Source organism: Cupressus sempervirens, chromosome 5, assembly GCF_028749045.1.
Source record: "Cupressus sempervirens isolate cs-2001-9-10 chromosome 5, ASM2874904v1, whole genome shotgun sequence".
Lineage (NCBI taxonomy): Eukaryota > Viridiplantae > Streptophyta > Pinopsida > Cupressales > Cupressaceae > Cupressus > Cupressus sempervirens.
In genome coordinates this window covers 970,575,317-970,719,495 of record NC_143122.1, presented here as the reverse complement: position 1 = coordinate 970,719,495, position 144,179 = coordinate 970,575,317, and the positions used below count along the sequence as shown (strand labels likewise).

At 35.5% G+C, this 144,179-nt stretch overlaps 1 protein-coding gene across 1 annotated transcript; it reads left to right on the top strand.

Moving 5' to 3' along the window:
• Nucleotides 1–64,036: 64,036 nt before the first annotated feature.
• LOC149559182 (Potassium transporter family protein) lies at nucleotides 64,037–141,141 on the top strand. Its single transcript, XM_089833095.1, has 9 exons — nucleotides 64,037–65,047; nucleotides 98,993–99,221; nucleotides 99,359–99,607; nucleotides 99,748–99,798; nucleotides 99,959–100,219; nucleotides 138,749–138,801; nucleotides 138,960–139,074; nucleotides 139,296–139,550; nucleotides 139,770–141,141. The coding sequence occupies exons 1-9, from the start codon at nucleotides 64,814–64,816 to the stop codon at nucleotides 140,807–140,809; spliced, it is 2,487 nt and encodes an 828-aa protein (XP_089689221.1). The 5' UTR covers nucleotides 64,037–64,813; the 3' UTR covers nucleotides 140,810–141,141.
• The last annotated feature ends 3,038 nt before the right edge of the window (nucleotides 141,142–144,179 follow it).

Below are 144,179 nucleotides of genomic sequence, written 5' to 3'. Positions count from 1 at the left end.
TTGGAGCTATCTTCTCTACAAGTGAGGACAATGAGTAGGCCATTTTATTTGCACAAAATGTAAATACATTAGTCCAGAGAGGTGAAAATTAAACCCTAACTGCTAAAAAACCAAACCTAGAACCCCAAAACCCTCACAAACCAGTTAAATCCCTCATTTAACTCTATTTATGTAATTTAGTGCATCAACACACCTTGATGGGTGTGCTAGGTGTGCTAAAGGACTTTAGAGTAGTCATTTGCATGTAGTTGCACACCTGCACAGGTGCACGCCTAGATATGATGTGCACATGCGCATGTGTACTACTACGCACATTGCATGTGCAGTAGGGACTTGGTTGGCATTGCATGGTTAAGGGTATGCACTTGCACACCTTAATGGGGTGTATAGGTGCACACCCTTACTTAGGTTTTGTTCGATAGGTCAAAAGTGGTGCACATATGCGCACCATTATAGGTTCATTCATTAGGTTTAAAATGAAAGGTGCATGCCTACGCACCTTGGATAGGTGCACAGGTGTGCACCTTTCCCTTAGGAGTTAGGTTTTTTTTATTTTTTAGTTTTTTCAAAGATGCAAATAAAGTTATGCACCATTCACACTTGGGATATGTGTGCAGGGTGTGCACCTTTTTTATGTTTGTGTTGTGTGCAAGAAGAATTTTAGTGCACCTCAATAGGTGCGGAGGTGCACTCGCAAGTGCTTTGTGGAGAAAAGAGAGTAAGGGGAGGGGTGGTTCTAGGTATTTATAGACTCAAGTGCATCAAGTGCACTTGAACACCCATGATAGGTGTACATGTGTGCTAGGTGTGCTAGTGCGACCTTTACCTTTTAAACACATTTTTGGTCCAAATGACTTAAATCTGATAACTAGGTTTTTCAAGCAGGGTATCAAGCAAGTCCCAGACTCCAGATAAAATCCCAAAAAATGACTCACACCCTAGATTAGGGGTCTAGGAAAGTGAAAAAAATTACTACGAGGTCTCCATTTCTAGGAGAAATGGGGCATGCATTGTGAAACCGCAACAATCATTACAATTCACTTTTGTAGGTTCAGATCTATGTTTGGTCCTTATGTTGGTTTATTGATAAGATTTCCATTGACATCTCTAATCTTGATCTACTTGGACACCCTTCAAGAAATAAATCTACTCTTCTCATCAAGACTTAAGCCTTATGCTCTAATTCACTTATCAATAACAACATCACATCTACAAGCTTTCTCCTTTAGCTTCACATTCACTCACTTGTGTGTTTCTAATCAACCTTTCTCTATATGTCACATATAAGCTACACACACAACATCAATTGTTTGGCTTTATACCTCTTTAAATAGGAAATTTGTGCTTTTCCATTTTCTACATCCACCATAGATCTTAAGGTTTATGATCAGATTCAACTCGATTCAATGTATCTATCCATCTCCTTGATCTCCTTCTTGAAACTTCTTTAGAATGTGTATGTTAGGTCTATACCTGATCCTTGCTTTGAATTTAATGATATAACTCATCAATCTTATCTTCAACGTGGTTTACATCTCCCAAGAAATCAACTGATTCATCTTGATCTCACAATTTCCTAGAATTAATTCTCTTAATGTCACATGGAAATCTCTAAATTCTAGCACTCGATCACCACTAAAATACTCGATCGTTGTAAAGCTTTCTAGCTTAGCATCAATTGTCTTGCTTGGTCAATGTTAATGCTTGATCAACACTAGACTTTCTTGACACTAACTATAGCTCAGTTGACACTTGCATTACTCATCATTCCTTAGCATTTTACTCTTTTTCTCAGTGTGTCTTAGCTTTCTTGACATAAACAATCAATTTTCTTTATCAAAGTCTATCTAATCAAATGTTCATGGTAACTTCCTTTTCATAACTCAATCTTTCCTCTCTATGCTATTTTTATGAGAAAGTTCTCAAGTCCTCTTCATTAATCAAATAAATATGACATTTAGATTAGGTAGAAATATATCTCATCCATAGATTTGACATCAATGACAAAACAACAATTATTCCAATTGTAAGTTTCCAACAATCTCCCTCTTTGGCATTGATGGAAACATCTCAAATATCTCAATACTTAGTTGTAGGTGAGTTAACATACAATCCAAAAGATTTCACTTTTCTTCTCTTTTCTAAATTCATCTCAATATCTCTCTTTGTGATAATAATATTTCTCTTGCTCTCTCTCTCTCTCTCTCTCTCTCTCTCTCTCTCTCTCTCTCTCTCTCTCTCTCTCTCTCTCTCTCTCTCTCTCTCTCTCTCTCTCAGTAATCTCTATCTCAATATTTAATCTCTCCCTCTTTGACAACAATGCCAAAGATGGGTAGTTGTCTCAACTTAAAATTCATCAAATATCTGAATTATGTAAATTTTGCATATCTAGTTGATACTTGTCATATGTCTATGATTGATCTGTTATGTGACACTAAATTGTCCACCTTAGGCATGTCCCAAAGTAGAATTGTATAGCATCACTCTATAGAATGTTCTAATTAGCACAAGTTATGAAATGCACCTTGTCTTCTTAAGTAGCTTTGGTTGGGGAATCACCCCTAGCTTACCTCTTAGATATTTATGAGCATCTTTGGGTAAGGTTTTTGTGAATATGTCAATAATTTGTTCCTTAGTATTCACATATTCTAGCCTCACTTCTTTGTCTTGAACTAATTCTCTCAAGTAGTAATACTTGATAGCAATGTATTTTGCCTTAGTGTGCTTCTTTGTATTCTTTAAAATGTTGATAGCACTTGTGTTATCACAATAGATAATCAATAGATCTATAATCTCGTCTTTCATACCTTTCAACAATTGATTAATCCACAATATGTTTGAATAGTTCACTGCAGCTGCCACATACTTCTCTTTAACTGTTGATTGAGAAATATGATTCTACTTCTTGCTTGTCCATGACACCAATCTCTTTCCTAGAAAGAATGCACCTCCACTAGTGCTTTTTCTATCATCAATATTTCCACCCCAATTTGAGTCAGTGAAAACCATTAGTTCAAACCTATCATCTCTTTTGTAATATAATCCATAGTCTTTTGTACCTTTCATATATCTCATTATTATTTTCATTTCCATCATGTGATTCTCTTTAGGATTTGCTAAAAATATAGCTACTATCCCAAATTCCAAAGCAATATATGTCCTATTGTTAACAACAGATTACAATTTTCCAATCATGGATATGTATAAGGTCTGGTTCACATTATTAGAATAATTAATCTTAGATAGCTTTTGTCCAGTAGACATAGGTGTACTTACTGGCCTGGAATATTCCATACCAAAAGTCTTTAGTATCCCCTTGATATATTTGTATTGTGTAATGAAAATACCAAACTTCATTTGACACAATTCTAATCCAAAAAAGGCAAACATAGGCATTTCAAATTCCTTCTTCATTTCATTAGCAAATGATTTGCATAATGCTTTTGTTCCTCCAAATATAATATAATTGACAAATATTTTAGATAAAAATACTTCATTTTTCTTACCATTCTTCAAATATAGGTTATTGTTATCATTTGTCCTTTCAAAACTAATATTTACCAAATAGTTATGTAATCTTTCATTACATGCTCTTGGGACTTATTTTAATCCATAGAGGGCTTTGTTTAGTTTACATGCCATGTTCTTCTTGTTTGGATCAACAAATCCTTCAAGCTATTCAATGTACACTTCTTCCTCCAGTATACCATTTGAAAATGTAGATTTGACATCCATCTGATATACCTTGAAATTCATGTAGGTTGATTATGCCAAAGTTCTGACTCCTTCAAATCTAGCTACAAGAGAAAAAGTTTCTCCATAATCAATTGCTTCTTCATCATAACCCTTGCATACCAATCTTCCCTTTTTTTCTTGTTACTTTACCATTTTCATTGAGCTTGGTCCTAAGAACCCACTTTTTACCAATGAAATTTTTGTCTTTAGGTCTTGGCACTAAGGTCCAAGTATTGTTCTTCTCAATCTGGTCAATTTCTCCATTCATTGCCTAGATCCAGTCTTCATTATCTAAAGTATCCTTTATTGATTTTGGATCAAACTCACGGAGTAAGCATGTATTATCTTTGAGTCTTCTTCTCATCATTACACTTGATTCAACATCACTAATGATTTATTCAAGTTTATGATGTATTCTCACATATTTTGCTAACATAGGTAGTTTCCTTATTTTATCTTCTAGTGGTTCATCTTGAAAACTAATCTCAAGGTCATTTATTCTTCCTTGTTCTAGCTCTGGTTTAGGTTTTTCATGGTCAACATTTTCTACATGATAGTTGGTATTGCTTGTTTGTAACTCAACATCTGTAGTCTATTGCTCGGCACCCGTTCTCTGTCGTTTGACAATTTACATTTGCACTCCATCATTTCCTATCGAATCATAACTTGTAGCTTGCTTGTTTGTTCACTTTGAGTGTTCGAAGCATCATCATCCACATAGATGAATGTACTATAGTCTTTAGGTTCTTCATTACATGAAGTGTCATCTCTTTCTACAAACTCATCAAGTCTCACATTTGCACTTTCCACAACTTTATTAGTGTTAGAATTTAAACACTTATAAGATTTTCTTTTACTGGAATAACTTAGGAATATGTCTTCATCACTTTTTGCATCAAGCTTTCCATTCCTACTATCTTTCAGTATATAGCATCTACTACCAAAGATTTCAAAATATTTAACATTGGGAACATAACCATACCATAGTTCAAAAGGTGTAGCATATGCACCTTTTTTGACTTGTACTCTATTCAAGGTAAAAACAACAATACTAACCACTTCTCTCCAATATTTATGTGATACATTATTCTCCATCATTAATGTTCTTTTACAACCCATTATTGATTTGTTTCTCCTTTCAACTTTTCCATTCTGAGGAGGGGTCCTTGGTGCTGACATCTATCTTTTGATTCCTTTGCCATTACATAATGTATTGAACTCATGAGAAATGAACTCACCACCTCTATCAAATCTCAAACACTTCAGACTCTTCCTTATTTCTTTTTCAACTCTAGCTAAGTACCACTTAAATAATTGAAAAGCATAAGATTTAGCTTCAAGAAATATCATAGTCATCATTCTAGAGTAGTCATCCACAAATAAAATGAAAATTTGGTCTCCATAATAATTTTGAATATCGATGGGTCCACAAAGGTCAGTATGAACCAATTACAAAACATCACTTATAATATATATTTTTCTCTTAAAACTAGACTTTGTCATCTTTCCCAATTGACATTGTTTACACATAGCATTTTCAAGCTTCTTTAGTTTAGACAATCCTCTTACTTTCTTCATCTTACTGATATTCATCAAATTGTAAATGTTTATATGACATAATATTTTGTGCCATAACTAAACATCTTCTTTTTGTGCAAACAAACATGTCTCAATGATAGGTCTAGATAGAATATGTTACCTTTTTCCTGCTCACCAGTTCCAATTAGCTTACCATCATCATCATGTATCTTGGCCTTTCTATTGTGAAATTTTAATGAAGGGTGCTCCCCTTAATACCATAAATACAGAATAGAAACAAAGAAACAACAAAAAATGTGGGAACAAAATATGGACTTCTTATTATTGCCGCAAATGCAGAATTACAAAATTTAGGTTTATAATATGCCAACCCACATAGGCACCTGCATTACTATAATCTGCAAGACAAAGCTGTGAACTATCATCTAGATTTGTCCTAGACAATGTTCCAGCATTTCTTAAATAGGTAATTTTATGCCACTCTAGAAGGTTCTAGACATTCAAACTAAAAACCTAGGGCTGACAGACCCTAACAATACATATAAAGTCAGCCAAATACATTCTTGACATTTATTTTGGATGTTTTGGTTGGCCCAACTTCATAAGACCATAATTCTCAAACTATTTCTCTAATTGGCTATTATAACCACTTTTTGAAAACCTTAGCTCCTGATCTATAGGCTTGGATCTATGCAAGTGCCCATCTGTCAATTTTTTGGGCCTTATCTAGAACTCTAAGGCCTCCAACAGTCAACCTAGAATTTATCTACCAAAATTGCAAACCAAAAATCCACAATAAATCCTTGAATATGCATGATATGGCACTAAGCTTCAACTAGTAGGCTGATATATCCAAGATGAATATCCACCTCTGAAATTAGGACATTCCAAGTTCGTATGACACTTATAGAAAAGGTTGAAAATAAAAATATTTTTTGGGTGATGCAAGATTGCTCGTACACCCAAGAAGCTCCTGCATTAGACATTTGGGGTAATTTGAAAAGTGACTTTATTGCATCTCAAGTGTTCAGAGGAAACCAAGATGGTTAAGCTCCTCCCTTGCTAGCCATGATCAATCCTCTACTGGCCTCCCTTTCCATTTGACCAATTACTCTTCATAAGTTTTGTTCCTTTTACTTTTGCTAATATGACTGTCTACCTCGATCTCCTTTATAACTAAACTAGATGTCAGAATACTCCACTATGCTTTAGCAAATTCATCTCCATCACTTCCTTCATAATATTTTGGAAAACCTAAAATGTTAAATACTAGTGAAATATTCAATTCAACAGGCAACTCCACTTCATAGGCATTTTCTAGAATCATGCTTTTTCACTATCTTGCACATTCCAAACTTCTTCATCTTTAGCTTATTATATGTACCCACTGCAAAATGCTCTTTTCTCAAATGAACCATGACTTCATCCCCAATCTAAAATTGCTTATACCTCATTTTCACATCTGCCTTGGCCTTGTACTATGTGTTAATCTTTATAATGTGCTTCCTCACCTCCTTATGGATGTTCTTCAAATGTTCATCAAATTCTTCTACTTCAGCACTACTTATCTCTCATTTATCCAACTGTCACAATTCAAAAGCATTTCTAGGACTACTCTCATATACAATCTAGAATGGTAATTTACTAGTACTACTATTGATAGAATTATTATATGTAAATTCTAGCTGTGGTAAATTCATATCCTATCCTTTTGGCTTGTCTCAAACCAAACATCTCAACAAATTTCCCAAACTTTGGTTCACAACTTCTGTTTGTCCATCAACCTATGTATGATGTGATAAATTGAACTTTAACTCTATCTTTAATTTCTTCTAGAATTTATGACAAAAATACACAACAAATTGGTATCTTGATCTAAAACTATACTCTTTGGCAGACCATGTAATCTCACTACTTCTCTGAAAAACAATCTGCCACATAAACAACATCACTAGTATTCTTGCAAGGAATGAAATGTACCATCTTTGAAAACCTATCAACCACCACAAAAATAGAATGATGCCCACATTGTGTCCTTGGTAATCCAAGAAAATAATCCATGCTAGCATCCTCCAATGGCTTCTTTGGTACAAGTAATGGTTGATACAACCCTATATTCTACTTCACTCCTTTTGCAATTTGACATACTCTACAACTATGTACAAACTTCTTCACATCTTGCTACAATTGTGGCCAATAATAATTCTTAGCAACCAAAGCAATGGTCTTATCTCTCCTAAAGTGTCCAACCAATCCTCCACTGTGCTTCTCTTTGGTGAGATTCTCTCTCATTGAACTTCTTCGAATGCATGATTGGCTTCCTTTGAACAACATACCATCTTAGATTATGAAATCCAACCACTTTGTCCTATCAAGAATAATAGGTTCTATACAAGTCTTTCATGCTTCACCAAAATCAAGATCCTCTAGATACAAATTACTAAGTTCCTTGAATCCATCCACCTCAATAATCATTTTTTTTCAAAAAAAATTGTCTTCTACTAAGAGCATCTACAACTCTATTAGACTTCCCACTCTTGTGTTTCAAAACATATGTATAACTCTACAAAAATCAACCCACTTCAAATTATTTTGATTTAATTTTTCTTGACTATTCAAATATTGCAAAGCTTGATGATTAGTATACAAAAAAACTCCATAGGAAGAAGATAGTGTCTCCACTTCTTCGATGCTTGAACTATAGCATAAAATTCTTGATCATAAACAAGATATTTTATTTTGGAATCATTCAATTTCTCACTAAAGTAAGCAATAGGTCAACCTTCTTGGCTCAAAAAAACCTCCTATTATAGTATCACTAGCATCACAGTCTACTTGAAACACATTGTTAAAATTTGGAAGTGCTAAAATAGGTTGCTCTATAAATTTTTGTTTTAGTAGATTAAAACTTTTATCTACTCCTACAATCCACTTAATTCTTTCCTATCCCCTCTCATTATTTCACTTAAGGGTCCACCAATACTACTAAAACCTCTTATGAACTTTCTATAAAAACTAGCTAGTGCATGAAAAGATCTACCTTTGTAGCACTCTTTGGAATAGGCCATTCAAGGATAGCCTTCACTTTCTTTGGGCCCATTTTTAGACCTTATACTAAGACTACAAATCCTAGGTACACCAATTCCTTCTTCGCAAAACTGCACTTCTTTAGGTTTATCAGCAACTTTTCTCTCCTTAACTTATCAAACACCTTTCAGATATGCATCAAATGCTCCTCCAATGTCTTACTAAAGATCAAAATATCATCTAGATAAACAATGAAAAACTTACCCAGAAACTCCTTTAGTACCTCATGAAAGTACTTGGTGCATTGGTTGGCCCAAAAGGCATGACTAACCACTCATATAGTCCTTCCCTTGTCTTGAAAGTAGTTTTCCACTCATCACCTTCTCTAATACAAATTTGATGGTATCCACTCTTCAAATCTATCTTTATGAAATACTCAACCCCACTCAAATAATCTATAATACCATCCATCCTTGCAAATGGAAATCTATACTTGATTGTGATCTTATTAATAGTGTGAGAATTTGTGCACGTCCTCTATTATCCATTCTTCTTTGGTGCTAATACTATAGGTACAACACATGGACTCAAACTCTCTCAAATTAATCCCTTCTACAACAACTCATGAACTTATCTGTTCAACTCTTCACTTTCTATTAGTGTAATTCTATTTGCTACCTTATTTGGAAAACTAGCTTCTGGAATCAAATCCATCTGGTGACTAGTCTTCCTCATTAGGGGCAATCCATCAGGTACATTATCTGACACAATATCAGAAAACTCTCCCAACATTTTTGAAACTTCTACACGTACCTCCTCTACTTTTTCTTTACCACCTTTTGGAATTATAGAAAAACATATATGCTCACACTTCATACCTTGGAGAAACTCTTTTCCATCAACAAAACATATTTTGGTAGCACTACATACCCTTTCTTCTTTCTCTTTCATCCTTACTTTCATCATCTCCTATGACAAGATTCATTCCTCTCCGCATCTATTATTGCATTGCTTGCATTTGCCTCTAGAGGGTTATAAAACCCTTAGGTGTAACACCTTCAACTCTTCCACTATGCTCTCTTCGTAGAGGAATTTTTATGCTTCCATTGAAACCCTAGTGAAAACTACGTCACAATCAGCAATCTATCTACATGCTTAGCCTAAACCACGATCCTAGTGTGAACTGCCTCATAGTCGGTGATCTATCCACACATTTAGGAACTCTAGCTCTAATACTACGTCATGATAGGTGTTCCCCTTAATACCATAAACACATAACAGAAACAAAGGAACAACAACAAATGTGAGAAAAAAATATGGACTTCTTATTATCGTAACAAATGTGGAATTATAAAATTTAGATTTACAATATGCCAACCTATTGGTATGTTTGTTGTTGTGCCAAAAGCTTGAGCTATCAATGAATGTCACAAACACAAAACTTGCCTAGATCCACAAGAGGTGGTTAAGTCATGTTGCAAACCCTGAAGGAGGTACTGACCACCAAGTCAACAATCTCCCCCTCAACACCAATTGAGGGTTTCACACTGACAAAATGAAGGCAACCTCCTAAGATTCAAACTTGTGACCCAAGGCTCTAATACCAATTATTGGTATGTTTGCCATTACACCAAAAGCTTGAGCTATCAAAAAATGTCATAAACACTAAACTTACCTAGATTCATGAGAGGCATTTAAGCCATGTTGCAAACCCAAAAGGAGGTGCTAACCACCAATTCAACACAACCCACATGGGTGCCTTCATTATAGTAATCTACAAGACAAAGCTATGAAATATCATCTAGAGTTGTCCTAGATAATGTTTGGGCATTTCTTAAATGGGTAATTTTATGGCACTTTGGAAGATTCTAGACATTTAAGCTTAATACCTAGGGTTGACAAACCCTAACAATACATATAAAGTCAAGTAAATACATTTTTGACATTTATTTTAGACGTTTTGATCAGCACAACTTTGGAAGATCATAACTCTTGAACCATTACTCTAATTGGCTATTATAAGAACTTTTCAAAAACCCTAGCTCATGATCTATAGGCTTGGATTCATGATAGTGCCCATTCGTCAAGTTTTTGGACCTCATTCAAGCACTCTAAGGCTTCCAATAGTGAACCTGAAGTTTATTTACCAAAATTGCAAACCAAAAATCGGTAATAAATCCATGAATACACATGATATGAAATTGAGCTTCAAATGGTAGGTTGATATATCCAAGATGAATATCCACCTTTGAAATTAGGACATTGCAAGCTCATATGAAAAACTTATTAAAAATACTAAGTTTCCAAAAATAGTAACCCCCTGTCTACTAGTCCTTATTAAAATTGAAAAGGCTAAAAATAATAATAATTTTTGGATGATGCAAGATTGTTGTTACACCCAGGATGCTCCTTCATCAAATTCAACTCTATAACCTAATTGGTTGAGTTGTGAAACACTCAACAAATTGTAGTTAAGTCCTTCAACCTAGTAAACATTGTCACATGTTATCTTGTCAGTTAGTTGAATAGTACCTTTACCTTTTATAACTCATGGGATATCATTACAAAATTTAACACATCCACCATTGTATGGACCAATGTCTTCAAATTTATCTTTATCACCATTCATATGATTAAAACATCCACTATCAATTATCCATCTGTCACTTTTGCTCACATAAGAAATTAATGCAATTTTCTCATCTTTATTTGAGTCTTCTTTCATAGCAACATAGAAAACTTCATCATCATTACTCTCAAACTCATTAACAGTCCTTTCTTCAACAATATAAGAAGATTTCTTACCTTTTTCATCTTTGTTTCTCCTATAGTCTTTGTCATCTCTTCTTTCGTTGTACTTTTTTTCCTTCCTTTCATCCTTATCATCTCTATTAGGATGTCTAGCACTAATATGATCAACTTTGTTGCATGAAAAACAAATTATAGGCAATTTACCTTTGTATTTACCACTTTATTGTCCAAATATTTTTGCAATGAGGGATTCAAGTTCATCAATCTCATCATCAAAACTATCACTTTCAGTCTTTGCATGTTTTTCTTTGTTCTTGCTAAGAACCAGTTGTGAGTTGAAAGTAGAATCAATAGTAGCAGGTGCGTAGTTATCAAACTTAGACATCTCAAAAGCAGTAAGTCTAGCAATTACACCTTCTAAGGTAAATTTGTTACCTGATGGGCATCTTAGTTCTTGGATTGTAGAGACTCTAATGGCATAGACATGGAGTAGAGTCCTTAATAACTTGCTTATCACTATTTCATTTTTTATTTCTCCACTTACACCTTGAATAACATTAACATCCTCTTTAACTCTTGTACAGTATTATAGTATGTTCTCACCTTCTATCATTCTCATGTCATCAAATTTACCTCTCAGACTTTCTAATTTAGCTCTTAGAACATTGTCATCACCTCCACATATGCTCTTCAATCTGTCCCATATCGTCTTTGTAGTATTGAAGTCTTTTAGGTCATTAAACTCGACATAGATTAAGGCTAAGGTAGTCTCCAACATTGCTTGGTTGTGTTCTAATTTCTAATTTAGTTGTTTTGAAATCAGAGGAGAAGTTATTATCTCTACATATTCATTGTTCAAAAAATTGACAACATCACTCACACTCGATATGTGCAACTTCACTAAGGTCTTCCATGCAGGAAAGTTCTCCTTGTTCAACTTGGGTAGATCTCTTGTACTCATCATAATATTCATCTTTAAGTACCTTCAAAATTTTCTCTTTAAGCACTGATACTCTAATACGAATTGTTTGAAATTTTTAGAATAGCTAAGGGGGAGGGGGGGTGAATTAGTTACTCAAGGTCAATATGTACCACTTGAACAATTAGACAATAATTATTTCATTGTTCTATTTATCTTGTTATTGCTTGGTCTATACTATAAAATTGTCTTAAACTTTAACTTGCATTGCATAATGAAAAATTATCAAATATAAACATTCATAAAATATTCATCATATTTTTGACACTGCAATTTTATGTAGAAACCCAATTTATGAAAAAACACCAGCAACATGTCACTCTTTTTCACTCTTTCAAAGTGAGCTATGTTAGGATTCAACCTTGTTAAAGGTTACAAAACACACTATTAAATGTGACCTGGTTAGAAGATTTAATCACCCTGTTATGAATGGCCTTGTAAGAGGACTTTTATCATTCCATTTAGAATATCACCTAGTTAAAGGATTTACACAAAATATTAAGTCTTCAAATGATTTTTAAGTCAAACTCTTTTAAAAGGATTTCAATAAAAACTATTTAAAATGACTAGAAATAAAATAGTAGGTTTTGATCTATGTGATTACATCTCACTTTCTCCGGTTCAAATCTTTATCTGGTACTTATGCTCATTTATTGATAAGCCTTCCATTAACATCTCTAATCTTGATCTACTTGGACACCCTTCAAGCAATCAGTCTACTCTTCTCATGAACACTTAAGCCTTCTACTCTAATTCGCTTATCAATAACATCATCACATCTGCAAGCTTTCTCCTTTAGCTTCGCATTCACTCACTTGTGTGTTTTTTATCAACCTTGCTCTTTATGTCTCTCTTCACTTACAAGCTCCACACATACATGCATACACACACAACATGAATTGTTTGGCTTCATACCTCTTTAAATAGGCATTTTCGCTTTACCATTTTCTACACCCACCATAGATCTTATGGTTTATGACCATATTCAACTTGATTCAATGTATCTATCCATCTTCTTGATCTTCTTCTTGAAACTTCTTTAGACTTCATCTGTTAGGTATTTACTTGATTCTTGCTTTGAATTTAATGATCCAACTCATCAATCTTATCTTCAACATAGTTTTCATCTCCCAAGAAATCAACCGAGTTGGCTTGATCTCACGATTTCCTTGAATTCATTCTCAAACAATCTCTAAATTTTGGCACTCATTCACCACTGAAATACTCAGACATTGTAAAGCTTTTTGGCTCGGCATCAACTATCTTGCTTGGTTGACACTTGTATTACTCAACATTCCTTAGAATTTTACCCTTTTGCTCAACTTGGCTTAGCTTTCTTGACATAAAAAATCACTTTGCTTTATCAAAGTCTATCTAATCAAATGTCCATTGTAACTTCCTTTTCACAACTCAACATTTCCTCTAGGTTCTATTGTTATGAGAAACTTCTCAAATCCTCTTCATCAATCAAATAGATATGACATTTAGAATAGGTAGCAATATGTCTCATCCATAGATTTGACATTAATGACAAAACAACAACTATTCCAATTGTTAGTTTCCAAAAATTCCTATCTCATCTTTTTATCAAATGAAATCTACAATAGGAAAGGGAACCTCCTCATTTATAATTTAAAGAAATTGTGAAAGACTAGCTTTGTACAATGAAGATACCCTATGAGTTGAAGATTTATGAATTCAATTTTTCAATCCATTTTTTTATACATCACCAAAGATGCTTCAAGATATGTTGAAGGGAAATGGAGAATTACTCATTGGTGATTGTCTTCTACCTCTGTCTTTGGGTTTGATATACTTTCATGATATTCTCATTTATGTATAAAAGCTTTAGATATAATTTTATCATTTCAAGTTATGTGATTCATCCATTCTTGATTTAGTTTTAATTAATATAGGATTTGTATCCTACACACTTCAATCGAACACTAGGTTTTATTTATGCAATTTAGCTCATAGAGATATGAGACACACTTAAGATTCAAGAGCACACATTATTCCAATTTACAATTATCAACTATTGTAGAGGTATAAATCATTGAGGAAAAGGGTTCACTAAGGTAAACCTCTATAAAGATAAAAATGCAATCTCTTTCTCTACTTTGTTGGTTTAGCTACAAGTATCAAAATATATTTAACAATATAAAAAATATATCTAGGCACTATCACAAACCTAGATTTGAAAGTTTTGCATGAGATTTGAAGCAAATTTTTCTTAGGGAGACCTACTCTTGTCAAAGTTGCTCCTAGTTGTAGAGATCTAATACATTTCTCTAGGACCCCAAATCTTGAATCATGCAAAGTAGATCAATTCTTTGGACCAAGTCATCTTGCTTAACAATATCCTTCCCAAATCAATTAAAATTTAAGTTAAGGGTACATAGAATAGTTTCTCTTTGATTCCTATTTATGTTTCACACTTTTAAATTTTCCATAATATTCATTATCAGTTTAGACCTTAAGAACCTTTCTGTTTGAATCACTCAATCAATCAATCATACATGTGTGTACAACCTCTCCCTCTCCCTCTATATTGTTCCTATCTATATCTAGACATGTGTATCTCTTTGTATATTGATTCCTATCTCTCAATGTTTCTTCTTTAATCTCTCCCTCTATCATTATCACATTATTCATCCATTTCTCTACACCACTTTATCTATCACTCCTTCCAAATCTCTCTCTCTCTCTCTAAAGCAGTTTGTCTATGTGTATCTATCTTTAACTTTCTATCTTTCTGAGGCCCCCCTCTCTTTATATATATATATATATATATATATATATATACACACACACACACACACACACACACACGCACACACACACACATATATATATATACACACATATACATATACCCATACGTATATGTATATACATATATTTGTTGCCATCTGCATCCTCATCTCTCTCTCTCTCTCTCTCTCTCTCTCTCTCTCTCTCTCTCTCTCTCTCTCTCTCTCTCTCTCTCTCTCTCTCTCTCTCTCTCTCTCTCTCTCTCTCTCGTATTGCAAGCATAAAATGATCTTGTTGGTAATAGACCTTGATTATACTCTTAATTAAGATATTTTTCTTAAGTCATGTTTGTATCCTTGTAACTGCATACAAAATGTTGAGAACATATTGTTAAGAGGGAGATTGTTGAGAAAAGATTGATGGAACCTATCATGGAATAATCATTATTTTGTCACTGATGTCAAACCTGCTACCTGTTGGTGAGACGATTGTTAATTTGGTCTAAATGTTGTCATTTGATTGATTGATGAAGAGGATTTGAAAAGAAAGGATAACAAGAAAACCTAGAGAAGGGTTGAGTTATATGGTGTATAAAAGGAGCACTAAGACCAAGTAAGACATTGATGATATAGTGTATTGTTTATCTACTTAAGGCTGGAATGAAAGGACATGTAAGTAAAGACTAGAAGAAGACTAAGTGAAGAAAATGTTGACAATTGGCTATATATAGTGATGTAATTATTATCATTAATTGCAACACATGATGTACATACTTGTAGCAAACCTTGGAAATAAAGATACTTAGCTTTTGGTACTAAGAAAATTGTCTAAGTATGAAATTGGTTTATAGCAGTACATTGTTTCATAAGTAAAAAATTTCTGACATCATATTATGACTACCAAAGTTAGATAGAGATAGTATACATGTTGATGATGATGTGTATAATCATGGACATCAGTATGGACAATAGAAAAAAGAGATATTCATGATTTACCCAGTGAAATAGAAAAGTAGAGTTAAAGGAAAGGAATTATTTTGTTTACAAAATAATTACTTGTCCAATTAGGGATGACATCTTGGATGTTTACTTTAAGTTGGAAAAGTATATTATGGTCTTAGCCTACCTGATAGAAATTTGTGAAAAGGCATGGTATTTATGCAAAAGATATCTTACAAGAAGTAGTGTGAAATTGTATTGTAATAAGTGATATGCAAACTTTTTTTGAAGCGGATATGAAAAGTTTTGAAAACCTAATTTCATGATCTGAGATCAAGCTAAGGTCAGAGATCAATCAAGAAAGAAGATACAACACCTATATACCTGAGGAATAATTACTTGTTTGGGCAATGAGCTCTTCTTGTAATTAGAAGTGCATGTTTGGGCAATGAGCTCTTCTTGCATCTACTGTACTACAACTCCTAATAGGGATTCAAAGTCTCCTAACAAGGACTCTCAATACTGAATTTTCTCATTGACTCCTAATAGGGTCCATCCTCTAACAAGGAATGTATATATCAGTATATCATATAGTGGATATCATCCCCATCGAGATTTTCCCTTGGCCAGGGTTTCCCTAGTTAACAAAATATGGTTTTATGATTTCTCTTTATGTATGGTTATTATTTATGCTCAACGTTACTTGTTTACTTTCTTATGGATGGTTCAAAGTAATTAACAATATCCAATTGGCAACAAAAGTTTGTAGAATACTGATTGACCCCTCTTCCCCCCCCCCCCTCTCAGTATTCCCTATTTCTAAAAATTGGTATCAAAGCATAGTTACTCAAAAGAGGCTTAATAGCTTGACTAAGATCCATATGGATATGGAACAGTTGATGAAGAACCTTGAAGAGATACTTGAACAAAATGATCTCCTTACTGAAGAAAGAGATAAGCTAAAAGATAGATATGAAGATTCTAAAGTATGCATTGGACAATTGAAGGACAAGATTGAACATCTCAAATCCAAGCTTGAATCTACTGAATCTAAAATTAGTGACGATGAGTATTCAAAATTGAAAATAGAGTACAAGATCTTGAAGCATGAATTGAATATTTCTAATCTAAAGTTAAGTTTGAAGAATGATCCTAGCAAAGTTGAATTTAATTTGAAGACTAAAAATTCAAATCTTAGAGCGAATCTAAAAAGAAGACATCTAAATTTGAAGCATTCAAAGAAGATCATGAAGAACCTCATAAGTAAAACACTATTGTGAAAGGTGAACTAACTCAGTGCAAGCAACAACTCAAAAAACTTTATACTAGCAGAGAAGAGTTGGATGAGTCAACATCAATACAAAGACCTACTTATGATAAGGCTGGTCTTGGTTATTTATTTAACATGTTTGCAAAGAAACCTAAAAATAATCAGATCCAAAAGAGAAAGATAAATATGATAATAAGATTGAATCTAATTAATCTTCTAATAAATCCAAAGAAGTTGGAAAAGAGAAGGCAACTAAGAAATTGGATGAACCTAAGCAAGTGGAATCTCCTAAGGTAACCAAGCATGAATTTAGAGGTAAATTTTTTTCATTTAATGAAATAGGTCATATGAAAAGAGATTGTACAAATAAATCTTTTAATCATGTTATAAAATTTTACTATCATAATTGTCATGGTATTGGTCATAATGCAATTGATTGTAGGAAATCTAAGTATGATACTGATAGAAGAAATAATAGAATGTCTGGAAACACTAACCCTAGAGATAGAAGAAGATCTATTGAAAGGAAATCAATAGAAAGTAGACCGTATGGAGAAAGAAAGCAGATCATGTATTATAAGTGTAACAACTTTGGAAACATTGCCCAGAATTGTCAAGCACATATTGATCAGTAGAGTCTTAAAAGAAGAACCCCAGTATGTCAATTATACAACAACTTTGGACATACAGCAAAATACTATAGAATGGATAGAAGCAATAATGGAAAAAACTTCAAAAACAAAAGCAATAATAGAAGGAACTTTGGAAATGACAAAAGGAATCATGAAAGTAACTCCAAAATTAAGAAAAACAATGAAGAAAAAACAAATGTAGCCAATGAACTTCAAGAAGAACTTAATGAGGCATTTATAAAGGGATTAGATATTTCAAAAGAAAAGTTAGATGATGCTAAGATAGGAAAATTGAAGTCAATATTTGAGTTTGAATTCAACCAAGTTGAATTAAGCTTGTACACAACACTAGAATTGGAAACTTCATTTAGAGATCGAGCTACTCATAGAAAGGTTGAGAGAAGATGTATTATAATATGTTTGGATTGTAGTTAAGCTTACTTGCAATTTGGAGCTTATTGGAACAAGTTAGGAAGGAAATAAGAGCTAATGTTATAACAGAGAAAGTTTACTCTGCGACAAAAGATGAAATCTATGTTTCTATAGAAAATTTCATGAAGTTAAGTTTTTTGAAGCATTATCATGATGAAAGGAAGCTATGTTGAACCTCAGATAGCATTCAAAGATCAGACAGTTGATCTTGAGAAGATATTCAATTTCAAAGCAAAATAAATATATTTTTTGATTTGGTGAAGTACATGATTAATGCAAGTTCTAGTTTAATAAATAGAGTATGAAGTTGATTATTTCTACATTGTGATTATCTTAGAAGCTAAGATCACCTAGAAGCGATTTGAAATAAGTGATTTCAAGAAAAATCCCACTCTGAAAAAGGTATTTTATCATTTTCTGCACATAAACTCTTTGATAAATTAGTTTTTAGTGTAGTCATGGATATGTCAGCTATTCAAAATGTTAAGAATATTGAGAGACCCAAATCAAAGGTTGTTCCTATGAAACCCCTATATAAAAACCCTAATTTAGCTTTATCAATTACTTTAGATGACATAGTTTTCTTGGAAGATGTAGGAAGCTACCTATGTAGTATGTTTGAAACCATTAGAAGTGAGTTTGTGAATAAAGATATGGAAATTGTTTTCATTCATGATATGATTATCAAGCCCAGATCTAAGCATCTGAAAGACTTAGACTTAGTCATATATCATTTCTACCATAAACTTGATACTAAAGAATGGACATAGATCATATTAAGCAAAATTCACAATGGAAAGATTTGGGTGGGAGATAATGTAGTTGAAATCTCTGTTGACCTTATTCATGAGGCCACTAGTTTTACAAAATAAGGCAATGTACCTATTGGTGAGAAACTAGTTAAGAAAAAGGTTTAAAACTATACTAAGGCAGTCTACAATGGTAAAGCAAGCACTATCAGACAACATGATGTAAGATTTCTGAGGAGAATCATTGCATATTCTATTTTTACAAGTTCTAAAAGTGATAAGCTATCAACAGGCTTCATTTATGCAACTTATAAGATATGTGTTGAGAAAGAACAAGTGAATATAAGTGAGATTCTAAGAGTACAACTTATTGAGAATTTGGAGAAAATTAAGAGAACTAAGAATGGTGTATTTAGATTCTAGTCTTTGATTAATTATATTTTCTTTCATGTACTTAACAGATTTCCATTTTTATCAGTTACTGGCATTATGAGAAGTAAAAGATGCACTATGGACAAGATAACAAATGTATGCAGAAGCCATCCAATAGAGAAAATATTGGACAACAAAAATTTGATCATTAGAACATTTTAGAATGAGATGAAATCGAGATACAAAACTACCCCTAAAATTGTTGACAGATTTAAGAATGATATATGTTTTATGGTGGGCACTGACCTATCCTATATTAAAGCAATAGAACCTTGGGAAACATTTCTTGAGCCCCTAGGTTATGAATTGAGCAATGATATAGTTATTAGTTACATTAATTTATCGCTGAAATTTGATATAGATCAAGCATCATATGAATTTGGAACATATGAGGATATAACCCAGTCAGCCTACCAGGCATCTCATAAGAATATTGCATATGTAATGAAGAAAGCACTATTGGAGGCCGGCATGTCAAAAGAAGAATCACAAGAAATTAGACAAACTATCTTCAAACTGAAACAAATTGATGAACAAGGTGTAATGTATGTGACACCTCTGTCAATTGGCCAAGCATTTGATGTATCCATTGCAGAAACTCCTAAAACATAGAGAATTCCATGTTGTTGTATCAACCAAGAAACCAAGTGAACCTAAGAGGAAGTTTGAAAGGTTAGTAGAGACTCACAAGTCTAAAATAGTTAAGTAGCAAGCTACTAGACCCAAGAAAGAAAGAAAACATTGTTGAAAATTAAAGACTCCAATGATGAAGAAGAAGAGGAACCAAAAGATAAACAACCAAAGAAAGTCATTGTTTCTAAGCATCTAGCAAGTAAAACAAGGCAACCATGGAAACCTAAGATAGAGAAAATAAACACAACCATTATCAATGAAGGAAACTTTGTGCAGATGAACAAGTTCTATGATTTATACAATGACGTTGAAAAGGAACAAATAGTTATCTCTACTGTGAGATATATGATCCTTAATAACTTGAAACTCAAGAATATTAAATGCATGATGAATCATAAGTTATATGAAAGACTTGTGGCTAAGAAGGCACCAGTGCATGAAGGAGACATGGAACTTCAGAAGTCAATGCTAAGAACTATGTGTAATATAGACGATGAAGATGAAATCAAGAAATTGATGAAGAAACTAGCACCTTACCTGCAAAGTAAGATGAGGCCATTTTTGTTCATGGGAGGAGAAAAGAATGTTATAATAAGTGAAACTACAACAACCATCAATCAAATGATGAGTGAGTTAAAGGAAGAACCTACTATTGCAAAGAAAACCTCGAAAGTATTAGTAAGTGGTGATACTATGTAGATTGATTAGACAAATGTTACTATTAATATTGATGAAGATCTATTTAATCAGCCTGAGCCCCATTCCAAAGATATTTAGGATCAGTTGAGACTGATTGAAGAAGAGAAAAGACAACTAGATGAAGAAAAGAAGAAGATTGAAGAAGCCAAGCTGAAATTGCTTGAAGAAGAAAAGAAGCGGAAAGAAGATGAAAAGAGGAGATAAGAAGAAAAAGAGAAAAAGTTGGAAAAATAAAAGAAAGAAATAGAAAAGGAAGAAAGAGAAAAGAAAGTAAGAGAAGAGAAGGAAGAAGAAGAGAGAAGATGTAAGAAGGCAATAGAGAAGAAACAAAAGGAAGATGAGGTGAAAGAATCTAGCTCATCCTCTCCTATATCTCTTGCTAACCTTACAGATGATGATGATGATCAATCTAATGTGATCTCATCCTTGACAAAATTGTTTGTGAAGAACAAAAAGGTGAAAAGTCTATAGAGAGCATTAATGGAGGTGACTGACAAATTGCATAGCACACTCACAACCAAACACACTAAAGCAAATCACAAACAAAGAGCTCAAGAATTTGTAAAATCATTTGATGATGAATTTAAAAATTTGTTGAATGTTGCTGAGTCTAAGGCTCAAATCTCACATGATGCTAATCTTTTTAGCACCATTTGTCAGAATATTTAGAATGATTTGTTGAGTCTTGGTACTTGTATCAAGGAACTTTGAAGATGTCAACAAATTGGCAAGTTACTATACATCAAATGTACTTTATCTCACATGTTGACCAAAGATTTGGATAGAAATATTAAAGGGAAGTTGACTGAGTTGGAAGCTCTAACCAATCAGATACATCAACCCTCTTGCAGAGTTAATGAGTTGGAAGGACAAGTTACCAGTGTTCACTCAGACATCAGAAAACTAGAACTTGAAAAAGACCTAATTTTGAGAAGACTATCAGAATTCAAAGAATCTATTGCTCTAAAGATATCAGCCATTGAAAGACAATTGGAAGAATGTGTCAAAGCTAAGACACTTATGCAAACTTCACCTACTCCGACCTTAATGCAGTTGAGATTGCATCATATGCCTTATGTGCAATGCTCACCATTACTAAAGTACCAAAGAATACTTGGGAGAAAGGTATGAATAGTTTTAAGGTAAATTTTTATGATTGTATGAAGATTTTAATAGCTTAAGGCAATGAGACAATGTTTTTGATAGCAGTCAGACAACTTTTAATAGTTTTTGGACTTTCCAACCTTTACCATTAATGTCAAAGGGGGAGAAATTGTAGAAGAAAATTGTGTAGTAAGTTATGGATGTAGCAATCATATCATAAGGGGGAGAAATTAATAAATTGAGCATTTGTAATATGAAATATATGTAATTTAATAGATGATAAGTATTGTAAGTTTTTGTTAAGGTTTTGTCACTTAGCCAATTTTCCTTACTTTGTTGACATCAATGCCAAAGGGGGAGATTGTTGAAAATTGGCTATATATAGTGATGTAATTATTTTCATCAATGGAAACACATGATGTACATACTTGTAGTAAACCTCATAAATAAATATACTTAGCTTTTGGTACTAAGAAAATTGTCCAAGTATGAAATTGGTTTACAGAAGTACATTGTTTCATATGTAAAATGTTTTTGACATCATATTATGACTAGTGAGGTTAGATGGAGATGGTATACATGTTGATGATGATGTGTATAACCTTAGACATTAGTACAAATAGTACAAAAAATAGATATTGACAATTTATCTAGTGAAACAGAACAACAAAATTAAAGGAAAGGAATTATTTTGTTTACAAAATAATTACTTGACCAATTAGAGCTGACATCCTAGATGTTTACTCTAAGTTGGAAAAGTATATTATGATCTTAGCTAACCTAATTAAAATTTTTGAAAAGGCATGGTATTTATGCAGAAGATATCTTGCAAGAAGTAGTGTGCAATTATATTGTAATAAGTGATATGGAAACTTTTTGTGAAGCAATATATGCAAAGTTTTGAGAACCTGATTTCATGTTATAAGATCAAGCTAAGGTTAGAGATCGGTCAAGAAAGAAGATACAACACCTATATACCTAAGGACTAATTACTTGTTTGGGAAGTGAGCTCTTGTTGTAATTAGAAGTGCATGTTTAGGTAGTGAGCTCTTCTTGCATCTACTGTACTACAACTCCTAACAGGGATTCAAAGTCTCCTAACAGGGACTCTCTATACTAAATTTTCTCATTGACTCCTAATAGGGTCCATCCTCTAACAAGGAACATATATATTGGTATATCACCTAGTGGGTATCATCCCACCAAGGTTTTCCCTTGGTTAGGGTTTCCTTAGTTAACAAAATATGGTGTTGTGAATTCTCTTTATGCATGATTATTATTTTTGTTCAACATTACTTGTTTACTTTCTTATGCATGGTTCAGAGTAATTAACAATATCCAATTGGTGAAAAAAGTTTGTAGAATATTGATTCAGCCCCCCTCTCAATATTCCCTATTTCTAACAGAAAAATGTCTAACAAGCCTGATCGAGTAAACAATGTAAGCCGAGAAAATTTAGTTCAAGCTGAGCAGAATTCAATAGGTGTCAAGCAAAGAAAAATATTAGTTATGACCAAGAAAAATATAGTGTACACTAAGTAAAGTTTAGTGAGTGTCGAGCACTAGTAAACTTTAGTATGTGTTGAGAAATCTAGTATTGACCAAGCATCAAAAGTTAGTGATTGTCAAGAACAACATGTAATTGTTAATTGACAATAAAAAGAGTTTGATCAAAGATCTAATGAATCTAAGATGACACAATTGATTTCTTGAATTGTGTGAAGCATGTGAAAGGTAAGCTTGATGAGCTGGTGGCACATAATTCAAGATAAACCATTTTGGGGAAAATTCAAAGAGGGTTGTAAGAGAAGTTTCTAGAGGAATAAAATGGAAAGATGGGTAAATTTTAAAAATCTGACCTAACCCTAAGATGGATGATTGTGATGAAGCAACAAAAGATCTAAATTATCTATTTAAGGAGGTAACAGACTAGAAGCAAGTGTGTGGAGCAAAGGATAAGAGTATGAACCTGAGAAAGATTGAAAGTCTAGGGTATTTCTTTATATGGTGGCTAAGTGAATGGATCTGCAATTGGAAACTAAGAAAGGAGGCTTAAGGAATTAAAAGCATGAAGGGTGAAAAATCTATGGAGACAAATAGGTTGAATGCCAAGTAGAATAGAGGATTGAATATGAGATTCATAACCTGCAAGTGAGTTATTTTATTATCATATCAAAGTCCTACCATTACTTTCTAACAATTGTATCGATTAGGATAAATCCTTTGAATTAAGGTTGACCTAATAGTCATTTGTAAATCCTTTAATTGGGTGACATTCTAATGGAATGTTCTAAAGTCTTTTAACAAGGCTCACTCCTAATATGGTGATTGAAATCCTTTAATCAGGTCACATTTAACAGTGTGCATTGTAACCTTTAACAGGGTTAGCCTTTAGTAGGGCTCACTCCAGAAGAGTGAATGTAACTAGTGGTTTTTCCCAAATTGGGTTTCCACATTAAATCCATGTTTCAAAATGTGTGAATGATTTTGTCTTTACTTATGTTTTCAATTCTGCAAAGTTATTTTGACCTAGTATAGAAATATGCATAAGGTTATCATTTTGGATGATCTAATGGATGCATACACACATTGAAGTATTGAAAAGTTTGATTTGTACATTTGGACCTTGGATAATTGATTCACACCACCCCCCCCCCCCCCCCCCCCCCATTAGTTATTCTAAACATTCCAACACATAATTGACTTGAATCTATCACTTCTCCATTGATACCTTTGTTGCATAAACATCATCTTATGCTAAATTTCCTATCAATTGATCTTATGTACTATACACGTGTACACAAAATGAAAAATTTTATAGTAAGAAAAGGATGAACAAGGAAAATTATTCCTCATTTCCCTAATGCACAATTAGAAGAAAGACAACCTAATAGGCACATGTAAGACTTAAGTACCAAATGAATTTTATCCTTCACAATAATGAATTTGGGGAAGTTGTATACATAATAATGAAAAATTGCCTCTAAGTGACACATTTCCATTTATAAATGCTCATATTCCCACAAGAAAACTTAGCAATGCTTATTATCCTATAGCAAGGAATAGTTTAGAAATCCATTTGCTTGCTTGTATATTTTGGAATAATATTTGGGAGACATATTAAAAATGGGACCTCTTAACTTTGGTTATGGTCATTAATGAATCATGTGTATCTATCCCTTGGGAATAAAATCCATTCACAAATGATAAACCTACAATACACTTTTCTACGAGAAAGACCCTAGACATCAATTTATCTTGATAGTTCAATGCTAAAGTATATATCAACCATTTAGAAACATCATAACAATTAGAATCATTACAATCTTCCTTTTAATCATCTTCAACCCACACACATTCTCATCAGTTTGATGAAGTTAGTCGGGCCCCAAAGTGGGTCCAACTAAACTTGTTTTACATTTCAAACACCTGAATCTTAAATTATACTATGAAAACATCCACTTATTGACTCAAAATCAGTTTAATCACTAGTTAGTCAACTGAAACTTATTTCTTGAACTTTTTATGAGAAGTGTCAATTTTGTGTTAGGAGGTCTCTAAGCCAACTTTAAAAATTGACAAAAACAAACAATCGGGCCTTGAAGCTTTGCATTTTTGTTCTTTAGTCTACATATTCCCACATTGTAAAGTTTTATATCATGAAAATATTATGATCGAAAGTTAATAATTATCAAAGTTTCCTAGTTCAAACTAATCCTTCAATCAATGTGTTTGAAATAGAGAAATACATTCCAATTTGGCTTTGAAAATCAGTCAAACAAACACTTGAGAATCTACAACTTAGGTCATATTTTCATTATGATATATAGAGTATGAATGTATATTTTTGGCCCATAATGAATAATTGGGCATTATTGGCAAGTGTCTGAAGTTGGCTTTCGTGAATAGTAGAACTAGATATACTAATGAAACAAAGCATTTGGCAAATAGAATAGACGTAAGAATGCATACAAATGGATTTGTGAAAACTTTCAAACTAGAACACTTAAAGTATTTTTAGTATAGAACATAGTGGTGTAATTGTTTCGCTTCATCTATCACGGTTTCAAAGTTATAACATCCTGAATAGGCCCCCTAACTAATCTATGAAAATGGTCTGCATTAACATGTCATAAATTGTAAATGAAATCACATTTGAAAACTAGTCAAGTGGATTTTTCATAGGCTCAAATTTTAAACATAACATGTTTCTCACCCCTAGAAGGCAATAGAAAAATAATTTCTTCATTTAGGTCAAATGGGTCAAACTTATAATTAATCAAACAAGGCTACCTAGATTAATGTGCAAGGTGCAAAAATATGACAGAGATAAACAACCAACTTTGTGGAATGCAAAAACCTACCAAAAAATGTCGAAATGACTTGAAATCTTAAACATATTTTCTCTTATATACATACAAAACTCTCCCAAAGTAGTGGGTCATGATACTTAATCGAGTGCAAGATAATCAAATGCAAACTGACCCTCTAAGCCCTGTTTAACACTTGGGAGGAAAATGTAGATTTCTCAAATGCTCAAAATGGAACTTCATGAAATGACTCAAAACTATAACTTATCATCATGAAATACATGCATATACTAAATGAAATGTGAGGAATTAATGAAACACATGATAGGCCTCTAATCGATAGTTGGACACATATGCATGAAAAGCATTTATAGGGGCTCACTTTAGCAAAAAAATTCTAAAAATTACTCAAAATCTGCTTGCAATTTTGAGTCACGGCAGTGGCTATGTCTGGGGATGCATGCTTCTTGTAGGCATGGAAAGAATTCAAACCTCTGGAAGAAGAAGACCACTCCAAAAAACTCTCTTGAATAACTCTTTATTGAAAACATAAAACTTACTCTAACTGCACAAATGATGGCCTTGGGCCACCAAAACTTCATCAAAACTTCTTATCTCTATCATTGACCTAATTTCCATTTCTATCCTCTTGAGTAAAGATAGAAATATCATTTCCACCAGTCTCACCAACCACATGTACATATTCAATCAACTCATTAGGCAACACAAAATCAACTTCTTCACTTTCATAGTGCATGGAAAAACTAGAATCATTCTCTACAACTTGCTCACTATGAAAATTTAGGTCAACATATCCTTGAATCTCAAAACTAATCTGAAAATCCTCTTTATCATGAAGCCCATGCATGCTATTAAACTATAAAATAGAGGAATCATACTCAAATTCACCTAGAGAATCATACATACCATAAGCTTGTGACTCCTCTTGTATAACCAGTTGGCAATCAAATGAGCAATCAAACTTGTATTCACAAATTTCATCAACATCAAAATATGAAATGTTCTCAACACTCTCTAGTGGGTCAACATAGTCAAACAATGGATTATAAATAACATGAGAGTAGTGACCCCTAAACTCATTGCAAGGTGCTAGCTAATTTATATCACATTCTATATCATGAAGTTTGTTAGTATGCTCACAAAAAGAAACATCAACCTCAAAGTCATATTCAACATGAGAAGAGGGATAATATGATCCTTCACAACAATATGGTAGTGTGTCATCACTCAAAACAGAATTAACCAAATTTGAACCTTCAATACATTCTTCAAAAAGTGGGTTAATAACTCCATGCAATACTCCCCTATGAACATTATGACAAAGCATGGGTCGATTGTTATCAACATCTGCATTATGCAAAGGATTATCAAATAACTTGAAGTTGTTTTCAACACTAGTGTCATGAACACTTTTAGCATATGAAGAAGAAAAATTGAAATCACCATTGCATGAAGACACAACATCCACTTCACCAATTAAGCATGTGGAATATAAACCAATATTACTTGCATTTTCTTCATCAAAATGACTAATATGGAAAGACAACCATTAATTCTTCAACTTGTCACTTGGTGTTGATATACCAAATTTTGAGTCATTTGTATGCTAATGATTGAAATCACATATAACCTCATGGTATTTCTCTACACAACTAGGTAACTCATCCTTGTAAATAGTGCATTCATCAATGATTTCCTTATCCCAATATTGTGCATACAAATCCTCTTCAAGCTCTTCATCTATAAATTCATTTGAATAATGCAACAATGAAAATTCATTTTCAGATTTAGAAGAATAACTTTTACCCTTACTTGCACAAGAATGTTCCCATGTTGCATTTGAATCATATAAAATGGATACACACTATCATTGTATTCAATCTCACTTGAATAACCACTTTCATATTCTTTCTTGTCTTGAGATTGAGGTACATATAAGTCACTCTCTTTTTTATATGATGCTTCTTCATGGTACACCGGATCAGCAACCTTGTTTTTATCATTTGAGATACAACTTTCAACCTCTTCGCCCACACAAGACTATGGTATATATGCAACAACTTCATGTCTTACAATATTATTAGTATCAGCATGCATATAGCCTTTATGAAGAGAATTTGTTGTTGTAATTTCACAGGGTGAATGACCATTTGATGAAACACATTTATCAAAATTTATAACACCACCCTATGTTGTAATACCATGAGTTTATGCATTTTTATCAACAATAAGAGCAATCCTTTCTTAAAATAAGGAGTCACTTTCTAAACACACATTCTGATCCCAATTTTCAACACATTTAGAAATCACAATAGAGGTATCAATACATTTATTTGAAGGTGAAATATCAACATGAGATTCATCTTTACCCTCAAATTCATTATACCAACAAACATTCTTAGCAAAATGACTTCTAGTCAATCCAAACTTCATGTTGTTTTCAATGTCTATACTAGTCATGAATGCCTAGTATAATGTCTTTGGCTTTTTATCCCTTAACAAGTAGCTCATTTTCCCATCAAATGTTTCTAAGTAAACAACTAAACACACTTGATCATTGGGCCTATGATTCTTAAGGATCTTAATCTAAGCTCTTGCAAATATGATATTAAATTCAAGAAGAAGTTCACCATTACTAATTTGAATCTTAAAAAACTTACCAAAATAATCATATATGCTTACTCTTTTTCCAAATTGCTCCATGAAGGTGGAATGCAACTCAATCCAAGATGAGATAGAACATGTTGGCAAAAAATAAAACCAATCTCTAGCATCAACTTCTAAAGACTGAACAAAAAAATTCATATGCACATCCTCATGAGCAATTTCAAAGTAACCCATCAAATCACTAAATAGTTGAACATGATGACTGATTGAATCAAAATGGCATCCACTAAACTTGGCCAAATACTTTCTAAGGTTATATGTAATGACATTTGGGAAACCATGAATGCCATCAAAACATAATGGAAAATACCTTTTGGTAGAAATAGATCTGCACACACCATTAATGGGCTACACAATACGTGGAATGAACTTTGCCATATTTCACAAATTTTCAACTCAATCACCAAAATAAGTTTCAGCCTTAGAAATTGCAACAAATCTGCACATTCTCTTGACCAATTCACTCTTCAAACACACTTCAAAACTTCCAACAAACTTGTTGAAAACTTATTCCAATGAAGTATGTGAGAACATATCAAATAATTCTCCTACTTGGTGATGCAATTCACTTGGTGGAGAATAAACTTTTGTATAACTTACTTTTATGGAAAGAAAGGCTCATGAAAGTGAAAATGCCTCAATATATGATGTTTGAAAACTACTTCAATGCTATAAACAACAATAAATTCAAATCTTATCCAAATTTAGTAACTCTTGCATAACATACAACAAAATATCCAAATCATTGAAGTCTCTTCAATCTTTGCCAAGAACCATATATCAATTCTTCAAATCTGCTCTCCAAGTGTTGTATTCTTTATCATACCTTCAATTTCACACTACATTGGTATAGAGATCTATATGTGAGTCACAACTCACTTAGTGAGAAATGATTTAATAAACTTGCATAACATTACAAGCTGATCCACAATTTACAATAAGTATATCAAAAAAATTATACAATAGCCATGGAGTTTCACATGTTTAACAAGGTTGAGGAAATCACAAACATTGATTCTAAAACCTGACAACAAAACTTTACAATAGGTTGAATCATATGGGGTATTCAAAAATTATTTTAGAAGTATAATATATTTTAAATCTGCAAAGATTTTATTGTCACAGACAAGGTAGCAACTAGTAGGCATGATTGCAACAAGGAAATCTAAAACACTTAATAAACTCATTGTTGTAGAAAATTTCTTCATGCCTTTCTTCCTTTTATATTGAATTTCTTCATAGCTTCTCAAGGTTTGTCTATTGGAAGAATTCAACACAAGTCCCCAGCAGAGTCGCCATTTTGTTGGCTTCTATTTTGACAGTGATTTTAACTTACCAGGAAGCTTTAAAAAAATGCATATAAGGGAAGATAACTCCTATGATGGATGCACTCTAATTAGAACCTGGGCCAACTATAAGGCTATACTCCTTGTACACTTCAGGCTCTACAAAACCTAGGCAGGTAGACCTTAGATTCATCCATATGACTAGTGAAAAAATACATATTTGAATCTAAACAAAGAAAATTAACCCTTGATTCTTTTACAATCATGTAATAACAAAGGTATGAAGTAGCTAGTAACATGACCTATCCATTCACAAGATAAGTGGTGGTCTTCCTTTCAACTCTTCAACTTAAAAGAGAAAATAATTTTGATAATTGAACAATTTTAGCATAACCCAGATATGAAACAACAAAAGTATATAACATCCTATCTGAGATCGGTGCCCTATCCATTGGGTATTTGTTCTGAGCCCTATTTAGACAACCCAATATTCATAAAAGCACATATGTTCTTTATTTAGTATATATGATGTCAATAGAATAATAAATACATTAGATTGAATTCATGTTGATTTGATATTATTAATATTGAATAGAAGTCCAAATTGTTACAAGCTAGAGTTTTCATTGTACCAAAAGATTGACTTGTTAATGCTTGTTACAACCACTAGACTTATAAAACATAGGATGCGATTAAGCCATGTCACAAATCTCAAAGGGGAATTTTGGTAGTTAGTTCAACAATCCCCCCCTTAGTGTTACCAAAGGAGATTCAAACCTTTGACCAACCTCTAATACCACTTGTTACAAGTTAGAGTTATCATTGCACCAAAAGATTGATCTGTTAATGCCTGATACAACCATTAGGCTTATAGAACATAGAAGGCAATTAAGCCACATCACAAATCTCAAAAGGAAACATTGGTGGTAGTCCAACACAAATAATAAATTCAAATAATTTTATTATTTATGATGGGGACACAACCCAAGAACAGAATGGACACAACAGAAAAGGGAAATTATATTAACTGAGAAAATAAGCTAGTACAAATAGTACAAAGAAAATAAACTTCAGAACATGCCCTAAGGGCTTACAATAGCATAAATCTAGGGAATATTTCTCCTTTTAGCACCTCCTCTCAAACTCCACTCCGAACTGCCTTTTACAATGCCAAAAATCTCCTTAAATAGACCCCGGAGGGTTAAGGACTAGGAGTACATTCTAGAAAGTGCTTGTAGGCATCCATCGACAAAATAGAAGGTTCCAGAAGCTGTGTTAGAAGTCGGTGCAAATCCAGAAGAATCCAGAAATGGTAGCCGAACTTTCGGGAGGCATAACTTTCGAACCGTAGCTCCGATTGACGAACCGTTTACATTTTTGGAAAGCTCTCGAAGTGCTCTATAGCCCTATGGACAAGTTGTGCTCGTCCCCCATTTTTTGACCCTTTTCAAGGTCATTTAATGCCCCAAACCTGACTTTGAAGCATTCTTAGGAGGTCTCCAAAACTCGAAAAACTACAATAACTTTCAAACCGTGGGGCCTATTGACCTTATTCTTTTTCTGGAATGCTCTAAATCATGATTACATTCATCTGGCCAATTCACACCTTCTAGTTTACCGAAATGATGGCCCAAATACATGCTCCTATTTTTTTAGGATTTTCAAATGCACTGATAGTTGAACTATGAGAGTTGGAACCTTTATTTGAGCCAAATGGGTATCCAAAAATGTAAAGACATGAAACAGAAACTAAGTCTAAGTACATTTTTTTTGGGTGACACAGGATTGCCCTTATACCTCTGGATGCTCCTGCATCAGACACCCAGGGTAGATTGAAAAGTGACCCTGTCACTTTATGGATGGTAGAGGAAATCCCAAATGGGAAACCTCAGCTGCTGAAATCCAAGTTGAGTCCTCGATCGGCCATCCTTTCCATTTGACCAAATACTCTTCATACTGCCTGTTTCTGGTACTCCTACCCACACGATGATCTAGAATGTCTTCTATCTCCTCCTTCTTAGAAGCAGGAATTGGACATGGCTCTAAAACCAGCTCCTCATCTGCACCATCATCATGATACTCTGTTAAATCTACAATGTTGAAAATGGGAGAAATGTGAATACCATCTGGCAGCTCCACCTCATATGCATTTCCTGAGTCATGTTTCTTCAAAACTTTGCAGGGGCCAAATTTCTTCATTTTCAGCTTGTTGTAAGTACCAACTGGAAATCTTTCTTTTCGTAAGTGCACCATGACTAGATCCCCTACTTGGAATTCCTTATGTCTTCTCCTTTGATCAGCCCTAGCTTTATACTCTTGATTCATCTTGATAATGTGTGCTTGAACCTCCTCATGTAGATGCTTGATGTGTTCAGAAAATTCCTCAGCTTCAGCACTTGTCCTCTCCCCTTGTTCTAACTTCCTCAATTCTGGTGCAGTCCTTGGGCTATTCCCATATACAATTTGAAATGGTGATTTTCCAGTACTCCTATTTACAGAGTTATTATAAGCAAACTCTGCCTGTGGTAGAATCAAATCCCATCCCTTGGGCTTATCTCCAACTAAGCATCTCAGCAAATTGCCCAAACTTCTATTTACCACTTCTGTTTGACCATCAGTCTGTGGGTGATGCATGGAACTGAATTTCAAGTCTGTTCTCAACTTCTTCCACAATGTCCTCCAGAAATACCCCACAAATTTAGTATCTTTGCCAGAAACTATACTCCTTGGAAGACCATGTAGTCTTACCACCTCTTTGAAAAACAAGTCTGCAATATGGACAGCATCATGAGTTTTGTGGCATGGAATGAAATGTGCCATTTTGGAGAACCTATCAACCACCACAAATACTGAGTCATTACCCCTTTGTGTCCTTGGCAATCCAAGAACAAAATCCATACTTATGTCCTCCCATGGCCTTGATGGAACAGGCAATGGCTGATATAGGCCAGTATTTTGACTAAACCCCTTGGCAACTTGACAAACTTGGCAACTCTGTACAAACTTCTTCACATCTTGTGTAATTTGAGGCCAAAAATAATGTTCTCTAAGAATGGAAATGATCTTATCCCGACCAAAATGTCCTGCCATCCCTCCACTGTGTTTCTCCTTAATCATATTTTCCCTCATGGAACTCCTTGGAATGTACAATTGACTACCTTTGAACAACATGCCATCCTAAATCAAATAGTCTAACCACTTGGTTCTATCTACAGCAACAAGTTCTTTACAAGCTTTCCATGCTTCAGCAAAATTAGGATCCTCGGGGTACAAATTCTTGAGTTCATCAAACCCAACTACTTCAACCTACATTGTTGTAAGCAACAACTGTCTCCTACTTAGTGCATCTGCAACCCTGTTAGATTTTCCACTTCTATGCTTCAACACAAATGTATAACTCTGCAAGAATTCTACCCACTTCATATGCCTTTGATTCAATTTACCTTGGCTATTTAGGTACTGTAATGCCTGATGATCAGTATACAAAAAAAATTCCTTTGGCAATAAATAATGCCTCCATTTCTTTAAGGGCTGAACTATTGCATAGAACTCTTGATCATAAACATAATACTTCTTCTTTGCATCATTCAATTTTTCACTAAAATATGCAATAGGCTTACCTTCTTGGCTTAATACAGCCCCAATAGCGCTACCACTAGCATCACAATCCACCTGGAATACTTTTCTAAAATCTGGAAGTGCCAACACAGGCTGTTCAGTCACCTTCTTCTTCAGCAATTCAAAACTTCTCGCAGCTGCTGCAGTCCATTTGAACTCTTTTCTATCCCCTCTTATTGTATCAGTTAGGGGTGCACATATGCCACTGAAATTCTTAATAAACTTCCTGTAAAAACTAACCAGACCATAAAATGATCTTACCTCAGTAGCAGACCTTGGAGTAGGCCACTCCAAGATGGCTTTTACCTTCTCTGGATCCATTTTGAGACCTTCAGGTGATATAACAAATCCCAAATAGACTAACTCCCTTTTTGCAAAGACACACTTCTTTAGATTAATTAACAGTTTCTCTTCCCTTAGCCTTTCAAGGACACTACGAATATGCAATAAATGTTCTTCCAAAGTCTTGCTAAAAATTAAAATATCATCCAAATAGACAATAACAAATTTTCCCAAGAACTTCTTAAGTACCTCATTCATGAACCGCATGAAGGTGCTTGGGGCGTTCGTCAATCCAAAGGGCATGACTAACCACTCATAAAGACCCTCCTTGGTCTTGAAGGCTATTTTCCACTCATCTCCTTCACAAATCTGTATCTAATGATAGCCACTCTTTAGATCTATCTTTGTGAAGTACTGAGCTCCACTCAAGCAGTCCATAAGAGCATCCATCCTTGGCAAAGGAAACCGGTACTTGATGGTTATCCTATTTATAGCTCAGGAATCTATACACATCCTCCACTCTCCATCCTTCTTTGGTGCGAGTACTGCAGGTACTGCACATGGACTTAGGCTCTCTCGAATCAAGCCCTTCCTCAACAGCTCCTGAACCTGTCTATTTAGCTCCTCTGTTTCAGTAGGAGTCATCCTATGAGTAGCCTTGTTAGGCAAACTAGCTCCTGGAATCAGATCTATCTGATGACTGATTTGCCTTACTGGTGGCAATCCATCTGGAACATTATCAGAGATAATATCTCCAAATTCCCCTAGTAAATCTGAAACTTCAAATAGTATTTCACTACTACCTTCTTTATCTTTCCTAGGAATCAAAGCATAGCACATACACTGATGTTTCATGCCATCTAAAAACTTCCTTCCATCAACAAGACAAATCCTAGCACTGCTACATACCTTTTCACCTTCCTTTTTCATGGGCTTCAATTTGTGGCGAACTCCATCCTTTGTCAGAGAGTATGTGTTTGCATGTCCATCATGTATTGCATGTCTATCAAACTGCCATGGTCTACCCAACAATAGATGGCAAACATCCATCGAAATAACATCACAGAGAACTTCATCATGGTAACTCCCAATTTTGAATTTTACTAAACATTGTTCACTTACCAGGACCTTATGATCATCTTTTACCCAAGAAATCCGATAGGGCTGGGGATGTTTCTCCCTCTTGAGCTTCAGCTTAGAGACCATCTCTTCTGATACTAGGTTATCAGTGCTACCACCATTAATGATCACATCACAACATTTATCCTCACACTTGCATCTGGTACGAAACAAACTCCTTCATTGTCCTGGTTCATTCTCACCACTTAGTAGGACTCTTTCATTTGCCAAGGTCTCTCCTCTTTCTGCATCCTCTAAATGTGATGATTGTGCATCCTCATCCACATGAGCAACCCTATCTTGTCCCTCAGCTCTCCTATCTGTCCTTCCTTGTCGTTGAGGGCATTCAAAGGCACGATGACCTTCTTCATTGCAATGGAAATAGGTTCCATGGAAGCCTCCTCTTCCTTGTCCATGCCCTCTACCTCTTCCTCTTTGATTTCCAAAGTCTTGATCATGGGAGCGGTTGAAACCCTCATTCCTCTGGTTTCTGCTAGTACCCACATCTTCATTTTTCTTTTGGATTTCATTGTGGCCTCCAGATGATCTACCACTTCCCCTTCCTCCTTGACCGCACCCTCTTTGTCTTCCTTCAAACCTTTTATTCAGCTTCTCTTCAACTCGTAGGGCAAACTGGTATGCCTCTTCAACGCTGATCATTCTTACCAGACTTAATTCCTCCTGGATGCTAGGTCGCAACGCACTGATATAATGAGCAACCTTCTCCTTATTTGCTTCTACATGCCTCACTCTAATCAAGAGTCGGTAAAACTCCTCTGTATATTCTTGGACTGATCTTCCTAGTTGCTTTAACCCATGCATCTTCTTAAACAGATCAAGCTCGTAGTCTACAGGAATGAACTGCTTCTTCAATTTGTCCACCATGCGATCCCATCTTGTGATCTTCTCCTTTCCTCTTCTAAGTCTTTCCAGTTGAACCTCTTGCCACCATATTTTGGCATGGCCTTTCAGTTTGGCCTTTGCAAACTTAACCCTATCTGGGTCCCTTATATCCTCATACTCAAAGTATTCTTCCAGTTCATTGATCCAATCAATCAACTCATCTGGTTTCAGATTTCCTGAAAATATGCCCACTTCAATTGTAGGTCTTTTCCCAAACTTAGTAATGGCCCTAAAAAGATTTTCCTCTACATGATTCAGAACTTCCCCGTCTTCTTCCTCTTCTAGTCCCATTATTTCCTCTTCATTGTCAACTGTTGTCACCTGCGGCAACATTTGCTCCTCTATGAAGCTCCTCTTGCAATGCTTGTACCTGCCTCTGGAGGGCTCTAACCTCCTCAGGATCAATAGATCTGGCCCTTTTGCCACGCTCTCTTTGTGGAGGCATCTTCTAACTCGATCCCACAACCACACAGTCCTGGTGCAAACTGCCTCACAGTCGGCGCTCTATCTACACACTCAAGAAAACCCGCTCTGATACCACTTGATGGGGACACAACCCAAGAACATAATGGACACAACAGAAAAGGGAAATTATATTAACTGAGAAAATAAGCTAGTACAAATAGTACAGAGAAAATAAACTTTAGAACATGCCCTAAGGGCTTACAATAGCATAAATCTGGAGAATATTTCTCCTTTTAGCACCTCCTCTCAAACTCCACTCCGAACTGCCTTTTACAATGCCAGAAATCTCCTTAAATAGACCCTGAAGGGTTAAGGACTAGGAGTACATTCTAGAAAGTGCTAGTAGGCATCCACCGACAAAATAGAAGGTTCCAGAAGCTGCGTTAGAAGTCAGTGCAAATCTAGAAGAATCCAGAAACTATAGCCGAACTTCCGGGAGGCATAACTTTTGAACCGTAGCTCCGATTGACGAACTGTTTACATTTTCGGAAAGCTCTCGAAGCGCTCTATAGCCCTATGGACAAGCTGTGCTCGTCCCCCATTTTTTGACCCTTTTCAAGATCATTTAATGCCCCAAACCTGACTTTGAAGCATTCTTAGGAGGTCTCCAAAACTCGAAAAACTGCAATAACTTTTAAACCGTGGGGCCTATTAACCTAATTCTTTTTCTGGAATGCTCTAAATCATGATTATATTCATCTGGCCAATTCACACCTTCTAGTTTACCGAAATGATGGCCCAAATACATGCTCCTATTTTTTTGGGATTTTCAAATGCACTGATAGTTGAACTATGAGAGTTGGAACCTTTATTTGAGCCAAATGGGTAACCAAAAATGTAAAGACATGAAACAGAAACTAAGTCTAAGTACATTTTTTTTGGGTGACACAGGATTGCCCTTATACCTCTGGATGCTCCTGCATCAATTTATAGCCAAATCAATATTACTCAAAAATAAAATATGATCAATAAAATGTCAATGTTAAATATATAAATATAAACCCCACTTAGAACACATAATATCATTTTAATAAAGTCAAAAGGATTGGATCTATAAATTAAATGATATTAAGTGATGTGTCTTTTCCATATAAATCAAACATGGACATGACTTTTCCATGCCCATGTCACCTTATTTGACCACCCTATTTATAGGGCATGAGGATAGTCTAAAAAGAATCAAATTCCATGGCTACTTGACGCAGGCAAAGGATGAATAACTAGGGTCAAAGGCTCACCCAACTATCCAAACCACCTTACAAGAGTTAACACAATAGAAGCAAACAAAAGGAACAACAACCAAAGGAGGAAGAAGAGAGAAATACTTTTATTGATTCATCAAAACATCTTCATGCATGCCCAGCTATAAGGCCTTCTGGGTTATGAGCAATTACAAATACATTCACATTCCAAGATCCAACTACAAATTCACACTTTCAATTTTGCTATCCAATCTACTCCCCCCAAAAATGTTTTTAGTTCTAACCCTAAACACTCTATATATACTTGCCAAAATGGCTTACAGATCTTTCTAGAACATTACATAATAGCAAGGCTGACCTAATAATGGTCTGGACAAATCCCAAGAAAAGATCTTAACATAAATTTCATGATCGAAATAAATCCCGCAAGTTAGCTTGCAGAAATCATGTCCAAATACTGACACTTGACACATGAAGGATCACTCGGCATACACTAGTTAACTCAGCACATGAAGAGTCACTCAGCATACACTAGGTAACTCAACACATGAAGGAATTGCTACAGTAATTCAGCTCCCACTGAGTGCTACAGTAACTCGACTCCCATTGAGTGCTACAATAACTCAGCTCCCATTGAGTGTTATAGTAACTCAACTCCCATTGAGTGCTATAGTAACTCAGCTCCAACTGAGTGCTACAGTAACTTGGCTCCTATTGAATGCTACAATAACTCAGCTCCCATTGAGTGCTACAGTAACTTAGCTCCCATTAAGTGCTACAGTAACTGGGCTCCCATTTTGTGCTACAGTAACTTGGCTCCAACATGCAAAATGAACAAAAGTGAGCAAGATAACAAGGCAACCTAGGATTCTCCTGCATTAGACAATCGAGGTTGAAAGAAATGATTCTCTTGAATCATTGAGATGTCCCAACCTAAGCTAAATCCAACTCAATTTGAGAAATCCATGAAGCATCTTCAATAGGTCTATTCTTCCACTTCACCAAATATTCATAGTAATCTTTTCCTCTTGTGCTCTTGCCAACTCTCTGATCCAATATTTGTTCAACTTCTTCAATCCGCTTCTTAGGATAATCATTTGATACAACAACTTCATCCTCTCACTCATAACACTTATACAATTCAGCAATATTGAATATAGGAGATATATCCATGTCATCAGGTAACTCAACTTCATAAACATTACCACTATCAAACTTCTTCAAGATCTTACAAGGTCCAAATTTCTTCATCTTCAGCTTACTGTATGTTCCAACTGGGAATCCTCCTTTCTTTAGATGAACCATCACCTCATCACCAACTTGAAAATCATGGTGTCTTCTAGACTAATCAACATTCTCCTTATACTTTTGATTACTTTTTTCCAACCTCAACTTCACTTCCCTATACAAAGACTCCATAAAATTAGCAAATTCTTCTCCTGCAACGCTTCTCTTTTCTTCACCAACAACATCTCTCAAATCTGATATACCTCTAAGATGCATTCCAGTAATAATCTCAAAAGGTGTCTTCCCTGTAGTCCTATTCATAGAATTATTATATGCAAATTTAGCTTGTGCCAATACCATCTCTCAATTACTTGGCTTATTCCCAACTAAACATCTTAGCAAATTACCCAAGCTTCTATTCACAACCTCTATCTATCCATTTGTCTATGGATGGAATGTAGAACCAAACTTCAATTCTATACCCATCTTCTTCCATAAAGTCTTCCAAAAATAACCAACAAAATTACTATCTCTATAAGAAATAATACTTCCTTGTAATCAATACAATCTCACAATCTCTTTAAAGAAAAGTTCAGCGACATGCTTAGTTCCTGATGTCTTCTTACATGGTATGAAATGAACCATCTTAGAAAATCTATCCACTACAACAAATATGGAATCATACCCCTTCACTGTCTTAGGTAATCCAAGAACAAAATACATATCGATGTCAGTCTAAGGTTTCTCAGGAACAGTAATAGGTGTATACGAACAAGTATTTTGACTCACCCCTTTTGCAACTTAACAAACTCCACAACTCTTTACAAATTTTTGAACATCCCTGTATATTTGAGGCCAATAATACTTCTCTTTTAGCAAACTCAATGTCTTATCAATTCCAAAATGTCTAGCCCATCCACCACTATGCTTTTCCTTAATCATATTCAACCTCATAGAACTTCTAGGAATACACAATCGAATGTCTTTCAACAACATACCTTCTTGAATGAAATATTCATCATACTTACTTATGTGATCTATCAAATTTGGTGCTTTGCACTCTCTCCACACCTCAAAAAAATCAAGATCGGCATCATACAACTCTTTCATTTCATCAAAACCAAGAACTTCAACCTTCATTTCAGTCAACAAAGAACGTATTCTACTCAATGCATCATCAGCTATGTTAGTAACTCCACTCTTATGCTTAATGAAAAATGTAAAACTCTATAAGTACTCAACCTACTTCATATGTCTCTGATTGAATTTATGTTGACTTCCCAAGTATTGTAAAGCTTTATGATTAGTATACAACACAAACTTCTTAGGAATCAAATAATGTCTCCACTTCTTCAATGCTTGAACAATAGCATAAAACTCTTGATCATACACAGAATACTTACTTTTAGCATCATTTAACTTTTCACTAAAGAAAGCAACAAGCTTACCTTCTTGACTTAATACAGCTCCTATTGCATTACCACTTGCATCACATTCAACTTGAAATACTTTGTTGAAATCAGGCAAAGCCAATACATGTAATTCAACAACCTTTTGTTTCAAAGTCTTAAAACTCTTATCAGCTCTATGTGTCCACTTGAATTCCTTTTTATCTCCTCTCATTGTCTCAATCATAGCATTACAAACAGCACTAAAATTCTTTATAAACTTTCTGTAAAAATTAGTCAAACCATGAAATGATCTTACCTCACCCACATTCTCAGGTGTAGGCCATTCCAAAATTGCTTTAACCTTCTCAGGGTCCATCTTCAATCCATCAGCTAAAATTACAAATCCCAAATACACAATCTCCTCTTGCATAAAAGAATACTTTTTCAAATTAATCAGCAATTTTTCCTCTTTCAACCTCTGCAATACTTGTCTAATATGCTCAAGATGTTCTTCCTTAGTCTTGCTAAATATTAGAATATCATCCAAATAAACAATCACAAACTTACCCAAAAATCTTTTCAGAACTTCATTCATCAACCTCATGAAAGTACTAGGTGCATTAGTCAAACCAAAAGGCATAATCAACCATTCATACAAACCATCTTTTGTCTTGAAAGCAGTCTTCCATTCATCACCTTCTCTGATTCTGATCTGATGATAGCCACTCTTCAAAACAATCTTGGTAAAATAATTTGCTCCACTCAAACAATCCATTATGTCATCCATCCTTGGCATAGAAAACCTATATTTCACTATTATCTTGTTAATGGCTCTGGAATCAATACACATTCTCCATTCTCCATTCTTTTTAGGTGCTAATACAACAGCTATAGCATATGGACTCAAGCTTTCTCTGATCAAACCTTTCTGCAATAACTCATGTACTTGTCTATTAAGTTCTTCATTCTTTGTAGGTGTCAATCTATATGGTGCTTTGTTTGGCAAACTAGCTCTCAGAATCATATCCATACAATGACTTATACTTCTTACTGCATCGGAAATATCATCAACAATAATGTCTTTATACTCATTCAACAATTCTATAATTTCTACTGGCACTTGGCTATCACTATCTACGGTCACTCAATCATTACTAACTTTTGTTGCTCGGTCATTACTACCAACACTCGGTCCTCTAGGAACCATGGCAAAACAAACTTGATTCTTTTTCATTTCCTTTTCAACTTGTTTAAATTTTTACATTAGTACAATCAACCTCATTTGGACTTTCAATTAAAGGCAGCAATGTTTGTTTCTTCCCATTTACCCAAAGAGTATATTGATTCAATCTTCCATCAAGTACAACATATCTATCATATTGCCAAGGTCTACCAACAAAATATGGCAACAATCCATGGGCATAATATCACACAAAACTTCATCAAAGTAATGTCCAATTTTGAATTTCACAAGGCATTGCTCACTTACCAATATCTTATGCTCATTTTTGATCCATGAAACATGATAAGGTTTGGGATGTTTCAGCCTCTGCACCTGCAACTTGGTAACTAGCTCTTCTGATGCCAGATTTGTAAAACTTCCACTATCAATGATCACTTTGCAACATTTTCCAGCCATCTTACATCTTGTCTTGAAAAGACTTCTCCTTAAAATAGGTTCCTCATCACTTCCCTTATTGCATAAGGTTCTTCTCACGATCAGGTTTTCTCCAGCCTCAAGTCCACTTGGTGAACTCTCATCATCTCCGTGAATGACAAAATTTTTGTTACCTTGCCCACTTTTAGAGGATCTACATTCAAAAGATCTATGTCCCTCTTTACCACATCTGAAACTATTACCATGAAATCCACCTCTAGAATAAGAATTACCTCTTCCTCGGTAAGAACTAGTGCCTCCTCGGTAAGAATTATCACTTTTCTATACAGTCTTGCCTTTGTCATCATTCTTCCATTCAAATTTTCCTTTATCCTACATAGAACTGTCAAATCTGCCACTTTCACCATAAGATCTTCCTCTGCCTCTCTAGAATCTACCACCTCTACCTCTTTGTCTTTGTTCATGCTTCTTTTTCAAGATCTCCTCAGCCTTCAAGGCATATTGGTATGCTTCTTCCACACTTTCCAACTTTACAAAACTTATTTCATCTTGTATTCCAGATCTCAATTCATTAATGTACCTTGTAATTTTCTCAACATCATCATCCACATGTCCAGATCTGATGTCCAATCTATAGAATTCCTCGATATATTCTTTCTTAGTCATGTCTTTTTGCTTCAAATTTTGCATCTTTCTCAACAAGCTAACTTGGTAATCAGTAGGAAGGAATTTATTCTTTGCCTTGCTCACCATCTTTGGCCAAGTTTTGATCTTCTCCTTTCCTCTCCTTTGTCTATCAGTTTGTGAATGCTCCCACCATAGTGATGCATGACCTTTCAACCTAGTGACTGCAATCTTCACCTTTCTATTATCAAGAGTGTTTTCATACTCAAAGAACTTCTCCATATCAGAGATCCAATCCAACACAATATTGGTATCCAATTTTCCATCATAAGGAACAACTTCTACAACAGGTTTTGAATTTACCCTAGATAACACTCTTAATAGTCTTTCCTCATCTTGATCTTCTTTAGGTTCTAGATTATGGTTTGGTGTTGTTGCTTCATCATCAATTACATCCTCAAGATGCACTCCTCTCCTCTAGGTTGTCTCCACAGCATCTAATCTAGCTGCAATTTTTCTCAACTAATCCAATATAGCATTATCAACATTATTTCCTCTACCACGAACCATTTTCAAAAATCAGATTCCTGCAAGATCGTAACCCTCTACAAGTTATACGTCAAATCTATAGATCTACCACCCTACAACCAAGTCCAAATTAGGGTTCTACATGATCCAATCTCCATAAAGATGAACCTCAAGCTCTGATACCAACTAACGAAGGCAAAGGATGAATAACTAGGGCCAAAGGCTCACCCAGCTATCCAAACCACATTGCAAGAGTTAACACAATAGAAGAAAACACAAGGAACAACAATCAAAGGAGGAAGAAGAGAGAAATACTTTTATTGATTCATCAAAACATCTTCATACATGCCCATCTATAAGGCCTTCTAGGTTACGGCCAATTACAAATACATTCACATTCAAAGATCCAACTGTTAATTTGCACTTTTAGTTTTGCTATCCAATCTACTCCCCCCAAAAAAAAATTTAGTTCTAAGCCTAAACACTCTATAAATACTTTCCAAAATGGCTTACAGATCTTTCTAGAACATTACATAATAGTAAGGTCGACTCAATAATGGTCTAGACAAATCTCAAGAAAAGATCTTAACATAAATGTCGCAATCGAAATAAATCCCACAAGTCGGCTCATAGAAATCATGTCCAAATACTAACACTTGGCACATGAAGTATCACTTAGCATACACTGGGTAACTCGGCACATGAAGAGTCACTCGGCATACATTGGGTAACTCGACACATGAAGGAATTGCTATAGTAACTCGGCATATGAAGGAATTGCTACAGTAACTCGGCTCCCACTGAGTGCTACAATAACTCAGCACCCATTGAGTGCTACATTAACTTAGCTACCATTGAGTGCTATAGTAACTCGTCTCCCATTGAGTGCTACAGTAACTCAACTCCAACTAAGTGTTACAGTAACTTGGCTCCCATTGAGTGCTACAATAACTTGGCTCCCATTGAGTGCTACAATAACTTGGCTCCAACATGCAAAATGAAAAAAAATGAGTAGGATAACAAGGCAACCCAGGATGCTCCTGCATCACTACTTAATACCAAGTAGAGAACAATATAAAAGTGAAGGTTCTAATAAGGAAGGGAGAAACATTATGGGTTTGATCCACCCATATGAATTAGCATGTGGAGGATATAAAAGAACCTTGAAATTTTAAGAATTTATGTAGCAAACACACATTTGCAAAGAAGGGTATATTCTTTAACATAATGTTACCAACATTTGTATAGATTTAAACTTGGACCAAAAGCATGCCATTTAGTGATGAGGATGGTGGAGGAGTTTAATGAGAATATGAAATATTTTAAAAGCATAAAGGGCCAAAGTTATAGGGGGGATTTAATATAGAGAGGGAGGAGATATATATGGGGAAAAGTTCCTAATAGAACAAGAGATGCAAAGTATCACAGTTCCTGCCATATGTTTAGTGGTTGTTTTGTTGTTGAGGGAGGAAGGAAGAGGTCGATGTTAAGTAGGAATTGGGCAAGATGTAAAAGGTTGAGATGTAATTAAAGTAGAATTGTCTACATTAATAGTTTAGTAAGAGTCTTGTAGTATACATTAACTAATCAAATAACAAAATATAGATCGGCCTAACTAAATCTTTAGCAAAAAAAATGGTAATGTAGATATATTACTGATCAGAAGACCATTACAAGTGGCAATGTAGACCATGAGTAGCTTTAGAACCATTAATCTAACTGTCAAATAATGATTTGAGATTTGGAAGAAAGACATCTTCAGATTTAGCATTTTTAACTAGGCACAAATATGAACAACAAATATAGTGGTAGGATTTTGAATCTTTTTGAGAAAGAATCTTTTAGAGATGCTTGAGCCTAGTGTTATTATACTAGTACAACTTTCATTCCTAGTGTTGTTGTCATGATTAATATACTTGTTCAAGACAAAGAAATAAAGATCAATTATCAAGAAGAAAATGTCTAAATAGTAATGAAAATATCAACAAATTGATTCATGTAGAATTTTATTGTCTATGTTTTGGTTCAAAGTTCATGGTCTATCATGAAGGTGTAAAAACAAGAGAAGAAGCAAAGGGTTTTTATAAATTTAGAGACTAAATAGATGAAAGACATTAAGGTACAATGATTGACAAATAAACTTAAAAACTAAGTAAGATAAACAATATGATTTCATGAATTTAAATAGACTTTCTAGTTCATGTATTAAAAGTGGTATAAATTTTGAATAAAAAAAAATCTATGCATTATAAAATTTTGAATTAAAAATATGTGTAATATATATATATATATATATAATTGATTATAGTTATTCTTGGGAAAGAGTCTATTAATTTGGTTATTGTCATCATTTAGTTTTTAAATATAATGGTGTAATTACAAATTTTGAAACAATTAGTTGTCAAAGCATTTTCACCTTCATCAGTCATATGTTGGGAAATTATGGGTTGGATTGGTAGCAGCCTTCTTTTCTAGGTCTTATGGAATACCGGGTTAGATTAGCTATGGTGAGAGGTAAATATTCGAGGTATATATAATTGATTATAGTTATTCTTGGGAAAGAGTCTATTAATTTGGTTATTGTCATCATTTAGTTTTTAAATATAATGGCGTAATTACAAATTTTGAAACAATTAGTTGTCAGAGCATTTTCACCTTCATCAGTCATATGTTGGGAAATTATGGGTTGGATTGGTAGCAACCTTCTTTTCTAGGTCTTATGGAATACCGAGTTAGATTAGCTATGGTGAGAGGTAAATATTCGAGTCAAACTTCATATCCCTGGTGATTAATATGTTTTCTTGCTAATCTATGTTTTCTATTTTGACAATCATGACCCTTGGGGTATATTTGGACCTTATATTGTTTAGCTTTCTAGGCCCTAATAAGCCACTTTTTCTGAAACAATATGTTATTCTTTTGGCTACATTTCATATTTTTCTTTTATAGCAATTGGGGGGGCCAATGTTGGAAGGATTATTGCTGCAAAGGGGAACTCAAATCCCTTCTTTAGAAGGAAACATGTGGATTTGTTGCACTACAGAGATGTCAGAGCGATGACATCTATTACTTATGGAAGCCTGAAATAAGAGTATTTGCTCAGTTTGAAACCCAATGCCACTGAAAATGAAGTAAAAAAGGCATAGGTACTTGTGTTTTAGTTCTTTTAGCTCTAGTCTTCTTTCAACTCTGACGACAATAGTGTTCCACAAGCCTTTTGAGTGTGTTCCATCCAAAATTTGCATGACAAACAATGATATGATATGATCTTACCTTGCATTTGAATATATTCCTTGCTCAAAGCCCTTATCATGCACAATCTACAAGAACACGAATACCTAATTGAAATATTGAAGCCCATGGAACAATCCTTTCCATTTTATCCAAATTTCGATGAACCTATAATATAGTTTCATTTTCTATAAATTATAATGAACCTATAGTGAAAAATATAGTTAATTCACTCCATATTTTGATGAGTCAATAAATATGTTAAAGGCTTGATAGGTATCGAATGACTTGTTCTCTATACTTTAAGCCCACCACTCTATATCTTGGTAGAAGTTAAATGAAACTATACCAAAACCCAAACTTAGCTTAGTATCCAAAAGTTATGCTCTAAGTTTTTCCCTAACCTTTTGGGAATGGAGAACACTTGTAAGAATAGAGCTCATGGTCAATTATTCCTCATTAGAAAAGGCACCCCTAACCCAAATGGCTTCAAAAACACCAAAAGAATTTGAATCTGTCCATCTTTAATAAGGTATATCAATTATGTAAAAAAATTCTCCTTTTGTAATTCTGAAAGATGTTTTGTGTATAGTTTTGACTATATTGTTGTAAAATCAAACGATACAAAACATGTTGCAGAGAGGAGATATTGTTAGTGTGAAAATGGCCATAGTTCCCAAAGGATTCTTCCTCAAATTTCAATCTCATACAAAATATTTCCTTAAAATGCATGGTCTTAAAATCTAAGGAGCCTATCCTATAAAAATAAAGATTCATGGTGGGCCCATATTGGGTTCCTAATTTGGTTTCATGGTGGCCTTCACTAGTTGGTAGCTCGCAAGCTTTGTGCCTTGTTGGGCTGCCTCGCAGGTCTAAACCCTCCATCAAAACAAAAAGAAAAAAAGATTTGAATAGGTAACCCCAACATAGAATACACACTTCCTTAATATCTGACTCGTAGAGGAAAGGGCATGGTCTTAAACTCAAGCTTCCTTTAGAGTTTGAAAGATTATTTTTGTAATGACAATGAGGCATTTAAAAGGCTCAGATCTCTGCTCAAAGTGAATATATAGAAAATCTGTAGTGCGCAACTCAATGGTTATATTGAAATTTTAGTAGATATTAGAGTTCTTAATTAGATCTTTTTTCCCCCTAACACATAAAAAGACTACAACAATGGGCTACGATGAAAACATTCTAAATAAGGCACTTCATTCTAAATTATTATAAGATATGGACAATTTGAACTAGCATATAGATGAACAAGATGCATAAATCTCTCCCAGAGTAAAATTAATTTAGAGCATTAAAATAAATTTTCGAGTTAGTAAAATCTATTATGTGATAGCTAAAATAATGCTAAAAAATTTGTGTTTATTTAGTGATTATGAAAATAAAAGACTAGAGCCATTATCTCTAGAGAGCTTGCTTTAATAAGAATCCCTCCAACCATGTGTAACACATTAAACATTACTATCTTTTTCAGTAGAAATATGAAAAAGCAAAAAAAAATGGTATTCCAAAAATCCAAACAAAAAGAGTGAAGATCTACTTCATCACCTGAGTTTTGTTCTCTCAACTGCGCAACAAAGATTTTGTCTCCTTCACTGAGAATTGGGAAATAGGGATTATTGCTTTCCTATTGTATACAAATGGGGAGGATTTTTATACAAGAATGCTCTAGATTAAAAAAAAAATGCACATTTAATTTAGGATAGGCGACAGACTTTTAATAGTAATATTTGTACCTATTTAATTGAGAAGGACATGTGGCAAACTTTTTATTTAGTAATGTCTATTCATATTTAATTCAGAAGGACAGGTTGCACTCTTTTCATTGAATAATATCAATACATATGTATGGACATTAGGCTCATTTAAAAAAATTAAATGACATTAATGATATTGTTAAATGTTACAATAGTGATGCGAACAATAAATTCTACAATTTTTATGATATTAAAATAATTTTCTTATTGCCTTTTTCCTCATAGGCCAATAGGATTTTCAAAAAATTATATTTTTTAACTTTTTAAATATATTTAAATTTATAGAACTTTTATAAACCTTGCTACATTTGCAAATTTAAAAATTTTATGTGCTCTTCAATAATAATATGGAATCCAATGATTCCATTAGCTACTTGCCAAAGGTAGGAACTAATAAAAATTATAAGAGGCTAGTTTTTGATGAAAGGAAGGTGAGTCACATGACAACTTATAAGGTATTTTTTATTTTATTATCATTTGTTACTTGCTTCATTTATATTTAGAAATAGGTATTATGAATTTATTAAATTTTAAAGATTAGACATGTTTTTAAAAAAAGACTACTACTTAAAAAATACCATGATCATATTTTATGGAGACCAATATTGTTTTTAAGAGGGAAAGACTAACTTCGAATATTATAATAATTTATAATATTGTTAAGAAATATAATTATAATTATAGAATTGATTCTAAATGCATATTGATAATATAATTATAGTTTAATGCATTTTAAACCCTAATTTAAAAGTCTCGAGGCTTTTGATCTTTTCATTTTATTTCTTTCTTATTTGAGATTGGTAGGTTGGGTAGAGGAGGCGTCTTTAAGATTTCTGTTGGTAATGATGTTTAATGTCGTCTAGCCTAGATCTTTACTGACACCATTTTTTGGTCTAAGAGGTCAGTTGAATTTGTTAGGCAAATCAAGTATGAAATGAGTTTCATTGGAGGTAGTTGTAACTCAGTTTCGATTTTGATCACTTAAGGTTCTTTATTTAGATCTTAATACTATATTGTCTTGTTTTAGGTATTTTTTAGGATAGTGTTTTCTCTTCTCATTTTTAGCTCTACAATTACATATAGTAAGTTAGATAAGTCTCAGGTCAGTATGTCTACAATCACAATTTAAATATAATTACCTGAAAGGGTCTATATTCTAACAATCTAGTGACAAGCTCCAGATTATGAAAGAAGTGATTAAAACCATAATGGTAATCAGTAATGACAATTTAAAAGGTATGTGAAATTAGTTATTTGGTTCAAGATAGATTTCAGGTTCTATAGACAATTGTAGTATTATTACTAACCGGTTTGTTTGACAAGATAGATATGCAGGGTGAGCATATTTATCTTCAATGGCAGGATGCAAAAAGAAGTGGATGGATTGATCCTCAATGTGATCTCAATTGTATTTAGAATTTTTTGTAATAAGATCTCTCTATTGTATAAGATCTTTCTATTGTAATAATAAGTATTGTCGATAATCTGGCTGGGGTATGCCCCTTTTAAAATGTAATACTAAAGGACCATGGTCTCGGGCTAGACTAGAGGTTTTCTTCCCCGTTCTTTCCTACTAGTACCTGTTTGAACAGTGCTACACTATTGTAAATAATTTTTATTAATAAAATTATCAAGGTCTTGGTCGTTTACCGATCAAATAATAATAATAATTATTATTATTATTATTATTATTATTATTATAGTTTAATGCAATTATAATTTGATCATAAATAAGGAGTCTAATATAATAGAATTTAGTGATGATATTTGCAATTTAATTCAAATATGACTAATTATACTAAGAATTGGCTTCTAAAATATCACATTTTTCTATTATAATTATTATTATTATTATAGTTTAATGCAATTATAATTTGATCCTAAATAAGGAGTCTAATATAATAGAATTTAGTGATGATATTTGCAATTTAATTCAAATATGACTAATTATACTAAGAATTGGCTTCTAAAATATCACATTTTTCTTTCAAAGGTCACTTTAAATTGACCTAGTAGAAGGGGCCATCACAGTGTTACACAAACTAAAACATACATCCAGATCCTTCAGATCTATCCATCTACTTTGTAAATGAGACATTTGTTTTCATAATGAACCTTCTACTTATCAAAATCCTTCCATGAAATTCATAACCCTATCATTATACATGAAGCATTTACTTGATTCTTTGAATAAAAAATAAAACATATTATGACATACAACCCTAAACAAGTTGCAACTAAGACACATGATCTTTGTTCACATATCACAAAAGATTGCAAAACTTAGAGAAAAGAGACAAGAATCAGAATAAAACTATTTCCATTAATGCTTTGTATTCATTTTTTTGAAACAAACTACATTCAAGATGAATGAAATAATCCATGAAAACACAAAATAGATTAGAACTATCACTATCTATTCATTATTTGTTGTTCATACAAATAGAAAATGTTGAAGAATAGGTAGAATCATAGCTTGAGACTTGCTCAGAATGTTGTAACCAACCATGTACAAAGAAAGTTCTAAGGAAGATATAGAAGAAGAAAGAAGGGTTGGATTTGATTTGAAACTGTCATTTTTCCTCTTGCTTCTTCATCGTCTATTGGAATAAAACTTCTATCCTCTCTCCTCAACTAAATATTGAATCAAATCTTATCATTTGGCCAAACAAACTTGCAAATATATTTTCCCCAAATGACGAGAAACCCCTTTTGAAAGAAAGTCACCTCTACTACTAAAAAATCTGCCAAAAGTCCCACCAAATAGTTTAGAAGGCAAAATAACATCAGTAACAACATCTTCTCCTAGTTTGGCGACAACCCATTTCATCATTTACCCACAAACTGAATTTGAACTGTCAAACAAGAAAATAATTGAACAGGAGCCTTCTAAAAAAATCTAGGAATCATTTTCAACCACTAATACTTACACTTAATCTAATGGTAGAATTGAAATCTACCCTCCAAGATCTTTTCAACAATATATAATAGTGCCATGTTTGAGTAAAAACTGACCATGGGCATTGATATGAAGTTGTAGATCAAAATGATCGAACAAGCTTTTGAACATTTAAAACATTTGAATTTATTATAAAGTTTGAACTTTATAACAAAACTCATTTTAATCCTCTTGGCCACTTTTGAATTTAATATTCCTCTTTTAATCCCATTGGTTGGTGTAGTTTGTAGGACCTACATTATTTTTATTTAATATTAAACTTTTAGTCTTTAAATATTTTCCCCTTTTTAATATTCCTTTCAACCTTGGAAATTTATTTCAATATTCATTTTGGAATATTTCAAAATTTCCCCCACAATCTGTTACTTGGTCAAATCTTGGTCAATCCTACTAGTAACACATGTCAACATGTGATTCCCTGCTCTTGTCAGAGTCGTTGCCCAATCAATGACCAAGTCAGCACCCACTTGAGTGTTTGTCACATCACAGCCACGTGGCACCTTTTGATTGGTTGGATAAATTGTCACTTTGTTGTTAGGCCCACTGCCATGTGGCAACTTGCTATTGGGTCACATTTTCTCTTTGGTTAATTTTTGAGCATCTTTCTATGGTGATAATGCAACAACTATCAATCTTGTGCCACATGTCAAAATTTGATGCATTCAATCTGAACTCTCCTTGTCATTAGCCCAACCACGTGTCAGCTTGTCGCATTTTTATGTGTCACCTCATTGCTAGCCATGTCATCAATGACGTCTTGACACATATCATTTTCACCACCTCATCCTACTTCGGAATGCATGTCACATGTCGTGTGCTCATTAGTCAATTTTGAATCCATATCATCTTTGTCATCATTATCTAGTCACCATGTTTGACCAAAATTTCCATTTATACTTCAAAGTTGTATTGTTGGCCCCACCATGCACTTGTGCGGTCATCCATAAAGCTTTTGCTTTAAGACACCAAACCTTGTCATGTCAAGTGTATAACTTCTTCCCACTAATGAACAACCCAAACCATTTTCTATCAAACTCCTACTTGCATGAAGGAAAAATGACATTGTCAAAAATTTGATTCATATTTTCTAGAATTTAGAGCTTAAATAATAGCATCAAATCATCATGTCCTTCTTACATTTTCCAATTTTCCTAACATCCACAAGGAGTTAGCACATCATCTCCACACAACACACAAATAAGATTCTTGTAGACTACTAAATGCGTCTTTGGCATAGTGGGTGATTCTGGAAAGTTGTACATGTTGTAGTGATTCGCATGGGAGAACAACATTTAATTGACCTCACCTATATTTTTTGTTTTGTAGGTGCAGACTTCATCCACATAGGATATTTTGCAAAAGGATGCTCAAGCATCATGGAGAATAGTTGAATCAATCTAGAACAACATCTCACACAGAAAATCAAGCTACTCTATAATAATGAAGAATGATGTCCATACAAGGAGAACAACATTTTCTATGTGGTTATCATTGTTTCTATTATATGGAGAAAAGTGTCAAATTGTGCCCTTCCTTTGTTTTTAGTAGGTGTTCATAGCATATGACTCATTCCATTTCAATTAGACCTTCAAGATTATAGGCCTAAAACTCAATGCCTCTCCATATAGTCATTCAATGAGGATTTCCTAAGATCTTGCTGCACAAAGTTTGGAGAATTGGGATCATAAGATGAAATAGATTAAGCCCCAATATTGCCATTTTGATTACAAGCCTCTCAAAATTCAAAATAACCTGCATATATACTACCCCAAAAACTTCAAATAGGCTTTCCAAATGCATTTGCATGGATCCTTACTCATGTCTTGTGTACGCTATCTTGAATCTATATAATTGAAAATCGTTAAAAGATATATTTTTTCTCTCATGCTCTATGTGTAAATTTAGAAGAGATTCAAAATGGAGGTGACACATCTTGGCCAAATCTGCCTAATGGGAAAATGCAACTTCCCACTCACCTTTTAATGCATTCCATCTCACTTAATAAATTTGGGACACTAGCTAATAGCGAGTGATTTGATGCCTCTAAGTGCCACATTGCCATTTATAAATGCTCTTATTATCACAACAAAACTTAGCAATCCTCATTACCCTATAGCAAGGAATAGTTTAGAAATCAATTTTCTTGCTTGTATATTCTGAAATAATCTTTGGGAGACAAATTATAAATGGAACCTCTTAAATTTGGTCATGGTCATTAATGAATGATGTGTATATATCTATCCACCAATGAAAAGTCTATAACACATTATTCGTTGAGAAAGACCCTAGAAATTAACTTCTCATCATAGGTCCATGCTAAAGTATATCTTAACCATTTAGAAATATCATAACAGTTAGAATCATTAGAATATTCCTTTTAAGCATCTTAAGCCCACACACATTCTCATTAGTTTAATGAAGTTAGTCGGGCCCCAAAGTGGATCCAACCTAAAAAAATTCTACATTTCAAACACCTAACTCTCAAATTATGCTTTGATAGCACCCACTTGTTGATTAAAAATGAGTTTAATCACTGGTTGGTCAATTGAAACTTATTTTTTGAACTTTTTATGATGAGTGCCAATTTTGTGTCAGGAAGCCTCTGAGCTAGCTTCAAAAACTAACAAAAATAAACAACTGTGGCCTGAAACTTTACATTTGTGTTCTCTAGTCTATATACTCCCACTTTGTAAATTTACATCTCATAACAATGTTAGAATCAAAAGTTAATAACCATCAAAGTTGTCCACTTCGAACTAATCCTTCAATCAACATGTCAGAAATAGAAAAAATCGGATTTGGATTTGAAAATCAATCAAACAAACACTTGAGAATCTATCACTTGGATCATAGGTTCATTATGATATGGAGAGTATGAATGTACATTTCTGGCTCATGATGAATAATTGGGCGTTATTGGCAAGTGTCTGAAGTTGGTTTCTGAGAATAGTAGAACTAGATACATTGATGAAACAAAGCTTTTTGCAAACAAAATGAGCCTTAGAAAGCATACAAATGGGTTCGTAAAAACTCACAAATTGACACACTTGAATTATTTTCAATATAGAGCATAGTGGTGCGATTGGTTCAACTTCATCTATCATGGTTTCAAAGTTATAACATCTTGAACAGGCCTCCTGACCAATTTGTGAAAATGATTTGCATTAACATGTCAAAAATTGCAAATGGAATCACGTTTGAATACTAGTAAACAAATTTTCCATAGGCTCATTTTTTAAACATAACATGTCTCTGTTGGTCTCAAATTGGTTTTGACAATTAAGTGTCAACACACTTAAGAAATTTCTAAGTTGATGCCAAGTATAATATAGATGTTGAGCTATAGTATGTATCGAACCAAAAATTCAACAGGTGCTGAGTTATTCAAGTGTCGAGCAAGTTTCAAGTGCTGAGTGACAATTGATGCCGAGCTAGCATATGTGTTGAGCAAAGTATAGGTGTCAAACGAGATAGAGTTACTATAGGAGCCGAGTAAGACAAAATTCCCATATGTGTCAAGCATCAGAAATCAATGTGTTGAGTAACACAGAATCAACATAAGTGTTTGTGTGCCTTCACAAACTCAAGTGTAAATCATTTTTGAGTTGACTATAGATGAATCTCGAAGGATTTAAAAGATAAGATCGAATCTATTTCATTCCTTATGTAATCAACATGTAACCAATCAGAAAAATGGAAAGAATTGAGTGAGAAAGATGGATGAATCTCAATCCTAGATTCATACCTAACCCTAAGTCTCGAAACCTTTTTAAGGAGGACAAGACCCCATAATTCAGAGGCATCGTATGGATTATATGGAATGCATGAGAGAATGCTAGTAAAGTTTTGAAGGAAGTGAAAGGGGTTTAAAGACTTAGAGGAGGAACAACATTACAGAATCAAGTTGATCGAAACAAAGTATCAACACTTCAAACAGTTATATCAGATCAAGAAGGATCAAATCAGATTGGACAAAACAAGGATTTGAGATTAGCAATTGAAGATTGTAAGTTATTAGGTCAATACATTCTACTATACTTTCTAGCCATTGTATTAGGAGAATGAAAATCCTATGAAGATAGGTTGGTTTAATAGCCATATTGTAAATCCTTTAATAGGGCGACATTCCAAGTGAATGTTTGTAAATCCTTTAGATAGGTCACTTTTAACAGGGTGTAGAGCCTTTAACAAGGCAAACCATTGATGATGGTCAAACTTTGTAACCTTGACAAGTTACTTATTGTTGTAGTGATAAGTTGTGGGTGTCATCCCCACCCCAATTTTACCTTCTCATTTTGGAGGGTTTCTGGGTGATCCAATCTCATGTTATCTATTTTCATGTAGTACTTTTGATTCACTCCCCCCCGCAACAACCCCCCCCCCCCCCCCTTAGAAGTATCCTTCCCACTTGTGAATTCCAACAATTGGTATCAGAGCCAAGTTCTCACAAGGAGAAGCCTTACAACTTGGAGAAAAAGATCTAGAAATGGAAGTCTACAAACTTGGGAAGATCATAGAGAACTAGGAGACTAAGATACATCTCATTCTACATTCTCTGGAAGAAGCTAGGGAAGAATTGAGGAAATCCTTAAAGAGAAGAAGAGAGATTGCCATAGCTGAGAATGATACATAGTACAAGGAGATTGACACCTCAAAAGTGTTTGCAAATGGAAATTCCAAGGAATTTGATGCAACAATAGCATATCTAATGGAGAAGAATAGATCTCAAGTAGAAGAAATCAAAACTCTCAATATTGAACAAGAATCTCAAGCCATGATGCTTTGTAAAGTGACTGAATAGAAGAAAAGAGCCATTGAAGATAAGGCTATTATAGAAGATGACAAGAGAAACCTTGCTAACAGATTGGAGAACAAGTCAATTGAGCTTGCAAGAATTTCCAACATGTAGCTAGACACCCTAAGCTAGATGATGAATGCACATCATGAGCTGAATGTCAAGGACATTAAGATCTCCGCACTAAAAATGAAAAATGAACAACTACAAAATGACTTGAGAAGAGAGAAGGAAATTGCAAAGAGCTTCAACAAACCTAATGAAACCATCAAGTACTTTGAACAACTTCTGAAATCACCAAGATCCAGTAATGATACTACAGGACTAGGATACACCAACACTGAAAAAGGGGAGTCGTCAAAGACTACAAAAGAAAGAAGTGATAAAGGTAAGAACACTAAACCTACTTGTCATTTTTGTGGTAAAAAGAGACATACCTCTAATGTGTGTAGGAGCAAGAACACCAATCAATATGACAAACCTAAAAACATGGGCCACTATCACAAGTGTAACAAGCAAGGACATCAGGCACATGACTGCAAGACTAAAACCATCAGAACACCAAGATTTGAAGGTCACTACTACAATTGCAAGAAATATGGACATGGAGTTTTTGAGTGTAGATCAAAGCCTATGTGGACACCTAATCAACCATCAAGGTCAAATAATCATGGACATCACTACAATTGGGACTACAACATTAGACATAGTTGTCACTACTGTCAAGAGTATGGACACATCCTTGGAAATTGCATAAGAACACATTTCAGTGGAAGCTACAACAGATGGTTGAGCCAAACTACATGCTTTAGTTGTTTGAAGACTGGTCACATCAGCAAGAACTACTCAAAAAGGTCAAAGGCACCCAGCTTAGAGTTCAACAAGGAAAAGAAAAAGTTGATGTTGAACACATCAGAGGAGAAATGAATAAAACATGGAAGATGAAATCAACACATCCAATGAAGAGATCACTTCACCAAAAAGGTTAAGTGGTCACACTTCATCTAACTAAACAAAAGAAGGTATGTGGAATTGATATATAAAGCTTTATCATACATTAGTTCCTAGATAAGTAAGTATTGAAAAGGATAGATCAACATGAATAGAGATGCAAAGTTAAAACTTCAAGTTTTCACAAGTGTTGTCGAGTAAGAAAAGTTGTCCTCAGATGTTGAGTAAAATCTTAGTATATGCCAAGTTGTTTGCCAAAGTCAATAGAAGCCAAGTGATGAGTTGCAGTTAAGTGGATGCCGAGTGAAGGGAAATTTGTATTGAAGTCGAATAAGTGAAATTCCAGTATATGCCGAGTGTTGGAAAGACAATGGAAGCTGAGTAAAGTAGAGTTGCTTAAGGAGCCGAGTGGACAACTGTACAAGCACTAAGCATTAAATGCTATGAAACAAGGGTATATGATCACATTTTGAATCATTTTTCACCATCGTGAGCAAAGAGCTAAGACAAAGAAAAGTGCATAATGATTTCTAAGCAGAGAATCAAGCATTTGAGCAGATTTCAACATAGATTTAGCATGGTTTCTTCAAATTCAAGGTATTTTACTTGTGTTGAGCTACATAGTTTCAAATTTTCTTTGTGTTTAAACTCAAGTTTGAAGAAATGGTCTCCAGCTCTAGAAAAACTTAGGATAAAGAGCCATTTGAAGTCCAATCAGTGAGTAACGAAGTCAAGCAACCCGATTTTAGACCTATCCCTGAAGTTGCATACAAGAATGACCCAACTGGAGCCCTATCTGTAATTCCTCCTAAGGTTGTAATGGTTCCAGATGTTAGGAGATGCTATAACTATGAAATAGGTGCTATTAGAGACATGGAAATCAGGGAGGCATACAATAAATTGTGTGAAAATGGGGTCTTGAAAGAAGAATTCCAAATCGTTAAAAAAAAGGGCTTAACCCATGTCCTAAATTTTCTTACCGTGTTCAAGACTGAATAGATCAGAATTGTGTTGAGTAGGATACATGATGGTAGTTTGTGGTTAGAAGATGGGCCAATTAAAATATCAAAAAGGATTATACATAGGGTAACAGGGTATCCAACCCTAGAACAACCTAAAACCCTAAGGAGTGACTCCAAAGAAGCTATTGAGAAGAATACTGGAGCTAAGTGGAACAAGAGAGGCATGACCATTAACACCATTAAGCATCTTCTTGTTGATTTTGCTATCAAAGTCATATCTCACAAATTCTACCAATCTAGTAGACTCAATAGTGTTCCCTGTATTGCAATGGCTGTTGGTTATAAACTTGTTAAAAAGGATCATACTTATGATCTAGCTAAACTGCAACTACAACAGATCAATGAGAATTTGGGAGCTATAAGAAGAACAAAGGGAGCTCAATGTAAGTTTGGAGCAATTTTGATATGTATATTCTTCTAGGTACAGAATGAATTCCCTTCTTATGAAAAGATAAGTTGGAAGACAAACAGGTCCATAGTAGCCCAAGTAAACGAATACATAGAACAAATGGGAGCCAATTTTGAAACAATCATGACTAGCTATTTTGAAGATTTCAAGAAATCAATGAAACAGAGACTTAGGATTCCAGTCTCACTTGTGGAACAACAAATAAATGATATTTGTTTTCTTGTTGATATTGATTACACCTACATCCAAGCAGCCATACCAAGGGTAAGATGGCTTAGGCCACTTGGTTATGAGATAAATATTGATGAGGCATCTGTATCAATAACAACACTAATTGTAGAAGAAGCAGATAAGAGTGCCCAACACTTTGGCACTTATGATGTTGTTAGATCCAAGGTGGATATGGAATTAAAAACTGCCTCAACATTGAAGAAAAAGGAGAAATTGGTCAAGAAGCTTAGGGCCAAATTTGGAGAAGGGGCTTTAGAAGCAGAGGAAGAAGAAGATGATGAAGAGGAAGGTGAAGATGAAGAGAAATAGGGCTAGGAGCCATTAGCACTAACCCAAGGCATGGGTGAAGATGCTGAAGAATAAGAAGATGTAGAGGAAGAAGAGGAAGCACCTAAGGCAAAGCCAAAGAAGAGGAAATCATAGAAACAACCTATTGTATAGCCTAAAGACAAGAAGAAAGCTAAACCTAGCCTAGCAAAACCCACCAAAAGGGCAGATACATGAGCTACAACAAAGGTGGCCAAGGAACAAGAAAAGAAGAAATCCACAGAGCAAGGAGGACCAATAGAGAAGAAGTAGAGGAGAAAATATGCGGCTCCTCTAGAATTAGATGAGGAGAGGATAGAGTCTGATGACAATGGACAGTTTAGAGTGGTAAGTCACACCACTAAATCTGATTTGGAAAACATTAGTGATAACATTAGGGACAATGCAGACTTGTTGGGGCTTAAAGGCATTAATTTCAATAAGTTGACAAGAGAGGAGCAAAACATGGTGGAAGAATCAATATACACCATGATGGCAAAGTTCAAGAATACTCCACTTGAACTAGATAATACTATGCCTAAGGAGCTATATTCAATTGTGGAAAATAAATGGCATTATTGCCTAAACATGGAAAATGAAACAAGAGAGTCAACATTAGCTCGTGTGATGCTCGAACTCACAAAGGCCAAATAAGAAAGGCTAATAAGAAGCATGAGAGAAAATTTGCACCCAAATATAGAGCCTTCAACATATTGCAGAATAAAATTGAATATGTTGTGAAGAAGTCCACTCTAATGTGGAAAGTAATTTATGGACTCACAATTGTAAAGGAAGTACAAGAAGATCCCTTTGAGGGAAGAAACAATGATTAGGAAGAGGAAAATGATAAGGAGGAAGAAGGAGATAAGGAAGATGTTACAGTGGAGAAAGACACACAAAAGGTTGACATAGCAACTGCTGAGGAGTAGCAACAAGAACAGAGTGTGTAAGACACACAATTGCTACCACCTAGTCCCCCACATGTAACACCCACACTTGTAGAGTCAGTAATTGTAAAGGATGTTCCTGACACTACTAGTTAGAACATAAACCCATTGACTGTAAAGGATTTTAGAAAGATCCTTCACTAAACTACTTTACAATCACAACTATGTACCAATCCAATCTTGGTGAGTGTGGAGGAACTTCAAAAAGCTATAGCTAGGATTACAAAGGAGAAGGTGAATCCACAAGAACCACCTTCACATACTCCAATAGCTACAAGTGGACAACCACACGAGCAAGTAGCATAAGATGCATTTGCTAGGGTTGACACCATAGTCACAGTGACTTCAATTGCCAAGGAGCAAGCAAAAGAGCAAATAGGATAGGAGGATATCTCTGTTCCTACAACACAAAGTCAAGGTGCACTCCCTCATATCACTATAATTGATCAAGGTAGAACTAAAGAGGACAAGGAAGAGAGCCCTAAGGAAAAGGAACAAGAAGTAATTCAAACATTGATAAATTTGCCTACTACAAGGACTCCCACTGGAACAACACAGTAGCTGAGCATTGATGTAGTACCACTACAAATATTAGCACTAGGCTCAAGCTCTACCAAGGTAGCCAGGGTACTTCACTATGGAGACCTTGCACTTGATGAGGATATAGTCATTCCAAGATATGACTATAAAACTATGAATATTGACCAGATTAATGAAGTGCAAGAGGCACTGGAAAAGAAGAAGAAACAAGAGATACTCAGGAATGAGTATAAGCAAAGGCAAGCATTAATAGAAATTAAGGACATCTTTCTAGATGCATTCATCTTGCAAGTACCTGCTGAGACAAAGCCCATAATGGAGCAATTATCTAACATAGTGGACCAAGTATAGAATGAAGACCTAGACACCAATGCCAAATTGCTTGAATGGTTTGAAAAGAAATTCCAGATGAAGGTAAATGAGAAAATATCTAGTGAGATAACACTTTCTCAAGTAGAGCTGACAAAGAAGATAGAGAAGGTAAAAGAAGTACTTGAGAATATATTCTCACTGTACTCTAAACCATGTGATTCCTCATACTTCACACAAGAGACCAGCCAGAGGATATTGAGCTTGGAGAGGAATCTCAAAGTATCTAGCGTGCAGCTACCAAAGGATCCAACTCAAAGTCAAAAGCATTTTGCTACAATTCTTCACACACAAAAGGAATTAGTTGTACTCACAATAGATGAGGCAAACACCAAGGCCAAGCTAATAAAAATTCAGTCTGCTATAACCCCTCACATGGAAGTTTTGCACAAAGAACTGGCCTATGCAGATAATCTCTTGAAGAAAGATCCCAATCTTTTTACATTGGAAGGCCTAGTACACCTTGCAGCAGAGACAACCATCCAACTTAAAGCATTGGAAATTGCATTAGACAATTGGGATGCTGCTTTGAAGATCATTATGGAGGTGAACAAATCCTTTTTGGCTAAGTATTCAATTAATGCATAGAACCCTTTGACATAAGTGTCAAAAAGGGGGAGATAATACATTTTGAGGGAGATAATAATTTTAGATACCTAAAAAGGGGAGATAATAAAATAAAATTTTGAGTTTTGAGGAGAAGATAAAAATTGCAAGGGAAGATGTGAAAAAGGGGGAGTAAAAACATAGCAGAAACATGGCAGACAAGGGAAGGAATGACAAGGCAGAGATAAAGAGTATCAAAATAATTAGCATAAGACAAATCTAGCATAAGGAGTTTTGGATACAGAAATGGCACATTAGCTCTGGGGGAGTTACAAGTTTTGAGGTATATAGTCTTCTACAAAATTTTAAACAAGTTTTTGAAATTTTGTACATATACCAAACAAGATGACCATTATACTCATAAAGATTAGATTCATAATGATTAGTTAAGTGTTTTTGACACTCATGTCAAAGGGGGAGATTGTTGGTCTCAGATTGGTTTTGACAATTGAGTGCCAACACACTTAAGAAATTTTTAAGTTGATGCCAAGTATAATATAGATGTTGAGCTATAGTATGTGTTGAGCCAGAAATTCAATAGGTGTCGAGTTATTCAAGTGTCGAGCAAGTTTCAAGTGGTGAGTGACAATTGATGCCGAGCTAGTATATGTGCTGAACAAATAGGTGTCGAGAAAGACAAAGTTACTATAAGAGCTGAGCAAAACATAATTGCTATATGTGTCGAGCATCATAAATCAGTAAGTGTCGAGTAACACAGAATCAACATAAGTGTTTGTGCCTTCACAAATTAGATGTAAATCATTTTTGAGCCAACTAAAGATGAATCTCGAAGGATCTAAAATATAAGATCAAATCTATTACATTCCCTATGTAATCAACATGCAACCAATCGAAAAAATGGGAAGAAGATGCAACCAATCAGGAAAATGGAAAAAATTGAGTGGGAAAAATGGATGAATCTCAATCGTAGATTCATACCTAACCCTAAGTCTTGAAAATTTTTACAGAGGACAAAACCCCATAATTCAGAGTCATCGTATGAATTATATGGAATGCATGAGAGAATGCTAGTAAAGTTTTGAAGGAAGTGAAAGGGGTGTAAAGACTTAGAGGAGGAACAACATTGCAGAATCAAGTTGATTAGAACATAGTATTAACACTTTGAAAAGAGTTATATCAGATCAAGAAGGATCAGATCAGATTGGATAAAACAAGGATCTGAGATCAACAATTGAAGATTGTAAGTTATTGGGTCAACACATTTTACTATACTTTCTAGCCATTGTATTAGGAGAATGAAAACCCTATGAAGATAGGTTGGTTTAATAGCCATATTGTAAATCCTTTAATAGGGTGACATTCCAAGTGAATGTTTGTAAATCTTTTAGATAGGTCACTTTTAACAAGGTGTAAAGCCTTTAATAGGCTAGGCCTTTCATAGGGCAGACCATTGATGATAGTCAAACTTTGTAACCTTGACAAGTTACATATTGCTACAGTGATAAGTTGTGGGTGTCATCCCCACCCCAGTTTTACCTTCTCATTTTGGAGGGTTTTTGGGTGATCAAATCTTGTGTTATCTATTTTCATGCATGCCTTTACTTTCATGTTAATTTAGATGTGTTAGATGCATGAGATTGATTTGAGTTTAGAAAGTTTTAGAAGTTAAAAGTTTGGTACTTCTGATTCACACCCCCTCTTAGAAGTATCCTTCCCACTTGTGAATTCCAACAGTCTCTTATCCCTAGAGGGCAACAAAAAGTGAATTTCTTTGTTTTGGTCAAATGGGTCAAAATTATAATCAGTCAAACTGGGCTACCTAGATTATCATGCAAGGTGCAATATTATGACGGGGATTAAAAACTGACTTTGAGGAATGCAAAACTTCAACTAAAGATGTCGAAACGACTTGAGATTTGAAACATAGGTTCTCTGATATGCATATGAAACACTATGAAAGAGATAGGTAATGACACTTAACCGGTTGAGAGATATTCAAATGCAAACTGACCCTCTGAACTTTGTTTGACACTTGGGAGGAAAATGCAGATTTCTCAAATACTCAAAATGACACTTCACAGAATGACTCTAAACTGCAACTTATCATCATGAAACACATGCATATACTAAATGAAAGGTGAGGAATGCTTGAAACATATCATAGGCCTCTAATTGACAATTAGACACATATGCATGAAAAACATTTATAGGAGGTCACTTTAGCAATTTTTTTCAAATAGGTACTCAAAATCTGCTTGGAATTTTGAGTCTCAACAGATTAGAATACACAACTATTTTCGATGTTGGTTATGACACAAAGGCCTTTACTGACACACGACTTAGGTGATGAAATGCATTATTATATGAGTGGAATCATAGAGGAGCACACTTAGAAATGAGAGCTTCCTTCAAAATTGAAGGAAATTAAATTGGTTGAAGACCTATATTTGACTTAAAAGTGTCCACATGTAATATTCTATTATGAAAACTCACTTGTTCCTTAATTAACCTTGCACACTTAATGCACTTGATAGTAAACAAATATGTTGCCGTTTTTTTTTAAAACACAACTCTCACTCTCTAGCTATCTATGTGTTGAATAGATGAAGTATTTTATTAATTATCATTTAACATAATATTTAATTAATACGAAAGGCTTTCCTAAATAACATTTAATATGATGTCAATGGAATTAAAATTCCCATATCACATTCATAAATCTAGTTTAAAAATAATGTTAACATATATAATAGATTCAACAAACATCCTATTGCACATCTAATAAGATTCCTTAAGCTTCGCGCGGGACAATTATTGCAGATGGTACAAGCAACTATTGCTTTACACATCGTACGTAATCTCTTCAACCCTCACATGGTTAAAACAAATATTTAAAAAAAATTCAAGGACACATCAATCCAATTAGCTGTGACTTCTAAATATATATAAATAAATAAATAAATAAACAAATAAATAAACATTTAAAATCCTCCCGGACCAAAAGGACATGCAATTATCAGCAAAAATATCAATATTTTCCCAAACACTGCAAGTTCTGCAACCACACGCAATCACAGTGAAAGAACAGTTTTTTTTTTGAAAATATAGAAAGTCCGATTATTTTGGTTGATCGTCTAATGAGCCACATTCTCCCACGTAAAATGCGAGGGCTGCCCCTATCCTGACAATTTCAGACTGCCTGGCTCCACCGATCTTGGTTGCATCCGGACCTGCCCACTTGAGGCGGGTTACGAGATGGAGACAGGTCTGCCCGCTGCCCATGTTCAATTGCAGTGAATAAAACAAACAGAATGCTTCTCGGAAGCGAGAAATCTCATTAAACAAGCGTGCGAAATACATTCCCTCTGGAGTTGGGAAGTCTTTTCAGTTCCATTCGTTTAACATTTTGCAGCTGCCTCGTGAATCTATTGGCTCGGAAAATGGTGAAGCACAGAGGCATTCAAAGGAAAAAGCAAAAACTTTCGTAAGGTGCGTCATCAGACTCGCCGGCTTTGTCTGCTATTGTTAGACATTTCAATGGAGATTTGGGTTTGGGCTGCCATGTTACGATGTGGGTCGAGGAGAATGAGCTCGTTTTTCTGCTGGATTGAGGGATTTGAGTGCATGAGCAATTACTGTGGATAACAAAAACTACGCTTCTTATAGACAATTAAAGAATCTATCATTTTCCCTGTTTCGCTAAATCAATTTAGATAGGTCATGGAATTCTAGGTTTTGTGGAAGACGATAAATTTTCTACCGGACTTGTATTGTTTGCAAAGATGGATGGAGAAGGTAGGAATGAGGTCACACGGCCCCTCGTAAGAACAGAGTCGAGATGGGTTGATGGCAGTGAAGTGCAGGAAGAGTGGCTTCTTGAAGATGAGACCAGTAGTAGTTGTACTAGTAGGGGGGATAAACTCACCAGGCGCAGGCTCGTTAAGAAGGCTAAAAGGGTGGATTCCTTTGATGTGGAGGCCATGGATATTGCTGGTGCTCATAATCATCACGATAAGGTATTAGAGTTTCCTGATATATTGTAATCGCAGTCTGAATCTCAATATTTTTAATCTTGATTAGCAAATCTTGGGTGAGGTTATGGGTCACTTCTATTGCAATCTAAGAATCAATTGTTTTAAGCTTGGAAAAAATTGGCAACGCTATTTGTAATGTTTAGCGCAGGTCATAGACTATGTTTAGATTACATGGCAACATTACACTGTATTCTATAGGCATTAAGTCAAAATCTCGCCTTTGAAATGTTGAAGTTGCGATTTGATTTATTGTGATGGTGTGGGATTTGAATCTGGGTCGTACTCGTACTGTTGCCCCCCATTCATACTTATTATTAACCTTACATGACAACCCCCTTTACTTCAATTTTCAGTTTTCACTGTAGTCTTTATGTGGACAAGTTTGTGTGGGTGTTACAAACGTTCCCATTAGATTAAGCAGTCAATTTCCACCCACTTTCTTTTCAGTCACCAGTAACAAGATAATACTGGATGCAACTACTTTGATATTTCTAATACCATTTAGAAGATGAAATTGAATCAAATCAAATGAAACTACGCACAACAACTCAAAAATTTGCAATCACAATGTTATTTTGTAGATAATAAGTTCATTGATAAGGGGCATTTGGAACGCTCTTTTCACTCCAATTTTGTGATGAGGTTCAAGCCTCAGTTGTACAGATTTTGAACAATATACGATGTAATGTCAGGTGAACTATTCATCCTGTTCCCTTTTGGGGATGCCCCATGCCCAGTAGGCCTGTTGGCTAGGCTAGGAAAATACACAATTGTGCTTATAAATACTGAATCAAGCTGTGGCCACTCGAATCGTAAAGATCATTAAAAGCCTCAAAAGATTGTTTCCTGGGTGGGGATTAAAAAATCCTTGGTCTGCTGCAACAAGAAGACCGCAATCTTATCTTAGTTTGTATTAACATTCGATTTACAATCATTGGACTCATATATTCTATCTAATATATCGAAGAATTGTCATGCACATTGCTAGTATTTAATCTATTAACATTTAATATACAATCTTCTGATCCAGATGTTCTCTCTAGTAAAAATCCATGGCAAGAAATTGCTATGCTAGCATTTTCCCGATGTCATTCATAAGGTATTTTATTTGTGCCAGAATCCGGTATTCATGCCTATCAATCTGGCAACAATTTTATAGTGTTACATTTGAAAAGCAATAATTTACTCAGTCATAAATTTAACTTTTTTTGCTAATAACAGTATTTAAGGTTAGTACAAACTGTAAATGTAAGGAAGCAACTTGTTTGACATGAACTCATTACAATTCAAAACATCATGCTTCTCCTTAACTAACTTTGAAGGCATCAATGCGATAGAGGTTGTTGCAGTGTCAACCATACACTGCTTACAGTAGAAGAGTTATCGGTGTCAACCATATACTGCTTTCAGGATCGTACAAAGAGACTAAGAAGCAACTTAATATGGATTACCATTGTTATTCTGAATGTATCTATGATATAATGAGCAGGAGTTTATTTGGAAGAAACATCGAACAAAGAATGTTTATAACTTTATAACCATTACCACCGATTAGTGAACGAGCAAACCAGCGTTGATATTAAAAAGAAATAGAACCTTCTACAAACTTATCCACTCAGTCATGAGAAATGAAAGACGATAATAAAATGAGATCAAGGACTATAAACAGAGAAAGTCGTGCATGTGGAAGACAGATCATGAACAAAGAGAAATGGAAGGGATTAGAACCGACAGATACAAAATAAATAAAATCATAACAAGGGGATAAGTGGAAGTGGTGTTGAATACAAACAGTAATGGCAGAAGGAAATATATTAATTTCATATGAGCTATACACAAGTGATTTGCTGTTTGTGATGATCTACAGCAGACCCGGCTTAGTAGGTATCTTCTATATTGAGAAGCAATAAAATTATAAGAGAAATAACTACAGAGAAAAGTTATATGGAAGAAATATTGCGACTTCATTAAAAGAAAACCCACATTCATATCACCATACAAGTTCTATCTTATGAAGATGATTTGATTCGTTTATCATTTAACAAATAAACTCAGAGTAACTTATTTAATGAGAGACATGAATATAGCGAATAGAGTGATCAATGTGAATTAGGCAACATCAGTTAAAATATGGAATGTTACAAATTTCGATTTTTGAATTATGATTTAACTCTTATGGGAGAATTTGAGAGAAAATTAAAGAAGATACTAACAGAAATCTGACATGGATTTAACTTTCCCAAGAATAGAAGGGATGTATTGAACATGAAAGATCGCTACATCTACAAACGCTCGATGATTGGAGACCTAACCATTTAAAAGCCAGCAAATTCAGTAGAGAAGAAAGCCAAACTTCCAAGTACCAGAACACTTGCAAATTTCCACGCAGTGTAATTTGCATTCAATCCTAACTGCCGAATACATTATTATGTTTAAGTTTTAATTGATATTAGAATCATGAAATCATAGGGCCATTATTATTCTATGCAGACTGGTTATTGGATGGACCAATATACATTGGTATTTTGCAATCAGATTTGTTATCACATGCATCAAGCATTTATATTGGCAAAATCCCATTTCGTCAGATGCTGATCACTGAGAGCTATACTGTTGAGACAGTATCCTTCAAATCAGACAAGTCAACAATGCCCTAAGATGGATCCATTGTGGGTTACAATAGTTGCTAGTTATGAGGACTATAATTTCCATTTCCTTGATAAATCTTTGCTGAGACTAAGCTAAAGACCTCTGGTAAATAACAGGTTATTCAGATTAGCAGTCTCTTTAAAGAGTTATTCAGACTAGCAGTATCTTTAAAATGTCACAATAACACTATGCCAAGTCAAAGACAAAGACCACAAATAAGAACCAACGTTCACTTTGAATGATGATTAAATATTTGGTGTTATTCTAAAGTTTTGCAGTGACATGTTGATAACACGGCAAGGGGATAATTCAAACGCAAATTGACTTTTATTAAGGAGATCAACAATCTGAAGATCGAAGGAATTTGATTAGCATACAAACTTGATGATAAAAATTCATTGATATGCTTAATGACAGTGATCTATGGCTTGGGAAGTATATAATTAAATCAGCTAACCCATTATGATACTCAGACATATTTGATCAGAATATAACCTATCATTCTGAAGTACAAAACATAAGGTTTACCTCATCATTCATTAACATTTATCTCTTAAACATTCATATGTAAATTTTGTTCAATGGAGTAAAGGACAGATCAATGCCAATTACAAGAATATACTTGCAGAGCAGTGAATCAGAGAATACATAACAGAGAAAGGGAATATTTGGATACAGGCTAAAGACTGATTCAGAATGCATCTTTGGTTGAATTTGTCAATAATGGGAGATGTTAGTGGAAGGGATAGCAATAATCATGTCTGTACAAATATACACTGAGATCACAGACAGATTACAGGCTCTCTCCTAAATTGAATTGGAAGAAAACATTAACTTCTTCCGATGATCTATAAAAAATGAAGTCTGTGGGAATTTTACATTGTGGGGTGGGGGGGGGGGGTGTGAATAATTACCCTAACCGATGTTTCATTCCCATTGAAGGCATTTATGATTTGATGCATATGGACCTTCATTGGAGAAATTAATATCAAGAATGCTGATGTACAAATAAGTGTTTATTATTCTTAATCTGCTCAATTACAGTCCCTCTCTTATTTGTATTTCTATATGTACACTATGAGTTATTTTCTTTAATCTTTTCCTTTGTATCCGAAGATGATCTTGTAGGAAAAGAAGGCTGGTACTTTACACATGCTACCAAATATTGTGCAGACTCACTCTTATTGCAGTAGCCCGAAAGATGTGATCTAGAATTCGTTAGTCATATGACGATCAGTGAGGCTCTTGAAGTGAATATTCTTGATGATTGAGATTATGAGTATTCTTCCATTAAGAGGGGAGTCTGGCATTTCTTTCAAAGGCAATGTAGGAGCTTAGAAGATTGATGTACTCAAAATACATGTGTGTGACTTTGATGGGCTTACCACTGTGTACATCATGACGAAATAATGATTTATCACCAAAAAGTTGGAAGATTGATATTAGATTCAAAGGGAGTCTGACAGGCATCCTTGGGTGAAGAGAGCTTCTAAGGGAGTAACTAGAGGACCTGACTTCCCTGGATCTTTTGTTCAGAGGGAGAATTATGAGGTGTAATTCCTTGTTAATGAGTTCTCTACGAAAGAAAAGTTTGAAGTGAAATTCCATGAGAGAGAAGTTTGAGGTGAAAATTTTTGTTCCACCCTCTAGGGGTAGGTATGGTGGGTCCACCCTCTGACTTGGTTCATGGTGGGTATCATGTGAGTTACTACATGATGTTGGTGTGATTTATGTCATGAAAGGTGACAATCTTTCATTTGATATATGTGTGAGGTCGTTATTGTAAGGTGACAATCTTAGCAATAGCTTGACCATGTTATCATGATAGACTTCATTAAGTTGTTGTCCTGGAATATGCTGATAATCATGGTAACAAAATGCATCATGATTGACTACATTAAATTGTTTTTCCCGGAATGAGCTGAAAATCATGATACTGTGGTTGTTGTGCTGTATTCTTGATCCATTGTAATGATAGACTACATTAATTTGTCTCGAACTATGTCAAAGTCATGATAATAAATAAATCATGATAGTCTTGGATTGAGCCGGAAATCATGAGGTCAAGACAGACTATTTGATCGACTATGTTTGTGTCCCGGAATGTGCTGGAAATCAGATATTATATATTCTTAAAGGGATATAATTGTATGAGATTATTGAGATTAAGAAATTGATCATATCCTATGAAATTATGGAATAATATTTAATAATTCCAATATTATATGATTAATCTAAGAATCATAATTAAATGATTTACCTAGTAAATTGTTAAATTTAAGATCATATTTTTAAAAAAAATTTACTAAATTTTATAAAGAATTCTTATGTCCTTTTATAGATTTATATCTTCATAGATATAAGACCTTATATATCTTAAGTCTTTGAATGGTGACAATCAATACAGATATTTAAAGGTGATTAAACCGTTTACAATATGTTGCTTGAGAGTCTTATCGATCTTAATAGGTTGTAAGTCAATGGCCAACTGATCTTAGCAAATTGTTTCCAAGGTGTCAGATTTAATTGTGATTCGCTGGACAAGTTAGAATCGCTAAGAACCATTACAAAAGGACAGAGGACTTTATTAGTTTATTGTTTCAATCTAATTTTTATCTGCACGTAATGACAGTTTTAATGTAGAGCTTATAGTGATAATGATGCCAAGGGATTCGTTGATTCTTGCGGTTTAACTCACTTTGGAAGACGTGAGAATTTTGTTAGAGTAAATAATTAATATTTAATTATTTATTCTATTGCTTAAGCTTACTTAGGTCATGCATTTATTTAATACTTTTGTATTTAATGCATGTAGTGGTTAGTTGTTGACAACTCGGGAGTTTTCTCCTTTTTTAGCATATTCCACTTTTTGTGGATGTGTGCTGAGTTGTCAATCTTATCTTCTTCCTCCTTCCAGCTTGTTCTACAAGCTTCCATGAGCTCTTTATATTCGAGCTCTCCTCATTGTATTTTCATACATCGAAAGCCATTTCTTATTGTAAATACATTTCTTATTGTGTTTGCATTTTTGGCTCTCATGTCCGTTTAGGGTTTTTGCCCGTGCTCCATGCTTTTCCCCTTCTTGGCTTCTCTTTGACAGGTTCGCATGCAGGTGATCTTGGCGTCTTCGGAGTTGGCTTTCCTCAACTACAACATGGTATCAGAGCCTTCCTGCTGCTGCTTCGTTGAGGAAATTTTGAAGCCGTGATTTGAAGTCACAAACCCTAGTTTGTTTGTGCAATTTTTCTTCAAATCAGGGGATCAGCAATTTTTGGAGCACTTTCAGCCCAAACGGACATCACCATTGGATCCGGAAGGCCGTTTGCAGTTAGGATTCATATAAAGCTTTTCGTTTTTGGAGAAAGGGCATTTTTTGGCGATTTTTTGAGGCTTCCAGGGAGTCTGCCGTACGGTCGTACGGACGCAGCGCGGATTTTTTTAAAAAAAAAAATACATTTCCGGGCGCGCCGCCGCCGCGCCACCGCGGGGCCACCACCGCACCACCCGCGCGCCGCCCGCAGCGGCCGCAGCTGGCAGCGCCGCCCGCGCTCCGCCGCTGCTCGGCCGCCTCCTGGCCGCCGCCCTCCACCGGCGGCGCCTCTCCAGCCCGCCGCCAGTCCGCTGCCCTCCGCCGGCGGCTCCTCCCGGCTCCGCCGCCCTGCGGCCACCTCCGCCGGCGGCTCCTCCCGCCTCCGTCCGCCAGCTGTACAGCTCCAGTCAGCGCCAACTCTGCAGCCCGTCAGGATTCTGTGGCCACTGCGGGGGTGACACGTGGCATGGGCGCCACGTGGCACCTTGCCACGTGGACCCGCCACGTCACCCCTGCCACGTCAGCACTGCCACGTGGCACTCTTTTTTTGCTGCGACGGCCTCCAAGCCGTCAAATTTAATCGGCTGACTTGCTGACGTCAGCACTGCATCAGCCCTTGCATGCACCTCTCCTGATTTGGTTTTGGACCTACTTGTGGTTTTTTGGCCATAACTCTTGCATACAGAGGTATTTTTCCGATCCGAAAGAAGCGCCGGAAAGCTGGTTCCGAGACAGAGATTTTGGTGCAGGTATTTTTAGGTTTTGATGCTTTTTTATTACCTTTTTTTTCTGTTGAAGTCCGAAGTCCTGTTTTTGACTCCGGCATGCATATCTTTTGCGTCCCATGTCTGTTTTTGGAAAACTTTATATTTCTGGAAAGCTGGTTCTGTGTACTTTTCAGAACTGTCATATTTTTTCCTCACTTTTGGCCTCTTCTCTTTCTATCATAGTTTTGGCGTTTTTGCTCTATGGTGGATATTTTGAGTGTTTTAGGCCCGAGGATCGTTTTCCTGGCATGGTTTGCTTTCTTTTCGGCTGTACTTTCTTTTGGTTCAGCTCTTTTTCAGTTCTGATCATTGTAGCTATCTTTTTGAAGCACTTTTCTTTTTCGCACTGAGATAAATTGTCACTTTTGCATTCTGGGAGTCATGAACGTTGTTTTGAGTCAGGTGTACATGCACTATTTCATAAAGCACCATGGGGGGGATTATTTGTTTGCTGTTTTAGGCATTCTTCCTTTGTCAAGTGAGTGTCCCTTCCACGACATTAGCCCCATGCAGAGTCAGTTAGACCATGTCTTTATCGGTGTCTGTACTTCTTTTCCTCTCTCCTCGTTCTTGGTTCGGTTGCAAAAAATTTGGCTCACCTTCTCAGTTGCCTGTCATCACACCCCGTCTGCATTAAGGGGGGATTATGCTATGTTCTAATGCATCCGTGGTTCGATGGTTCGATAGTATGAACTATGTATTCAGTGGTTGATCCTACATACAAGGCGATTGCAGTGGCTGGCTACCTATGCATTTCGGTGAGATGGATCATCTACCATATAGACATGCTCGGTTCGTGCCTTCTTCTTCCATGGAAGTTTCTTCAGATCAGCAGTTTGACAGATTTGCGACTTCTTCATGCTTCAGTGATGCTGCTTCTTCATGATCACTCATTGTTCCTGTTTTAGGGGACTTTTTTCCCTAGTTGGAGACTTCTTCAGCTCTTCACTGGGTTCTTACCTCTTTTTAGGGGAGGGTTTTTCCCATGTGGTTTTCTCTCTTTCCCCGTTTACAGAGGTTTCATTTTTCTTGCATTGTACTTGGGTACCTAAAATGGCCTCGTTGCCGGGACCCATTATGCATTTCATCTTAGCTTTGTGAGCTTAAGGCATTTCCCTAAGTTGCACTTAAGGGGGGGTGTTAGAGTAAATAATTAATATTTAATTATTTATTCTATTGCTTAAGCTTACTTAGGTCATGCATTTATTTAATACTTTTGTATTTAATGCATGTAGTGGTTAGTTGTTGACAACTCGGGAGTTTTCTCCTTTTTTAGCATATTCCACTTTTTGTGGATGTGTGCTGAGTTGTCAATCTTATCTTCTTCCTCCTTCCAGCTTGTTCTACAAGCTTCCATGAGCTCTTTATATTCGAGCTCTCCTCATTGTATTTTCATACATCGAAAGCCATTTCTTATTGTAAATACATTTCTTATTGTGTTTGCATTTTTGGCTCTCATGTCCGTTTAGGGTTTTTGCCCGTGCTCCATGCTTTTCCCCTTCTTGGCTTCTCTTTGACAGGTTCGCATGCAGGTGATCTTGGCGTCTTCGGAGTTGGCTTTCCTCAACTACAACAAATTTGTTCCTCAATATGTGTTAAATCGTAGGTCAAAGTCATATATGTAGGTGACGAGGAGTCACCACCCGATGGTGGTGACTCCAATATGGAGTCACATCCCATTAGGTCGTGACTCTTTACGTCACTTCAAAACAACATAATTTTTTGCTATCAACCATACATTTAGTTAGTTGCAGTCTAATTAAATATTCGGTCAAATCAAACTCTTATTTGATATGCAATAATAATATAACATATAATATGCAATTATTCATATTTAAGAAATGATTATAGCAAAGTTTAGAAATATATCTATATCTATATATATAATTGAAATTATTGCATATTTATAATGTTTAAAATCATTATATATATATGTATGTATCTTATCCAAGTGAATTACAACTTTAACATAAATCATATAGCCAAGTCCACTTAAAAGCAAAATGAGGGAAGTCGATGCCTATTACCTGCAACCTAAGTCACAAGGTTTGAGTTCGACAATTATGAAGTTTGACAAGCCAAAAAAATCGAAAATAAAATCGACATTAAATTTGCCTTATGAAATTATCTAAAAAATATAAGTATTTGCTATTTTATTATATGTTTGAGTATACTAAACAAAATATTTTAAAAAATAAAACTAAAATTGATTGAATTTCTTATTTTTTCTTTGCTAATAAACAAAATTAAAATTAGCATATAATAAATTTTCTATTTTTCTTTACTAAGAAAATATACGAATTAAAAATAATATATAATAAATAATTTCGTAATAATAAATATATTGAATTCATTGTTAGGTTTGTTTCAATGTTGGCCTAACTTTCAAAAATCGACAAAGTCAAAGATATGGATCATAAGTCCTTTAGTTGTAATTTGGGAGCAGTGGAAGGAGCATGATATAAGGCTCTTTCATGGTGAATCTAAATCAGTAGATAAATTTTTTAATAGAATTAATATGTCTATAGAAGAAGTCATGTGCACTGTTACTAGAAATTTGAATTCTTGCAGGGTCTTCTTTTCTTGGGATAGCATGATTCAAAGGCAATGGCCTAGGATCAAGGTGAGGTGGAAGGGAGATGGTAAGACTTTGAAGCAATCCAATGGCTGAAAAGAGTTGTTTTGGAGCCCAGTAGACTCAGGGTGGATTAAAATAAAATTTGATGGTTCCTCTAAAGGAAATCCTGGGGTATCAGGGGCAATGACTATTGTGAGGAATTCGACAGGTGAGTTTGTAGCAATGGCAGCTATCAAATTACAAGTGGGAACAAATAATGTGGCACAGGCACAAGCAACTTTGCTCGCAGTAAGATTGGGGTGTAAACTTGGGGTGCATAATATATATCTGGAGGGAGATTCAAAAATAATTGTGGAAGCATTGAAGATGAATCATTAGACTTGGTATATTCAGAATCTAATTAGTGAAGCAGTAGGGGAATTGAAGAAATTCACACTTTATAGAATAAATCATATTCTTAGAGAGGGCAATATAGAGGTGGATCAATTAGCAAATTGGGTTATATCATTTAAAAATATTCGGGATTAAGTGTTTGAGGACTTCAGATATTTGAATTTCGATGAAGAAGTGTAAGGGATTCGGTAAGTTTTAAATGCTGACCAAGTCGAGCATGTTGAGTCATCAAGTAAAGAGGACAAAAGGGATGATATTTTAATTTAATTAAACCTTTTGAATGTTGGAATCAGGAAGGTGAAATGGGTGGGTGACATATTAAATACTGCCGACAATTGGAGGAATGAAATTGGTTGATGGATTTGATTAGAATGTTTGTTTGTGGAGAGATAATGTGTGAAGCAAGCCATTACAATTATAATGGTACATCAGGAATGTGGTTTTTATTTTTCAGACAGCGGTTAGTAGCCGGAGCTGGTAAGAAAGTGCGGTTTGTGTTGAAAGCTTGAGAGAGCAAAAATGGAGGCCTTGTTCAATGTGGATTCGGATAAACAAATGATGTCCTTTAAAGGCCCAACTAGCAGGGAGCATTTTAAGGGTTTATTGAAAGTGAAAACATAAGAGACGATCTTTGCTATTATGGTGAGCAATTCCAAGTGGTGAATCAAACGATGCACAAATCTGGATGTCATTGCCATTTTTGTGGCGTGGGGGTTGGAGTTAAATGAAAGCACGTAGGAGGTGGGAAGGATTACTAGGGCCTTGTTCGGAAGTGATAGGCTTGGAGAGCTCAAATCAATCTTGGAGTGGGCAATTCCGGGTGTGGGAGTTGACTTGAGCGAATGTTTTGAAGAGGAAGATGAAGGCAGGCATTTTGGGTATGTGCCATTTTTCAGATGGAGGTCGCAAGTGGATAAACCACTAATGTATCATAATGCAATGACAACATGGCAATGAGTAAAGGCTGAACTTGGGAGGTTTGAGCTGATTGATCGTAAAGGGCCTGGGGCTATGAGTAGGAATGTGCTTTCTCGTAGGAGAAGCGACTGTGGAAGGGGAGTTGCAGGCGTGATCGCTCGAAGTGGGGTGGGGTGGTCTTTTTTGGAACCTTTTGATGATTTGAATTTCAATGATGGATTAAGTGGAAGCTGCCAATGTCGTTTTGAAAAGAGTCCATGAAGCTATGTGCTTGTGGAGATGCCGATTCGAAGGGGAGAAGGTATGCAATCATTTGCAGGCCATTTTGGATTAAGTGGACAAGGTGGAAACAATAGTCAAAGAATGGTTTAGATTCCGGTAACAAATGCTATTTTCCTAGATTCAATCCAGCATTTTGGGTGGCACTGGTTTGAAAATTTGTAGTTGCTATGGCTGGTTTAACCAATGCTAGGGATAGTGGTTTTGAACAATATTTGTGATGAAATATGATGTATACTTTAGAATTATAAGGTTGCTAGGATAGTGCAGAAATAGGGAGTTTATGGATAGGTGTTTTAGTCTATAAATGTGGAAGTTAGACATGAATTTCAGTTTTATGGAAGTTTGAACAGTGTTGTAATCTTTATATTATTAATAAAATATACCTATTACCGATCAAATATTTCTTTTTATATAAATATTTATAGTTTAAAAATTATAACATTTCAATATGAAATAACAGTATAATGTTTAATGTGGAACATTTAACAATTTTAAAGTTGAGATTTGCTATCTGGATTTGATTGTGTGACCAATTTTTTACATCAACGTTTTGGATCACACTTCGTGATCCATCATCAGGATGCATACAATAGAAGAGAAGGATAAAAGAGAAAGTTAGCAAACCAGACTTCAAATAAAAGGTAGGGGGTTGGGGGGAGAGGAGGAAGAAAGCACACAAAATGAGGACAACTACCAAATAAAGGAACCCAAAAGATAACCAAGCCAACCTGAAGAGGAAAAAGAGTTGAGAGGTGCAAGACACAAAGAGAAGATCCTAGTGAGCAACCTAAAGACCCCAAAAGATAAAAAATAAATAAAAGAAGGAGAAATTAATAATAATAAGATAATGAGTGAATTAAAAAGATAGAAAATAATTGAAAAATATTAAAAGAGGTTCTAACGTAGAAAAAGAAGCAAAAATTAAATAATTAAAAGACTGGAAAGACCAAAAGAATAATAAAGAATTCTACTTAAATAAATTAAGAAAAATGATTAAATAGAAAGGAGAGAGAAAAGACCCCAAAAAAAATTAAAAAAATAATAAAAATAAAAAGAAAAAAAGAAAAAAGTAAAATATACAAAGAAGAAAAATTAGAAGATTGAAAAAACAAAATAATAATAAACTAATAAAATAAAAAAGGAAGATTGAAACATAATTAAAAAATAAGGAATAAAACAAAATTAAATTATTTGGGAGAATTAAAACTGGAAGAATTGAAAAAATAAGAAGTAAAATATATAAAGAAGAAAAATTAGAAGATTGAAAAAACAAAAAAATTAATAAACTAATAAAATAAACAAGGAAGATTGAAACATGATTAAAAAATAAGGAATAAAGCAAAATTAAATTATTTGGTTAGAATAAGCAAAAGGGAGGAAAAGAGAATAAAAAAGAAAAAGAAATAAATAACTTAGTTAATAATTAAATTATAATTGGAGAGAAAGATAAGTAGAAAAACAAAACGAAAAGAAGAACAAAGGTAAGTTAAACAAAAGAACCATGAAAGAGCAAAAATTAAGTAAATAAAGGGACAACGAAGGGGGAAAGAATTTTAAAGGTGGGGGGGGTAGTAAATTTGAAAAAGGCCACAATAAGACAAAGAAATAAAGGAAAGAAAACCTAAAAATAAATAAGATAAACGAATTAAAATAATTAAATAAATAAATAAATAACTTAAGACAATGAATATAAAAAATTAGAAGAAAGAAAACACTAAGCTAAAGGAAGGAAGTTAAAAAATAATAAAAAGAAAAATAAATAGAAAAAAGAAGAAAGAAAGAAGAAAGAAAGAAAAAAGAAAAAAGAAAAAATCCACAGAAGAACACGAGAAAGCACAAAAAGAAGAAAGCCAACATATACAAATATATATAAAGGAACACATGCAAGCCCATGCATGCAAATAAAGTACCAGGGGGGTAACACAAAAAGAAAACCGGCTCACAACAAAGAAACCGAGAAAGAAAGAAGGCCCTCAAAGCCCCAGAAGTAGCATGGAGGAGGGAAAAAAAAAAAGAAGAAGAAGAAGAAGAAGAAGAAGACACCAAGGCGGAAGGGGGCGACAAGGGGGAGGGGGAAAGAAGAAGGAAACAAGAAGGTAGGCACAAGAAAGACCAAAGCGCCTAAGAGGAACAAGAGAAGGAGAGAAGACAAGAATGAGGGAGGAAGGGAAAGGGAGCACCAAGGGGGAGAGAGAGCGAAAAAACCAAAGCGGGGGGGGGGGGGGGGGGGGGACCCGGGGCAGAACAGGGGAGACACGGGGCAGAACAGGGGAGACAAGGAACAATTAGGACAAGGTGGGGTTAGAATACTGAAGGGACGGCAACAAGGGACGCCAAGCATGGTTTAGGTGCCACCCATCATCACGGTTGAGGTTAGACGGGTTGTAGGAACAAACAAGGGACTTAGCCTTCTTTCTTTCTCGGTTTCTTTGTTGTGAGCCGGTTTTCTTTTTGTGTTACCCCCTGGTACTTTATTTGCATGCATGGGCTTGCATGTGTTCCTTTATATATATTTGTATATGTTGGCTTTCTTCTTTTTGTGCTTTCTCGTGTTCTTCTGCGGATTTTTTATTTTTTATTTTTTCTTTCTTTCTTCTTTTTTGTATTTATTTTTATTTTTATAATTTTTTAACTTCCTTCCTTTAGCTTAGTGTTTTCTTTCTTCTAATTTTTTATATTTATTGTCTTAAGTTGTTTATTTATTTAATTATTTTTATTCGTTTATCTTATTAATTTTTAGGTTTTCTTTCGTTTATTTCTTTGTCTTATTGTGGCCTTTTTCAAATTTACTACCCCCCCGCCCCCCCCCCCCCCCCCCCCCCCCACCTTTAAAATTCTTTCCCCCTTCGTTGTCCCTTTATTTACTTAATTTTTGCTCTTTCATGGTTCTTTTGTTTAACTTACCTTTGTTCTTCTTTTCGTTTTGGTTTTCTACTTATCTTTCTCTCCAATTATAATTTAATTATTAACTAAGTTATTTATTTCTTTTTATTTTTTATTCTCTTTTCCTCCCTTTTGCTTATTCTAACCAAATAATTTAATTTTGTTTTATTCCTTATTTTTTAATCATGTTTCAATCTTCCTTGTTTATTTTATTAGTTTATTAATTTTTTTGTTTTTTCAATCTTCTAATTTTTCTTCTTTGTATATTTTACTTCTTATTTTTTCAATTCTTCAATTTTAATTCTCCCAAATAATTTAATTTTGTTTTATTCCTTATTTTTTAATTATGTTTCAATCTTCCTTTTTTATTTTATTAGTTTATTATTATTTTGTTTTTTCAATCTTCTAATTTTTCTTCTTTGTATATTTTACTTTTTTCTTTTTTTCTTTTTATTTTTTATTTTTTTAAAAATTTTTTTGGGGTCTTTTCTCTCTCCTTTCTATTTAATCATTTTTCTTAATTTATTTAAGTAGATTTCTTTATTATTCTTTTGGTTTTTCCAGTCTTTTAATTATTTAATTTTTTCTTCTTTTTCTGCGTTAGAACCTCTTTTAATATTTTTCAATTATTTTCTATCTTTTTAATTCACCCATTATCTTATTATTATTAATTTCTCCTTCTTTTATTTATTTTTTATCTTTTGGGGTCTTTAGGTTGCTCACTAGGATCTTCTCTGTGTCTTGCACCTCTCAACTCTTTTTCCTCTTCAGGTTGGCTTGGTTATCTTTTGGGTTCCTTTATTTGGTAGTTGTCCTCGTTTTGTGTGCTTTCTTCCTCCTCTCCCCCCAACCCCCTACCTTTTATTTGAAGTCTGGTTTGCTAACTTTCTCTTTTATCCTTCTCTTCTATTGTATGCATCCTGATGATGGATCACGGAGTGTGATCCGAAACGTTGATGTAAAAAATTGGTCACACAATAAAATCCAGATAGCAAATCTCAGCATTGATGGATTGTGGAAATCTGATAGCTCTTAATTTTAAAGTTTACAAAATTAAAAATATATATAAAACTTATATTATAACAAAATAAATTGTAACCTTTGTTTTTGGTCGGTAATAGGAATATTTTATTAATTTAAATAAAAATTACATATCTGTTCATACATCCGTACAACTGAAATTTATATCAGACTTCCATACTAAGACGACAACACATTTCCTTAAACTTACTACACCTGCACTATCCTAGCGGCTATAAAGTTCTGAAATATACATCATTTTTTAACATTAAATTTTGATAAAAACCCCTATCCATGCCCGTGGTAAATACAAGCTATGACAATGTCAAAATTTTCAAACCAGTGTCGTCCAAAATGCTCGAATAAAACCAGCGCATTAACAACTACCACTAGAGCTCAAACCATGTTTCCACTCTTGCTCCATCCATGTCCAATTCCTTCCAAAACTATATTACACGGGGACTCGCACCCCCCTCCCAAACCTCAGAGTACCCGTCCTCAAGATGTCCCCACACCGGGTACTCATGTACCCAAGTACCCCCACCTCCGCCATTCTACAATCATGTTGCTGCTAGTATGTGGACTTGGATTTCTATTTGACTTTAGTTTTTTGAATGTTACTATTGGGTATGTAATATGTTACTATGTTGAATGTTGAATGGTTCTAGTTCATGTTGCAATTTGGCTATATTCAACTATTTTAATTTGGTATGTTCTACTGAAACATTATTTCATAACAAGCATTTCAAATTCTATATGTATACTATACAACACTTCTCCCTACCCCATCCTCCCCTTGCCACCGTCCTCTGGCCGTCCCCCCGCTGTCCCAAAAATGAGGCTCATTTGCCCCTTGTCCCGGAAACTCGTTTTGATGTCCCGCTGTCCCGATGTACCCCAGTACTGGGGTAACATTGTTCCAAAATGGCTTTTGATCGACTGCAAACTTGCTCGCCTCCATCTCGACTTCTTCACGGGCACTTTCACCACAACCGCTGATCAAAACATAACAACTGCTTCCACATTGTCCATCATTGACGCACACAACCATAAAAAATGATCCCAAAAAAGACCTCGCCACCCCATTTCAACCAAGGATAGCTGCAACTCTCCTTGCACGACAGCTCCTACACCGAGGCACATTCCTTAGCACAACCTCAACCCCTTAATGCTCAATCAACTCAAATCTCTCCAATTCTGCCTTCACGCTTTGCCAAGCCAATGTTTCATTTTGAAACATAAGTGGTTTATCCACTTTTTGCCCTCCACCTTATAAACAACACATACCCAAAATGCCTGCCTTCATCCCCATCTTCAAAACATTCACTTAAGTCAGCACCCACACCCGGAATTGCCCACTCCAAGATGGAGTCTAGCTCACCAAGCATATCACTTTTGAACAAGGCTTTAGTGATCCTTCCAATCTCTTGCGTGCTTTCATTTAACTCCAAAACCCCATGCTAGAAAAATGACAATATCATCCAAATTTGTACGCCTTTTAATCTGCCTCTCTTGGAATTGTACACCCAGAACACCCATGACTGTAGTGATCATTTCTTTTGTTTTCACCTTCAACAATCCTTTTAGATGCTCCCTACTTGTCGGGCTTTTGAATGACTTCATTTGCTTGTCTGAATCCACATTGAACGAAGCCTCCATTTTCACTCTCTCAAGCTCCAACACAAACCATTCTTCCTTACCAACACTAGCTATTAACCACTTTATCATATGAAAACTACCTTCTTTCTTGTGTGATTATATTTGTGATGGCTTGCTTCTCACACTAACTCCACACGCGCGAGCCATCTAATCAAATCCATCAGCGAATTACATTCTTCAAATTGCTAACACATATTAATACAATTAGCTAACATATATGCTAGCATACTATTGTTTGTTAGCAATATGTTTTTTACTAAGGTGCAAATTAGTTGTTGCGTAGACGGTGCCCTTGCTGACACCCCCTGCCACCCCCAAATTAAGGCCTCTTTGTCCCCCTGCCCCAGACACTATTACCCCCATTTGGCGTCCCCCTGTCCTTGATGTTTGTGTAATGATGGTAAAAATAGAAGACTGTTATATTTTTTATTATCCTGAATATTATTGTTGTTGTTGAGCACGTCTGGGTGAAGGGATGAAACTCCCACAAATCACCTCTATTGTTGTAGGTTGAACTCTCTACTGAGTTCTGTTAAATCTGTAGGCCCAAGTTGCTGCTATTAAGAGATTATGTTCCGTAAGCCCAATTGCTGTTGTTAGCTTTAAGAGATTTATGTTAGTTTTCTATGAAAAGATCAGTTCCAAAATTTGTGGCTTCTAGTGAATGCGTAAGAATTGTTGGATGTTTTCTATAAGAAATTTGGAGTTTAGTATAAGTGAATGTTTCTTTTCTTGAATTTGTATTGCGTAAGAGTCTGTTCTTGAATTTTATAGTATAAGAAAAGTAGAGATTCAAGTCATACAGACCTTAAAGTCTTTACATTTTTCTTATGCATGCTACTGGGCCATAAACATTAGTGAGCATAAAATGCAAATTTGAAGTGAGACTCCTTACTTAGCAACTTAGCCATGATCTAGCTTCAACAATTTTCTTCACCAAGATGGCTTGTAGTCTCCAAAAAATTGCTGATCCTGCATAAGCTTTTGTAATAATAATCCATTCTCCTTGCCAAAACTTTGATCTTTTTCTCAATCTCTCTCCTTTAGTTATGGTTTCTTGCGGAAGAAAAATGCCTACTTATTACGATTCTAGGTGGCATTTCACCACCTGTTGTTTGTTAGGGGCATAGTATAAATTCTTGCCAAGGCCCAAAATAAAACTCAACAAAATATTTTCCAAAAATTGGTCACCTTAAATTTTTTCTTAAATTTAATTAGGAATGCATTTTTTTTTGCAAAATTGAATGAGTGGATGCATCCAATGACTCAACAAATGAGTAAACAAAAGAAGGAACCTAAGTCTAGATATATTTGACTGATTTAAATGCAAATGGGTACAAAATGACATCCTCGTGTGGTATCCTGATGGCTGGTAGCTTTATGGTCTGAAACATAGTTGGCATAATCGTCAAAAAATTGGCAGGTTTCTACTAATCGCCGAGTTTTTGGGACAGGCAAGTTTTCCCCAGATTTAATCACGACTTGGCTAGAGAAAAATTCGCGGAGTTTTTGTGAAAAAGTCGCTGAGTTTTTGCAAAAAATCGGTGAGTTTTTTAGAACAACTCTTTTTAATTTTAATTTTAATTTTTTAATATTAGTTTTAATTTTTTTTTGTTAAAAACAAAAGGCAAAAAGCCTATATATATTATGTATAATAGAGAATTACAGTATGCTAGTAGAGTTGGGAAGAGGAAGATGTGATTGTAATGATGTATTTACTTCTAGTTGGACACAAACTATTTATTATTATGCTTTCTGCCATTAACATTCTGCATGGGAATGCAATTTTGTACCCACTATGCATTTATATATATATCTAAACTCTGCTTGTTTCTTTTGTGTTCTCTTTAATTAACTCATTAGGTGCATCTTCTCATTGAAATTTGCAATAAAATCTATTTTGAATTAAATTTTAGTAGTTTTTTTAGGTCGAGTTTTCCCAAGTATTTTTTAAAAATGGCCAATTTTTTCCTGAATAAACTTTTAGGGGGCTTGGCGAGTTGTTGTGGAGTCCGAGTTTTCCAACTATAGTCTGAAGCAAAATTAAAATAGCAAATTATTTTTGTAACACTATAAGATAAGATAAGATAATGATATTAGTGTCCAACAAGAGACCAACAAAGGGTTAAAGGGACAAGAAGATGACAATAGTGGGGAGAAAACCGAGCAGGAGCACCAAATTGTCTCCGTGATAGAGCGAACGAGAAAGCAAAAAAGGAAAACAACAGATGAGAGGAGGACTAGCTATCCTTTCTTAGTAAGAAGTGATCCAGCATCGAAAGATATGCCCCTGGATGACCAATAGCCCAGGACTATCTCCGAGTAAGGTTGAACATAGCTTGCCGCTGTTTGGTGAATCCTTGATGAGGTCTAACAAATCTAGTGTACTCAGAGATGGGTGTAGTGAGCAGCCGCTTCGTGCCCCTGGCGGGAGACATGGTGGGAAAAAGACAGTGATGAGCTGATCTAAGGCCTGACTCTAGGGAAACATAAGCTGTAGAGTGTGGTCACGGATTTGAGAAGCCTCCCAAACGTAGAACGCTAAGCACCGCTGGTCCAAATAGCTGAAAAAGGCTGCAAGGGATCTACAATCTCTGAATAAATAGTGGAACTCGCCTCTGATCTCATAGTATATGGGACATCTAAAGATGAAATGGATCTCAGTCTCAGTCTCGAATAAAGTGCAAAGGCGGTAGATCCGATTGTCTCTAGCAAGGTGGTGATCCGTTTGGCATTGAAGCTGGTGAGGGTCAAATTTGAAAGAACCTAGAGAGATGTGAAGGGCATGACCCCACTGACGATTCAAGTAAAAGGGACACAATAATCCTGTCCTACATCTCCAAAAAGTGTTGCGAGTAAAAGGCCATCCGTTGGTGCAGGTCCCTTGGGAAGTTTATACAGGGCGTGGTGATGTACTATCCGTATATGTCCAGTCTAACATGCCCATTCAACTCCTGCTATGAGGGGAGGAGATGGGCAGGGGCATCTAAAGAAAACTAGTAAGGCGGGAGACGATTGATGTCAATCCCAATCGAGCTCAAGAAAGTAGTGGCCGGGGTATACTAACAACGAGCCCTAGTCACCACAATAGATCTGGTAATATCAACTGAGGAGTAGTAAGCGAGGTAGGAGTATTTGTGGCGATCGCCAGTGGAGTCCACAAAGCCTCTGTGGCGGTGAATGAACCAAATCAAATCAAAGATGGTGCTCAGCTTGAGAGGATGGGCCTTGAACTCGGCCAAAATTATACTATGTGGAGTATACTGGTGACATCTGATAATCCAGTAGAGGAGAAGGTTCTGGACCCGTTGGATCATGTCCCAATCTAAATCAAGGAGAGAAGGCCCCCAAATCATTGAGCCATAAAAACCTATCGGTTTGAGCAAAGAGTCTAGAAGAGATAATTTGGACTTGGTGTCCTGAAAGTGGTGTCGGAAGCACTGTCTCTCTAGAAGGGTGAGGGAATCCATCCCCTTGTCGACCCTGAGCAGGTGAGCTGGCCTCATGTTGAAATGGGGGCCAAAGAACTTGACCTCGAGATAAGTATATGAGGAGACAATCTCGATCAGCTGACTCTGGAAGCTAAAGTGAAGATGCGAGGTCTTCAGATAGTTGAAAACCATAACTAAAGTCTTACTTAGGTTCACCACAAGTTGACGCTGATCACAAAAAGAGGCCAACCCATTAATAAGTCTCTGGAGCCCCTCTACAGAGGAGGCTAAAGAGCCACATTGTCGACAAAGAGGAGAATAGAGATTAGAACTTGGTGTAAGTGACAACTATCCTCCGGGCAGACCTCACTGAGAAAAGTCTTGAGCTCATCGATATAGATACCGAATAAAGTGGGTGAGAGAGGGTAGCCCTGCTTCACCCTGATAGTGGTCTAAATTATAAATACAACATCAATCAAAACAATTTACATCTTCCTCTTCCCAACTCTAGTAAAAACTAGGGGACAAGTAGGAGGTCTGGTACTAGGAGTCCTCTGTGGCGACGACTCCTTGCTCAATACAAATAACAATGTCTTGATCTCCATCTTAGATGTCCATGCTGCTGGCACTGATAGTGACTCCTCATCTTCCCAATCCTCCTCATCCTCCTCAATGTCATCTAGTGTAAATCCATCCTCATCCTTCATAGCCCGCCTCCAAAATATATATCTCGTCCTCTGTAAATAATGGAGTTGGTTCCTCTGATGTCAAATCACTGTAAGGATCTATGTCACTCAAATCAATTAGACGAGCTGGTGCTTCCTCTACCTTGTGCACCATTGAAGATTATATTGCACAAAGACAAGGTCATTGAGGTGATTTTGAGCTCACTTGTTCCTCTTCTTCTATTGGATGGCCTCAAACAAGTTCCAATTGCACTCACTTGTCTCTTGAGCAGCAAAAGAAACAAAAAAGAATTATATTTTTACTTTTTGACATTGTTGGCTGTTATATAAAGCTACGACTAAGTTTTTAGCACACACTTATTGAGTTTTTCCAAAACGCTTGCCAAAAACCTGATTAGTTTTTCATAAAAGCTCGATGTGTTTTTTGGCAAGTCAATGGCGTAAATACTTCTTGAGTAGAAAAACTAGCAAGTTTTTCACTACTCGACAAGTATTTCATCTATAGTAAGGGGCATTCAAGCCCTAACGTTCCACGATAGGATCCTCATTGTGCCTACCTTGGGAAAGGTGTTTCCCTTCCTTGATCTTAGAAGTCATGTGATTTTAACTTGGCCCTCACCATCCTTATTTATGCTCTCTTTTCTTGATGTGATTTTCTCTCTCCCCATAATCTGGAGTCTCTTAGGTAGATTGTTTTTGTAATACCCCGAGCTTTTTCAAATAGTTTGTTTCTTTGTTAATCTTTGTTTCCTGCAATTTTTTCATTTACCAGTCACCCTTTACACACTCTTGCGCCTTAGGCTCCAAATTTTCTTCTAAATCTGCTATCTCTAGCATCATTCCTTTATCTCATTGCCTATAACTTGTTTGTTGGTGATACCAAAAAAATTGCTAGCTAACTCCATCGCTTTAGCATTGACATATAAATTCCGTATTACGAAGTAATTGGTAAAATATTTGTTTGTTATTAACAGAGACCGAGAGGTCATTAAACACAAAAGAATGGAATGATGTTTCCTTAGGAAATGATCAGAAAGAATAGAAACATTCTATTCTAGCTGAAAGAAAGCTTAAAAAAGCTAACAGAGAACTACAACTAACTAAATATTAGAAAATTCTAATATTTACAATAGATTACAAATAGATTACCATTAACCAATAATAAACGATTATCTATTATCGTAATACCCTCCCTTAATGGGTAATCTATCTACAACACCAAGCTGTCTTCTGAATTTGACAAACTTATCAGGATCAAGAGGCTTGGTGAGAATGTTAGCAGTCTGCTCTGTGGTAGGAACATGCTGCAAATCTATTGTCCTTTCTTCAACTAGATGTCGTATTTAGTGACAGTGAACATCCACATCCTTGGTTCGTTTACGAAAGATTGGATTTTGGGCTGACTTGATAACGCCTTCGTTATCAACAAACAGAGTAGTCGGTTCTGTTGGTGGTATCTACATATCCCCAAGCATTCAATGAAGCCAAACAACTTCACATCCTTCCTTAACAGTCCCTCCATATTCGACCTCTTTAGAGGAGAGAGAAACTACATGCTGCTTCTTATTGGTCCATGTGACGACACCGGATCCCAAATTGCACACATATCTAGAAGTTGACCTTTTATCGTCAACAGAGCCTGCCCTATCTGAATCTGTGAATCCACTGTCTAGGATTAGAACTTCAAGAGTAAAGAAGCCCATACTCTGAAGTGCCCTTCACATAACGAAGCACACGCTTTGCTGCCATCCAATGATCAGCCTGAGGAGCTTTCATAAAGCATGAGATGTAGCTGACCGCGAAGCTGATGTCAGGCTTAGTAGCAGAGAGGTAGATGAGGCTGTCTACTAGTCGCCTGTATGTATTATCATCAACGGGAGGAAAGTCAGATTTGGCTGATAACTTGAGACCTTTCTCTATGGGTGTAGATGCAGGCTTGCAGTCCTACATACAAAATTTGTCTAATAGAGCCCTGGCATATTTGGATTGAGAGATGAATATACCGAAAGATTGTTGCCAAACCTCAACACCTAGGCAATAATGCATGAGCCCAAGGTCAGTCATATCAAAAGACTAGCATAAGTTTGTTTGATTTCCTGAATCAAAGATGCCAAATTGCTAGTGATGATCAAATCATCCACATAAATAACCAGAAGGATGATGCTACTGTCAGTAGTCTTGATGTACAAGTTCGAGTTTGAAGAACTCATCTTGAAGCTTTGATCACTGAGGTACTTATGAATTTTTATGTACCATGCCCAAGGGGCTTGCTTCAAGCCATAAAGAGCTTTTACCAATTTGAGAACCTGATGGTCTTTTCCAACAACCTTGAAACCAAGAGGTTACGTCATGTAGACTTCTTCATGGAGATCAACATTCAGGAAAGCACTCTTGATGTCCATCTGATGGACCTTCCAGCCAAATTGTGTTGCCATGGCTAGGACTAATCTGATAGTGCTCATCTTTGCAATAGGAGCAAAGGTCTCCCCGTAATCAATGCCCTGAGGTTGAGAGAAGCCCTTTGCAACTAAACGACCTTTGTACTTATCTAAAGTACCATCTGATTTGTATTTGATTTTGTAAACCCATTTGTAGCCAATAGGATTCTTCCCAGATGGAAGATTATTAAGAATCCAGGTGTTATTCTTCAGCAAGCGCTGGTGTTTAGATGTCATGGGTTGTTCCCACTCTAGAATTCCTTTAGCCTCAAAATATGTTTGAGGTTCAAACACACTATGAATGTTGGCCATGAGAGAAAAGTTAACAAACTTTGTAGGTTTGCTCTTTTTTCCGAGCAGTTCTCCCATCAGTGAGCTCATCATCACGAAGATCAGCAAGTGTCTGAGCCCACCACTTAGGCCGGAGAAGAGAATGACCAACATTAGTATTAGGAGATGCTTGGTGATCAGGTTCCTCATCAGAAGAATCCGGATCAAACTCAGGTGAAACATCTACAAATCGAGGTGATCCTATAGGAGAAGCTAGAGGTGTCTGTACAAAGATGATTGCTATAACTGGGGCTGTAGGAGCTACTAGAATCCTCCCATCAGGTGGACCTAATGGAAGCCTAACTCCCAAATCATGAGCCTTCATAGGCTGGTCTGCTAGATTCAGAATAGGAGAAACAGGCCTGAAAGGTTCTCGTTGCTCATCAAAGACTACATCACAACTATAGATGAGACGAGATGTCTCAACATCGATCAGGCGGTAGGCTTTGTAAAGACTATTGTATCCAACAAGCATGAGTTTTTGATTCTTGGCATCCAACTTGGTGCGTGACACATCAGGGATCCAAACAAAAGCAAGCGAGCCAAAAATCTTCAAGTGACTGATTCTGGGCTTGTGACTTGACTAGGCCTCTTCCGAAGTTTTACGTTTGACCACCACTGTGGTGACCAGTTCAAAAGATAAACTGCAGCGTTGACTGCTTTTGCTGAGAACTTCTTCGGAACATGTTTGTGTTTGACCATGGATCAAGCCATCTTAGTGATTGTTTTGTTTAGACATTCAGCTACACTGTTCTGTTGTGGGGTATGGTTAACTGGCGTTTGATGCCATGAGTATCCAAGAAGCTAGAGAAATCATTAGAACAAAATTCCCCCCCGTTGTCTGATCTAAGAGTAATAATAGATTTCCTAGACTCTTTTTCAACTAAAGGTTTAAACTTCTGAAATACAGGAAATGCATTTGATTTCTTTTTAAGGAAATACACCCACATTTTCTACTGAAATCATCAACAAACAATAGAAAATACCTGGACCCAAGGATAGGAGGAGTGGCCATAGGGCCATAGATATCGGCATGAACAAGCTGAATTACCTGAGAAGCTCGCCATGAATTGCCACTTGTGAAAGGTGTATGATGTTGCTTCCCAGCCTGACATGCATCACAAACTTCAAGTTGTTGAGTCTGAATCTTTGGCAATCCAAGGACAAGCTCATCTCGAGCAAGCTGAGAGAGAATGCACATTTAAGTACCCATATCGTTGATGCCAAAGTGTGCTAATAGAAGACCACCGAGTATCAATAGCTAAGTCTCGAGAATCAACAGAATCAGTAAGTCGGAAAAGACCATGATCCTTAAGACCCACTGCAACAGTAGACCGAGTCGCCCGATCAGTGATGGTACATTGATGTGAATTGAAGGTGACATCCAAGTGTGGAGAATGTCGCAGTAATTGACTGACTGAGAGTAGATTTAGTTCCATCCCTGGAACGTAGTACACATTGAGGAAAATGAGATTCTTCCCAGCAGACTGAATCTGAATGTTGCCTTTGCCGATAATAGTGTACTCTTCTCCACCACAAAAATAATAGAATCTGAAGAAGGCTAGTAGTCAGTAAACCAATCTCTGTGGTGAGTGAAAAGACGAGAGGTACCTGAATCAATGTATTAGGCAGACGACTTGACATGATTTGCAGGTCTTTTAGCCATGAAAGAGTAAAAGGTAGATTCCGTCTGCTCAATGTGCTCTACGTTGTTCACTTTTGGCAGCAAACATGATTGCTTAGATTGGGCAGTTAAACTTTTCGACATTCAACCTTCATGTGACCAAACTTGTGGCAATAGTTGCATTAAACTTCTTTCGGGAACCGTCCGAAGTTGGAGAAAAAGACTTCTGCTGAGATGACTGCCGAAACTTGCCTTTATCCTTTTGAAAGGATTTAGTAGCAAAAGCTTGCTTTGTGGAGGTGGAGTTGGAACTACTATCGAACTATTGTTTCCACTGATCTTGTTGAAGTAGAAGTGTGCAGATATCAATGAACTTTAGATCAACACCACAAGACGTAATGTTGGGAGTGTCGATAAAATGCTCATAGGACTTTAGTAAACTACGAAGAGTGATAACTACAATATCCTCTTCCCCCGTCTTGCGACTGATGGCAAACAACTGATCACAATTTACCTGAATCCTATTCAAGTGTGCCTGGAACAAGGTTCGCTCATCCATGATAATAGAAAACAGAGTGTTCTTCAAAAAGAAAGCTCTGCTTTTGTCAGAAGTCTTATGAAGACCTTTGAGATGTGTCCATATCTCGACAACTATCTCGCCAGATGGAATTTGAGAGAGCTAATCATTAGCCACGGATAATTTGAGAAGCATCACCGCCTCTCGATTATTTAGATCCCATGTATCCTGAACAGTACCAAGAGTAGTTAGATGCTTCGTAACACCTAAAACAATTTGATCAGGTATTCCAATAATAAAAAATTGCTATGATCTGCTACTTCCAAGTGCCATAATTTCGATCATTGAATTTTGAGCTGTGCTCGAGCAGAATGTTTGTTAGAGATACCATGACATGTTTTTCAATGAAAAACTGTGAAAATTTGTGAAGCCACATTCTTCAAGGCAAAAAACGGAAGACCCAAAAAATTTGAAGGATAACCCAAAAGAGAGCTCGAAAAACTCAAAAAGAAAATGTTGTCGGTTTTTGGATCCGCCAATCGAAAATTGAGGTAACTAGAAAAATTTGACAACTTGGTTGAACTCTCAAAAAACCCACAAAGAATTTAAAATAAAAAAAATTTCTAAGCACAAAAATTAGGGTTTCAAAGAAAAACCTAGTTGGCAGCCATTAAGGGTTGGATTTGCAGAAAAATGTCTTCTTCTGGTAAAAAATGGTAAAAAACATCGGACTATTTTCAAGAAGGGATGTGCATGGACGAACGTTGCTAAAGAGGGTAGAACCGACACCAAAGAATGGTGTAGCAGGTGCACGTTTAGTGAGAAGAATGCAAAAAATCGTCAGCAAAAAATGACGCATGTTTCAGCAAAAAAAGTCACTAAAACAAACTCGCGATCTTTGTTGATGTCTGGTCATGAGCAGAGGAGCCATGATTCACAAAAAAATTGCGATGTGTAGCTAAATCGAGCCCCCGAGCAAGCAAAAAACGCGAGCAATAGCAGATGTGATTTGGAGTACAAACTTGTTCAAAAAAACCCTAGTCAGTGATAGAGAAAAGACAATTTGCAATGTGATTAGCTATGAATTTCTCATAAAAAAGGAAACCCTAGATGGGTTATTGAGAAAATCTTAGAAATAAATTCGCAAAACTTGAGCAAAATAATTTTGAAAGAAATTATAAAGTATTCGATTTTTTTTGAAGTATTAGCTCTGATACCATATTACGAAATAATTGGTAAAATACTTGCTTGTTATTAACAAAGATCGATAGGTCATTATATACAAAAGAATGGAATGATGTTCTCTTAGGAAACGATGGTAAAGAATAGAAACATTCTATTCTAGCTGAAAGAAAGCTAAAAAAGCTAACAAATAACTACAACTAACTATATATTAGAACCATTCTAATATTTACAATAGATTACCATTAACCAATAAGACAATTATCTATTATTGTAATATTTCGTCTTCCCTGTTCCTTTTTTTGTTGAATCTTGTTAGAAATGGAAAAAGAAATCTGTAAATAAGCAATACTAGGAAAGAATCTAAGTGAGTAAATGTATGAAAAGATATTACCATAAAATAGGAGAGAGAAAGCTTCAAGCTCCAACACCATGAGACAAGATATTTGGAAAGGGGAAAGCAAAGAAAACCCCTTGTGATATTATGAATGAGGCATGAAAAGCCTAAGAAGAAAGAGAGAGAGAGAGAGAGAGAGAGAGAGAGAGAGAGCAATCGCTCATACAATAATTGAGAAGAGGAAGAGACCTCATTGTTAAATGAGAGAGGAGGGTCATCTCTTAAATAGAGATGAGAGAGAGGAGTTAGAATGTAACTCCCATGTCTATGAATGCCACCATTCATAAGTGTGTGAGGCCAAGTGTGAGATTCCTCTTAAGGAGGAATAATCTAAAATTAGAAATTACAATATATATTTGTCCTCACATATTCCACTAGATGACAAAATAAGATGTAGTGGAAAAAGGACAAAAAAAAATATATTAGGATACCTTGGCTTATATCCTAATATATTATAATAATAAATAAAGGAAGTCTAACCTTGGTTTATAAACATACCAAGGAAAGATTACAACTTCTAACACCCCCCTTTAATCTTTACTTGGGGTAATTACATCAAAGGGTATTAAACCCATAATTTTTACAAAAATCTGCAACTTAATCTTCAATATGAAGTAATTTGATTGTTTTCAAGCCATATGGAACATTTGTAGATCCAAGAGAAGCACATGAGTCCTTTGAATGTGATCAAGTGGAAGCATAGACACATCTTCATATGTGGAAAACGAAGAAGGTTCCTTGATGGATCACCTGAAAAAAAGAACAATAATACAAATATCCACAAGTAGAATGCCATCATATATGCAAATTCGAAATCCTTTTGAATAAGGATAATAAAACTCTCATAGAGAAATAATGAGTAAAACATGTTACCACAAAACAATGGAGATAACCTGATATCAAGATAAAGTATATGCTCAAAAAATTGTCAACAAGGACAAATTGAGTAAAAAGCTTGATCAATGCTCGCAGGAAAAGAATATTATACTAATGCACAAATGACCACAGACAAGGCCAACTAATGATACGTGCATCAACATTGCATCAATCACGTGGATATAGACAGTCCACTTAATGAATCATCCCACTGCAAGCTAATGGGGGCGTCCCTCCATAACATGCATGACTCATGATCTAAGCAATAATGTATGCAGATCATTATCACATTAATATATGAAAATAACATAAAGGAGAGACATGCTAATCAAAGTAGAATTATCATGATTTTTTTAGGATAATCAAAAGAATGGATTATGAGGATATAACAACATATTGCCTTCAAATTGGAACAAATCATCTGAATTTGGAGGGAAAACTCCAATAATAGCATCCTCTTCATTGAGGAGCAAAAATGGAACAACATGGAGGGAAACTCCATAAAACTATTATCCTATCAAAATGGAACAGATAGGATCAAATGGAGGGAAACTCCATATAAAATGAGTGCATACCAATATAGGATGGAGGGATACTCCATGGGCCAGATAAGGAAATTATGTATCAGTTATACTGAGAGGACCTACATAGTTATCCTAGAAAAAATTGGCTCCCTATGCAACTCAAAATATCATATAAATCATGTAGATCATTGGTATAAAACCAGAAAATGCCAACATGCGCATAGAACAATGCTATAAAAGCATAAAAGTGCAATTATGGGCACATCAAAATATCAAAATGAAGGCAAATGTGTAAGATTACTCATAATCCAATTAAGTAAATATTTAAGGAAGATCAACTAAATATAAATATCAGGTATAAAACTCCATTAAGGGTAAACATGAGTATTGAATTCATTTTGCAAAGGTATATATTAATTTCTGAAATATTATAGTCATAAATTATATATTTATCTGGGCATATATGTGGGCCCCCATATATACTCAAATAAATATACGAAAATAGATTGGTTAAAGAAAATAATCACCTTTCCATACTTAATATTTTGGAAAGTCACAATATTTACCTTGGTTCAAAATATAACCTCAAAGTAATAAGAACATAAAGTCATGGGGCAAGAAAAGATCTCCCCATTTTTCTCATACTATGCCTTCAAGATTGGAAGTGATTCAAAAAGAATTTTTTTTGAAATAAAACATTAAGAAAGATATAACTAAAAAAACTTAGTAATTAATGATAGAGTTCAGATCTGGCAGATAAGAATATACTAAAAAGAGTTAAGAAACTTTTCTAAAAAAGTTTGAATAAAAGCTTGTAATGTGTAAGAGAATATTGCACTTGTCTGACAATGAATGATTACCTGCCAAAAATAGGTTGACAAGAGGCAATAATAAAAGTAAATGATGCCTCTGTCAAGAGCTAAAAAAAAAAAAAAGAATCTTGCATGAAAAGATAGGCTGCCTAAATTTAGCATCCCCCATTAAATCAAATTTTTGAGCTTAGTCGTCCTGAGCAGATGATAGGGCAGATATAGAATATTGGTTCTGATTCAATATATTTGCCTAGTATAAAATAAAATATTGTTTAATGGCCTTCAATGATGGTTTCTTGACAGAAGAACAGCGACAGCTCTTAAGATCTGCATCCCAGGGCCGTGATTCTGCTTGTTCTTTAATATCACCTAAGTCTTCAGGATCTGAACAGGAACATCATGTAAAATATGGTGCAGGAAGTGCAAAGAATCATGGAGGGGTTCCTTCAGGAAAATATGTGAAGCGTTCCCATTCAGGAAAACTAGGCTGTCCCAAAAAGGGTGGATCTGGTGGCAAAGGCACCTGAGGAGGATTACTTGACACTGCTGGTGATTTGCAGGTTGATCGTAAGGATCCAAATTATGATAGTGAAGAGGAACCTTACCGCCTGGTGGGAAGAACTGAAACACAGACTCTAGAGGAATTCAAGGGCAAGTCCGAAGCTAATGATGCTCAAATGTGCGGATGATGGTGCACTTCAATCCTTGAATAGGCTGGCCGAAAAGTGAAATGTTATGAGACATCCATGAAGCATATAGTTGCTCAGACGAACAAACCATATTCAGTTCTCTACAAAATCAGCAACCTATGCAGAAATTCATTGACGTCAGTAAAATTAACTCCGTCTATTTACATAAAAAATAGATTGGTCTGTCTACAGTAAGCGTAAGGCGTAAAATGTCTGGTGTCACAGGAGCCATAAAACGCTTTAACCCCACTAGAAAACAAGGACAAAGATGAATTCACGCATGTTATCCAGAACCCTTATCTGGTTCTATCGTACTAGAAATCTATCAGGCATTTTAACGGAAAGCTTAAAAAATCATAGATACATCACAGGCTCGCATACACATATAGTAGTTATTGCCTGGATCAACCAGGCAAAATATAAAGAGCAGCTCGATATCCAGAAAAAAGTAGTAGAAAAACAGTAAAATTATGAAGCTTCAACAGATTAAATCACAACGAAATTCACCGACTTTGTATGGGAAATTCAGCCACTTCAATAATGTATCCACCAAGTGTCTCAATATTTTAGTCCAAAAACACTGAGCACCAGGATCACATTACATTTCGACAAAACCCAAAGAAAAGATTACATGTAAAATTAATGACAATTTTTAACAAACATTGAATAGGAAAACCCTTTGGCGGCAAGCCTTCCAAAGGGGGTTAGATGAAAATTACTAGAAAATAAGAAGTAACCTGCACAAATTAGAGCAAACAAAAGTTAATCAGGTTTGGCGGTAAACCAGCCAAACTCAAAAAAAATTCAATTTCTTCCATCTTAAGAAGATTATAGAAGAAATTACTGAAATCTCTCTCAAGAGTCTCCTTCGAATCGTACCTTCATGCAAACACTCAAAACAAAGATTAAACTGCTCTGATACCATGTTAGAAATGGAAAAAGAAATCTATAAATAAGCAATACCAGGAAAGAATCTAAGTGAGTAAATGCATGAAAAGATATTACCATAAAATAGGAGAGAGAAAGCTTCAAGCTCCAACACCATGAGACAAGATATTTGGAAAGGGGAAAGCAAAGAAAACCCCTTGTGATATTATGAATGAGGCATGAAAAGCCTAAGAAGAAAGAGAGAGAGAGAGAGAGAGCAATCGCTCATACAATAATTGAGAAGAGGAAGAAACCTCATTGTTAAATGAGAGAGGAGGGTCATCTCTTAAATAGAGATGAGAGAGAGGAGTTAGAATGTAACTCCCATGTTTATGAATGCCACCATTCATAAGTGTGTGAGGCCAAGTGTGAGATTCCTCTTAAGGAGGAATAATCTAAAATTAGAAATTACAATATATATTTGTCCTCACATATTCCACTAGATGACAAAATAAGATGTAGTGGAAAAAGGACAAAAAAGAAATATATTAGGATACCTTGGCTTATATCCTAATATATTATAATAATAAATAAAGGAAGTCTAACCTTGGTTTATAAACACACCAAGGAAAGATTACAACTTCTAACAAATCTCCACGGAGTTCTTGTTCTTCAACCTATCCTCGGTCGTGTCTGGAAGCTCCTTACTGTCCTCTAGAAGTGATTCTCCTTCCTTAAGGGTTCCTTGCCTTTAACCAACTAGAAGCCTCCAACATCCTTTGACGTTTGATTGAAGCTTTTACTTATTGAATCTTGGTTTTTGTCTTCATTTTGCTTTGTAATCCGATTTTTTTGGGTTCCCCTATTTCATCACTCAAGGTCTCCAGTTTCCCGCGGTCATCTATCGTACTATTGCTGACTTTCCCTTGCAAAGTGCCTTGATCTCTTGGTTTTCTGGTGTCCATAATATTGGTCTCTCCCCCTTATCTATATTGGGAGCTTGATCATTTAACCATCTCGTTGCTTCTTTCTCGCTGAGCTCTTTGGGTTTCCTAATCTTTAATGATTTCATCATTATTTTCTATCTTATTCCATTTATGATATTCAGTGATAAGCTCCTGTTGTTCCTAGCAGCCTTCCTCCAAATCTACTTCCACACAAATTCTTGTAGTAGTTTGAGAGCATTCAAACTCCCAGTTTTCATTCCCTTGACGAATTTTCCTATCTCATTCCCAATTTTTTTGAATAGTTCTATGTTCCAATATTCCGTTGGAGATTTTGTAAACTCATCCAAATTGAAACTTTTCCTATTTTCAATTTATGAGGGTTAAAATTCATTTCCCAATCTTTTTATAAAAAAGCCCACATCCTTCATCATTATTGGTCCTCTTTGCATAATTTCCATTTTTTTTAGCTCTCGAAATGCATTCTACTACAAAACACCCATTTGCCAGTGCTCAACTTTAATTCCACTACCCCATAAGCCCTCACACCATTTGATTATCTGTCTATTTGTAGCCACTGGCCTTGTCCAGTTCATAAAGAAGGTTCCTTTCTTGGATCTAGGGTTTGAATGGGGATACCTTTGGCTTTTCCATTTGGTATTTTCATGGGGGCTATTCTTCAACATTATCTTGCCTCTTTTCCAAAATACAAATTCTTGATCCTCCGGTGCCTAGCTTTTAATTGGTTGCCTCAACTTCTAAATATTAATGGCCTAGGGTTCCCCTGGCACCACTGTTTGCTCTCCCTGCGTTGGCCTAGAGTGATGGCATTTACGCTTGTTACTGGACTAACTCTGTGGCATCTCTCCCCCTTCAAAAAGTCTGACTGTTCCACTGGAAAGCTCTGTTCTGTGCAGTAAACCTATTGTGTGCACCATTTCTCTAGCTATCATGACTTTTCATCTTGTTCCGTCTTTATTATAATTTTAAATCCATTTCCTTAGTGTGAAACTCCGAAAACCTACGGAAAATGAATGATGCACATATGGCTATCAACTTGGCTTCATTTCAAAAAGGTGACATTACAGAAAGGTCTAAAAAATCAAATGTTATTATTACAGATTTTTAAATGGCACCCCCTCTCTGTCTCCAAAGTCTGGGCAAATTTTTGCCAGCCTTGAAGCTGTGTCCTTGCATCCTCCCATTCTTGAAACTTGGAGAAACACTGCTACAAATGAACTGCATTCCGAAGTTTTCATTCTATTACCACATTAAATAAAATTGTTATCAGCTTTGAGTGGCAAGTATTGGGTTTTCTGAGCTCTTTATTTTCAAGATATGCCTAATTTAAGTTCAATCTTAAGGGTAGAATAATTGGAGATGCAATTCTGACATCTTGTTCGATTATTTCGGTGAGACAGGAATCCATAGCATAAGTGTATCGAAAACACATTCTGGACTGTAACCTTTTAAGTGCAGCCTGTTCATTTCATTATCTTGACCTTTTAGGTGTACATAATTTGATTTTGAGTTTTGAGGGTGTTGATACTGAAATTTAGTGCTCATTGACAGTATAATTTTGTTCTTTTAAAATTTAATCTTAAAATAAATAACTGCCCCTCATGCAAGCTAGAAGCAAAAGTTGCACCAAATAATATCAAATGTGCAGGACATATACATGTTATTTGAAACTTATAAATACACGTGATTTAAGGAGAGATCTTGGTCAAACTCTTTCACAGATCAAGAGGAGAAAACTGCTTCTCCAAAATATTAGAAATGTTAGGACCTATTTTCAAAATCGTCTTACAGTTTTTTAGGAAATTTAGTTGATTTATTTCTTCAACTTCTCTATACACATTCTTCCATAGAAAGATTTATGTTGAAAGATCTCTCTTGAACCTGAAGAGCAATGTACATATTTAAACTTAAAGACAAAAAATTAAAAAGGAATATTTGATCTTGCACACTGAAGCATGAACAGGCTATCATTTTTAATTGTGAAGTATTCAAGTTCTCTTATATTCAGCTCCAAGTATGTAAATAATTTCTCCTTGCCACAATAAACATCTGCACATCACTTGCATACCTCTATAAAATGATGCGTTCATAATGGAGAGATGAACTGTAACTTGTATAGCTGAATTACAGGAAATTTCAATAGGACACACTCTCTATTTGGCATTCCAAACACTGGGAGTTGTCTATGGTGATATGGGGACAAGCCCTTTGTATGTTTTCAGCAGTGTATTCAACCAGGTGCCCATCAATGGATCAGACGACATATTGGGAGCATTGTCTTTAGTAATGTACACTATAGCTTTGATTCCTTTGGCAAAATATGTATTCGTTGTGCTCAAAGCCAACGATAATGGTGAAGGTAAAGAGTTCAATATTTTTTTGTTAATGCTTGGCCAAAATTTCTTAACTTAAATGTATGCAATCAATAGATCAAGACACCAGTGAGCTGTAAAGTATCTGGGATTGAATCTAAAACCTATTATGGTACTTCTGCAGGGGGCACATTTTCCTTGTACTCTAAGATATCCAGGTATGCAAATGTGAGCAGGCTCCCTAACCGTCAACCATCTGACGAAAAGATATCTAGTTTTAGGCTTAAGTTGCCTTCCCAAGAGATGGACAGAGCATTACGGATCAAGGATCTAATAGAGAGAAGTTCCACATTGAAAACCCTATTGTTACTGTTGGTTCTGATGGGCACTTCCATGGTAATTGGGGATGGCATACTTACACCTGCAATTTCAGGTCTAACGTTTTCTTTTTCCTTGTAAATTCTTTTTTCGCCTCCTTGTTATTGATTATTGTGATCAACATTTTTAGAAGAATATACTTTCTTTCCAAGCTTTAGATGTGATTCTTATATTTAAACTTTGGTTTTTTGGCAGTGATGTCTGCAGTGAGTGGTCTGCAAGATCAATTTTCTAGTTTTAATCAAGGTAACTCTAACCTTTTTCTTTAAATGTTAACCATTCTTTTCAATTCCTATTTAAGGGTGTTATTGGATATCAACAAGAATACATAACATTTGTCACCTATGTATTGCAACAACTAGCAAACAATAAATTTCTCCGTTATTTTTGACATTCCTTTATGCAGATGAAGTGGTCATTACATCAGTCATATTTCTGGTGATCTTGTTCAGCATACAACAGTTTGGCACAGGGAAAGTAGGCTTGACATTTGCTCCTGCACTCTTCCTTTGGTTCTTCTCTCTTGCCTCTATTGGACTGTATAATATTATTTCTCATGATGCGACTGTCTTGAGGGCTTTCAATCCAATTTATATCTATTACTTTTTCAAGAGGAACACTGTTAAGGCATGGTTGTCACTAGGAGGATGCGTGTTGTGCATAACAGGTAATAGGAACAACTTGTTCAACATCCAATTGATTATTCTGTGCATTTACTAATAAACTAATTTTAGAGAGCTAGACCTTCTACACCTTCAAGGCTTCAAGGACTATGAGATTATACATGTATGCAACTTTTAAGGGGTGAGTTATACTTTCTCCAACTAGACATGGAATAAATGTTGACCATTTTCCAGGAGTAACTTGAATGAATGCTTGAAATAGAGAACACATCTGATAAACAATGCGTGATTTGTATCAATTTTTACAAGTGTGGGCATGTACTTGGAAAGGAAATTTCCAGCACATACTTTTCAAGGTCCCATGGGTTTACGATAATTATAAAAAGGCTCAAACTGAAAGTTCGGGTTATTATACATACTTTTTTTTGTAATTTAGTATCAATAAGATTTTAGGCTCTAAAAGTTGTAGTTGTGATACATATCTGATATCTACTAAATATAATAAAGTATACCAATACTGAGACAACCAGGTTACACAGTTTTGTAATTGCAAATTCTATCTATCAGAATGATCCTACAATAATAAGATTTCAAGGCTCTAAAACTTGTTGTGATGCATACCTGATATATACTAAATATAATTCAGTATAACAATGCTGAGACAACCAGGGTACGCAGTTTGTAATTGCGATTTCCATCAATCAGAATGATTCTACAATAATAATATTACACCTTACTGTGGGAATATTTTACAGCATGAAGCCTCCATTGAATGGGATCTGCCAATCCATATTCAACAAGCACAGTGTTTTTCTATGTTGACGTTAAGGTGTCTCTTGCGAGGTTTTCATAGCATCACCCCATCAGAAATGGAGGCCCCCTCTTTTTGTTGGGCAGTAAGGTAGTTGTCATAGGTGGTCCTAGCTTAGTGGCAATTCTCAAGTCTCTAAGTCTAAGAGATGAGTTTGAACAACTTTTGATTGCTGGGTAGTCAAGTTAGTCAGTGATATGAGTGAGAGCTGGGCCAAGCTAGTCAAGGCGGCAGAATGGAAGTCAAGGGATTTGTGATAAAGTGAATTAATTTTTTTGGAAAATTCTTGTCCCAATATCAAATTTATGTTGCAAAAGTCAGGAGAACCTGTGGAAAAGAATACTGATGAAGTCGTGCTGATTCCTGAAATTTGTCTGTCTGAAATTTATTTGTCTCCCAAAATCTAAAATCTTTATTATAACTCGTATGAATCTGAAACCACTCTCAAACATCCTGACAGTATTTATATAAAGTACAACTTGAAGTATAAGTTAGAAAAACTTAAATGCTATACTTTATATAAATCATGCGCCCTTCAAGCAGAAAAATGAGTTTACACTTAATTTTTTATTGAAAAAACCAAATTTGGGCTCCCCAAAAATTCCATGTTCAATCAATCAAAAAATGATATTCCAATGCTCAAAACTCCATGTTCGGACATTAAAAATTGATTCCATTTGGAAAAAGCCGTGTACAACCATGTTAAAAGTGGTGTACGACCATGTCAAAAATGATGTACTATCACTCAAAAAAGGTACAAATACTCGAATCCGACACATGAACATGAAGGCCCAATGTGATGCAAAAGCCAAATGGAGCAACTTGATGAAATATCAAGATCTAGGCAAATTAAAAGTGCAAACTCTGGATTTTAAGATAGAATTTTAATAGTAATTAGACAATACAATGTTACTAAATAGATCATAATAATAAAGTTATATTAAAACTAATACTAAAATAAGAAAATAGAAAATAATTATTATTTGATCTAATATTATCAATAAAATAATGTTTAGTACGATATTTTAAATAATTAAAAAATAATAAATAAAGAAATAAAATAAAATAGAAGAGACAATATTGTAGAAAATATGTTAACTTTCTAAATATAATTTACTAATAAATAATAATAAATATAAATAAGTAAGTAAATAAATAATATAACATATAATAATATGAATTAACTAAATTTAATGAAAAGTCGAGATATTTAACAAATAGACATGACTCCTTAAAATTAAGATATAAGAGGGAGGAGAGTTTATTTTAGACAGGGGGAAAAAGGAGGAGGAAAAGATAGGAATTCAAAAAGGAAAAATGGTAGAGGAAAGTAATATGAAGAAAATAAGGAAGTATCTTTTTAAAGAGGTATCAATGATATCGAAAGGATGTGAACCTTTGAAAGGGTCATAATTATGAATAGTTGCGACTCTTCAAAAATACTGTAACGATAAAGTATTGAGACTTTTCCAAAGGATTTTAGTTATGAAGTGTTGTGACTTTTCGAAAGGATTATAACCATGAAGTGTTGTGACTCTTCAAAGGATTTGTATTATGAAAGGTTGTGACTCTTGGAAAAGAAGAAACAAAAAAAGTATATTTTATCCTTTCCTTATAATTAGAAAATAAAGAATTTTAGAAAGTAAATATATTTCATTCCAGTGCTCAAAACTCCATGTTCGAACATTAAAAATTGATTCCATTTGGAAAAAGCCATGTACAACCATGTCAAAAGTGGTGTACTATCACTCAAATAAAGGTACAAATATTCGAATCCAACACATGAACATGAAGGCCCAATGTGATGCAAAAGCCAAATGGAGCAACTTGATGAAATATCAAGATCTAGGCAAATTAAAAGTGCAAACTTTGGATTTTAAGATAGAATTTTAATAATAATTAGATAATACAATAGTAGTAAATAAATTGTGATAATAAAGTTATATTAAAACTAATACTAAAATATGAAAATGGAAAATAATTATTATTTGATCTATATTATCAATAAAATAATATTTAGTATGATATTTTAAATAATTAAAAAATAATAAATAAAGAAATTAAATAAAATAGACGAGACAATATTATAAAAAATATGTTAACTTTCTAAATATAATTTACTAATAAATAATAATAAATACAAATAAGTAAGTAAATAAATAATATAACACATAATAATATGAATTAACTATATATAATGAAAAGTCGAGATATTTCAGAAATAGACATGACTCCTTAAAATTAAGATATAAGAGGGAGGAGAGTTTATTTTAGAGGGGGAAAAAAGAGGAGGAAAAGATAGGAGTTCAAAAAGGAAAAATGGTAGAGGAAAGTAATATGAAGAAAATAATGAAGTATCTTTTTAAAGAGGTATCAATGATATTGAAAGGATGTGAACCTTTGAAAGGGTCATAATTATGAAAAGTTGCGACTCTTCAAAAATAATATAACTATAAAGTATTGAGACTTTTCCAAAGGATTTTAGTTATGAAGTGTGGTGACTTTTTGAAAGGATTATAACCATGAAGTGTTGTGACTCTTTAAAGGATTTGTATTATGAAAGGTTGTGACTCTTGGAAAAGAAGAAACATAATTTTTTTTTTTATCCTTTCCGTATAATTAGAAAATAAATTTTTTTAGAAAGTAAATATAGAGTTGAGATAATTGAGAAGGACTAATTCATTGAAGGGTTGACTAATGATAGAGCTACATTGACCAAGAAAAGAGGAAGGTAAGAAAGGTATGTTTATGGCTTATATTTATTTAATTATGTTTATAAATTTATTTATAAACATACTTGTGGATAGTTTATGCATATACATATGTATATGTAAAGATGTAATTCAAAATGGATAACACACATGACTTAATGGTTTAAGAGCAAGAGAGTCCCTTTTTAGGGAAGAGAGTGATCTTATTATGGTTAATAGCTTAAGATCAAGAGAGTTCCCCTTGGGAAGAGAGTGATCTTAAAATGGTTATAATGCCAGAATATTCTGTAGATGTTAACATATGCATATGTATTAAGGACCCTGGATAGAGAATATCTCTTCTAGGAAGGATCTTAAAGGGAGCACTTCATAGAAGATAGAGAAATAACCGGGGATCTAAGGATCCTTAAGAGGTTTATTGATCCCGATGTGGAGACGTCTTTAAGGTTGGGTTAGGATAGATGGAAGATTAGTGAAATATATTTTATTATCGTATAAATTCTAACATTAGTTTTGCAGGTATTATTGTCTTTTCTAGTGGGGACATTACAGTGGTCTCAGAACATGATCTTGCCATCCTGTAGGGTTAAAGAGGATCTAGAAAAATAATCTATTTGAAAGAATAATGTAGAAAGTTAATGACTATTAGAAAGGATTCAAACATGTCCATGATAGCAATATAAGAATTTGGACTAAAAGAAATATCTATTTCAACTCAATAGAAGAAATTATCTAATTGCTTGAGGACAAGCAATTTGAGGAAGGGTGGATTGCCATATCTTTGTTTTAAGATAGAATTTTAATAATAATTAGATAATACACCTTGCAACTCGATATGCCACAACGAAAATGCACAATCAAACTATAAGAAATGAACATTAAAGGAAGAAATATCATTGGATTATCATCAAGTTGGCTTGCAAATGTAGATCTTACATCACCATTGTCAATATACAATACTAACAAGTTAGATGCATCCATCGCCTTCCACAACCTATTTGCAACTATTCATCCCTCAAATTATGATACTTTAACGTATCGTAGCTACCTAGTTGCTTCTCCCAATTCCTCTCCCTTGAACAAAACCTATCACCCTATTTATATACATGAACACTAGCCACAAGTCAGCTTATCTAATCATTAAATTCCAAAACAAAGGAAACATATTACAAACAGATCGGTTTGAACCCAAATTCATAAGAACAATCCCAAATGATTATAATAAATCATGCGAACATGCAAGAGGGTTGATTAAGCAAATAACAACATAGAAGTATGTACCATTAAGCATTGTATGTCGTGAATGTTCATCGCAAGCCGCAACTCGCCACCTCGATTGTTTGAATAGGAAGGCCAATACAGGACCAAATCAAACTTGAGATGACTTCATCTGGAAACATTAGAACAAGATGTGTGTTGGAGCTTGTAGTCGCGATAGAAATTTTTTTTTGGGGGCGTTAATTCCGTTATAGACACCTTTAGCTAAAAAGGACATTTGTGATTAAATTGTAATATTAAGTATAATGACATGTGTCATACAACATGCGTTAAGGCATGGAAATATGAAGAGATGTATTTGAAAATAAAGAGTTATTGAAGAGACCTTTAGTTGGAATGTGAAGAGTCTCTCTTTATGTTATATATATCACTTCAAGTGAAAGACATTGTACATTTGAATTTCATTATCAATAAAATGATCTTTTGTTGTGTGTGGCTGAGTTTGTCCCTTTATTCTCGAAGGGTTTTCCAAGGACATTTCTGTGTCTCTTGTATCTTTTCTGGTTATTTGTTATTGTTGTTTATATGATTTTTGGGGTAAAATTCAACATGGTATTAGAGCTAGGTTATATCAACAATATAGGAGTTTCTATGTTCCGAGAAGCTGGGAGATAGATTCTGACATTTGAAGGCTCTTTGTTTTTTCGTCTGCATGTCTCATTCTTGCTGGTGCATTCATAAAGGTCATAAGCATTATTATTGCATGAAGCTGGAGTGCCAATGATGTATGCATGGATATGGCATTTGTGAAGAGTCCTAGTCATAACTACTCTCCATGTATGTAGCCCAGTGCTCTATGGAATATCAAATGCAATAGCTTTGACTATCAATTAGTTCATTTTTATGTGTATCTTCATCAAAATGGTTTTTAGATTTTCACTAGTGAGTGTTTTGTTATATCCAAGATAGGGTTCTTCACGTCAACTCCTAGTCCCAGTTATGTTTATCATTTCATGACAGCTAGAGTCGAGCAGTGATAGCAAAGGAGGTCGTTCTTTTGTTAGTAGAGAGCTGAATTTGGAGGAGTGATTAAATTTTGAAAGAGAGCCCGTTAGACGGGGATCTTCTTTCGACTCATCAATACTCACAACAAATTTCTCAACAAGGCATAGCCTTCATTGAATCACATAATTAGAAGCAGAGGGAAGGAAAGTGTCACTGTTTATTTCTGATTTAGAGTTATACGACTTGAAAGGGAATGACTCTTTCATTGTAATGAAAGTGAACATGTTTTATTTGAGTGATGCGTAGTATCTTTTAGTTTGTGGTGACTGATCAGGGAAGTACTGTACATATTGTAATTAACTATAACCCTAAAGGGGCAAAAATACTTGTATAAAAGGGCTTAGGGTTAGGGATTTTTTCATAAAGTGTGATGCGAAAATTGCTTTTTGCGGTGGTATTGAGCTGTAAGGGATTACAGATTGTAATTAGGTTGTAATCATTGGATTGTAATAATATTGGACTTGCTGTTTGGTGAACATAGGCCAGGGTTTGGGTGAACCATGTTAAATCTTGATGTCTTTTGTTTTCTTCTATGTGATTTATTATTTCTTGACATTGTTTATATTTGCATGTAATTGTTATTTCTGTTTGAGGTTAATCCTAACAAGTGGTATTAGAGCCAGGTTGTTTTTCAGTTATCCTCTGTAGGAAAGTCTTACGGTTGAGTGGGAGCGATGCTAGATGAGGGTAAGCTGAAGGTTGACAAGTTTAATGGACAAAATTTTCAGTTATGGAAAATGCAAATGGAAGACTATCTTTATTAGAAAGATTTATGGAAGCTGTTGGAAGGAAAAACTAAGCACCAGGGAACCATGACAAATGAGGACTGGGATCTTTTAGACAGAAAGGCACTTGGAAGCATTTGATTATGCTTGGCATCATTAGTGACATTTAACGATACAAAAGCGAAGACGATGGAAGAGTTGATGAAAACCCTAGCGACACTATATGAAAAACCCTTTGCTTCAAATAAAGTATTTCTCATGAAGCATTTATTTAATATGAAAATGGTAGAGGTTGGATCTGTTGCAGATCATTTAAATGAGTTTAATATTGTTACTAGTCAATTATTTTTTGTGGGTATTAATTTTGATGAAGAAATTAGGGCTCTTTTGATTTTGCATTCTTTGCCTGAAAGCTGGAATGACTTGGTAATGACTGTGAATAATTCTATCTTTGGATCTAATACCCTACAATATGATGATGTGATCGGTATTATTTTGAGTCAGGAAACTCGTAGGAAAACTTCAGGTGGATCTACATCAGAAAGTGCTTTGAATGCACATAGCAGAGGCAGAACGACTGAGAGAGGAAATATTTCCAGAAATCACGGGAAATCAAGAGGAAAGTCAAAGGGGAAGAGGTCTCAATCCAGAGGACCGAGAGATTGTTGGTACTGTGGTAAACCAGGGCATAAGAAGAAATATTGCTGGACTCGAAAGAACAATGAAGGAGATAAACTAGAAGGGAATAAGGAGACAAATGGGGTAAGTAACAAATCCAAAGAGGATGCTTTGTTTTTGTCTTTAGAAAGTGTTGATGATTCATGGGTTTTAGATTTTGGTGCTTCAATTCTTGCTACACTTCATAGAGGTTATTTCATTGATTATGTCCAATGGGATTTTGGGCTTGTTTATTTGGGGGATAATGAACCTTGTCAGATTGTTGGAAAGGGAAATGTTAAGATTAAGTTGCAGAATGGGAATCATTGGTTATTACATGAGGTAAGACATGGTTCCAAGGCTGAGTAGAAATTTAATCTCAGTAGCGCAACTTGGTGATGAGGGTTGTGTAGTTACTTTTAATGATAAAAATTGGATGGTTTCAAAAGGTTCCCTTGTAGTAGCAAAATGTGTGAAAGTGGGCACCTTATATCTTCGTACAAGTCATACTATTCCTTCTACTTTTGATTGTTTCAAAGAAAAATGAATGTTTAGGAACAGTTGCTGCAGTTAAGCAGGGAGAACAAACAATTGTTGTAGATTCTGATACAACATTGTGGCACAACAAACTTGGACACATGAGTGAGAAAGGTATGAAAGTACTTCATTCAAAAAAAGTTTTACCAGGTCTGAAATGTGTTAATATGAATTTCTGTGAAAGTTGTGTGTATGGAAAACAAAAGAGAGTGAGTTTTGTGAAGATTGGGAAGGAAAATAAAAGTGAGAAATTAGAGCTTGTGCATACAGATGTATGGAGACTGGTTCAAGTATCTTCCCTTGGTGGCTCTCATTATTATGTTACATTTATTGATGATGCAACTAGAAAAGTATGGATTTATTTCCTTAGACAGAAATTTGATGTATTTCAAACTTTTAAGAAACATAAATGCTTGGTTGAAAATGAGACTGGTAAGAAATTAAAATGTCTCAGATTTGATAATGGTGGTGAGTATTGTAGTCATGAATTTGAAAATTATTGCTCCACTAATGGTATTTGTAGATAGAAAACTGTTCCAAGGACTCCACAGGAGAATGGAGTGGCTGAACGCAAAAACAGGACTATAATGGAGCGTGCAAGGAGTACGAGGTTACATGTTGGGTTGCCCTTAAATAGGTGGATGGAGGCTTTCAATATTGCTGTATATTTGATTAATAGAGGTCCCTCTACTCCTTTGGGTTGTGGTATTCTAAAGGAAGCATGGATTGGTAAGAAGGTGAGTTATTCTTTTCTCAAAACTTTTGGTTGTTAAGCATTTACTCATATACATTCTGAAAATAAAACCAATCTGGAAGTTAAATCAAAAAAATGTGTATTTGTTGGATATGGCATTGATGAATTTGGTTATAGGCTTTGGGATTTTAAAAATCGTAAAATTGTAAGAAGCAGGGATGCCATATTCAATGAGAAAGTGTTGTACAAAGATCTGTTGCAGCAACATGAGAAGAAAGAAGATGATTATGTAGTGCTGGATGATACTCCAAAAGATGATATTCCAACAATTCCTCATGATGTGCAACAACCACAACAACAAATACCACACACATCAGTGAATGTTAGACGGTCAACAAGGTTAAGTAGACTTGCAGAAAGATTTTCTCCTTCTTTGTATTCTATTTTACGTACTGATGCTAGTGAACCGGAATGTAAGAAGGTGAGTTATTCTTTTATCAAGACCTTTGGTTGTTAAACATTTACTCATACATTCTAAAAATAAAACCAAGCTGGAAGCTAAATCAAAGAAATGTGCATTTTTAGGATATGGCATTGATGAATTTGGTTATAGGCTTTGGGATTTTGAAAATCATAAAATTGTAAGAAGCAGGGATGCCATATTCAATGAGAAAGTGTTGTACAAAGATCTGTTGCAGCAACATGAGAAGAAAGGAGATGATTATGTAGTATTGGGTGATACTTCAAAAGATGATGTTCCAACAATTTCTCATGATGTGCAACAACCGCAACAACAAATACCATACACACCAGTGAATGTTAGACGGTCAACAAGGCTAAATAGATTTGCAAAAAGATTTTCTCCCTCTTTGTATTCTATTTTACTTATTGATGCTGGTGAACCGAAATGTTATGATGAAGCTGTGCAGATGGATACTAAGATTCACTAGGAGTCTATAATGGCCGATGAAATGGACTCCTTATTGAAAAATAAGACTTGGGATTTATGCAAGTTGCTTGCATTTTAACGGGCTTTATAGAATAAATGGGCTTATAGGTTGAAAGAAGAGGATGGAGGTAAGAAATGATTTAAAGCCAGGTTGTAAAAGGATTTGCACAGAAAAAAGGCATTGATTTTGATAAGATATTCTCTCCTGTTGTAAAAATGACTTCTATTTGTACTGTTTTAAGTGTTGTAGCTATTGAAGATTTGCATTTGGAGCAACTTGATGTTAAAACAACCTTCTTTTATGGTGATTTGAATGAAGAGATATATATGGCACAACCAGAGTGATTTGAGTTCAAGGGTAAGGAGTGCTTAGTGTGCAGATTGAAAAAAAGTTTATATGGCTTGAAGCAAGTACCTCGGCAATGGTATCTGACATTTGATAGTTTTATGCATGAGCATGGATATAGTAGGTGCCATTGAGATCATTGTGTTTATTTTAAGAGGTTGGATGATGACAAATACATAATTTTATGTTTATATGTTGATGATATGCTTGTAGCTGGGTCTAACATGGATCACATTAAGGGGCTAAAATGCCAGTTAACACATGCATTTGCTATGATGGATTTGGGGGCAGCAAAACAAATCCTTGGTATGAAGATTTGCAGAGATAGGAAGAACATAAAATTGACTTTATCTTAGGTTGATTATATTGCTAAGGTGTTGCAACATTTCTCTATGGAGAATGCTAAAGTTGTCAGCACACCTTTACTTGGTCATTTGAAGTCGACTAAGGAGATGTGTCCAAAGACACAAGAAGAGGACGATAAGATGTCTAAGGTACCTTATGCTTCAGCTAAAGAAAGCTTGATGTATGCTATGGTATGTACAAGGCCAGATATTGCACATGCAGTGGGAGTTGTTAGTAGGTATATGAGTCATCTAGGGCTTGAGCATTGGAATGCAGTCAAATGGATTCTCAGATATTTGAGAGGAACATCCAGTAAGTGTCTACATTTTGGGGGCTCTACTACTGCTTTACGGGGATATGTTGACTCAGATTTGCTAGGGGATATTGATACTAGGCAAAATACTACAGGTTATGTATTTACTGTTGGTGGGCCAACAGTGAGTTGGGTTTTTAGATTACAGAAGGTGAATGCATTATCCACTACAAAGGCAGAGTATGTTGCTGCTACAGAGGCAGCCGAGGAGATGATATGGCTTTAGTTATTCTTAGAAGAATTGGGACACCCTCAGAAGGATAATTATTTGTTTACAGATAGTCAGAGTGCCATTCATTTTGCAAAGAATTTAGCTTTGCATTCAAAGACAAAACACATACAATTGCGGTACTGTTTCATTCGATCAGTTTTGGATGATGGACAGTTAAAGCTGGACAAGATACATACAAATGACAATCCAGTAGATATGTTTACAAAGGTAGTGACAAGGGAGAAGTTGAACTCCTCTTCAGCTTCAGTTGGTCTTTTAGACTGAACATAATAAAAGAACAGCTGAGTCTAGGGTGGTTTGATCCAGTGGGAGCCGCATGTGGTAGCAGAATTGCTATAGGATCAGTCTCCAAGTGGGAGATTGTTGTCTAGTGTGGAGCCTAATCAATCCCCAAGTGGGAGATTATTAGTTTGTGGTGACTGATTAGATAAGTACTGTACATATTGTAATTAACTATAACCCTAAAATGACAAAAATACTTGTATAAAAGGGCTTAGGGTCAGGGATTTTTCCATAAGGTGTGATGCAAAAATTGCTTCTTGCGGCGGTATTGAGCTGTAAGGGATTACAGATTGTAATCAGGTTGTAATCATTACATCGTAATAATATTGGACTTGCTATTTGGTGGACGTAGCGCATGGTTTGGGTGAACTACTTAAGACTCCACAAAATACCCTTACTTATACCCAACTAAGCCACAAATCGGCCTAGCCCATTACAAATTAAAATAAACCCTTACATTAAATGCCCATGTAAGCCACAAGTCGGCTGCTACACAAATTAAATACCAATACACAAATCAAATGCCAAAAGTTGGCTCACAGACAACTCGGCACCACTGAGACCAAGACCAAACCGAGTGTCAAAAAACCACCACTAAGCATTAGCATTGCACCAAGCATAACTGAGCTCCATCATCGACCGAGCCAACTTGGGCAACACTACTGCTGAGTCCCAGTGCAAATCGAGCCACAGTATATGTCGAGTTCCTCCTTCACGGACCGAGTCCCTCCATTGATTGAGAAACTTGGGCAACACTACTATTGATCTCCCAGTGTAAACTGAGCTTACAGTATCTGCCGAGTGCCCCAAGCATCGTCGAATGCCTTCATTAATTGAGTCACTCAGTTAACACAACAACCATGAACAACTCAAGATCGGCAAAGTACCACCTCTTCACTGTCATGTCCCCAAATTCTAATGTAAGAATTAAATTAAATTAATTAATTAAATGGTCCCAGAATTTAAAAAATATAATAAAAGGACCTTTAATTAGTTACTTTAATTAATTAATATGGGGCCAAAGTTAATAATACTTGTATTTGTGGTTTCGATTGATTTAGTATATCTCAGACCCATTTTTATTTTAATTGTTTCTGTAGGTGTTGTCGCTAGCTATCTTTGTAAACCCTTAGAAGTTCCTCCGAAAGGTATTTAAGCATGACATGTAGGTAGTAGTTGGCATGTGATCTGGATTATTTTATTGTATGTGAATTTTTGTTGGAGTTTTGTATTGTTCACCATTTTGGAAGTGAGAGATCTTCCCTACTTGGCTCTTGTGGTTTTGGTGGGAATCAACCTTCACCCTATTCCGTCCATTGTATTTCTTTGTTTCGGATCTGGCAAATCTAGAACACCATTTTGGTCTGGAACATATATATCCCTCTATGATTATCTCAATATATTCTGGTGTCTTTTTTAAAGTTGTTAATTCATTCTGGAGGACTTAGCATTGGTGAATCTGAAGAACAAACTGTACTACCCTCAGCAAGGATCGTAAGACCTTCCATGACACACTCACCTCCATCATCGTACAACCTCTCTCCCTCACTGTATGCATCACCTCCATCACCGTACAACCTCCTCTTTCCCCCTTTACCGTACGAACCCTCAACCCACAATTGTACAACCTCTTTGCTGCAACCGTACGGGCCTCCCAGACATAATCATACAGTCTCTTTGCTACAACCTACGACCTCCTAGACATAACCATACGGTCCCTCTGCTACAACTGTACAGGCCTCTCGGACACAACCGTACGCCCTCTCTGCTACAATTGTATGGCCTCGTAGACAACCCTCCAACTACTTGGCGGTGACGAAATTAAGTATACGGAGGAATCACGTCTTCAACTGCAAGGATTGGAACATTACAGTGGTATCAAAGCAGTTGCCTTCGGGTCGAGATCCCCTTCGAGAAGTCATTTTGCTACAACTGTATGGCCTCGTAGACAACCCTCCAACTACCTGGCGGTGACGAAATTAAGTATATCGAGGAATCACATCTTCAACTGCAAGGATTGGAACATTACAGTGGTATCAAAGCAGTTGCTTTCGGGTCGAGATCCCTTTCGAGAAGTCATTGCCTTTGGGTTGAGATCTGCTTTGGGAAGTCATTGCCTTCGGATCGAGATCCCCTTCGGGAAGTCATTGTCTTTGGGTTGAGATCCCCTTTGGGAAGTCATCCCCTTCGGGTTGAGATCCCCTTCGGGTTGAGATCTCCTTCGGATGGAGATTCCCTTGAAATCGAGTTTCCCCTCGGAACCAGATCCCCTTCGGATCAATTTCCCCTTCGGGTTGAGATTCCCTTTGGACCAAGTTCCCCTTTGGATCTTGTTCTCCTCCGAGTCGAGATTCCCTTCCAACCGAGTTTTCCTTCGGATCAAGTTCCCCTTCGGATCAAGATCCCTTTCGGATTGAGATTGCATCCGGACAAAGATTCCCTTCGGGTCGAGATTACCTTCGAACAGAGATCCCCTTCAGGACGAGATTCCCTTGAGGCTGAGATTACCTTCAGGCTGAGATCGCTTTTAAGATGAGATTGCCTTAGGAACATTACATTCACTGACTGATTCTTCCAACTCCAAAGCCAAAATACCCCAACATGCAGGATTGCCAACCAACCAAGGATGCTCCTGCATCAGACACTCGAGGTTCAAAAAGATGTTCTAAATAGTTGGCAGAACTGTTATCTCTCAAAAGTTGCACCCTTGTGCCAAGTTACAGAACTTAGCCTTTTGGAGAAACATGAGATCTTTTCAGGGTTTGTGGGTCATCCAATTCGAAAGAACCTCCAGATTCTAGGCCAGTGCCTATAAGATACATTCACCTAAAGCTTAATAGTTAACTTTCTGAGGGAAAGGGATAGAAGGATAACATAAAATGAAACCTACTAACTTCTAAAAGGTGATGCACCAGGTAGAGCTTGGCTAAAATTGCCTAACAGAACCTTACACAACTTGATCCACAACTCAACTCTCATTTACACAACTCAGTATTACATACATCCTTGCATCAACAATTTACAAGATCATGAAATCATCACAATTTTAATAGGAGGAAATTCTGTCCTCACACCTCAAAACTGCTTTCCACATTAATATAACTTGTAACCTGCAGGTAAATATATATTTCTGCACAGAGGTACTGTTCAGTAAAGTGCAAGATCAAGGAAATGGAAAGATAACTTCACAAGAAACTGCACTATGACACTTAGCACGTAGAATAATAGAAAAATGAGAAGGAAAACAAAAAATTTATTGATCCCCAAGCTGCCAAAATTCTGCCATACACTTTAGTACATGAGTTACAATAACTCCATTCATTGTTGTCAAGAACTTAAAGAAATTACGTAACAGCCAACCAAAGGGAAAATAACTCCATCACCACGAAGACTTAGCGCGGACTTATATAATTTTTTTGTTGCCAAATGTACTGATCAATAAAGCACAATGAATGCTGGGTCGGATTCCACAATCAAGCCACTTTTTGGGTCCCTCAAAACACTCACAAAAAGGTAAATAAGTGTTAAAAAAGTCACGCCTAACCAGCTTCCACATAAAGGTTCTTCATAAATGCACTCTTATCTCTCAAAATATCCCAATAAAGTCTCTGAAAAGTAATAACTTTCTGACCTTCAAATCCCATCAATATGACCTTACACCTTGACATAACTCCAAAATATCTCTGTTTGACTTTTAAAGATAAAAATAAATATCTTATCTTGCACTTTAAGTAATAATTATTAAATAACTTATAATCCATTTACTTGATAAATATCAATTAAGTAATGAACTTTAAGGTATTTAATACGTTTATTTAACAATTATTAGATATTTAATAATTTACTATTTAAACAAAATTAATTATGTTAATAATATTTATTGAGTGATAATTAAATCACCTAGCAATATTATTAATATAATAATGTTCATTAGAAATAATAGATTATAAATTATTTAATAATTTTTTATTAAATGATAAAAAATAAAATATTCATTTTTATTTTAAAAGCCAATTACCATATTTTGTATTTTTAAATTAATATCAAATAAATGATTTATAAAAGATATTTCATAAATATTATTAAAAAAATACAATACAAATTCATAGAAATAAAAAGGATCTGAAGCTTGTTATCATTTCCAAAAATTTGGAAGCTCTTTGTTGATTTCTCTTTAGATCTGAAACTTTGGGGTAAAGTTTTATACAGGAAAACTCTGCTTCCTTCCTTTTACAGCTATTGTAGGTGTACCCTTGTTGCTTTGTAACCCTTCAACTTACTGCAAATTTGACTCTTGTATTTGGCTCAAACAAAAATGCACCATTGATTGACATAACTATGACTACCTAAAATGAGCCGAGGGGTGAAAATTTAGGTAACAAGAACATCTTCTGGGGTTCAGCACATAAATCCCAAATTTGTTCTTCACATACATATCCTCCAAGTCATCAACTTGTACATTCTTTCCCTTTATCTTCTTCTGCTTCTTCACATCCATCCTTGGTGTTCCACAGGTTTGCCTTTCACACTGATCTCTAACCCTCTCAGAATCCTTTAACTCAACTCGGCTGCCAATACTCAAGTTCCTCCTACCGAGCTCTTCATTTTGCAAAGGAATTAGGGAATGCTTCTTACCACCTTTCACAATTGTAAACACATTCTTGACACAATCATGCACAACTCCTGCGCAATCATACTGCCAAGGTCTACCAAGCAACGAATGACAACTGTTCATGTCCACAATATCACACAACACTTGATCCTTATACTGCCCAATCTGGAAATCAACAAGGCACTGTTCCCTCACTTCCAAAGCATGCTCACCTTGCAACCAGCCAATCCTATAAGGATAATGATGTCTCATTCTTTTCAAACCAAGTTTCTGAACCATCTCCTCAGCAACAAGGTTATTAGTACTACCACCATCCACAATCACACTACAGACTTTACCACCAGACTTACAACAAGTCCTGAACAAACTAGTCCTTTGACAAGATCCCAGTGTCCTCTGACCAATCAGTACTTTCCGAACTAGTAAATTCTTTCCTTGCTCAGGTTGATTGTCATGATCCTCAACCTCATTCACAACAGTAGCTCTTCTGTCACCAGCCTTGGGACATTCATAAGATCCGTCTCCTACTTCACCATATCTGTAGCAAGTACCCTTAAACTCACCTCTACTTGTCCTTCGCTTCTGATCGACAAGTTTTGGTTCATCTTCAGCACTCGGTTTAGCTTTTGCCAAGCTATCCAGCTTCTCCTTCCCTCTGGAATTACCTTGACTTTTCCTCTTCAACTTATCTTCTGCCTTCAGGGTATACTGATAAGCATCCTCAACCAAATCAATCTTCAACATGCCAAACTCATCTTGGATATTGAATCTCAAACCATTAATGTACCAAACTACCTTCTTTGACAATTTTCTATGTCCAGATCGAATAGTCAACTTGTAGTACTCTTCGATATAATCTTTCACAGTCATATCTTTCTGTTTCAAATTCTGCAACCACTTGAACAACTCAAGTTTATAATCAGCAAGAATGAACTTAGCCTTCAACTTAGTTACCATCAATCTCCATCTAGTGGTTTTTATTTCACCTTCCTCCTCTCTGTCTCTTTGCAGTTCTTTCCACCAAAGAGCAGCATGTCCTTTCAACTTAGTTGTGCCAACTTTACTTGAGAAATTAGAAACCTCCATCTTATGCTTCAACCTCAATTGAGATCCAAGCCTAGCAAATTGACTAGTCCTATTTCCCATAGGTCTCTCCACATGATCAGTTTTATCCTCACCACTCGATCCAACAATTTCAAAGTCTTCAACAACTTACTCATAACCATCTTCAGTACCCACATGTTGAGGTACACCACCTTTAACACTTACAATTTCAGCAATCATGTAACTCTTCATCAACGCCATCTTCTCTAAGAGCCTTGCTTCCACAATATCAAAGAGGTCATCAATCGCCCTAGGGTCCAATCTTCTTGGAGACATCTTCCAAGATCCTTTGCAAACCCAAAGCAATAATTCCACTAATCTAGAAGATCAATAATCTCCACAAGATCAACCTTCACTTCCAACCTTCACCCAAGTCCTGGTGCAAATTGCCTTTAACTTCGGTGCTCAAACTACACACTCAGGAACAACTGAGTTCTGATACCACTTGATGCAGTGAGAATTCGAGGGTACTCTTGTTGGAGGTAATCTTGATGCCTGCAAATAACCACACAACAGAAACACAACAACAATGCAAGTTCTGATACCAATTCTCAACTCTTTATTCATAAAATAACTGTGTACATGCAATGTGCCTAGTTGTAAGGCCTTCCGGGTTGGGGCCAAATGCAATAGCAATTACAAAACAATTCTATAAGATCCCTCAAGATCCAATCCCAACATTATCTAGTCCGGATCCACACTCTGGTAGAAACTTCCAAGGAATTCTCAACTTGTGCTCGCAAGCTCACCAAGCAATCTCCTGGTTTACCAAGCCTCAACTACTAGCCCTTCTCAAAATTCACTCCTACACTTCATCCTCTTCTCCAAGCTGGATGATTATACCATATGACTTAAGACTCTACAAAACACCCCGATTTATACCCAACTAAGCCACAAGTCAGCGTAGCCCATTACAAATTACAATAAACCCTTACATTAAATGCCCATGCAAGCCACAAATCGGTTGCAACACAAATTAAATACCAATATACAAATTAAATGCCAAAAGTCGGCTCACAGACAACTCGGGCACCACAGAGACCAAGATTGAACCGAGTGTCAGAAAGCCACCATCGAGCATCAACATTCCACCAAGCATAACCGAGCTCCATCATCGACTAAGCCAACTTGGGCAACACTACTGCTGAGTCCCAGTGCAAACTGAGCCACAATATATGCCAAGTTCCTCCTTCACGTACTGAGTCCCTCCACCGATCGAGCAACTCGGGCAACACTACTGTTGAGCTCCCAGTATAAATCGAGCTTATAGTATCTACCGATTGCCCCAAGCATCATCGAATGCCTTCATTAACTGAGTTACTTGGTTAACACAACAATCATGAACAACTCATAATCGACTGAGTACCACCTCTTCATTGACTGAGTCCTCCAACTCCAAAGCCAGAATACCCCAACATGTAGGATTGCCAGCCAACCAAGGATGCTCCTGCATTAGCGTGTCTTGCAAAACTTGAACCACTAGATTCGAGGGAATCAATGGGTTAACTTAATTGGTCACTTCATTATCTAAGGTGTTCTTGTTGCTGTTAATGTTTCCTATTTTTAAAAAGTCCTTATAATGTAAATAAATTTCTTAAATCAATATCACGTTCATACTTAAGTACTTAAACTTATACATGATTGTTCAAAGAAAAGTACGAGGACAACAATGATATTTACTAATTGCTCATCTTATTGGATTCATCAAAATTGCTAGTTACATCTGTAACTGATTTTATTTACAAAAAATCTCCTCTTCTGAGGATACTACAAAAGGGAATACTAAATGATTTTATAGATACCCTATTCTCGGGTATTCTATTCAATTTCAATCTTGTGCTTATCTTGCACTATCCATGTTTTACTAAAGATCATGACGGGATCAGTTTGCTGGGCATTCCATGCCTTGATAAGTTTGTCCCTTAGTAGTGCCTTCCTGGCAGAAGTCCATTTGACCCTTTCCTTCTTCATTCGTGGCATGGCCTGTGCTAGGGTTTCAGTTGGAATAATCATGCTTGGGCATGTTCTTTATTGAAGATAAAAGAATATGGAATGCTAGGTTTTTCTTCCGAGGAGTCTTCCAGATATACATCCTACTACATTTAAATCTGTATTTTTAGTTTTCCTAGTTTGGTTAAGTGATGAGCCCAAGGTGAAGAGTTGAACCCAATGCTTTGATAACATATGTAACATACAATTTCTCATATGTTGGAAAAAATAAAGATTATTTCTAGAGATCAATCAATTCTTCTTAACAAAATGTCATAAAGCAGTTATATTCGTTACTTCAATTAGAAAGAAAAACTAACAACTGAGTTCAATATACAAGAAATGTAAACAAGAGTTAGAAACAATCCTTTTCCTAGTTACATGAAAAGAAACTAATATAACTTCCATAATTACTTCTACCATAATCATTTGATACTACAATGAGCATAACGAAATAAATATACACTTCAAGGGATAACATGAAAATAAGATGAGGGAGCATACTCAAGTTCAAGAATCATACAAGTATCGATATTTGATAATGTGTTGTGCAAGCCGCGACATCTGGTGAAGAGGAGAAGCATTGGCATAGGTTTAACCTCCCAACCACGGACCTTAACTTGTCCCCCACACAATCTCTTATGAGAAAGACCCTCCCTACCCCAGGGTTAGGCTTAGGGCACCATGGTTCTGCCATCCGAGCATCCCGGTGTGAGTGTCAGCTAAGCATCAGATAAGGCAGTGGATATGCTCCATCAACCTCCCCTTTGTTAGCTAGCACCTAGACCTTTGGTGATCAAATGTGGCAAGCATGCCTCTAACCTACCTTGGCCAAGGATTTAGATGGGCAACGTATAAGCCCAATCAGCCATCACTTGACTTGACAACCAGAACATACATACATTTGGACAATCATGAGCTGACCCAACTTGTATAATTTTGATTTGTTTAATGGTTTTTGTTCTGATATTTAAGTTATTTTTGCAGGGGTACTTCTCCTCACCCGTCCGTACTTGACCTTCTTGGTCTAGGGTGTATCCTTGGAGGTTTCAGCATATACTAATGCATCTCTGTTATAGAAACCAGAATTCCTTTCTCGAGTTTGATTCTTATCTCCATGGTATATAGCCTATACCATTGTATAAGTCAGACCTCATAAGTAATATTAGGAAACTCTCTCTCTCTCTCTCTCTCTCTCTCTATATATATATATATATATATATATATATATATATATATATATATATATATTTGTTGTACACCATACACACGTTGTGATTGCTAAACAAAAAAAATAGAAGTTAAAAAATAAGCAAACAGTTGATCGGGTCTATATGACACCCATCGCCTCATATACAAAAATAGAGCATAAAAAGAAATAACATAGCTCACTCTAATTCATTAATCATTCCTTCGAATAATACTGATGTTTTTAATCCATGGATCGTGAATTCAGGATGTCAGTATAGATATTCATTATTATCGATAAGTTTGAAAGAAGACAGGATGCATATAGAAGCGGAACAATGGAAGATCTGTTGCCCCTACTCTTTAGTCGGGGGGATAGGAATGGGGTAGGCTCAATCTCCGCAAGGTCATTCCAACAAACAAGAATGAAAGTGCCAACCGACAAAAGTGTTTGATATTATGAATGCGCTACTACCTTAAGACTGATAGGTCGAGGTGCATCATTTTGAGTGTAGCGGAAGGGCTCGACTGGAGAGAGCTCGACCCCCTCGCTAGCTTTGCTTTATTATCCCTCTGCATACACCAATCCCCCCCCCCCCCCCCCAAATAGCAAGGGGCGAGGGTAGGACCTTACAGGTTGTTTACCCAGGCGCTCCCCCCTCAATACCTGCCAGCATGACTTGCATATTGATTCTCACGTGGTGATTACAGCACGTCACCAAGAGCTCAGTCTTAAGCTTGCTTACTGGTCTTTGAGCAAACACTGATTACTTGCAGTTTGATGGTGCCAAAGTGCAACAAGAATGAAGGCTTATCAATGCCGCATATGCAACAAGAGGAATGGTATATCAATGTTGTGCATGTATCTTTGCTCGAATTCAAAGTTCTTATGATTATGAAGAAGACAAGTGCAAAAACGAGGAAGCACCCTTTTGTTGCAAAATGCTCCCATATAATACTGCACACTCCCTTTATTACAAGAAAGAGGAGTCGTGTGACATGATCTTTCATCGAGCAAAAGTAACTCCTCATGAATCTTTAAAATAAATTTTAAAAGAAGATTATGACTGATATGGTGGTGGCAATATCTCAATATTATGGAATTGATGAGAGACAAATAACTATAATTACTAAAGGTTGATGCATATACAAAATATAATTATATATTGGCATCATGTTATTTGATGTCACCTATGATTGTACGTACACCTATGCCTATGTATATATACATGTGTGTGTAATTAAAATCATGTGGTTCACTATATATTATTTATACACACACATGTATGTATATATGGCCATACATGTAGGTGCAATTATAGGTGTTAAAATACCATGGTGTCAATATATAGATTCACATACTGATGACAACTTGAAGTCACAACAAAATCAAAAGAAGGTAACACCTCTCTTCCAAATGGTTATTTAAATATTTACTTGTTTTAAGAACTGACTGGGTAGCTCATGATTGTCTAAGGTACACTTTGGGTTGTCTAGTTGTTAAGTCCTTCATCAAGGTGGCACATTCCGTGCTGTTTAGTCGTTAAATCCTTCATCAAGGTGGTTAGAGCTCATACCCAATAATTTGTTGAAATATAAGCATTCTTTTTCAGTTGAAATAACAATGAACAACAAACAAGTCATTTTCACATGAAGCAACACGGTTAACCATAACTTTCATTTCACAAGATCATGATATTCGAGAATTTTACTAATCACTGCAATGGCTATAAGATTATTTAAAAAGATTAAAAATTTGGGATGTAACAGTGATGACTTGTCTTGGTGTTTTCTAGCATTGGCAGAGTTATATAGGAGGTGCTTATTCTAGTGTAAGGTGGTAATACTTTATCCTATCTAGAACAGTAACCATGTTGTTTCCTATAGATATTAAGATATCTGTTAGCTGACGTGTTTGCTTTAGGCATCACGATTAATAATCATGTGTATGATTGTTGTTCATTGATAGTATAGTGATAGTCTTGGCTGATTGTTTCAGGAATATACATTTTCCTTCTATGTAAAGGCAGGTTATTAGGGTTTCAGTTGTTAATTTTTTTTTGGGATGTCGCATTGAAAGAGATAAATATTCCATTATTGTTATATCAAGTTGGGAATAGCTAACATAGTTAATTTTACGAGCAATTAATATCTCTCTTGATTGCAGGATGCAACTACAAAGGCAATAGGTTGCTTTAATTAAGAGGGAGATTTAAGCTTCAGAGGGAGGCTTCATAATTAAGAGGGAGTGTGTATGGAATCCTCTTCATTCTCCTATATGCTTTTGATGCTTGTGGTATTTGTAAAATTTGAGACTTAAATGGAATTGTCTTGTTTTGTTATGCCTATCTCTATTCTTGTGTGAATAAATGAGATTGTAAGAATCAGCTATAATAACTCTCTCGCTTTGGGAGTTATCATCATGTGGAGAGAATCCATGATGACATCACAGAGAGAATCTGTGATGGGAGTTGGATATCATGTTGAGTGATTCCATGACATTTCACGTAGGGGGAATTTGTGATTAAGGCTTACTTGAGATTATTACAAATTTATCATGTTGAGTGATTCCATGATTATTAACAATGAGTAAATTGTTCTCCTAGTGCCATGTTGAGAGATTCCATGACAACATTATGAAAATTGTTTGTCTTTCCTACAAGGTTTTTTATGTTGAGTGATTCCATGAAATTTATGGGATCTATGTGATTAGATATTATCATTGACATTTTGGTTGCAGCCTTGTGTGATTGTTCAGCTAAAGATTTCTCTCTAGCTATGAGGGAGTGTTGGAGTTTGTAGTTGCCATAGAAATCTTTTTCTATGGGCGTTAATTCTGTCATAGTCACCCTTAGCTGAAAAGGACACTTGTGATTAAATTGTATTATTAAGTACAATGACATGTGTCATACAACATGTGTTAAGGCATGGAAATACGAAGAGTTGTATTTGAAAATAAAGAGTTATTGAAGAGACCTTTGGTTGGAATGTGAAGAGTCTCTCTTTATGTTATATATATCGTTTCAAGCGAAAGACATTGTACACTTGGATTTCATTATCAATAAAATGATCTCTTGTTGTGTGTGCCTGGGTTTGTCCCTTCATTCTCGAAGGGTTTTCCAAGGATATTTCTGTGTCTCTTGCATCTTTTCTGGTTATTTGTTATTGTTCTTTATCTGATTTTTGGGTTAAAATTCAACAATTTGAAGCTATACATAGGATTTTCATAATGCATAGACCACGCCATAAGGCCCATTAGAAAATGAGCCAGCTGGATTGATTACAGCCCAAAACTACAAGAAAACTGTCCAAATAAATAGTAAACAAATACACCAATAGGAAATATTTTTGGGGCGATGCAAGATTGCCAATGAAACAAGGATGTTTATGCATGAGTAGTACTGGGATGGGTGACCTCTCAAGAAATCCCGGTGCTTCATGTCTATGAGCATCACCTAGATGCAATGAGTGTGAAGTGTTGTACTCATTCGGAAGCCTTGATGCTTCACCTCTATGGGCATCAACTAGATGCAATAAGTGTTGAGTGTTCCATTCATTCTCAGAAGAGATGGTTTTTTGTAAACCATTCCTCATGAAACATGGGTCAACAAGCTTGACTAAAAAACTACACAGTGGAATTTTGGTAGAAATATCACATTTTGGCTTGTAGTGGAAATATTTCCTACTTACCAATTAATGAGTTTAAGGGGCCATCTAATGAATGGTTCGTAAGGCACAACAATTAAGGTTTTTCAAATCGAGTTGCAATCAAAGTCGGCTTAACCTTGGAGGAAACTCCATGTTTAAGTGCACTCGAGTTGGGGTGGTTTGGGATGGGTGACCTCTCGAGAAGTCTCGTTACTTCACCTCTGTGAGAATCACCTAGATGCAATGTGTGTTTTCAATTCATTCTCATGAGAAATGTGTTCTTGTAAACTACTACTTGTGAAACATGGGTCAATGAGTTTGGCTCAAAAAATGCAGAGTTGAATCCTAATAGCAATATCACAATTTGACTTGCTGTGGGCAACATGTCCTACTTATCAATATAATTTTTGTGAAGTTTGTACTTAAAACTTAATTTCATTATTTTGAGTTTTTTGAACTTTCAATATGCCATATTACACTAAAATATATTCCTCATCCTGATGACGAATTCCAAAACATTAAATGAAAATAAACAGAATTTTTGTCCAAAAATTTGTTTCTACATAGATTGCTTATTTTGCCTATGTACCTTTCAAACCTCACACCTTTGTGTTACATCCCAAATTTTGACCTATTTAAAAATAATCTTATAGCTGTTGCAATGGTTAGTTAAAACTCTTGAATGTCATCGATCTTGTGAAATGGAAGTTATGGTTAATCGTTTATTTCATGTGAAAAGGATTTATCAATTGATCCATTATGAATACTTGTTTATTTTAATATAATTGTTAGTGGTTCTTAACTGTTGTGATAGTTGTCAGTTATTATGTTTCTTGATATTTCAATTTAAATGGAGAAACTTGTTATTATTGTGGAAATATGCAATTGTGGTTGCAGGAGCAGATGAAGGGGAGAAAGCATTGGTAAATGGTAAATCAAGGAATGGGGCACCATTTTAGTCCATCGTCAGACCATCAGGTATGGACTCAAACTACCTTGATGAAGGATTTAATGGCTAGGCAACAAAGTACACCTTGGACAGTCATGAGCTACTTAGTCAATCTTTTATAACATTAAACATTTAATATCATGATAAGAACTATTACCTCTCTCATTTTGAGACCAAGTGATTGACATTATAAATTCACACACACACATATATATGCACGTGTGTATATAGAGAGAATATAATGTTAGAAATAAACTATACATACTTGAATATAAAGAAATATAATGAATGGAGGTGTATGAGATAGAATGGAATATGAATATGATGTGAGAGGGAATATAGGACTTAACCCAAATTCCTGAAAGGAATCATCCAATTTGATTAACCACAAGGAAGTGATCAATGCACAAATGAATCAAACAATGACGAATATGAAGAAAGGAGGAAATCCTATAATCTACTATACAAAGTATGTACTTGAAATCTTGAATAAAATATATAAGATAAGATTATAATGTCCAACAAAAGACCACAAAAGGTCTATAGAACCAAGAGTTTAGAAACAGACAACTGACAACAGTAGGAGTACCAAATGGTGTCCGAGAAAAGTGAACAACAAGAAACAAGAAAAAGAGACAGACCAAGGCAAAGACTAGGAGTCCTTCCTTTGGAAAAAGAAATCAGTCACAAAAGGATATAATTGCGAGTGGAGAAGAGCCCTGAATTGTCCCTGTGAACTCATAGAGGATTGTCGTTGACGTAAGAGACCGCTGCGGGGTCTAAGAGATTTGGAATGACCAGTAGAATTGATAGAACTAGACGGTTTTTTCACACCTCGTAAAGGAGATAAGGGTGCGAAAAAGGCAGTAATAAACTGATCAGAGGTAAGTCGGTGAGGAAGTAATGACTATAAAGTACTATTACGAAGTAGAGTGGCCTCCTGAAGATAGAGCGCTAGACACTGCTGGTCACAATAACTGAAGAAAGCTGAAAGATGTTGTGAAGTTTTCACATCATCGCCCCAAATTTTGGGGACCCCCATTTTTTGATCGTCTTGACAATAAATTTTTTGAAGTTGTTCAAATTTTTTTCGATTTTAGAAAATTTTACGTCTTGGACACCTTCGGGTCAAGGGGGAGGAGGTTAGTTTTGTTTTTTACCTGGTTTTAACTTGATTTTTCGGAACTGGTAATTTTATCCTTAGGCCGAACAAATTTCAAAGACAACATTTTCTCGATAATTTTGACTATACTTGGCAAGATAAATTTACAAAATTTGGGACTTAGACGGTTTTATTTTGAAAACTAGATGTAATTATGTAATCTTTAGCATTTCAAAAATAAATCTTTTTAGATTTAATTGTTTCGGGAAATTTTAATTTTTGGGAAAAAATTGATTTTGTAATGGTGAAATTGAATTAGAAAAATAGATTTTAGATTCTAGAGAAATGATTTATTTTTGTTAAAAAATTAAAATTGCATTGCAAAATCGATTTTGGATTAAATTGCAAAAAGTGGCATTGAATAGGTTAGATTCGCTTTGAAGATTTTAAAGTCTTTTAAGTAATTGGTGAATTAAAATTGCAAAATTTTATTTTGGCTTGCCAAATCCGATTTTAAATTATATTTTAATTACTAAGACGTCATTAAATGAAAATTTTTAGCATCTCCAAGGTTTTATTAATTTTATTTTTGCAATTTTGGTCTTAACCGGCAATTAAAAATGCAAAATTCACTATGGCAAAATTAATTTTTAGCTTGGCATTTAATCTGGGCCAGAATTGTGCACTAATTAAAATTTTCTCTCTCTCCCAGGGCTAGGAGGAGAGTGTAGAGTTGAGTATAAAGGGCTTCCCCCTTCATTTCTCATTCCACAAGCAGGTCTCTTCGTTTCCTTGGCGATTTTGAGGCAGCCTTCTTCCATTTTTGGCGATTTTTCTTTGCAAACGGAGAACATTATCAGACTTAGCGATTTTGAAGGAGCAGATTTGTATGCTTGGAGCAGATTTCAAGGCCTTAGCGAATTGTTTCTAGGACAGAGTTTTCCATGTTTGGCGATTTTTGAGGGCAGATCTGCACTTCTTTCTTGGCGATTTCTTCCTAGGTCTGATTTTCTTGAGGCGCTGCGATTTTGCATCAGATTTGGACAGTATTGTTTGGTAAAGGAAATATATGATTTAAGTCTGATTTTTTTGGGCACATGCATGGGCAATTTCAAGAGGATTGAATTCTGATTTCTTTAGCTAGGGCATCATTATTGGCAAAAGGCTTGAAATTCTTAGGTCTGATTCGAACTTCAAAGAAGACCCGGCTATTGGTAAAAGTGAATTCAATTCATTCTAGAGTTGAAAGGTGGTCCTTAAGCAGATTTCGTTCTTTGTTCTTGTCTAGTTTTGTTTCTTTTGGTTCTTCTTGCATTCATTATCTACCACTTCATCATCCCATCTATAGGTTGAAGATTGGAGAGATAAGTGTAGAATCCATGATTGGACATTTGGCGAGGCAGAAATAAGCTAGACCACCCTAGGAATGAAGTTGAGAGATATAAGTGTAGTCCATCCTAAGGCAACGAAGAGGCAAAAATAAATGGTAGTCCCACCCCTAGGTTGAAGATTGGAGATTAATAAGTGTAGTGATAGGACTTGGCAAGGCAGAAATAAGTTAGAATCCATCGATAGAAAGAAGGTTGGAGATCGATAAGGGTAGTCTATATCACTTAGAACGAAGGGGCAGAAATAAGTGTTTAGGATGGTAGATGTTAGTGCAAGTAAGAACCCTAAGGGAACAAATACTAAAAAAAACAAAGAGGATATGATGCCCAAAACCACCTCCTTCAAAAAAATGAGGCAAATTACTGATTCGAATATCGGTACAGTGAACATGATACAGGTAAAGGACAGACTAAAGGAAGGACAATCCCCCATGGTGAAGAAGATTTACAAGAGTGGAATTGTACATGCAACAGCCTTCCCTCCTACCTTGCCTTGGTTAGAATTGGTTATGGAATGTGCATCCAGGTTTGATTTGATTAGTAAATCCATCATTTTTGAAGATGGGAAGAGAATGTTGGTCAACATCGGTGGACAGATGATTGAAGAAGCATTTAACATCCCTTAGTACAAAAATAAGACAGTAGTAATGATTGACCAGGCGACCAAGTCATTTCAAGATAACTAGGAGGCTTATTTCATGCATCTAAAACAGGATTGGCTACACGAAGGAAAGAAGGGAGTCCCCAGATTATCGAGGCTCCTTGTGGTAGACTTCAAATCAGAATATGGAGATCTTTTTGTGCTTCTCAGCTGGATCATGGGCCTAGCTCAAGGTATGCAATTAAAAAATTGGATGTACTTTATTGATGAAATTGAAAAAGGAAAAATAAGATTTGATTGGGCTAGGATCATAAGCAAGAATCTAGAGTTGCAACTTAGAACCATACAGAATCAAAAACAATTCTACATGGGGTTCTATCTATGCTATCTGATTGCTTGATTGTATAAAAACCCTGAATTTAAGGCCTTAGGAGAAATTGGCAATGGGCCGGGGCAATATTTGGTGCATGAATGCTATTCACAACTTCATTTGCACAACAACAAAGATTATAAAATGTTTTGTGACGCCTTTTCCATGAAGACAGCAAGGGTACTACAAAGGACACCTGCTAAGAGGCTCTCATCGGAAGCAGAAACGAAGATTAAGAAATATGGGAGTTGGTTCATCCAATTTCCGCAATTCACATACATTAGAATAGTAGGAAGCACGGTTTGTCCCAAGAGGCTTCCAAGATACCTACCTGACAAGGTAGTTTTGATGGAATTGGCTAGGCAACTTGAGCATTATGACAGAATAATGAAACTCGAGGGTAAGATAGGGATTACCTTCTCATTCGGAATTGGTAATGATAGTTGCCCCAGTCGTGTCACCTTTGCAGCTGCGGAGAAGGAATTGGAATGGTATCATCTAAGATGGTACAGAGCAAGGCAAGGATTTGATCCTAATGGTCTTATCAAGGTATCTCACGGAAATGCATTTAAACATGTTCCCACTATAGAAGACTTTTGGGCCAATGCCAAGGATGACTTTCATGTGAGAAAGCTAGCTTTCATTGTCGGTGAACATGATGAGAGATATTAGATAGAGAGGCCTCGATATTCTCGATCAACTAGAAGATGATGGAGATGTGTTGAGAGAAGGTTATGTTACAGTAGAGGGAACCGAGTTGAATCCAGTAGATTGGGATGATCATCAGGATCCTTCCTTAGAGGTAGTTACAAGGACAGTTGATTTGCACATCGAGTCGTGGTACAACGAAAGATTAAGGAGACTACAAAGTCAAAAGATGCAGCTTAATTATGAGGAGATGAAGCCAAAAGAGGGTCCAACAGAATTAGTTGAACAAAAAGGTGAAGGAAGTAGCTGGCAACAAGAAATAGTTAGAAGCAAGAAGAGAGCTTTGGAGTTTGAGAAAAGCAAAGAACATCCGGGACCTCCAGCAAAGAAACAACATGCAACACTATCAAGGGAAAGCATAATTGAGGCTAGAGGTCAAGAAGATAACACGAGTGAACAAAGGACCACGGTTGAAGTGAGCTCTGATTCAAAATCAAGTGGTTACAGTGATAGCACCGAGTACTCTCTTCTCTTAGAAAACCAACATGGAGATGACATGGCAGTTACTGGTGAAGAAGAAGATGGGCCAATTGATATTGAGGAAATAAGTTAGGAGTCTGAGGCTGTTGGTGATGTTTTGTTAGTCAAACCAAATCCAAATTTAGTGAGATGCATCGCACCACTATGGTTAAGACAAATGTTTATGCCAAAAGACAAGGTAGTACTGCTCGAACGGTTGAAGACATCCAAGGATTAATAGAAAAAGGTGATAGCGAAAACTAGAAACAAATGGCAAAAACGGTGGCAAAGGTAATCAAGAGCGACAATGATGGTCACTGAAAGGTTCAGATTGCTATACCAACAGTCAACAAGGCATTGGATGAGATTGTAGCTCAAGAATATGAAATAGTAGAGCACAACTTGGGAAGAAACATAGATGACATGGAATGTGAGGAGATCCAGGAGGGTATAGTTTCAATCAGAGAAAGGTTAAGGAAGGCAAATGAAAGGATCATAAAGTTGGAGGCCGAGAACAAATATTGGAGAGATTGCCAGCTTATCCAATAGTTGCACCAAGTAGTCCTTCCTCAAGATAGCGGGAGCAATATAGAAGAGGTATCGGCTCAGCTGCATGAAGTCAGGGATTGGATCCATGATATAATCCAAGACGGGCAAAATTTCTTGCCTCCCTTTATCTCAACATTCCGGTCATTAGTGACTATTAGAAATAAATTTAGAGTATTTGAAGAGGAGTGGAAGGATTTCCTTCCAGTCAAGGATTTAGCTATTCCCAGGCTACAGGCGTTGATTGGGCTACTAGAGAAATATTTGGAAAGGGCCAAATTGGTTGATGAAGGAGGATTGAGTATGGTAGAGTCTTGGTTTGTTTCCTTGACTACCAGATTGAGAACACTCGAGGAGATACAAAATGCAGTTGCACATCATAGCCCAAGCATTGACACTCCATTTCAACCATGATGAGCGACGTTGGGGTGGCACTTGATTTTGAGGATATTAGAGAAGAGGAAATCAATGAGACAAGGCTTGGATCAAGATTGGATGAGTTAGGAAGGGTTGCTATCAAGAAGAAACATTTGGGCACCCTTTCCTCCCTCAATGCCTTTATTGGATACGCAAAAGAGTATGAGAAAGACCATGAGAAGACACTACAAGCAACAGGCAACATGATGAAAGACCATGAGAAGACACTACAAGCAGGAGGCAGCATGATGAAATCAACTGAGCTCAAGATAAAGCAAACACCTTGCCCTCCCATGGAGGAAGTCAACGAAAGGCTAGCTAAGTTCATTGCCTTAGCTAAAAGAATGAAAGAAAAAGGGAGATTTATATTAGATCATTTGATGTAAGCCCAAGTGGCAATTTCTCCTCCTCCTTGGATATGACAAGTGTCTAATTCTGATTGGCAACCATTTTGGTGCCTTCTCATTGGTTACCACTTTTCCTTTTTTCATTGGTTCATTGACGAGGTGGCATCTTCTCATTGGCCGATGGGTTGGTAACCCTAATTAGGGTTTCTAGGATCTAATTTGGATCGTTGATTTTGCCTCTTTATCTCTACCGTCGGTTGTAAATTTTGGCCTCTATATAAGGCCATTTGCTCTCATTTGTAATGGTGGAAGAAAATTGTTGCAAAGATAATGCCAAAAAATCGCTTTTCTTTCTCATTGTTGTGACTTGCATGGTGATTAAGTGCTTTTGGTGTTGTTGCATGGTTTCTACTTCCACTAATTAGAATAAGATTTTTATTTTGAAGTTGTTAAAGTAAGTTTCGTTTCAAGGAGTTTCTAAGTAAGATAAAGAGTAGATGGATAGTTGCATGGTAGTATTAGTAGATGTTTGATAGAGATTTATAACCAGGCCACTGGCATCCTAGCGGCTTGGTGGGAAGCCTTGTGTGGTAAACTAGTTCACTTTCCTTTGACTCATTGCATCTATGGGGGTAGAGCCGCTGATTTACTTTCATTAGATTCCATCCCCGTCCGTTTACTAATCGTCCATTCATAGGAGTAGAAATAGAATAGCAAGTAATTAGGAGTTGGAGTTTTGAAGAGGAAAGTTAGGAAGCCGTAAGTCATAAGAACATTCACCCTCCATCACCATCACCTTCTCCATGAACATTGTCTATCATTCACACCGAATCACCATCACCATCATTCCACCAAAGTCCAAGTCATCCTCAAACAAATAGTGTAAGGCCGCCTACATGATTATCAGCGAATCACATCGATATATTGAGTCAGTATCCACAGGTGTAAGGAACACTGGAGTTCTTGCTTATGTCCGCATAAGTATTAGCTTTTCAAGAGAGGAATTGTGTATTTGATACCCTGTATCAGATATTCAATTGCTAATATGTTATGTAGTGGTACAAACACTGACATCAACAAAAGAGAAAAGCAGTCTTGAAACAAACAATAAAATCTCCCTTTGATCTCATAAAAGATAGGGCAACGGAAAATAAAGTGAGTCTTCGTGTCGACTTCAACTAAAGTACACAACTTACAGATTCGTTCTCCTCTATCAATATGATGGTCGGTCTAAGCACGAAGACAATGAGAACCAACTCTGAAAGACCCCAGAGAGATACGAAGGGCATGACTCCACCGTCGAGAAAGGTAACTAGGATGGACAATAATCCCATCACTAATCTCTAGAAAATGCTCTGCATAGAAGGCCATCCTCGGACGTAAGCCACCATGAGGGTTAGTCTAGGTAGTGAAAATATAGTCTGTAAATGTTAGGTCTGACATGCTCATTTAATTCCTGTTGAGAAGGGAGGAGATGAGTAGGGGCATTCAATGAGAATTGATAAGGAGGGAGACAATCAATATCAATCCCAATTGAACTCAGCAGAGAAGAAGCCTGTACATACCAACAACGAGCATGAGAACTAGTATCAGAACTCGCAGTAGCAACATAAGAACAATATGTTAGGTAGGAATATCTATTACGTTCACCAACCGAATTCGCAAAATCGTGAGGCGATGGAGGAACCAAATTAGATCAAATATGGCCGCAAGATTGAAGGGATGAGCACCAAACTCAATAAAAATGATACTATGAGGAGTGAACCTGTGGCATCTAATAATGCGCCATAAAAACAATGTCTGAACCCGCTCGATCGAGGCCCAGTCAGAACCAAGGAGAGAAGGCCCCCAAACCATTGAGCCATAAAGAACAGTCAGCTGAACAAGGGAGTCCAAGAGGGATAACTTGGATGAAGTATCCTGGAAATGGTGTCTGAAACACTGTTTCTCCAGCATAGCAAGAGAACCCATGCCCTTACTAACTTTGGACTGTATCACTGGTCTCATACTAAAGCGGGGCCTATAAAACTTCAATCCCAGATTCATATAAGAAGAATTTCATCTCAATCTCCTATCCCTGAAAAAAGAAGTGAAGATGAGAAGTCTTTATGCAATTAAAGATCATAACTCGAGTCTTACCCAGGCTAACCGCTAGCTGTCTCTGAACACAAAAGGAAGCCAAACCATCCAGAAGCCTATGCAAACTCTCTGGAGAAGAAGCAAGAAGAACCACATCATTCGTGAAAAGAAGAATGGAGATCAAAACTTGGTGTAAGTAGTAGCCATCCCCTAGGAGTATAGATTTCAAAAGGAAATCCTCAAGCTCATCAATATACAAACCGAACAAAGTGGGAGAGGGAGGACAGCCTTGTTTAAGCCCAATGATGCTATGGATCGGAAGTGAGAATCCATCAGGAGTCTTGGATCTGCCCACTATAGTTTCATACAATCTGATGATAGCAGTTAGTAACATCTCGAAAATCCCAATCTCCTGAAACCTCTAAAATAAAGCCATCCTAGGAATATAATCAAAAGCCTTGTGAAAATCAACAAAGTAGTAGTAAACTTTCTCCGATCTGTGTCTAGCCTCCTCAATAATATCTTGTAAAGTGAAAATGTGATCCATTGTCTGGTAGTTAGCTTGGAAACCAGCTTGACCTCTAGCTCTACAAGCTTTCCTGTCAAGCTCTCTAGATAACATAGCATTGAGTGCTGTAGCATATAGTTTTGCAAATGTGTGCCCGATCATAATAGTCATATAATTCCCAGGGTTAGAGATAGGATCGGTCTTACGAATTGGGTAAATCAGATGCCTGGACCAAGAAATCAAAAACCCAGTACAAACCACCCTACTAAAGAGTATAGAGAGATAGGGGCCTAGAATGGAGGCACCAAACTTGAAGATTTCAGCTTGGAACCCCTCTTGATCCGCTGCTTTGCTGCATCTCATGGATCTGATGGCCTCATAAATGTAAGAGGGAGTGAGGACAAGTACTAACCTCAAAGTAAAGTGAATCTGGAAAATGCTGATTTCTGATGTTTGCATACAGTTTTGGGGAATTTTGCAACCTACTCTGGATTGGAAATGCCGAGACAAAGAAAGGCCATAAAAAATTTGTCCTTTTGAGGGTAGGTTGACCTTGACCCAAATAGCGGGGTACAATCTTACCCCAAAAACTTGACCTTGACTTGCACCGCTTCGACGAAAATTCTGTTCGGGGATCCTAAAAGTTCGGCAAAAAGGATATCCAAATCTGAACTCCAATTTGCTGTCTTGCACCTGTACCTGCAAGAAAAATGTTTTTTTGGTTTGGGTGTGGGGTTTGCCTTTGTCAAACCTTAGTTTGGAATCACCCTTGAAATGTAATTGAAATTGTAATATTTATAAACAAAGTAAATGAAACTATTCACCTTGCTTATGTTGAAATCCTTGTGGAGGATTCGAATCTTTGAATCCACAAGTACGGATGCTCCAAATGAATGTAGGATGTCTCAAATCAATGGTATTAAATCTTCAACACCACTCTTGAATGGATCTTTGCATAGTAAAAGACTTGAATGAATGTGGATGGAGAAATCTTCAACAAGAGGGCTCCATAGAGATTGAATCCTTTAATGGCTAACGATGGATCTCCTTGATGAATTGGATCTTGAATACTTGAATGCTTGAATGCTTGATAATGGATCATCTGATATATCTTCTTGTCTTATGCCCTTAGATAGTAGATCTTCACTTCGTAGAATAATGAATGCGCAAGATAATGGTTCATAGAAAGTGTGTCCAAAATGAGGGAAGAAGGCTTCCTTATATAAAGATTTGGGGTACAAACTTTAAAAGAAGGCCAACATTGGAGAATTAAATGCACCTAGATTAAATGCAATTTAAGAGTTTAACATTCCAAAACCCAAAACAACCAACCCAAAAGCGGGAAAATGGAACTTTTTGAAGCTTGACATCTCGAAACTCTCGGAACTTGAAAATTGGACTTGGGGTCAGGGATGAGGTCGACCCTGCCCTAGGTTAGGGTTGAGGTTGTACTTGACCTAGTTCAAGGTCAAGGTCAACCTTGACCCTTCAGGTCATCCTTGACCTAGAAAGTCAAAGTCCTTAGTTTCACAGAGAAAATTGTCAAAAAGAGGTTGGAAATAGAGAGAGAGAAGCAGAATAGGGGGAAAACAACCAGATCCATGCAAAGACCTGTTCAAGGCGCTTGACATGACCCCAACCCACTTACTCGGAGGGCTAAACACTCTTAACATGGAAGTGCTTCCATTTTAAGATGATATAGTACTCTCTAAATCGCACACGTATATAAATATATGTATATATATATATATATGTACAATTATAGATATAATACAATAGCATGATGGCTTAATATATATATATATATATATATATATATATATATATATATATATGTTTCATTTTGTTTTTAAACCATGGAAATATAATCTTTATAACTCCTTATCGATGAGTGGTGGCCACCTTCAAGTTGGCACTCATCTTTTAAATATTTGAATTTTCGAAACCTTCTTGTAACCGATGTTCCTTTTAACCAATCATTGTGAAACCATAAATCACCTGAGGCTGCAGGTGGCTCGAATATAGCACCATCATCTTATTATCGAGTGGCATCTCTAAACCAAGAGTTCAATATTTTCTTTTCTATTTTCTTCCCTATTCTTTCTTCTCTATATTGGCACCTTGGACTGAGCATTGAAGCATATATCAAGATTGAGCATCAATTAACGTGGGTGAAGCATATATCAGGACTGAGCATCAAGTAATGCAAGTGAAGCATATATCAGGACTGAGCATCAAGTAACGTGTGTGAAGCATATATCAGGATTGAGCATCAAGTAACGTTGATGAAACATATATTAGGACTGAGCATCAAGTAACGCGGGTGAAGCATATATCAGGATTGAGCATCAAGTAACGCGGGTGAAGCATATATCAGGATTGAGCATCAAGTTACGTGGGTGAAGCACATATCAGGACTGAGCATCAAGTTACGCGGGTGAAGCATATATTAGGATCTATCTCCACAAAGGCTGATTGATATTGTTTTACAGGTCATGGATTGTTCAATACTTTACTTCTTTCCAATACAAATAATTATCTATTGCTATTGGTAGAGGATAGTCCTGTTTATAGTCTACAACACAACCATGGTTCAGCATAGTTATGACTCCCATAAGTATCAAGTTTTGTTGCTATCAAACGAATGATGATTCATTAATATAATCTGCAAATACCATGGTCTGCAACCATGGGTCACCATAGTAATTGAACCCGAGCTTTGTTCTTTTCTTATAATTCCAATCTTTGCATGATAACTACATAGGGACGGATCATAGTTCCCATAACATGTTCTTTGCTATATTATGCATGAAGTAATCTTGTATAAATCTGAATCCTATGTTATGATATTCTGACTTACTCACTAGTATTTGTTGTATACCAGCTGCATAAGAATCAGAAAGGTATTTAAAAGAGACCATGTGATAAAATATCTCATTACTAATAACAGTCTCTTGGGATGCACCCAAGGCTAGTAAAGTCGGTGTGGAAGGGTGAAGAGGAGAGGAATCTTGCAAGGGAAAAACAAACTATGATTAGAATTCAAATGCATGAACATCTTTAAAAGAAGTTGCTAAATCCAAGTCAGCTCATGATTGTTCAATTTATACTCAGTTATCAAGTCGAGCAAGCGTGATTGGGTTGTTCACTTGCCCATCTAAATCCTTCGCCAAGGTAGATTTGAGGCATGCTTGCCTAAGTGGATTATAAAGAGGTCGGTGGTGCCAATTGACAAAGAGAAGGTTGGTGGAGGTATATCCTCAACCTTATTTGTTGCTGAGCGGACACTCTAACACCGGTATGCTCGTATGGCTAGACTATAGTGCCTCAAGCCTAACCCGGAGTAGGGAGGGCCTTTCTCATAAGAGATTGTGTGGGGATATGATAAGGTCTGCAGTTGGGAGGTTAAGCCTATGTCAATGCTTCTCCTCTTCTCTAGATGCCGAGGCTTGCACGAGATAGAGATACGATCAGTATCCAATATCTTTTGGTAACGAGTATTTTACTTTTATGATATTCGAAATTTCAAGTGAGGATATGATAGATTGATTTATATCGTTGAATCAGTTATTCTCTTCAATGAAATCTACTTTTCTCGTCAATGTAGTTGGTAAGCAGTAAAATTAGTCGATTTTCCAATTGAACATGAAATGTATCTGTATGCATGAGATAGGCTTATCTGGTGGTTGTCATTTTTGTCTTTCATTTATGTGAATAATGAAAATATGAACATATCTTCTAACTATATGTTATTGCCTTAGCAATAGAAAGAAAAGGGATGATGCAGTGGTATTTGATGCCCTAAATGGTATCTTTCATCGTGATACAGTGGTATTTGATGCCCTAAATGGTATTTGTCTTTACAATATAGGGGTATAAATATTCATGCCCTAAGTGGTATCTGTGGATTAATCTGAGTTTTGTAGATGTTGCCCTAGGCGGATTTCAGTTTCAAAATTTAGGGCATGTAAACCTTAAATTCTTTATTTAGATTCATTGATGATGCTATCAATTGTTAGTTATGAAATTTCCATTAAACTGATTGTAACCATTAATCTCATTCACATGAACATAACTGTTATAATTGCCTTCTCATGAATATGAAGTAGTTATTGAATCTCTATGATATACTGGTTGTTAGTTAAGACCTTGAATTAGGGAATGTTACACTTTGAGAGCGATTTCAAAACTCATTAACTTCCAAGCAATGGACTTCCACTATTCACTTTTACTAATATAAAAGTGGGGTATATTATTTTTAAAGAAAATTGTAATTTAAACACTCTCATCAAAAAAGACTATAAGTTCAACTCCCTTAATTAGAAAATGAAAAGAAATAATAGAGAGAAGGGTTTGGATCTGGATTGTCACAGCTGCCATAACACCACGCAGGCCAAGCTAAGTTGCCAATTTGGGTTTGTGGATAGACTTGGATTCAAGTTCAGGTTCATGGGTTCGGGCAATTTTTTTTTTCCCATTTGGGTACTTGGGTGGGTGGGTTTGTGTGTCTATATATATAAGAGAAACATGCATATTTGCAAAACTAAGTCATTTCATAGTATGAATATATGTTGATCATTGATCAATGCCAAATGTCAAAGATAAACATTAAATACTCGCTCATTGATCTATGTTCATGATTGTAAAGAAAATCATACATTGAATTACTAAATTGCAAAATGAAATTTCAAAACATAGACTAGTTCATCAAATATTAAAGTTTGAAACATATTGATAAATGACAAGTGTTTTAATAGTTTATTAGTGATCATAGTATCAAATGCCCTTCAAGAGTCAAATGGGTCATCAAAAAACGAAGGATCAATGGCTTCATCCCTGGCTGCAACTATATCTAGATCCTCATCATTGGAACCCAATCTGGTTCCACTAGCCCCAGATGCTGCTCTATCATCCTCCTCAACATCTAGCAAGGTAATTCTAGCTAGATCCTAGACCGCCTCTTCAAACTTGCAAAATGGGCTCACCAAAATGAGAGACCAAATGAGAGATTAGATCAGTGAAATGTTTTTTATTAGGCTTCTTTTAGGGTTGCATAAAAAAATATCAAAATAATAATTCTTTCAAGTTTTATTTCACTTTTTGGACCCTACTACTGCGGGTCCTTCAGGTTTGCCGTGAGTCCGCCTGGGTTCGCTGCAGGTTTGGGCAGGGTCCGGATTTGGGACTGTGGGTCCGCCTGGCCCACAACGAACCCGGATGCAAATCTGGACCCACGCGAATCCGGACCTGAACCCGGGTGGCAAGGTCCGAACCCGGTAACTTAGAGGCCATGTCTTGTCGATTAATGACTAATATAAGTTCGGCACTAGCAAGTCAATGCCTAAAAATTAAATGCATCACATGCTCAATTGGTGTAGTCAGGCTCAATTGAAAGTCTCTGTATGGATTAAATAATGGTTAAAATGTAACATTGATTTGAGGTGATTTAAAATTTGTTGCTATTACACTTCTCAAAGAAAAGATCTTAATCAACTAGTTTTTTAAGTTCTCTGGATTAGTGAAGTGATAAATATTTCTGGAGTTTCCTACTTGGGATCTTTTGGAGCTGATAAATATAAATAATGCATGACATGCTATTTCTTAATAATATAAGACCTATCCACATTCATGAACAGCTGTATTGGAGCTGAAGACATGTTGGCTCATTTGCAGGAGCTGAAGCAATGTTTGCTGATTTGGGTCACTTCTCAGTAAGATCCATCCAGGTAAAGCTTAGACGTTTCTGTATACATTGAATTCTAGTAGCATATTCTTCCTTTGTTTGAATTTGAATAGAACCTGAACTAAAGTTGCACAATAACTATTATAATGTCATTGTTTCAATCCTCCACTATGATGATTGATATAGAGTTGCCATCTGCAGATAGCCTTCACGTTTGTAGTGTTCCCATGCCTAATGTTGGCTTACATGGGTCAGGCAGCATACCTAATGAAAAATCCAACTAAGGCAGACAGAGCGTTTTATGCTTCAATTCCAGGTAAGGGTTTGCCATTTACAACATTTGCTGAGTCAATGTCTCTTTGCATCAGGGAAAGAAGCTTTGGAAAGTGTGCATATAATATTTACGAAAATAATGTGAAAAATGCCGTTGATAGTAGATATTGAGTTACTTTTATCTTATTGATTGCCTTCTTTAGAAATCATATTGCTTAATCTCATTTTTATTGATATGTTTACCTTGATTACATGATTCCCCAGATGGTCTTTTCTGGCCAGTCTTTGTGATAGCTACTGCTGCTGCCATGATTGCAAGTCAAGCAATGATCTCAGCAACATTTTCATGTATTAAACAGTCGATGGCCCTAAGCTGCTTTCCCAGACTAAAAATAATTCACACATCAAAGCGGTTTATGGGTCAGATCTACATTCCTGTCATCAACTGGTTCCTAATGATAATGTGTGTCTTAGTATGTGCTACTTTTAGAAGCACCACCGAGATATCAAATGCATATGGTGAGTAGCATAAATACTCGCTATTTTCTGATGCAAATTTTTACATTTCAGGTTGATTTAGTAAGAAGAAAACAAGGGTTTGGCTATTTGTCAGCAGAGCATTTCCGAATTGTTTATTTAGAACTACAAAGAATTTATTGTTTGGCTGTCAGCATGAATTGGTTACTGTGAAGAGGACTTGATGTTGCTCTTCTTATGATTATTCTCATTTGATTGCAGGTATTGCTGAGGTGGGGGTGATGATGGTGACAACAACACTTGTGACCCTTGTTATGGTTCTCATATGGCAGATAAACATATTCTTGGCAATTGGCTTTCCACTTCTCTTTGGATCGATTGAACTGATTTATTTTTCTGCAGTTTTAATGAAAGTGAGTGAAGGTGGTTGGCTTCCATTGGCTTTTGCTTCTGTGTTCCTTATTGTCATGTTTACTTGGAACTATGGAAGTGTCCTCAAATATCAATCGGAAGTGAGGCAAAAAATATCAATGGACTTGATTTTAGAACTAGGATCCAGTCTTGGAACCCTCCGTGTCCCAGGAATTGGGTTGGTCTACAGTGAACTTGTCCGAGGAGTACCTGCAGTTTTTGGGCAGTTTTTAACAAGCCTTCCAGCAATACATTCTACAATAATATTTGTCTGTATAAAGTATGTGCCAGTTCCTGTTGTCCCACAAGGTGAGCGCTTTCTGTTCAGGAGACTTTGTCCAAAGGATTATCATATGTTTCGGTGTATTGCCAGATATGGGTACAAAGATATTCGCAAGGAACATTATCAGAGCTTTGAAGAACTTCTAATTGAGAGTCTTGAGAAGTTTCTCCACAAGGAGGCTCTAGAACTTGCCCTTGAGAATGACAATTTCAATATAGATTCTGATGACGAATCAGTGAATACTCAAGGATCAAATGGTTCCACTGATACCCTCAGGACCCCATTAATGGCAGACCAGAGAATCAAAGAAGGCAGCATTCCACAAGGGCCTAGTACTTCATCTACACTGCCCACAAGTGTCATGTCGGCGAGTGATGATCCCAGTTTGGAATATGACCTTTCATCTCTGAGAGAGGCTAAAGAATCAGGAGTTGTATATCTTGTTGGCCATGGAGATGTCAGGGCTAGAAAGAACTCATGGTTTATAAAGAAACTGGCTATAAACTATTTTTATGCATTCATGAGGAGGAACTGCAGAGCAAGCACTGCAAATCTAAGTGTGCCTCACACCAATCTTTTGCAAGTTGGCATGACTTACATGGTCTGAGTAATCCCTTGCAAAGGCAACCATTGATAACGAAATATGCAGAGTACCATACAGCACTTATTTTATCCATGATAAAATTCTACATCATCTATTTCATTTCGTAAGATTATTAAAATCTGTTAAGGCTTGCTTTAAGGCAAGCAAGCTTGGAACTTAAATTATTAGACTGTTTAATTTAAAATTGTGGGACTCCTTGAAAGCTTGCTACTTAATTCAGAGAATATGGGGCCAGCCAAAAAGAATGTCTGTTTGATTTTAAATTTGAAAGAGGTCAAACTAATCTGGCTGAATCTTATTATTCAACATATTTTAGAAAGATTTTATTCTCTTTAGATTTGATGCTATCTTTTACGCAACTGCATGTGCTCTAAATAGTGTTGCATAACTAATTTGTATTGTCAGTAATGAAACATCTTTTGAAAATACTCCCGAGCTATCTTTTTTTAAGTTTTCGACTGCAGAAATCATTTCTACAGCATTTGCACTCAGAAAGACTCATCTCTGGTAGTTCTTTTAGAACCATTCAACTTCACCAATAGACTAGGGGTCCATTGACATCTGCAAAAGTTTTTGATCATAAATAACTTCTATTTTTATAACAAATGAAGCCACATCAATTTGAAATTTCTAGAATCAATAGAAACTTAAAAAGTATGTATATTGAAAAATTATAGTTTTCTTGGACATGCATGCTTATTAGTATGAGAATGAATAATATTTGTAGGCTTTTAACCTCCCATGTTAATTTTATTTATTGGTAACAAAAAAATTATTCATAATTTCTTTTATTTACCATTTTTATCCATAGCACACTTCTTTTGTAATTTCTAGTTTATATAATTACTTATTGTATATTTTGTATCAAGAATAAAATTGAAATAATATAATTACAATGAAAAGAGGAATAAACACAATCTTCAAAGTTGAGAATATTTCATTTATATTATAATACAATTAGTGTACAATCAACTAAGTCAAGATCTTTAGGCAGAATAATAGGGGAAAAATCAGACATTATATCAAAATATATACAAGCAACCTTTTAACAATTTCACTTTATTATTATATTGTTAAAATCTAAAACTTGAAGATCATTAATATAAATTAAATCAAATAAAATCAATTTATGATGAATGATAATAATGTAGTAAGTTTTTCTTGTTTGAAAGCATCTATGATTATAATATAGGCCACTTTTTAATTTAAATAGAAATAAAATAATGTTTAGAAAGTTGTTGCAAATATGCAACTTTTGGTACATTTCTATAGTTTGTGGTGATTTTGAATTTCAAGGAATAATTGTGAGTTGTGATGTAAAAATTGAGAATTGTGTTTTGAAAGTGCTGATTTTATATTATATTAAAACATAGACAATCACCTTTTTTATAATTTTATCATTATTATATGGATAAAATTGTCAAATCTTAAAAATCATTATTATAGAATAAATCTTAAATAAAATCAATTTATGATGAATGTATGAAAGGTGAAAAGTCTTGCATTGTTCCAAACATTGCCTATATGTTTGGTAGATAAATAAAATGCCACTTTCTAATTTAAATCAAGCAAATTAAACAAACATGTTGATCAAACTATTCTCCAAAGATACATAACTTAAGAGGTGGATTTCAAAGTGTTAATGATGAGTTTAAAACTGAAGATGTGGGTTCACAACTACCTCCCTGTTCGCATTGGTGGTATTATTTGAACTTTGTAAAGTATATTGAGATTGTAAGTATTTGGAAAAAAAAAACATGTATACATGGTAGTTTGATGATGACTTAATATCCTTGTTTGTAACTTGACATTACATGAAAAATAGTAAACTGTATTATGAACTTGTTTCCTCATGGGATCTTTCATTTGTCACCTTTGGTAATCTTAAGTCACCTACAATGCGTATGTATTCCCTTTACAACCAAAACATTTTTTTTTTTTGACTAAAGATAAAATATCACCTTTCATATTGTTAGTTCATCTTGGTTAAATATCTCTTTTCGCCACTAAATATTTTTTGTTTTTTTAAAATAGGGGTAAGCACTTATAGCTATGAACCGGTGAGACCACAAATGGGGGACTTCATTCTTGATGAGATTTGAACCTTGATGACAAGAGTAACAACACAACTTAACCATCATAACATGACACTGTTGGCAATCCACTGAATAAATTATTGTTGAAAGAGGCAAATCTTTATATTTGGTTCAAATGCACAAGTGTTTTTTGCACAAACAAGTTTTTTTGTAATTCTTGATTTTCTCCACTTGAATTTCTAACCAATTGAAGCTCATTGATTTAAGATTTGTGTTGTTTCGACGTTGACACCTAAATTGAAGCATTATTTCTTATGCATACCTCTTTTTGAATCAATGAAAAGATCTTAGATTTTTTCGTATTGAAAATTTTCATGTGAATTAGATATTATACTTATTAGGTCTTGTGCCTAATGATTTTTGCTAGGTCATATCTAAGGAGACTTATTCACATAAGTTTAAATAGTTTCTAGGTGGGATTCTAGAACGTTGGTTAATTTTCACATGATTTTGTCTTATCACATGACAATCAAGCAATACTTTAGTTATCACATTGCATAGTCTGTTGTGACACATAATAACATCTTGTGAACTTCAATCTCTTGGGCCATTATTAAAAACTAAGATATTTGTTGTGAATAATGATTATGTTGATGTTATTGCTAAGGAAGACATTTAAATAGAAAATAAAAGATTCAATGATGTTCTTTTCATGCCTGATATTACACGTAAATTCCTTTTACTTCATCGAATTTCTCAAAGTGGTATATCTATAGAGTTTATTCTTGACTTAGTATTCATCTATCATTTGGATATAAGGAAATTTATTTCCATAGGTACAACTGTTCATGCCAATCAAGTGTGTGCCTTCTCCCATACTATTCCTAGTGACGAGAGTTCATTAGTTACTTCTCCTGGAACTAGTGTAGGTAGTACTGGTATTAGTTTTTTAAACCTTGTTGTTGGGGTTGCATCAACTCCTACTTCTTCAAACTTCTAAGATAACAAGGTTTTTAGATCTTCAACAAAGTAGAACATTTTTTGTTTCCCATTCAAAGTTGACAAAAAGAGTTCAAGTTGCCTATAAATGAGATCAAGTGGATGTAAGGGAAAAAACAACACATCTAAAAAAAACAAGATTCCTTTTTTCTTATTGCGCAATCTTGATTTTTTTTTCACATTGCTTCTAACGCTCCTCAAGATCTTATACCCTTAATTTACTTTCAAATATGGATTCCTATAGTTCAAAAAATGAATCTATGATTTATGAGGAGTTGTATAAACTATTGTAAATAAAGATATTTTTTGTCATTGATGTCAAACTTGTTGAAAGGATG

Excerpts from the sequence above, each read along its gene's own strand:
- LOC149559182 (XM_089833095.1), top strand. The coding sequence starts at position 64,814 with ATGGATGGAGAAGGTAGGAATGAGGTCACACGGCCCCTCGTAAGAACA. Across the intron at positions 65,048-98,992 it reads CTCATAATCATCACGATAAG|GAAATTTCAATAGGACACAC; the intron begins GTATTAGAGTTT and ends GCTGAATTACAG. Across the intron at positions 99,222-99,358 it reads AGCCAACGATAATGGTGAAG|GGGGCACATTTTCCTTGTAC; the intron begins GTAAAGAGTTCA and ends GTACTTCTGCAG.